Source organism: Drosophila sulfurigaster, chromosome 2R, assembly GCF_023558435.1.
Source record: "Drosophila sulfurigaster albostrigata strain 15112-1811.04 chromosome 2R, ASM2355843v2, whole genome shotgun sequence".
Classification (NCBI taxonomy): Eukaryota; Metazoa; Arthropoda; class Insecta; order Diptera; family Drosophilidae; genus Drosophila; species Drosophila sulfurigaster.
Window position 1 is genome coordinate 6293537 of NC_084882.1, and position 121896 is coordinate 6415432.

The 121896-nt window shown below is 38.1% G+C and overlaps 19 protein-coding genes and 2 non-coding genes across 26 annotated transcripts; 12 read left to right on the forward strand and 9 right to left on the reverse strand.

Annotated features, from left to right (window-relative positions):
* The first annotated feature begins 7476 nt into the window (after nucleotides 1–7476).
* On the forward strand, nucleotides 7477–8669 carry LOC133838377 (protein ABHD11). The gene has a single exon (XM_062269451.1). It carries the CDS (start codon nucleotides 7548–7550, stop codon nucleotides 8463–8465), a length of 918 nt encoding a protein of 305 aa, XP_062125435.1. The 5' UTR covers nucleotides 7477–7547; the 3' UTR covers nucleotides 8466–8669.
* A 2780-nt stretch (nucleotides 8670–11449) lies between these two features.
* LOC133837225 (uncharacterized) lies at nucleotides 11450–12969 on the reverse strand. Its single transcript, XM_062267901.1, has one exon. The coding sequence runs from the start codon at nucleotides 12877–12879 to the stop codon at nucleotides 11590–11592; it is 1290 nt and encodes a 429-aa protein (XP_062123885.1). The 5' UTR covers nucleotides 12880–12969; the 3' UTR covers nucleotides 11450–11589.
* A 19840-nt stretch (nucleotides 12970–32809) lies between these two features.
* Nucleotides 32810–33539, reverse strand: LOC133839399 (uncharacterized). Its single transcript, XM_062270916.1, has one exon. It carries the CDS (start codon nucleotides 33492–33494, stop codon nucleotides 32928–32930), a length of 567 nt encoding a protein of 188 aa, XP_062126900.1. The 5' UTR covers nucleotides 33495–33539; the 3' UTR covers nucleotides 32810–32927.
* A 240-nt stretch (nucleotides 33540–33779) lies between these two features.
* LOC133837408 (uncharacterized) lies at nucleotides 33780–34463 on the reverse strand. Its single transcript, XM_062268156.1, has one exon. It carries the CDS (start codon nucleotides 34436–34438, stop codon nucleotides 33824–33826), a length of 615 nt encoding a protein of 204 aa, XP_062124140.1. The 5' UTR covers nucleotides 34439–34463; the 3' UTR covers nucleotides 33780–33823.
* Nucleotides 34464–45170: 10707 nt separating this feature from the next.
* Nucleotides 45171–63178, forward strand: LOC133837858 (uncharacterized). Of its 2 annotated transcripts, none has more exons than XM_062268761.1 (9): nucleotides 45171–45219; nucleotides 46121–46255; nucleotides 55090–55902; nucleotides 56210–56532; nucleotides 59086–59877; nucleotides 59937–60172; nucleotides 60936–61108; nucleotides 61715–61838; nucleotides 62411–63178. In XM_062268761.1, the coding sequence occupies exons 3-9, from the start codon at nucleotides 55373–55375 to the stop codon at nucleotides 62540–62542; spliced, it is 2310 nt and encodes a 769-aa protein (XP_062124745.1). In that variant the 5' UTR covers nucleotides 45171–45219; nucleotides 46121–46255; nucleotides 55090–55372; the 3' UTR covers nucleotides 62543–63178. The 2 variants fall into 2 exon arrangements, with proteins under 2 accessions (XP_062124745.1, XP_062124746.1); XM_062268762.1 differs by lacking the exon at nucleotides 45171–45219 and adding an exon at nucleotides 45257–45368.
* A 5985-nt stretch (nucleotides 63179–69163) lies between these two features.
* Nucleotides 69164–69991, forward strand: LOC133836400 (baculoviral IAP repeat-containing protein 5). Its single transcript, XM_062266872.1, has 3 exons — nucleotides 69164–69405; nucleotides 69462–69641; nucleotides 69702–69991. The coding sequence occupies exons 1-3, from the start codon at nucleotides 69277–69279 to the stop codon at nucleotides 69831–69833; spliced, it is 441 nt and encodes a 146-aa protein (XP_062122856.1). The 5' UTR covers nucleotides 69164–69276; the 3' UTR covers nucleotides 69834–69991.
* Nucleotides 69992–70007: 16 nt separating this feature from the next.
* On the reverse strand, nucleotides 70008–73573 carry LOC133836399 (transcription termination factor 2-like). 2 transcript variants are annotated; one of them, XM_062266871.1, is made up of 5 exons: nucleotides 73374–73573; nucleotides 72409–73301; nucleotides 71854–72169; nucleotides 70938–71794; nucleotides 70008–70874 (listed from the first exon to the last, which is right to left on the reverse strand). In XM_062266871.1, exons 1-5 carry the CDS (start codon nucleotides 73435–73437, stop codon nucleotides 70170–70172), a joined length of 2835 nt encoding a protein of 944 aa, XP_062122855.1. In that variant the 5' UTR covers nucleotides 73438–73573; the 3' UTR covers nucleotides 70008–70169. The 2 variants fall into 2 exon arrangements, with proteins under 2 accessions (XP_062122855.1, XP_062122853.1); XM_062266869.1 differs by having other exon boundaries at nucleotides 70938–71799; nucleotides 71853–72169.
* A 1021-nt stretch (nucleotides 73574–74594) lies between these two features.
* Nucleotides 74595–78622, forward strand: LOC133836651 (transcription termination factor 2). The gene is made up of 5 exons (XM_062267242.1): nucleotides 74595–74745; nucleotides 74800–75512; nucleotides 75572–76882; nucleotides 76944–77096; nucleotides 77197–78622. Exons 1-5 carry the CDS (start codon nucleotides 74730–74732, stop codon nucleotides 77857–77859), a joined length of 2856 nt encoding a protein of 951 aa, XP_062123226.1. The 5' UTR covers nucleotides 74595–74729; the 3' UTR covers nucleotides 77860–78622.
* On the reverse strand, nucleotides 78411–83010 carry LOC133837049 (transketolase-like protein 2). The gene is made up of 3 exons (XM_062267702.1): nucleotides 82286–83010; nucleotides 78788–80386; nucleotides 78411–78721 (listed from the first exon to the last, which is right to left on the reverse strand). The coding sequence occupies exons 1-3, from the start codon at nucleotides 82387–82389 to the stop codon at nucleotides 78544–78546; spliced, it is 1881 nt and encodes a 626-aa protein (XP_062123686.1). The 5' UTR covers nucleotides 82390–83010; the 3' UTR covers nucleotides 78411–78543.
* Nucleotides 82884–82976, forward strand: Trnay-gua (transfer RNA tyrosine (anticodon GUA)). The gene is made up of 2 exons: nucleotides 82884–82920; nucleotides 82941–82976. It is a non-coding gene; the product is annotated as a tRNA-Tyr (tRNA).
* A 288-nt stretch (nucleotides 83011–83298) lies between the features above and the next one.
* Trnay-gua (transfer RNA tyrosine (anticodon GUA)) lies at nucleotides 83299–83391 on the reverse strand. Its single transcript has 2 exons — nucleotides 83355–83391; nucleotides 83299–83334 (listed from the first exon to the last, which is right to left on the reverse strand). It is a non-coding gene; the product is annotated as a tRNA-Tyr (tRNA).
* A 205-nt stretch (nucleotides 83392–83596) lies between these two features.
* On the reverse strand, nucleotides 83597–87744 carry LOC133837050 (peroxisomal N(1)-acetyl-spermine/spermidine oxidase). 2 transcript variants are annotated; one of them, XM_062267703.1, is made up of 5 exons: nucleotides 87096–87744; nucleotides 85473–85878; nucleotides 84629–85409; nucleotides 84445–84565; nucleotides 83597–84376 (listed from the first exon to the last, which is right to left on the reverse strand). In XM_062267703.1, exons 1-5 carry the CDS (start codon nucleotides 87396–87398, stop codon nucleotides 84194–84196), a joined length of 1794 nt encoding a protein of 597 aa, XP_062123687.1. In that variant the 5' UTR covers nucleotides 87399–87744; the 3' UTR covers nucleotides 83597–84193. The 2 variants fall into 2 exon arrangements, with proteins under 2 accessions (XP_062123687.1, XP_062123688.1); XM_062267704.1 differs by having other exon boundaries at nucleotides 87080–87319.
* A 111-nt stretch (nucleotides 87745–87855) lies between these two features.
* Nucleotides 87856–90756, forward strand: LOC133837047 (BLOC-2 complex member HPS5 homolog). Its single transcript, XM_062267698.1, has 3 exons — nucleotides 87856–88103; nucleotides 88156–88662; nucleotides 88722–90756. Exons 1-3 carry the CDS (start codon nucleotides 88020–88022, stop codon nucleotides 90726–90728), a joined length of 2598 nt encoding a protein of 865 aa, XP_062123682.1. The 5' UTR covers nucleotides 87856–88019; the 3' UTR covers nucleotides 90729–90756.
* A 640-nt stretch (nucleotides 90757–91396) lies between these two features.
* On the forward strand, nucleotides 91397–96713 carry LOC133837048 (ATP-dependent RNA helicase bel). Of its 2 annotated transcripts, none has more exons than XM_062267699.1 (4): nucleotides 91397–91854; nucleotides 93437–93791; nucleotides 93868–95739; nucleotides 95808–96713. In XM_062267699.1, exons 1-4 carry the CDS (start codon nucleotides 91810–91812, stop codon nucleotides 95918–95920), a joined length of 2385 nt encoding a protein of 794 aa, XP_062123683.1. In that variant the 5' UTR covers nucleotides 91397–91809; the 3' UTR covers nucleotides 95921–96713. The 2 variants fall into 2 exon arrangements, with proteins under 2 accessions (XP_062123683.1, XP_062123685.1); XM_062267701.1 differs by having other exon boundaries at nucleotides 91398–91854; nucleotides 93868–95730.
* Nucleotides 96714–97292: 579 nt separating this feature from the next.
* On the reverse strand, nucleotides 97293–98531 carry LOC133837056 (protein SYS1 homolog). The gene is made up of 3 exons (XM_062267709.1): nucleotides 98260–98531; nucleotides 98079–98200; nucleotides 97293–98016 (listed from the first exon to the last, which is right to left on the reverse strand). The coding sequence occupies exons 1-3, from the start codon at nucleotides 98422–98424 to the stop codon at nucleotides 97821–97823; spliced, it is 483 nt and encodes a 160-aa protein (XP_062123693.1). The 5' UTR covers nucleotides 98425–98531; the 3' UTR covers nucleotides 97293–97820.
* On the forward strand, nucleotides 97417–97749 carry LOC133837058 (uncharacterized). The gene has a single exon (XM_062267711.1). It carries the CDS (start codon nucleotides 97417–97419, stop codon nucleotides 97675–97677), a length of 261 nt encoding a protein of 86 aa, XP_062123695.1. The 3' UTR covers nucleotides 97678–97749.
* Nucleotides 98532–98641: 110 nt separating the features above from the next.
* LOC133837053 (dihydroorotate dehydrogenase (quinone), mitochondrial) lies at nucleotides 98642–100166 on the forward strand. Its single transcript, XM_062267708.1, has 2 exons — nucleotides 98642–98899; nucleotides 98960–100166. The coding sequence occupies exons 1-2, from the start codon at nucleotides 98846–98848 to the stop codon at nucleotides 100130–100132; spliced, it is 1227 nt and encodes a 408-aa protein (XP_062123692.1). The 5' UTR covers nucleotides 98642–98845; the 3' UTR covers nucleotides 100133–100166.
* On the reverse strand, nucleotides 100150–100572 carry LOC133837057 (SRA stem-loop-interacting RNA-binding protein, mitochondrial). The gene has a single exon (XM_062267710.1). It carries the CDS (start codon nucleotides 100446–100448, stop codon nucleotides 100179–100181), a length of 270 nt encoding a protein of 89 aa, XP_062123694.1. The 5' UTR covers nucleotides 100449–100572; the 3' UTR covers nucleotides 100150–100178.
* Nucleotides 100573–100833: 261 nt separating this feature from the next.
* LOC133837052 (dual specificity mitogen-activated protein kinase kinase 4) lies at nucleotides 100834–103093 on the forward strand. Its single transcript, XM_062267707.1, has 5 exons — nucleotides 100834–101198; nucleotides 101444–102318; nucleotides 102385–102525; nucleotides 102589–102674; nucleotides 102740–103093. Exons 1-5 carry the CDS (start codon nucleotides 101168–101170, stop codon nucleotides 102912–102914), a joined length of 1308 nt encoding a protein of 435 aa, XP_062123691.1. The 5' UTR covers nucleotides 100834–101167; the 3' UTR covers nucleotides 102915–103093.
* A 2906-nt stretch (nucleotides 103094–105999) lies between these two features.
* On the forward strand, nucleotides 106000–112212 carry LOC133837051 (probable cytochrome P450 313b1). Of its 2 annotated transcripts, XM_062267706.1 has the most exons (7): nucleotides 106003–106496; nucleotides 106553–106750; nucleotides 106807–106998; nucleotides 107063–107132; nucleotides 107956–108082; nucleotides 108140–108361; nucleotides 111131–112212. In XM_062267706.1, exons 1-7 carry the CDS (start codon nucleotides 106343–106345, stop codon nucleotides 111716–111718), a joined length of 1551 nt encoding a protein of 516 aa, XP_062123690.1. In that variant the 5' UTR covers nucleotides 106003–106342; the 3' UTR covers nucleotides 111719–112212. The 2 variants fall into 2 exon arrangements, with proteins under 2 accessions (XP_062123689.1, XP_062123690.1); XM_062267705.1 differs by having other exon boundaries at nucleotides 106000–106496; nucleotides 107956–108361.
* A 7795-nt stretch (nucleotides 112213–120007) lies between these two features.
* LOC133836652 (putative odorant receptor 85e) lies at nucleotides 120008–121558 on the forward strand. Its single transcript, XM_062267243.1, has 3 exons — nucleotides 120008–120798; nucleotides 120856–121402; nucleotides 121484–121558. The coding sequence occupies exons 1-3, from the start codon at nucleotides 120008–120010 to the stop codon at nucleotides 121556–121558; spliced, it is 1413 nt and encodes a 470-aa protein (XP_062123227.1).
* The last annotated feature ends 338 nt before the right edge of the window (nucleotides 121559–121896 follow it).

Below are 121896 nucleotides of genomic sequence, written 5' to 3' on the forward strand. Positions count from 1 at the left end.
CCCTCCCCCCCATAACAATGATTGCGTAATCACAAAAAAAGAAAAATATGAAAATTTGTTCTTTTAATTTGTATTTTCAAAAGGAGATTCCAGTCAATCTACTATGGGCAAAAAGTCGCAAAGTGCGGCATTTTTACATTTTTTTTGTGTTCGGTATTATTAAATTGACTTTATTTTTTTAATTAGAATACATCAAGAATACTGAAACATATTTTTATAAAATTGTAGACTTCGTTGGTAATTTGTTATTCGCCCATATTTAAAGACTATGGTCTGGACCCTCTAAAAAAATAAATTGGCGAGAAAATTTGTGATTTTTTCTGTCAATTTTATATTCAAATATTAGATCAAACAAAAAAGCTTGAATATGGAATTTAATTGTCAAGGTATGTAATTTTAATTATTGGCACTAAATTTTTAGTACATGTGATATATTGTCCAATCATGCAATGTGTTATTGGTATATTTTAAGGTCCCTGGTAACAAATGTATTTGTGTTTCTGTGGAGTGTAACTAGTGCGTCTAGGCCGGTCGAGGCAATATTAAAGCTGAATGTTATTAACTAAACTGTTAACAATCAAGTAGTGGTTAACATTTTTGTCCGTTTTTGCCCGATTTACGGCAAAACTCAATGTTGCAGTTGTATTTACGTCTTGTTTTCCAACGTTGTTTGATTTTTGGGGCAACAACAACCGCCAACAAACTGCTGTGAAGCAGATAAGCTTATTCAGTTTTTCAGATTGAATAACACTAATTTACGAAAATGCAACAGAAAAGCCTGCGCAATGGCTTGCATCCTCGTTCATAATTGAGCCTTGTCGTAAACACTTGACGTATACTTAGGCAGGACCAAGGTTAAAGTGAAAATTAGCATTTAAACTAGTCTATGAAACAGGAAAGTCAATGCTATTGTTGCATGACGTTTTGAAAAGTGTTTATATAATTTTAATTGCTACATAATGTGAGTTTTAGGTATGCCCATCAAAAGTTAAAGTAGGTACTTGATGTACTTATACGTTAATACTTATAAGTGGTATCTAATGTCTCAAATTTTGCATAAAGTACTGGTACATTGGCACCAAATTATGGAAACCTCCGTACTTCTTCTAGGGGCTCTCCGTGAAAATGCGTCAGAAGAGCGCAAAAAAATTGTACAAACTCGATATGTTTTCTCATGCAAGGAAAAACAGCCGCCTGAATACCATATCAGATGTGTTTAATAGAGTATTGGATTCCTCTGACCCACTGCTTTCAACTATAAATCTAAAGGAACGCCAAAGATTAAACTATAAAAAAGCCTACCAAGAGATGTTATAGCTCTTTTGAAATCTCCTGATATTGAGCCCCCAATAACATGGGCTTGTGTGGACAATAATGATAATCAGGTAGAAGAAGGCGGAGATAATGAACTTGAAATTTTTGAGCAAAGTTCCCTGGAGTTGGAGGAAGAGCTTTGTGAAGAATAAATTATTAACTGGACACCAAGGTATGGAGTCACAAAACATAATATTGGGCTCTAATTAATTTTTTATTTAATTTTGCTATGATCCAAATTAAATTGAAAATGCGAATTTGCTAAAAATATATTAATTTAATAAATTTAGTTTAATTTTATTAAATATATTACATTAAAATATTTTAAAACAAATTTTTAGAAAAAAGTCGAAAATTATAACCTCATGGTAAGGTGGGCGGGAAGAAAGGCGTGGTCCAATTGAAAAAAGAAAAAAATCCGAAATTCGATCTTTATTTTTTAGGTATATGTACAAAGTTTAATGTTTCTATCTTCAAAAATGGTAAAAATGCCGCAATTCGAGACTTTTTGCCCAAAGTGCAATCTTTAAAATTTTTTATTATTGGAAGTTGGCTTGTCAAAATCTGTTTATATCCGCAGGTATCATCTTCGTCTTCGTCGTCTACATAGTCCTCGTCAAGCCATTCGAGGTCTTCACATCCTTCGTATGACTGAATTACTAGGCATTCTCTCTTTCGCTGTCCAAGCCACACGGTACAGGAGTTTTCTTTGATTTCCAATCGAAGCTTACAGCTACATTTTCATGAATTATTGCATTCGGTACTTATCGACGGAGTAATCGGCGCTAAACCAATTTTTGAATAAATACTTTTAACAACAAAATTTTTATAAAAGGATTACGTAATCATTGTCCAAGACTCCTCCCACCCCATGTAATCAAACATAATCATTTCCTTGACCACCTCCCACCACCTAAGTGATTACGTAATATATGGACAGCCCCTTTGCACGCAGATCAAGTTTGTTTCAAAACTTTTGCCACGCCCACTTTCGCCCCCGCCAATCAAAAAAATCGAAAAACAAGCGTAATTTTAAAGCTTGAGTTGCGAATTTTGGTATATACAATAATTACTATAGTAATTGTGATTCCTGAAAATTTGGTTTGTTTCAAATTTTTACCACACCCACTTCCGCCCCCGCAAATCAACAAAAATCAAATAATAAGCGTAATTTTAAATTTAGAGCTTTATACAATAATAACAATACTCGTAGTAGTTATGATTCCTGAAAATTTGGTTGCGATCAGAAAAAAATTGTTATTAAGAAATACTTTTGTATGGGCAAAAACGCCTTCTTGCTAGGGTTCTTAGTTGCTTTGGCTGACAATCTAGTATAATGTGCCGTCTATGGTATATTTTGAATGAGGTATTATATAGATATACCAAATATATTGTTTGGAATATTTGTAGTATTATTTGTATATTTTTAAAATAATACCTCAATATTTTGCTCTTATTCAAAATGTGTAGCGGGTATCTCACAGTCAAGTGTGCTTTGAAGCTTTCTGACTTATTTTGTCTTTGATTGCAAAATGTTATTGATTAAGCTTTTCTTAAATTTCCACATAATTTATAGCGATTTTTAGCAACTTTTATTTTAAATCTAGCTATTTTTGCTTGGCAGAATCTGACAGCAAAGTGCACGATGCGCCCGATGCACAGTGGGCGATTTGGTCTCGCTAGCGGCATTTAATTAATAACTTCTAAACTAAAATAGATGTCTTCAGTCGATTTTTTCACTGATCAGAGAAAAATCATAAAATTTTTAAGTTAAAAAATTAGTTTTTTAAATTTATTTTTAATTTTTTTTTTAATTTAAAAATTTTTTTAATTTAAAAATTTTTTTTAATTTAAAAATTTTTTTTTTAATTTAAAATTTTGTTGTACTTTTATTTTATTTGAACTTATATTTCATATATAAACTTTATTTAAAAAATGATGGGATGATGGAAAAAAAAAGATCCCTTTTTGGTACTAACACTGTGTCTAAAAAGTACCATAGTTTGAAGGCTAGCAGGTAATATGAGTTCATATTACACATTTTGGACGCCACTGATTCACACTTTCGACTAATAAAAGAGTTAGACTGAATCCACTTGAATCAGGTAAGTTCTACTCCACGAAAGACAGGTGTATACTAATCTGGGCTAGTTGTTAATACACTGAATTACCACTACGTTTTATGAGCTACACAAACATTAATTTTTTTTAAAATACATACCTTGAATATAATAAAATACCAAACTCCTAACAATTTCACTAAAAATTGTAAATTTCCGAGGAACTCAAATTCAATGCGCGCAAAGAGAAAAAATTGTGTAAAGCTCTTTGCAAAATCATATGGTGTGTTTGTCCGTTCGCAGCTCATGATCAGCTGATCGTAGAGCTTTTAAAAAGCTTTTAAAAATCTAATTATCTATCGATATGTGAGAAAATACTAACGGTTTTTTAAATTTGAAAATTTGAATTAAATGCCGCTAGCGAGACCAAATCGCCCACTGTGCGATGCTCGAAATTCGAAATCAGACTGCCGCTGAGCGGTTGTTGTCATGGCTTTTGGTGCAAATAATTCTGTTTTGAGTGAAACCACTATTTGAGCTGTTTGACATATCCATGTATTGTATGGTTAGTGCTTATACTTAAATGGTTGCAGTATAGACTAAAAGCTTTGTAAATATTAGAGCTCTGACTTAACTTTAAACCATTGGTATAGAAAACAAGAGCATGCTATCAAATAATCATAAATATGGGTAATTCTGGGATTGGGTTGGGATGGCTTTCATTCGTACAGAGTAAAGTTTCTGATTGCGGTCAACTTGGTGGCCGCCAGTGCGATCTCTGTCTACGAATGATTGCAAGTTGACACACAGCCTCCTCGTGGCACCTCCTGGGTAGCTATCTTAGCATCCGCTAGATAGCGAGCTAATGTGTGCAGCGAGTCATCCGGACGGTAAATGGTTGAGCGCAGGGTTTGGAACCCGCCTCGGAAAAAAGAAGCCCAAGGAAAACCAAAGCGAAAGCCTCGGAAAGGATCCCCCCTTATGTTGACGACCACCGCAAAATGAAAAAGGACTACGATTTAAGGATATGCACCTGGAATGTCCGAACCCTTAATTGGGAAGGTGCCTCTATCCAACTGGCGGATGCCCTCGAGAAATTAAAGGCTGACATTACCGCCATCCAGGAAATGAGATGGACAGGACAAGGTTGTTCCAAGCGAGCAAACTGTGATATTTATTACAGCTGCCATGCGGAGAGGCGCGAATTTGGATGCGGATTTGTAGTAAGCCGGAGACTTCGCCACCACGTCTCCAATTTCACCCCAGTGAGTGAACGGCTGGCTACAATCCGCGTCAAAGCTAGATTTTTTAATCTTAGCATAATTTGCGCGCACGCCCCGACGGAGGAGAAGGATGATGCTGCTAAGGATGCATTCTACGCGAGACTCGAGGACACATACGACCGCTGCCCAAACCACGACGTGAAGATCATCCTCGGGGACTTCAACGCAAAGGTTGGGCGCGAACGCATCTTTGACCGCACCGTCGGTAAATTCAGCCTCCACGAGACCACCTCGAACAACGGTTTCAGGCTGATTGACTTCGCCGCGGCGCGAAACATGGTAGTGAGTAGCACCAGATTTCGGCACCTCGACATCCACAAGGCCACATGGCTGTCCCCTGATCAGAAAACGCGCAACCAGATTGATCATGTTGTGATAGACGGAAGGCATGCCTCAAGTGTGATGGACGTGCGTACGTTCCGTGGAGTCAACATAGACTCGGACCACTATCTTGTCGCAGCCAAGATACGCATGCGGCTAAGCCGAGCGAAAAACGTACGCCCCATCACGCAACGAAAGCTTGACGTCACTAGGCTGCGATCACAACGGACAGCAACAGCCTACTCCACTCACCTCTCGGAACTGCTCCACCAACCAACCCCTCTTCCTGTTGACGCCGGCGGACTCTGGGCGCACATATCCCACTCCATGCGAGCTGCCGCTGAAACAGCCATTGGGTTCAAGCGCCCACCCACACGGAACCAATGGTATGACGAGGAGTGTCGCGTCGCAGCTGCGGCAAAAAACGCCGCCTACAGAAGAACGCTGCAGTCTGGCGCAACGCGAGCTACGTGTGAACGTTACAGGGAGAAAAGGAAGGAAGAGAGGCGGCTTTTTAGACGGAAAAAACGGGAGAAAGAAAAGCGAGAGTGCGAGGAACTCGAGGTGTTGCAGGACAGAAATGATGCTCGAAAATTTTACCAACAAGTCAACCGTCTGACACATGGTTTCAAGACCGGAGCATCTAACTGTCGAGATGAAAACGGGATTCTGGTTACAGATACGCAGTGCACGCTGAGGTTATGGAGGGCGCATTTCTCCAAGCTGCTAGCAGGCGATGACGGCACCAATCCCGCCATTGGAGGAAGCAACCCGATACCACCAATCAACGACAATGTGGATATACCACTACCTAGCCATGACGAGGTCCGAGTTGCTATTATGCGACTCAAAAACAACAAAGCAGCCGGTGCTGATGGACTGCCTGCAGAGTTGTTTAAGGCCGGCGGCGAAGAGCTGATAAGGTGCATGCATCAGCTCTTCTGCAGAATATGGCTAGAGGAAAGCATGCCCAACGATTGGAATCTCAGCGTCCTTTGTCCTGTGCTGAAGAAAGGCGACCCGACGATATGCACCAACTACCGGGGAATTAGCCTGATTGCCATCTCATATAAGGTCCTATCGAGCGTAATATGTGAACGACTGAAGCCGTATACCAGCACACTGATCGGACCTTATCAGTGCGGCTTCAGACCTGGCAAATCCACCATAGACCAGATCTTCACATTGCGCCAAATCCTGAGAAAACCCACGAAAATGGAATTGACACACATCATCTCTTTGTCGATTACAAAGCTGCATTCGATAGTCCGACACGAGAACGCCTATATGCCACCATGTCTGAGTTCGGTATTCCTGCAAAGCTGATACGTCTTTGCAGGATGACATTGAGCAGCACCATCAGCTCTGTCAAGGTAGGAACGAACCTCTCCGAACCTTTCAATACCGTTCGAGGTTTCAGACAAGGCGACCCCCTGTCGTGCAACCTCTTCAACTTTGTGATGGAAGGGGTCTTGCGGAAAGCCGGTGTGCATCGTGCTGGCACTATATTTTATAAAAGTGTCCAGCTTCTTGCTTACGCGGATGATATTGACATCATTGGCCGCAGCAAGCGTGATGTCACTGCTGCATTTTCCGCTATCGAAAAAGAGTCAGCAAAAGTGGGTTTGGCGGTAAACGAGGGCAAGACGAAGTATATGCTGTCGACAAGCAGGGAGGCGCGGCGACTAGACTCCCAGGTGGTAGCAGACAACTATATGTTCGAAGTGGTCAAGGAGTTCACATACCTTGGCACTGCCATCAACACCAAAAATGACGTCAGCCTGGAGATCAAGCGAAGAATCACACTTGCCAATAGGTGCTACTTTGGTCTGAGTAGGCAAATGTGCAATAGAGACCCTCTCGCCGAACAAAATTAGCACTCTACAAGACACTCATACTACCCGTGCTCTTATATGGCGCAGAAGCATGGGTAGTGTCAATGACAGATGCAGCAGCGCTTGGAGTGTTCGAGAGGAAAATTCTTCGCAAGATCTTCGGTCCCGTTCGGATTGGGGACGACTTTCGCATTCGGATGAACCACGAGCTGTACGAGTTGTACGACGACGTGGACGTGGTCCGGCGCATCACGATACAACGTCTGCGCTGGCTCGGACACGTTGTGCGTATGGATGAAGAATCTCCAGCTCAGAAGGTATTCGAAGCGAGAGTCGACTACGGGCGACGACGAAGGGACGACCAAATCTTCGTTGGAAGGACCAAGTAGAGCAGGACCTTAATCTGCTGGGAATTTCCAATTGAGGAGGCGCGCGAAGAGCAGAGGCGCCTGGAGGGAGACGCTGAGGTCGGCCAAAACCCGAAATGGGTTGTAGTGCCACCTAATAATAATAATAATAATGGGTAATTCTCTGATTGATTTGTCGCATGCCGTCTTTACAGTGAGAAAAAACAAACTGAAACAATTATTAGGCTAACTAATGATGGTTCTGTTACTCAGATCGAAGAGTTGTATCATGCTTAGTGTTGTAGTATTGAAATATAGATATTATATCTGTGGACCTTTGGAAATATTGTCAATTTTTTTTTTGTTTCAAAATTAATTTACACAGTAATGGTTCTTAAGCACTTCACACGTAATTTGGTGGCGCTGCGATTCACAGTTTTGGGACGTAGTTACAGTTCTGGAGATCAATCTATTCAGACAGTTAAAATGGATTACGCTGTGTATAAGATGCCTCATAGTCAATTAAAGCAACCTCCGATATTGCTAATGCATGGTCTAAGCGCATCCCGAACCAATTGGCGTCGTGTTAGCCGAAAAATAGCTAAGCGAGGATCACGGCCTGTCATTGCTGTTGATGCACGAAATCACGGCAAGAGCGCTCATAGCCCGCAACACACACCAAAGCATTTGGCCGCTGATGCGGCAGCGTTCATTAAGAGCCATAAGTTAAATCGCATAGTAGCACTAGGACATAGCATGGGCGGGAGGGCGTTAATGACACTGGCGTTGACTCAGCCTGAGATGGTGGAGCGCGCCATTTTTGTGGATATCACTCCTGGACATCTCCCAGATGAAATCTTAAATATGTCGAACATATTTAAGACAATGATTGAGGTGGTCGAGACCATTCCTAAAAAGTTCACTCTGTCAGAAGGTCGCAAGTTTATAGTACCTTCTTTCATTAAACTTGTGAAAAATGATCTGGATTTAATTCTGGTTATTCATAACCTAAGGAAGACTGAGTCAGGTGATTTCGACTGGCGATCAAATCCCCAGGCAATTCTCAATGGGTGGCAGGAAACAATGATTGATTATGAGAAAACGATTTCAGGACTGGGGCCATATCAGGGGGAGACTCTTCTCATTGCGGCTTTGAAAACTAAGTTTGTGACATCGGACAATGTGAAAATTATGAATAGGTACTTTCCCAATTTACGTGTAGAGTATTTGGATTCAGAGCACAAAGTTCATATGGAGCAACCAGAGAAATTCGTCAATCTAGTTGTAGACTTCACTAAGACCTAATAGACCTAATTCTCCATCAAATTAATAGTACAATATGTTCAATAGATCCAATAGTTTGTTCGAGTATATTTTAAAGCCAAAATGAAAAGTATATATTATCATCATCATATGGAACTTTTAACATCCTGTAAATCACACAAATACATAAAAAAATTATAGATAAAGGTGGTTAAATTTTTTAATTTTTCACATCGCATCTAGCTGTGTATTTTGCTTTTATTTAAATTATAAATACCCCTAGTCTTTTATCCACCAAACTGTTGCATGTTGTGTTTTTGTTTATGAAACGGATGTCAAGCTCTCTTCATGTTTAAATTTTTATTCAACCTATTTTCCCACTGAGCGAGAGAGTGGATGATAAAGTGCGGCGACTCGGATATAAATGCCGGTTTACGTGCTCTTTACTTGAAAGTTGAAAATCGAAAGAGAAAAATATTCTCGTAGCATTAGAAAGGCGTCTCTTGCTTTAAAGTGATTGGCAAAGTGACTTACTCATAATGAAATTCGTTTGTCTCAAACTGGCAAAGTTTAGCGATTAAAAGAGTATTGAATTTAATTGGTTTAAATATTTTATTAACAAACAAATGTAAATCTATTTCCTAATGAGAAAAATATTGCAATACTCAATGAAGGAATTATCTAACTCTTTAATCTTCTTTCGGTAAGAGTATAACAAAGATTCGATGTAATAGTTGCACTAAATCACACAAATTCACGATTTGTTTGTGTCTGCATCTGAGCATTGGACATGCTTTCTGCCCTTTATGAATCTTACGTCGATTCACATAAAACCTAGAATACCTACCTTTATAAAGCAGATGTACTCAAATGCAAACTTTCATTGCCTCGTTTGCTATTTCCTAATAAATTCGTATAGAATATATTTCTGTTTTCCATATATATATTGTTTTTCCTATTTCTGCTATGTTTATAATATTATTGCTAAAATTTTCTTCTTTGGAATCAAAACGATTTTTCAAAGATTTTGAAGTATTATACATTTACATTGCATAGCAATCCCATTTAATTGAAAACTTTACAAAATGCGACTATTTTGCGGTGGTTTCTAAAGATACGTTAATGCTTTTGAACAAACTTATGTGGATGGAGCTGTTGAAATTTGTGCAAGATAAATGCTTTGTCAGCACTTCTCTATCACAACCCTTTTGCTCTATAAAGCAGTGAGCGCGCTGTGTAACTGACAAGCGGATTGAAGGTCACAATAGGGTGTTCAGGGAAAGTCAGAATCGATGGGAAATCAACGTGGCAGCCAATTGAACTGACAGTCTCTACCCTTTTGATCAACGCACATACTCACACCTTCAGTTGAGTTCCTTTTCTTATTTCAATGATTCCGTTTCAGATTTCGATGCAGCTTTAAGCGTTTTTGAGAACTAAGCTGAAGAAGAATCAAATAGCAAATAGCAAATACTGCAAGCAAATAAAGTAGGACAGGGTGAGTCGAAATATGCAACAATGCGATACAATTTGGATCCCTCTGCCTGATTTATTTGTATTGCACGTGTGGACGATGTTAGACGTCTGCTCCTTCGATACTCGATAATACCCGTACTTATCTGACAAGCAGAAACAGCGTAGAGTGCTGAAAGCAACAGTTAAGCTTCAAAAACAATATTTATTTAATAGGTATCCTAGCACCTTTGAATTGACTCCACTCAATGTTAACGGCTCAAACAATTCGGGTCTAAAGTGATGCACAAGGCTTGAGATTCAACAGTTTTCATTTCAAAGAAAAATAAAAGGCTATGTGAAGTGTATATGTAAATAACTCTATGTAAGGCCACATAGTAAACTTTCTCTAATCCAATTTGCTTTTTTTATTCCTAAAAATCTATTTGTTAATACAAAAGTCAACTTTGCAAACAAGAAAAGCCAAATAAATCTATAATTTTCGAAAGTCATATAAATCCTTTTTTATTCTGCAAATTAAATATTTGGTTCTATTTAACTAAACACCTTTTTAGTTTATTTGGTTTGTTGGTTTAGGTTTTGTTGAAATCGCTTGTATTATTATTTGCACGTAATATTGGAAACAAAAGAGAGCACACCTATTTGACTGATAAATATGTATGTGTGCTCTGATCGAGTCTTAATTGGGCATAACTACATGAAAGTATTATTTTGGTTGACATACAAGTATGTCTAATTTGTTTACTGAAAAATGATTTAGATCTCAAAAGACAAGAGACAGTGTCAAATATCAAAGTAAAATTCCTTAACAATGAAGAGGCTGTTGTGAGCATGTTGTTTGCTTATGGGTTTGTTGTTGTTTAGCTTTGGTTTTAATAAGGATTACGGGAAATTTCATTATGCAGTGTAATAAATAAGTAGTCTGGAAAGTCAAATAAACAGAGCACAGCGTAAATAAGAAGCGCAGCACAGCAACAAGCTATATAGGGAAAGAGACAGAGAATCTGAAAGAGGATTGAGGCGAATGCTAAACAGACACGCAGGCATATTAAAATTTAGACACGTACATATTTTATTGCATGTACATTTGACAGCAGTCTGTGGGTGCGTTGTTGTTGTTGTGGTTGTTGTTGTGTCGCACACTGACACTAACGCACTCTGCGTAACATCAAAAGCTGCAACACAAGCCTCATAACCCAGCCCAAACTACAATCCAAAACCAAGATGAACTGAACCCCAACCAACAACAATGCCAAGTGCTGGTTAATGTTTTTGCCAGTTGTCATCTGGCATTTGGCAGTCTCGTTCTGTTCTTGCCGGTTGAATACTGAGGATGTTGCTAGATTCAAATCCTTTTTTACTGCGTTCCAGAGGCATCCACCATCTGGCTGCTAATAGAAAATTGCTTTTGGCCGCCAGCTGTATGCACACGACCGTTTTGTGTTTCGTATGTAGCAACGATAGATAAATCAATAAGTATTTAGTTTTAATTTAAGCGATTATCCCTGTCATTCTTAAAAATCGAAAGAACTACGAATAGAAAGGCACTCAAATAAACATTTAAAGACGCCACTTTTCATTTATTGAAATGTATGAAAGAATTTTTCAAAAGAGATTAAAAAAAAAGAAGTTGGCAATATTCACTTTCAATTTAAAGGGGTGTGTGCCTATAAAGTTTTGTTAATTGGTCAAGTTAAACCACGGAAGTCTGGCTGACGACCAGCTCCCACTTATCCCTATCTGATTCTGAGCCCGATTGCAGCTCTGCTTTGGGTGCACGGCAGCGATTGCATTTCTGACGATACCAAAAGTTAACGTTGAAGCAAAAGCCGCAAGTCCAATCGCGCTTACGTGGACGCCAAGTGCTTTGGCCTGACCCAGCGACAGGATTGGCTACGGCCTCGCTCTTGCTAACCTGACAGCGATTGCAGCTGAGTCGCCACACAAAGTTGCTGTTCCTGCACAACTCACAGACCCAATTGTCAATGGCGGGCTTCCATTTCTTCTGACGCTGACGTCGCTGCTGGTCGATAATCGGATCCTGGGCGTAACTGAATCGTACGCTCTTGCCCGGTCGTGTGGAAAGGTAAGCCGGAACAACACTCAGGACTTGGCCCAGGAACTTGGCGCCATCTAAATAATGTATGGCCGCCTGGGCCGCATAAGGGCTAGTGTATGTAATGGTGGCTTCACCCTTCGAGCGACCAGTTAGCTTGTTCTTGTAGACAAAGATCTTCGGCTTTAAAGTCAGCTCGTCCATCTTGATGTGGCCCATCTTGCCAAAGAACACGATGATATCATTCTTAGTTACATTTAGGCGCATGCCTAATACGAATATAGTATCGGTACGAAGCACAAATTTCTCTTCGCCGATCTGAATAGTTGGTGCTGGTCGTGGCAGGCGTAATTGCGAGGACCAGAGACAGCCAAGCGGTGCTCCCCGATTGTCCGTCATTGAGGATTGCATATCAAATGCATCCAACGGTTTCTCTGCTTCATCATTAACTTTGTCCCGCTGCTGCAACGACTGTTGCTGTTGGGCCTGCAACTCCAGCAAGGATGTTATATTAGTAGTTTTTGCAGCGACTGCTGTTGCAGTTACTTTTGTTGTGCTTGTTGCCGATGTTGAATCCATTAACCCACCTTCGGTGGTATTCTTAATGGTGGTAATGCTGTTGCCGCCATTCATATTTTTATCATTCTCGCCATTGGTGGCGTTATTGCTATTGCTGCTGCTGCTGCCGCTGTTGACACCACCAATAGTGTCGTCCTTGAAAGTGCCGCAAAAGTCCTCACCCAATAGGAGCGAACCGCACGCATCACCCCCACCATCCTCATAACGAAACATATCGAGATCGATCAGCGAGCTGTTAGCCATCATCGAATTTTGTTTATCTATTTGCTGCTGCTGCTCGTGCATCGCAAAAAAATTTTGAGCTGAAAAAAGATTTTCATACACCGAATCAACTGTCGCAAAGTCCATCGTTTGTAAAAACAGGTTAAAAAAAATGTTTTATACTGCCAAAATGAACACGAACCGTTCCCTATGATATATTAAAAACTACTGAAGTGTATTTCAATTCTCTGGAACCCAACACAAATCCGATAATGACTCAATAATCGACAAATTTCAATGACTTACTACGATTACCTAATTTCCCATTACCCAAATCTAAATAGTATTTATTGCAAGTGCTTGAACATTTGCAAACATTTCGTCTCCATAGTTAGTATTTCCAGCCTAATACCTATTCTTTAATGCTACGGAGACCATGTTGCATCTCCCTGTGTGCTCATTTTACTAATATTATATTTGCAACCTTGCGATTAACTCAATAATATGAGCACTCAATAATCTTGTAAAAATATTGAGTAGCCTATAAGGTAGAAGGGTTTTACGCGTATAGCTTATTGTTTATAGCAAAAACATATGCATATGTAACACGCAGAAAAAGGCATATCCGACGCTATAAAGTATATTTATTCTTGATCAGCAAGAATAGCTAAGGCCGACTATCCGTCTGTCTATCTGTCCACTGTCTAATATTACTACAACCCACTTTATATTATCCTATTTTATTCCTACCAAATTTAATAAAGTTGCTCACATTTGATTACAATGACAAGGATTTTTAATTATACCCGCTACCCATAGGGTAGAAGGGTATTATAACTTTGTGCCGGCAGGAAATGTATGTAACAGGTAGAAGGAGGCATCTCCGACCCTATAAAGTATATATATTCTTGATCAGCGTCAACAGCCGAGACGATATAGCCATGTCCGTCTGTCCGTCCGTCCGTCTGTGTGTCTGTCCGTCTGTCCGTATGAACACCTAGATCTCAGAGACTATAAGAGATAGAGCTTTAATTTTTTCGACAGCATTTGTTATGTTTGCACGCAGATCAAGTTTGTTTCAAAATTTTGCCACGCCACTTAGCTATTGAGTAAGTAATTAAAAATTGCAAGACCTGATCGTTTATTTTGTTTATTCATTTTTAATATATCAGTAAGAACAAATTTGTAAAATATATTATGTGCATATTTATACAATAAGCAATAAGCATAATGTTGAGGTTGAGATATTCTTGATACATAAAAGAAATTCAAAGTATGTTAATTTCCAAAGTGCAATCGCTCTTTCATTTTTCAATTTTTTCCCACCCCAACATGCTACCTACTTATGCATCCAGATGATTACTTTGCACTTTCGCTCGTTGAATGAGAATTGATTCATAATTTTGTTCGCATTTTCATTTTAATCAGTAAAGTTTGATTACCTTTTTACAGCAACTTTGTATGATAATGGTGCTTAAACTCTACGAAACGACGGTAATAAAAGAGAAAGTATGCAATAATTCATCTTATAGAACACTATATAGCTGTGAAAGGTGCAACACTTAAATGATAAGCATCAACATGAAACCAGAAAAAAGAGAAAAGTGCTAAGAGCACGCAAAAAACGACTGGGAAGAAAATTTTAATCCGATGAAATAAAATGAGGTTGTGAAAAGGCTTAAAAGATAGACTTATTCATACTTGGCAATCTTATCCATATGGTTAAAAGAAATTATTTTCTATTGTTGAATAAAATAGATATGTACATTGTAGTTAATAACATCTCTTAAGCCTAGCTTAGTAAATATGATATCCTATGGTCAGGTTAATAATAACTAGAACCTTAATCATTTTTCAAAATAGAGACTATGGCAGAATTTTAATAATGATCCACTCTAGAACATAAAGTAAATGATTTGAAGTGAGTGCAATTGACAAAATTTCTTTATTACTTTATTTATATTATTGCAGATTAGACGGTAAATTAATTTTTATTTCTGATTTCAAGTATTTCAATCAGCTTTGGATTTATCCAGTTGCCAAGGAGCACCGGACCAGCTTCAGTTGAGCCAATTAGTTGGCAATTATTTTGCTAATGAGCTACCACATTAACCCCACAATCTTCCCCAAAAAAAGAAGGCGAACATTAATTCGGCCCCTTCCCATCCATTAACACAACAGAGGGTGCAAAGTCAAGGAGCAAAAGTGGCGAAGAAGAAACAAAATTCTAGGGTTTCTAAGTTTGTCGTCAAGCTGATGAAATATGTTCATGGGAAAAGACATTCGTAAGTAGGTATGGTGTTTATGTATATTCTTACATTATCCTGAACTTGATGCTGGCCCAACTGATAAACGCTTTCACCCCTCTCGCTATTCACCCCCTCCCTCCAAACAGTGCGGTTCGCTTTTATGGTGCCTCTTTACGAGGCATGCCCCGAAATGACCTTATCGACATTAGCAACGTTGACAGCCACTGTTCGTTAGAAGCAACTGACTCGTGGTACTTCTTGTCCATAGGGCGTAGAATGAAGGAGACGCAGTCTGGCACAGTTTGCACAATTAAATGAAATGCCGCTGCGTCGTGTCAATTTCTTTTTGTGTCTGTGGCTTGAAGCTCATTAGGTCAGCGTTGCTGTGGCTGTCACTGTCGCTTATGCTGTTGCTCTTTTCCTCTTTGCTTTTATTGTTAGCCGTTAAATTGTGTCCTGTGTCCCGCAATCACAGGAAACAGTTCAGACTCAGCTCAAAATTAAGCTGAAGATTTCCGTTTACTGGTTGACTTTTAAAAATGACAAAATCAAAAATCATGACTGTAAATGGAGAAAGCCTTTGTGCACTGAATTGCCAACTGTGATGCTCGTCTATAGTTAGAATGAAAAATAGTGCATTCATGCGAAATTTACCCTAAAAACGTCATGTTAAGGATACAAATTCTTCTTTCCGGCTTGACAAAGCTTTTTCATTTTGTTTTTGATTTGCTTAGCTATGGAAAGAAGTGCGTCTATAACTTGCAGGTTCCAACACAGTTTCGAGTTCATATTTGAATAGGGTTGGACAGTTCACATACCTTAATTCCAAATCAAATTAGCAAGTCCCTATGGGATTAGGGCTGGCACAGCATTCATAAATCAATATTCATAATTTGTAATCCACGTTTAATTGAGATAAATTACGTGTATTCAACAAAGGACATGACTTGCCCTGTAGCTGATGATTATGGGTGCATAGAGTTGTCATATGTATTATGGTTACGAATAATAGCTAATAAGCCCACGCATAAACATATAAACATTTTGGAGTATAAGCGAATATAGAATGTATGATAATTTTCCCATATTTAATATCATTTCTTCGGAATTTATACAAAGCGTATCTTATATATTGATACCAAGACATCGTTGAAAGACAACTAATGTGGCGATGATAGGAATATTATAGTAGTATTCAACATAACATCCAGCAAGTTGAGAGTAGGAATGTAAAAGTCTCTACATTAATATTCAATCAAAAACTTGAAGCTCAATAATAGAAACTATGGAAAACGTAAGACATACACAATTTCAAAATAACATAATATTAAAATAGTTTTGTATACTCAAACTGTGCATTGATTTATTTTTTGTGTTAAGTGGATGAAATGCAATTTGTGTTTGTGTCAACTGCATGAACTTAACCAATTTGTGTAGAACTAAAGCAATGGTAATACAAGATTAATAGATTAAGAAATTGTGTATTTCACACTATGACAAAGGCCATTCAAAACGAGCAGAGCATTGAAAGTGATTTAAATAGCTTAGTAAATTTGTTTATCCCCAAACTGCAGTGCTTAGTCATCAACTGCCAGTCAATTGGTTCAGTGGCAACCCACTTGAGTCTATTTGCTGTCCAGAACGAGGCTGCCGTTAGTTGGTGTTAGTGGCTCAACATTTTGCTCAGTTTGTCATGTGATTTAATTAAAGTTTGCTGCACCTAAATCCCGCCAGTAATCGTCAGCAGAAAGAGAGAGATGCCACCCAACAAGACGGATAGGATGGGAATGACTGCGCACATTGTGGGGTTAGTTGGAGACATAGACTCAGACTCAGATTGAGAGCCTCTGACCAATCCACCTGCTGCTTTGTGGACTTTGTGTTGTGAATTTACTTAGCATTTTCTTCCACACAGATGACTCTGTCAGCTGTTGACTTGAACTGGAAGTCGTCTTGGGTTGCGGCTGTTTGTTATTTGCCTGCCTGACTGCAGGTGTACCCTCTCTATCTTTCTCTATACTTCTGTCTCTGTTTCTGCTTCTGACTTGCGGGCTAAGGAGTAACAGTGTCACAGTTGAATGTCGCTTCTGTCCTTCTGATGCCGATTTAAGAACCAGTAGGAGACTAAATGCAATAAACACCATTAGCTGCAAAGGCAAAGGGGCTTCACCAGCAGGACCTTTACCTCTCGACTCCACTTCCAGCAGCAGCGGCAGGACAGCCAAGAACCAAGGTAACGTTTTCGTGTTTTACTTTGAAAGGAAAGTTGTACTGCAAAAGTAGCACAAGAATCGGGGCCACAAGCTACGAATGGAAGAAAAGCACCTGCAAGTGCAAGTTGAAAATGTTGCGGCAACAAAATGCAAAGGGTAACTTAAGTGAATTGAATGAAAAAGTTTCAAACTGCGGGTGCTATAAACTGAATGCGGTTCATAAGGCGCACACAACGCACTGGCCCACTGAAGATGGAGCTACAACTTAAGGTCGAGTATAAGTTGATTGCGTAATTTGCTTATCGTTGGCAGTCTGTTTGGTGTTTGAGTTCTGACTTTCTTATTTTTGTACTTAGTTGATTAGATTTACGACCAGTAAGGCTTAAATAGTCATATTTTGAAACGACTTCTAACATAATTCTTTTGTTTTATATATTGTTTGTATTGTGATCCAAAAGCAGTGACAATTGGCAAAAAGCTGGAGCTAATTGGTTATTTACGAAATGTCATTAATTAAGTATTTAAATCAGGTCAATTGCGGATTAAAACAAATAAATTGAATAATTTAAAGCGTGTTCAATAACATGATAGTAACAACTTTATTAACATTCATTGTATTTGGTCATTGCGGTATTTATTTAATATTTATGCTACGGCTTTAAGCAAATCTCTTGCAGCAACAAAAGGTCGCCAATGAAAAGAACAAACAATATAATGAGTATTTAAAAAAGTTTAAAAGCACAATTTGCATACAATTGGTAGCAATCAAAATAAATATTGTATTTATTTTTTCACCAATTTCACAGCTCTTTAAGTGTTTACGTTGCAACATATGAACATTGTTCAGTGTTTACAAATTTGTTAAACTTTAATGCTCTGTTTAATTACATGCATGTTTAGTTAATCAGAAATTTTCAGCATTATATAATGTGTATTCCCGCTATCCATAGGATAGAAGGGATTATAGCTTTCTTCCTCCACGAAATGTAATATATATTCTTGATCAGCGTCAACAGATGAAACGATATATCTGGCCGTCTGTCCGAATGAAACGCTAGATTTCAGAGACTATAAGAGATAGAGTTATAACTTTTTTTTCGGCAGTTTTTGTTATGTTTGTATACGGATCAGGTTTGTTTCAAAATTTTACCACACCACCATAAATTGGGAAAAATCGAATAACCAGTCGCGATCAATAGCGATCATATAAATTGTGAAATTCATTTAAGAATTATTTTTGTATGGGAAAAACACCTACTAATTACGGGATTTAGCTGCTTTGGGTGACAATCTGATATATTTTGAATGTAGTAATATTTCGACATACAATTTAATATATATTATTAATAAGACCACACAGTTTTACTCTTATTCAGAATGGGTGGCGGATATTTCACTGTCGAGCACACTCGACTTTAGCCTTTTTTCTTGTTCTGTCTATTTAGACTATAAGGAGTATCATAATGACTACACGATGCTACTACATTAAAGTGTTTACACTTATTAGTAATTATTTAATTATTAACCAAATTGTGCCTTAAGAGTGTTTTCGCTATTTAGTTTCAGACCACATCAAAGTATTGCCCAAAGTTATCAAAAAATTCAAAAACTCGCTGCTAGAACGAATCTCCTGCACCATCAGTGACAACAGCTGTGCATCCCCAATTTGAAGTATTCACAGACGTTGTCGTCTGTGGCTGTATGTTTCATCTATTCTCTTCAGCATTGTATTTCAGCCGACTTAACGCTTTGTTTGGACCACAAAATAAATGATGCCAAATGTTGCAAAACAATAACAATGCTCCTTTGCTTTTTGCCAGCGCTATTCTCTCCGGCATTTCTTTCACTGAAATCCACTCAACTTCAAAAACACACACACTCTCGCACACATATAGGCATACACTTACGCACACACACAAGCACACACGGATGCATACATATACACATCCGAATGCAACTCTTGCGGTTCATTGTACTTTACGAGCATTTTTCGTTCTCGCGACTTCCGCAATGTTTTGCTGCCATTTTGTTAGGTTTTTGTCATTTGCTTTTTTGTGTATGAGTGTATGTGTCTGCGTTCGGATCTTTTTTATACCCTTTATCAATTGAACAAGTCGGTATGGTGTATTTTCGTTATTCCAAATCAAATGTAATAGCCAAAATTATTAAGTTTCGTCAAGGGGAAAGATTTTATAACATTCAATCCAAAGTATCTCAAACAGTTGAGAAAAAGATCCATCCGAAAACTAAAGTAAGTGGAACTAGCTACGTCCAAGGTATCTGCTAGTCGAACAGCCCGCACATGATTTTGTTGTCGCTTTGGTTGGGGCTTTATTTTCCGCGCATCGAACAATAGTTTGAGCCAAGGGTTGCCTCAATTGTTTGGCCATAAATAATGGGCAATGTCAGAGCAAACGTGGCGACAGTTGGCCTTAGATATGATGGTTCATGGCTCGCCATAACTGTGCCGTGTGTTTAAAGGGGCAATGCAAATATCACGTATACGTCACAGCTTAAGCTATTTCTAAATAAATTTGTCACATTCATACCAATGGCAAATGACACGCAGGGGAATGTTGCTCGTTGTGCTGCGGTTACATTACACTGCATTAGGCCATAACGCAGTTGGCCAACAACTTTCTAACCGCATTTCGGACATTTTCGCATAACGCAATGCCCTAACTTCGTATGTGTGTGCGATTGCGTCTGGACTGACAGCTGTTCATGTTGTCCGTTTTCTGCCGATGGCGGACATCACATTAGCCCCTTTTAGCGTCTGTGTGGTCATAATTCACTGAAATTAATTGTCGCATTCAAGTTTTTTGCGGTCAGCCTTTGTTGAAATGTGCAGCTCTTAGATCTCGAGGGTGATGTTACTGGTTACTCGTGTTCGTATCAATGACAGCGCCATTCGCTTTTCAGTCGGTTATTTATGACATAACTACTTCGCTTTTAACTGAAAAGAACTCTCGCTTCAAAAAGTTTCATTTGATTTGCACTTATCACGCTTCAACTAGAGGAGAAGGCATAAATGGTGGCGAACAATTTATTTCTTGATGAACAGTTTTTCAGATCTAAGTTTGCCAAAATAATTTTTGGCATTGGCCATATGGTTGAACAGCTAAATCAGTGATAAGGCTTTATGCCAAGTTAAGTTTCAGTGAAAAATCATTTTGCACAAAGAAATAAACTCAATCTAGTCGTTAATTTCTGAAGACTTGATAACCTCTAAAGAGGGTAAAAATATCTTAGCTAGTTAAGGGTTTCGATAATTGTTTAGCCAAAAAAGGAAGCAAAAGCCAAAGTCGAGTGTGCTCGTCTGCGAGATACCCGCTTCCCATTTTGAATGAAAGCAAAACAGTGCGGTATAATTTTTAAAATGTACCAAATAATGTACTAAAATATGCCAAAAGCAATATTTGGTATATCAATTAAGTACTACATTCGAAATATGTAATACTAAACATGTCAAAATATACCAACCAAACCAAATAAAACCCGTTTGCAGTTGACGTAATTTGCCATACAGAAGTATTTTTAAAATAACTTTTACAATTTTTATCTGAATAAAATTCTCAGGCATCAAAAATACTATGGTAATATAGTACCATAGTTAGTATTGTCTATACCAAAATTCGTGATTCTAATTTCAAAATTGCGTTTGTTATTTATTCCGATTTGCGTGGCAAAAAATTTAAACAAACTTGGTAAGTGTTGTCAAAAAACAATTATAGCTTTATCTCATAGTCTCTAAGATCTAGGTGTTTATATGGACGGACAGACAAACAGTTAGACGAACAGATGGACAGATGGACTTGTCTATATGGTCTCGGCTATTGACGCTGATGAAGAAAATATATGTATATATTTTATGGGGTCGGAAGATGACTCCTTCTTCCTGTTGCATACATTTCTAGACGGCATAAAGTTATAATACCCGAGTACAAAAATAAATAATATTTTTTTGCCAAATGGTCAAACTGTTGTTCACTTCTACAAAATAAATTTAATGTATTTCCCAAATTGCAAAACGATGTTCACTTGTAGGACACATGTATTCAAAAGACCATGAGATTTTTAAAGTCTTTATATTAAAGTTAAATGAATTTGTAGTATTTAAATGAAAAATAGCTGGCACTTGAAAGAGAAAGAAACGAGCTTGAATGCTACCAGATAGGTAGAAATTGTGAAAATTATAATAACAATAAAATTGAATAAGTAATGCGAAGTGAAAGGGTGTTTGGAAAAGAAAATTCACGTGGAAATGGCCATTGCACCATTTTATGCAAATTGTTATATCCACATTTTTAGAGTGGTTCAATTAGGGATGGCTGAGATTATTTGAAAAGGGATGCTTTCTGTGTCCTGCTTCAGGCAACATCTATCTCTGTCTAAAATTATGTTTATCAGGTACATAGTTGTTTAGACAGCTGCATTTTTTTTTTTACTAATTTTATTACCATTCTTCGAGGAATCTTACACTTTTATGTATTTGCCGCCAAACTTTGCCTGCTCTTATCTCTGACATCATTGTCAGCTTTAAGCTTTACTTGTTGTTGCTGTTCGGATTGTTGTTGCCATTTATAGGAATGACTTTTAAAATAGGCAAATAAGTACTTTGTAAGTAATTTGAACGCCAGCTGTCCTGGCGGATAGACATACTTATTAAAGGAGAAAAAGAAGGCGCAACCTACTTACCGCCTATCGACAGACACACTCATAAAAATAAGTCAACAGACAGGCCTCGAAACGATGCCATTCAAATGCTAAACAGTATCACGAGCACCCAAAAAGGCAGCAAAATGTAGCGCACAATGCAAAAAGTTGAAAAACTTTCGTTTTGACTTTGCATTGTTTTGCTTTATTTTATTTGGTATTGGGGGTTATAAAATAAAAATGAATGTAGACAAAAGTTTACGCTGTTTGAAAGTCCGCAAATACCCGTACCCTTTTCCGTACCCGCACCCGCATCCGCTCCCCTAGCCGACACGCCTATTGACGCCACATAGAGTGAACCTGTAGTTGTGCCCTGAACGAGGGAGTGTCTGATAGACACGCACAGTGGGACGAACAATAGTGATATCTCGTAAATTACACATTGTGGATTTAATTAAAAAGAATATAAATTAATATATTTCAAATTAATTATAATTTCAAATTCAACAGAAGTTTTGTTTTATTTTCATTCAGAAATACTTTGCTTGTTACCAAAAAAATATCACATAGGATAAATATTCTTAAAATTTAATAAAAAACTTTTAGGCAACAATTAAAGCAAAAATAGTTTGTATGTAGAATATAATTTATTAATGAAACTTTTTGGTTATACCAAACATAATTTTTATTTTATTGTATTAAAGCTGGTATTAAATACTAATGTATTTTTTATAGTAAAGAAAGTACGGACCGCTAGGACCTTTGACTTGAAAATTCAAAAAAATATGGGACGTATCATATCTTATTAACATTCGTAAGTCGAATATATTAGCTCACTATTGCTTACTGTGTGGTATTTCTAGATTGCATATCACATTTTATATAGTAATCGCATTCCGCATCAAGTTTACCCACTGTCATTATGGCCGTGGCCTCTGACGATTCAAATGCGGCCGGAAACAATAAAAACGCCGGTCGCACAATGCGAACTGCATAAAAACGGCTTATTACGCTGTACACTAGACTATGCTTTTTCTGTCTCTTTTCGGCTCGTTGTCGAGATATACCAAAGCTTCAACAACAATTGAAATAAATGAATTTGCCGAAAGGATTTCAGGAAGTGCGCACATAAATTGGAATATTACAATATGACTGCGAAGGGCTAAAAGAATATCAATTCTTACTGCTACAGCTAAAAAAATGTTATATAGAATTTTAAGCACAAGTACGAATATTCGGGTCTAAAATAAAACACAATTTTTGTATATAATAATTGAATCGGATTAATTTCGAAAATCACATAACAAATTCGGGAAGAAGCCAAGCCCTGCAGATTAACTTAATTAACTTTTTGTAAAAGGTGCGTACACTGAAGTAGGAAACCCAGCTAACACTAATGCAATTACACACACACAGACACACACACACATACATGGACAACACTTAAAACTAAGCCAATTTCATGCGTCGTCGTATACCCAGTTTAACAGAGAGGCCAAAAAAAGTGGCACCTATTTCAAACTCAATTAAACACGGCATGACCAAGCCATGTCCCAGTCAATTCGACCCGTTGACTATTTGGGAAGGGAATCGCCCTCCGTTTCCCCAAGCGCTTGAAGTGCTCCACGTGAAAGGGGTCCTTCTAGTTGAAACCTGTGTGAAAGGATGCGCGTGTTTGCCTGTTTCCAACTGTGAAAACCTTTTGTCTGCCCTTAAGGATTAAGAAAATTCAAATGGGTTGCTTGCTTTTTTTGTGTGTGATGTGCTTTTAATCGTAGTATTATTCCTTTATTTCCAGGTCATTTAATATCAAATGGATTTCTAAACTTGAACAACGCTTTGTGTTCTTCCGGCGCTTTTGAGATGGACTAGTAAAGGTCTTAGCTATTTTCAGCTCTTTTGTTTTTTAAGGAGGCACATCGTTTTGTAATTCAATGAACATGTATAACACATAACAATATAATTTATTGTTTTGCACATTTACATATGTGTATATAATTTTTCTTCATATTTTAAAACTAAATTAAGCGTTCATTATTCACTATCTTGACCAAGGAAATATAGAATATTCTAATGACATTTGTAACTCGTTGTTAGTCGATATTCCCACAACACTCGTTTATACTTCTGGCTTTGCTAGTCAGCTGTTACATTTAAATGACTTAACTCTGACACTGTTGGCTTAGTATAATGGGTGTCAGCAAAAAAATGGCCTGTATTTCCATATACATGAGCCCAGTAGAGGTCCAAGAAGAAGAGCAAAAACACAACTGTCGATTAGCTTGTTTCTGCTTTGTTTTGCTCATTTACATTCACTCACACATCGACCAGCGCACACACGTAACCATTTAGAACAGATACAAACACTTGCACACGTGCGCATCCTTTTGTAAGGGTCAGTTTGTGACCCATAAAGCTTTGCATTTGGAATTGGGCAACTGCTGACCCGCATATGACCACGCATAATTAGACCATTTTGGGGTCCTTATTATGGTCCAAATATTTGTGCCAGCAAATTGATTTCGTTTAGTGGCTTGTTGTTTGGGTCAAGTTTGGAAATCGGAGTACTTACATATGAGTATTACAGGTAGTGGTAAGGTGACTTTACTGTGTTTATGTTACCTCAAAGGAAATATTGTTGTTAGGTGGAATGCAATTAATTTTGAAGAGCTGATGACGTTAAGCCCGCTTAATTTAATTTAAAAGTGTCCGATGTGAAGTTGACCTGAGTAAAACAAGTCAATGGATTTAAAATAAATCTTCAATTTTTCTCATCAATTTGTCGCCAGTTTTAATTGTTTTTATTTCACAAAAAAAAGGTTTGAAAGTTTATATTTTTTTATAGGATTCTTCTTTGTTTCACGCATAAGAAGACTTTATTTACCTTTTTAATTTTAAACTCGATGTTGCAGTGACAAGTTTCCTAACCGTTTTGATTTAAAATAGAGAAACGATAAATATCGCAGACACTTAGTTTGAGTGCAGAGCACTACTTTTTTCAGGATCAACTGCTTTGTTATCAACAACCACATTTTAATGCTTGCTCTAGAGGTGGAGAACAATCGATGACACTATCAACACTATCAAAAACTGACTATCGTCGCATATCGATGACGCTCACTATCGATAGTTCTCCACCTCTATTAGCCATTTAATATTATTTGAAAAACATCAATGATCAAAATCCCCTGCGAATCGAATTCTAATCTAGCCATGTCCATCTGTGTGCCTTCAAATTTATCTGACAGCAATTGTTATTTGTCTTGAAATCGAAACAAGTAAGAAAGCTACAGTCGAGTGTGTTCGACTGTGAGATACCCGCTACCCATTTTGGATAAAAGCAAAATATTATGGTATTATTTTCAAATTATACCAAAAATCGATAGTAACATACCATATTTAAAATATACCATAGACGGCACATTATACCAGATTGTCAGCCAAATGGGGTCGGAGATGCCTCGTTCTACCTGCTACATACATTTCCTGCCGGCACAAAGTTATAGCGGGTATACAAATCGAAATGCGTTTTTTAAAGCGAGAGCGAGACTTTTTATACATAAATATCTACGGGATTTATGATTCCTTAAAAATTGGTTGCAAACAGAAAAATTGTAAATAATTGCCAAATATAGCCGTCGATGTATTTTATATTATTTCGGTTCATCAATTTGGTATAGTTTTAGAATATTACCACACTTTTTTTGTATTTCTTCATACTTGATTTTCGATATTTTTGTAGCAATCAACAAATTAAAAGCCAAATGCCTAGGTTCGAAAGGCACAGCTCTACAGCACCTAAAATCCATTTTGAATTATAGAGTTGTATTTTGTTGGAACTGAGACGCCAAATTAGGAGGAAACGGAACTACACTCTATCTTACTATCAGAGTCTAGGGTGAAAAAGAAATGCATGCCTCATATTCTATTTGGCATGAATGAACAAACCCGAACATGCACAGATTATCATCTTCCGGGGTTCCAAGTGCCGGGAGAAATATTAGCATTTTCTAAATTGTAAATTTAGAAGAAACTCGCGATTTTTTATTGTAATATTGCACGCAACCAGACCAGAGTATGTCCTTTCAAGAGATTCGAAACACTAATTAAAATTATTTTCATGGGGAAAGCGTAGAATTAAAAGGGGTGTCCATTTAAAAGAGCCATATTGCAGATTTGCTTTGTAACGAATGCAGTAAAATTACAGTGAGATGTCAGCTATTAAAAAGATTATTAATTCAAATATTTATTCAAGGCTTCAATAAATGGAAAATTAAATTAATTTGATCTTAACACACTAATGCTATATTTAACTTCGATTGTTCACATATATGTATTCGCAATTTAAGTCACAAACATTTATTGAATTCCTTCATGTCTGTAGTGATAAAAGTATTATCCAATCAACCGTTTATTCGTGTCTTTTATGACATCAACTAATTGCTCCTACGCAAATATGCACCTTCATTCCCTACCCCACTAAGATGTGCCAACCAAGTGCTCGTCTCCTCGTTGGCACTTTCTTTCATGTGCTGAATAGTTGTGCTCCTAAAAGTATGCCACGCATAAAATGCTTCAACATTTTAAAATGCGCCAAGGCATGCAACTTCTGAGGCTATGCTGAAGAGAAGTCACGCAACAGCCATGCCCCTCTAGACGCCCACAACAGCAGCTGGAGCTTGATTGTTGCCCTTTTACTGGCGTTGTCCTACTGCAGCAGTTGCTGTCATTTTTGTAGTTGCTGCTTTTGCTTATTAATTCTCTCAATAGCAGAGCAACAACTGTTGACGACGACAATGAAGGAAATGATGAGGGCGGTGAGAAGGATGAGCATGCTGACATATTTGTGCATGGTTCGTTTATTGAAAAATTCTCAAGGCATCATCAAAAGCTGGGGAAAAAGAATCCAAATGAATTGACAACAACAATGATTCAAGTATGAACCTGACATCAGCATGTTTTTTTTTCAAATTAATTGGCCAAAGTGAGTTCACAATTCGTTTCTTTTTGCTAATGAGACCGACTTTTGTTTATGTTTGTCTTTTATGGCTGCGACACATTAGCGAAAATTGTATTAAATAATTTTTGTGTTGCGACTATAAATTTAACGATGCATTAAGCTAAGCGACAAGAGGAGAATAAGGAGAAAAAGAGCAGACCCGAGAGTACCATTCTGTGCCCATTCATTTGCAATCATTTGGCAGTCGCAAGTTGAGTTTTACGAAACCGGAAACAGCCAGGCGCTTGCCAACATCCGACAACAGTGTCTGTCTCAATGCCAACTGTCGACTTGAGACCATCGACTGTAGGCAACCAACTGCTTTGAGGGAAGGCCAAAGTCGTTGGCAATTTTAACATTTCAACTTGGCACATTTGGCGAATTATTCAAATTCTTGTCACTGCAACACGCACCAAAAGAAGAGAAGAAGTGAAAAAAGTCAAAAGGGAAGTTGAAGCTGGTGAAATGAAATGAAAATAAAAGAACAGCAAGCCAGCTGGCTGTACGAATTGCCAAAGATTTATGCCATTTCTCTTCCACAAGCACAGGCAAACTCACTGAAGACAACCGGCAACTGCTAACTGGCAACCAGCAACAAAGTTAAAAGCACAAATAAAATGTTTGCTCACATTTTTGTAATTTTGTGAAAATTGCACGTTTATTGCCGAGTCGCGTGTTTGACTCCAGAATTCAGAATTCAACTTTAAATTCAAGACACCAGGCTGGCTGCATATAAGGACTCGGCACTTTGCTCTTTTTATACCGAATATCAATTGGTTACATGGGTAATTCTATACAGCGGCTCCATTTAATAAATAACATCACAGCCTCTGTTTAACAAAAATAAAATTTTCAAATTTTTAAGAATGGATATAAATCTGTTGTCGCTTTACATGCCGAATATATTTAAATATTGCTTTCTAACAATTGAAATTGATCTTTTGTTATTTCTTATGAACATGTAACAGGTATTCCAAAGTCGAACGTAGTTGCTTTCTCCCTTTTGTTTGCATCGTATGTGTATTACTCTCGATATGCGGTTCATTGAATAATTAATATTGCTCATACGCCACTTTCGCCATCACGAAATGTCGCAACTCGAAAAATGGGTTTGCATCATACCTAATTGTAATAAAGTCTGTGCAGACAATACAAATGAATGGCATGCTGTAATAGCCAAACAAAAAGTTTATCGATAACATGAATAGATTATTAAAGTGAGAATATCTATAAAACAAAACTAAACAAGAAAGAAACACAATAAAGAAAACATGAAAGAAAAAAGAACACAGATCTTTTGGGGTATACATGTGAATCTTTTAAATAACTACTTGTGATGACTTCCAACATTTGGTTTAAATGACAACTTTAATATTTGTTTTATTTTTAAATCAATTCAATTTAGACGCTGCTGAGTATAAAATAACAAGACTTAATAAAGTAAGTTCGTATCAAACTTGTGGCCCATTTAAATTTCGTCAAGTTGATGTAGGGCTTTCATCGGATTTATGAAGTCATTGCATATTTTACATAAACCCAAAGTCTATAAGCCTTATAAACTCGCTGTTAACTTTGTGGCTAGTGGTTTGTGTAATCTGTAAGCATATTCATAATTTAGGTACGGCTGAGATGACTAGAAATACGTCTTCAGTGTTGTCACACTGTCAAAACGCTTGATTGTAAATTATTTACCGCCACATAAATCAGAGAACTTGCACACAAGCAATCACAGATGCGAGATAAAGAACGAGAGAGCGGGACAGAGATGTGAGAATGAACTGTAGAGCGCCCACTTTGGCAGACACACCCACTGCACAGACAACAATAACAACTGCGGCAGCGACAGCAAAAGCGACAGCCAATTTGTCAACGCACCGCGTAAATGGCAAACGTTCAGTTTCGAGTTGTAACATTTTGTCATTACATCAATGCAACGCAATTACCGAACTGGCTGCGAGCCTCAATGGGGCTGCGAATCCGCAAGTGTGGAAAGCAGGAGGAAAACGCGTATGGGGAGTTAACTTGTCATGCATGCAAATTGCCGAGAACGGTTGAAAACTTAGCAACGACAACGTCGAGTTTCGATTGTGGAAACGGAAATTGATGACGTTGTTGCCAGGTGACGATGAACCAATGCTAGAGAAACTACCCGAAAATTAACCAGACTTAGTACGAGAAATGTCACAAGATGAGTTAGTTAGTTATTCACTCTCAATCCACATTTGATTGAAGTATGATGCAAAAATTAGCCGAAAGAGGACCTTGCCATCTATCCCTAAATAAAGTTCCTCATAAACCTATAGGTATGCGGAATAAATTCTTAACTTACTAAGCTATCAGACTTAACAAGAGACTGAATTTTTCTGACGATTTTATGGAAATTTATTTATTCTTATTTGTATAAGTTGTGAAGTGATTAAACTTAATCTAAGAATCGATCGTGGTTGCTAAAAATCAATTAAATCAGTATTAAGCTTTTATACACATATATATTTATACCCGCTACCCATAGGGTAGAAGGGTATTATAACTTTGTGCCGGCAGGAAATGTATGTAACAGGTAGAAGGAGGCATCTCCGACCCTATAAAGTATATATATTCTTGATCAGCGTCAACAGCCGAGACGATGTAGCCATGTGTCTGTCCGTCTGTGTGTCTGTGTGTCTGTCCGTCTGTCCGTATAAAGCACTGGATCTCAGAGACTATAAGAGATAGAGCTATAATTTTTTTTTTTTCGACAGCATTTGCTATGTTTGCACGCAGATCAAGTTTGTTTCAAATTTTTGCCACGCCCACTTCCTCCCTCGCAAATCAAAAAAACCGAATAACAAGCGTAATTTTAAAGCTAGAGTTCCGAATTTTGGTATATATAATAACGACTATAGTAGTTATGATTTCTGAAATTTGGTTGCGATCAGATAAAAATTGTCGAAGTTATTAAAGAAATACTTTTGTATGGGCAAAAACGCCTACTTACTAGGGGTCTTAGTTGCTTTGGCTGACAATCTGGTATATTGTGCCGTCTATGGTATATTTTGAATACGGTACTATGTCGATATACCAAATATACCATTTGGTATATTTTTAGTATTTTAGCAGTATATTCGGTATATTTTGAGAAAATATCGCAATATATATTTCTTTTATTCAAAATGGGTAGCGGGTATCTCACAGTCTAGTACACTCGACTGTGGCTTTCTTACTTGTTTTTTTATTGATTTAAGAATTATAGATTCACGATAAGAATAATCTACATAAATTCTACAACGAAACGAGATTGATTTAAGCATTGTATTTTTTTAAAACGAATTAAACTGCATTTAACTAAGTGGAAATCAAAAATAATAAAATAAATACTGTAAATTAGTAGTAGCCTAAATTGATTGTATATTTTAATTGAAATTTTTACAATTAAGGTCGCAACATAACAAGAAACTCGTGTTTATTGTATTCGGTTGAATAAATCCTGTGGCGATGGAGATGACTGCGGAAGTCGATTTGTCAATGTCGACTTAAAAGTTTAATTTTAAAGGTTGAGCCATAGAATTTAATAACTTGCAACGTGCTGTTTGAGTTGTCGCTGTATCCCTACTCATCCTCTTTCAGTTAACTCTTTTGTTGCACTCCCACCCTTATCTGTCGCTCTTATCGCTTGGCTGAGGTTCAAAAAACTCACAAGTGACACAAGTGCGCGAAAGAAAAATGTGAACGTAACTTTTACCATCAAATGTTGCCAATCTATGTCCATCCTTCTTGGCTCATGGTCCTGAAACGGTTGCCGTTACTTAACCTTAGCTTTAGCTGAAGAGAACTTCTCTCCAGCCTCGAGTTTTGGAGAGAAGTTCCCTGTTCTAAGCTGGTTGTAGTTGAACCATCAGCAATGTCCACTCAAGGGACACTCGGACTCGGACTAGACTCTTCGCGTAGTCCTGTTGTCCTTGACGTCCCTGTTGCGCGTTAAGTGTTCAACAAAGTTTTGGTCCGACACTGAAGCAACTAGCTAGAGGAAGTCACATTTACTTACTGATTTATGTGAGCTTCCGTTGCCCTGGACTTTATCTGCTAAGTTTTGGGCGTAATCATTCCAACTCAAAATGTTTTCATATGCCCCAAAAACGGAACCAAAATCAAAACCTCAACATACTCGCACACACTTGTAGTCGAAGTAGTAGTCAGAAGTCCGACAAGGGGTCGTTAATCAATGACACAACGTTTATCTTAACGTTTGTCCATAAATTTCACACTACAGAATTGCAAATCTTTGACAGATTTCCCTAGCCGTTAACTCGCACAAACATTGTTGCCCAAAAATTTGTTAAACGTTAAAGGATTTTGTGTTCAGTGAGCCATTGGCAGAGTTGCCATATTAAGGACATGAAGTCAAAATATGGCTTAAACAGTGCCAGGCAAGTGAATTGAGCGAACACTAGGACGAATTTAAAGTGGTATTAGAAAATTGTGTAAGCAATATGACTGAACATGAAATCCTCTAGATTTTGCAAATATAAGATTAAGTAACAAGACGATAACTAAGATGCTCAAAAAAAAGACACACATAAATAATGGAATCATTGTATACGTGAGCGTATTTGAATCAAAAAATATTAAAAACTTAATATACTTTCATCCTGGAGTATTCACAATATGCCCCTTACGCAACGAAACTTTTAGATGGAGAACAAAGGAGGGAAAATTACATTTGCATTTGGTAGAAATTATTTAGCAAATATGTTTACCCACTTGTTGTGAGTGGCCGCAGGGCAAGTCTGAATTAAAGACAAACGAGCACAGATGGTTTAAATGAAGTTGTAGCTGAGCATAAAGCCGGAGCTCGAACCCGAACCTAAACCTGAACCCGAAAACTCTACAACTTTTGCTCTAGCCGGTTGATTTCAATTAATATATTGTTATTTTTATGTTAGAGGAACAGTACAAAGCTTGTAGCAAATGTTTTGAGGGCATTCAAAATAAATATATGAAATATTTGAGCGAACAATGAATCCTTTACGATATATTTTGCTTTAATTTGCTGTATAATAAGGCCTCAAGTCACACAGCGAATGCGCATTGCGTTGCAAGGGGGGATTTCTGGCGGTTGATTTGCTTTTACATGGCTTTGTCAGCCAGCTAATTAATATTGAACTCATTTGGTCAACGGCATTGAAATGCCAAAAGCTGGCTATTTGAGTTTGCCCAACAGGCCAGCTTTCGCTCATCCAAGACAGAAACTGCCCCCCATCAATGCCTTGGAAGGGTTTTGTTCGTTTCTGTTTTGTTTCTATCTCTGTTTCTGTTGCTGTTTCTGTTTCATGTCGCGTTTTATTCGATGTGTGTAATTATTTTCTAGCTCTGTGGGCTCTGAATTTGTACATGGACATGAACAAGCCGATTGCGTGCCATCCAAAGTATTTAAGCCAGTTACGAGTAGGTTTTGGGCCTGCTTCGGAGAGTGGAACGTGCTCGGGATGCTCTAATGAGTGAGGCACATTGAAATAAATTTGTGCTACGGGTGCCATGATTATTCGCATGTAGCTGGCACATAATTCATATAAATTGCATTTGTCATTTAAATTTAAGTGCGTTAAGCTACATGATTAACTGTCATAGACAGCCACAGCCACAGTCACAGTCACAAGGACAACAAACTCAGACAAACTGACACACGTACAATATATTAAGCATACGTAGTATGTGTGCCGAAAAATAAATCATATGTAATTACAATTGATGCTGATTTTCCATGCGAATCAGGTAACAGTGAGTGCGAAAACTAATTAAAATGTTTATCAACTTTATAATTATCACACCTTCACCTCGACGTGATGTTTGCGTCAACAACAACAGCAAGATAAACTGAAGATATTTCATGCAAAACGTAAAGGCTGCAATTTGAGTATTATATTGTGAATGTCAGCAATAGCGACATTCCTGGTGTTAACGAGTAAAATTGAAAAGGCGATTGCACTAATTTTTATTTGGTATTGACAACTCATGAATATAAACAGCATGTATACAAGAATGTTCTCATTTAAGAAAGACCATCAAATTATTTTCTCTTCTATTTCTCTGTTTATTTCATTATTTGTTCACTTTCAGTAGTATGCTTATCAAGTTCATGGGGGATCTTGGGCATTTGCTGGCATAGAGCAAATCGCAGTTGCCTCCTCGACTGCCAACACGTTCTGCTGTCTGATAAACACGATCCGGCGCCACTCCCAACGTATCCATTGAGCTCGACGGAGTCAAGATAATGTGAAGCAATTCTCCAAGTAATCCACTCTCATGGGTTAAGGGTATCGCAGCATGTTCGCAAATTACTCGCAAAAGACATTCGTGACCTGGAACACCCAAAGGCTGGAGCACCATTTCGATGCCACGGTAAACGATCCAACGATACGTGGAGCCTAAGTTGATGCCACCTTTGTGCCGCCGATCAGTAAGAGATTGCGACGCGTTGTTAGGCAGAAAGTATTGCATTCGAAGTGCATAACCAGAGATGACAGTCTCGAAGGCAAGATCCTTAACGGGTATGCCAAATGCACAGAGAATCGTCAATGGGGTCAGCGTCAGTTCCGGATATATCATCGTTCCATTGATCTGTGTAAGAAAGACCAATAGAACACCACCAAAAATTGATGAGTGCATCACAGATGCTCACTATTGAAGATGTGACAGAGAACTAAGCGATAAAAGTGCTTAGGTAGTTTAAGAAGCGTTCTGTTAGCTTAGCTGATGGGACTTACACCTTGCAACAAAAGATACTTGTTAACAGTGTAATTTTGCAGATCAAACGATTCACTGCCGAGGCACTTAGAGCACAGCATTTAAAAATGGGATAGCTTCAAAATACACAAAGAATAATATATAAAAGCACAGTCAAATAATCTATTTAATTGTCAGTAAACACGTTTTGAAATATTGAAAGCAACACATTTTTATTTCTATCACAATATTGGGATTAATTCTGATTTCTATCACATCAACATGGTAACCAAGTCAATTGGAGATTTCGAACACTTTTGGCCATAGGCAGAGACACAGTTTCCACCGCGCTTGCCGAATCGCTCTGCAGTCAAATACTCCCGATCGGTATGCAGAGAATAAGAATCCGATGAGCTTGAAGGAGTTAATACGATGTGAAGCAACTCTCCAAGTAATCCACTTTCGTGGGTTAATGGATGAGCGGCGTGTTCGCATATAACTCTCAAAAGACAGGGTCTTCCCGGTAGATTCATATTCCTTAGCACCATTTCGATGCTGCGATAGATTATCCAACGATATGTCGACCCAAAGTTGGATTCATCATGTCTGCCCGTAATGGGTTGAGGCTTCATATACACGCGGGTTATCTCCTGTGCAGTGGTGGGTAAAAAGTATTCCGTCTTTAGGACATAGCCCGAAGTGACTGACTCGAAATGCAAATCTTCCACTGGAATGCCAATGCCGCCGATGAATTGAACGCGAGTTGGCGATGTTGCTGGGAACATCAGAGATCTGCTTAATTGTTTTAGATGATCATCTCCATGGAAAATAGAGCCAGTCCTTCCGATTAGTGCAATGAGCATCAAGTAAAAAATTGTTGTACCCATGACAGCAGCCTCTTCTCGTGGCAAGATCTAGTATAGAACTGAGTCAAAAGCATTCTCACACCTTTCAGCGATGCAGTCACTTTCTTTTGACTTTCCATTTATTTACAGAAACGAAGATATAGATCGAGAGAGAGAGAGAGAGAGAGATGAGGAAGCCGCATTTAAATCAGATCAATTAGCAACTATATGACAATTTGTATTCTCGGTCAGTCAGTCTAGTCACTGAGCTCTGAAAGAATCATTTAAACCAATTTCACTAACGCGTTCTCTCATACATTAAACGATCAATTGTCAAGAAATTAGCAAGTCAGTTACAAACATTTAACGCTATTATCAGTGAGCAAACTGTCAATCATGACTTTCTGAGATAATCTGAATCGTGAAAAACTGGAAGAAATGTTAAAGATACACAATTTAATGCTGACTTGTCAACAAATTTTGGAATTTTTGTGCTTTACTTGTTTTCGATTGATGATTAAAAATCTTACACATTTAATTAAATTATGAAGTTGTATTTAAAACTGTTGAGACAGTCTGAATGAGTTTATTTTCCACTTGAATTTCCCTCACATTTTCACATCATTGGCACAGATTTGCAGCTTCATTCACTTTGGTGTTGTTGTTGTATCTCAAATGCTGTGTGTAAATATTTTTGCACATTCATGTGAGCCTCATGCTAGTCTAAGGCTCGTAACACTCTTAACAGTTAACAGCTTCTCGACCCACAATCGAGTCTCCCAATGGGAAAATAAAACGCACAAATGCACGAACTGAGGGATTTCGAAATGTTTACATATAAGAAATTGTATCAAATGTGTAAGCATTGGCATTAAAACACTAAGCACAGAGCTCTTCGTGTAGGATCTATCCACTATCCAGCAGACAGGATTCAAGTTGCATACCCTACATCGACCCATAACTGATAATAAGAGAGAATATTTCAACTTTGAAACTTCGATCTTAAGTCTTGTTGTGCATCTTCATATTTACTCTTGTTCAGTTGAAATATTTCCACTAGTTACGACAAGAGGATATCTCGTAGTTGAGCTTTCGTCTGTGGAGCGTTCTTACTTGTTTCCCTGCGTTTTACAATTCTATTTTTGCTCTGTATTAGAAAAGGAATACAGAGCGGAAGTTATGCCGACAACGACTTGAGTGAGTTAAGTGAATTGCTGTTGCATCAAGAACTGCAGCTGCAAAGCCAAAGGAAATGTGCTGCACGGTAGGAAGAAGGGAACGAATGCATGGAGATTATTGAATAAGAAAAGCGTCCACTTCAAAAAATAGGGAAAAAAACATAGAAAGAGTGCAAAAGTAAAGCACATAAAAATAGTAGATGACGTCCAAGTGAACGACGTCGGGTCGTCAGCAAATGCGTTCCTCCGTTCAGCACAACTTAGCTCAGCTCAGCACAGCTCAGGAACAGGACATGAGCTCAGCGACAACTGAAGATGAAGACAGCTATTTATTAAATAAGCGTACAGAGTGAAGCAGCTCAGTCTTTGGGTCCTGACCGTGCCTCTCTGCAGCTGAAAAATACTGGCATCAAGTTGAAAAAACTACAATGACATTGTTGCGTTAACAATCAAATTGAAAAACTTTCGACTGAGCAAAGTCTTTAACTGAAAGTCATTGTCTATAACAAAAACACATTTATATGCAATTATAGATCATCTGTTTAAAGTTTAGAATGTGTTGGATTGATCAAATTGAAAATCAATGAAATAAGTCTTTTGACTTGTAGTAGTATTCTTATTTCCCTAATTTCAATTAATCATTCGCAGAGAAGCAAGAGAGTGAAGTATCATAAAGATGAAAGCTACTCTTTTTGATAAACGTGTATTAACTTTATAGTTGTAGAAGTTCTGAACAGGCAATTAAGATTATTGAATATCGTCTTATATTTATCAGTGTACGGATATACTTTTAAAACCATTAAAAAGAACTCACTCAATTCTCAGAATTTTCCCAGGGCAAGCTGGTAAACCAAAGCCAAGCAACAACAAAGCAAAACGACAACAGCAACGAGGCCAAAAACTTTTGGCTGCAACACTTTCAACTTGGCTACGAGATGTAGCAAGTGGCACATTTTATGTGGCTCGTTAGAAGGCCGCAAAGTTGCCGCACGGTGGGGCAACGACAACAAAGAGTTGTTCGTGTACACACACATTGCGAAAAGGCAATTTAAAATAATGCTGAAGATGCAGATGCAGATGCAGAAGAAACCATTGATTTACTTGGTTAATTGATGCGAAACTACGCAGACAAATGTGCAATATGAACAATGCAACAATGCAAATGCCACAACATTTAAAAACTTTCTAAGTATTTGAGTACAGGCTACAAATGGGGTCTACCACAACTTGACCCCATCCTGGCTTTTGAATTGCATAAATCTTTCTTTTTTGGGACAAGATGCAGATAGAAACGTGAGTCTTGCTATGTTGTGTCTTATGCTTATTTAGTTTGAGTGCCACAAGTTGTGGCAAGTGCTCCGTAAATGTAATGCGTTAAATTATTATGCAAACGACGGGCTGCAGCACAAAGTCTGGATGTAAGAGACTTCTCACACGAGATGTGTGATATGCGCGAGGCACATAAACAAAACACTTGCAAATTTGTGCCGGGGCCAAGCAGCACAGGAAAACTCAAAACGATGATGATGATGATGACGATGACGAAGCAGCTGCTGCTGCTTACGCTTAACATGGGGCAAGTGGCACTTTAGAGCACCAAGCACCACTGTTACTTCCTGCATTCCTTCCTCCTCCGGTCTCTAATAATGTTCTCGTACTCGTCCAAAGCATTATTAACGCCATTTTGCACAATATAATTGGCTAGTTTCCAATTGTGTACGGATCAGGCCCAAACCGTATACAAATGATGCTGACGTTAGAAGCCATATCTCAGGCAGGTAAACTGTAGAATTGATGAGACCAGAGGACAAAGGGACACAAACTGAAAAGTAATCGCAATTTCTATTGGCAGCATATTGAGACATGCATCAATAAATAACAGCAGCAGCAGTTCAACAATTTGAAATAAATCCTACGGTTTTCATAGACTTAAAGGGAAATCAGTAAACTTTAGGGTAACAAATGACTAACATTCACTTCACGATTTTGGAAGAGCTGAGAGAGACATTTCATTTCGATAATTGGAATATATTCCATTGGTCATGGTTGACCATTTGCCGGATATGCCATTTGACATTTCGGAAGAAATGTTTTTCCGTGTATTTTCACTAAATAAAATTTAATTTAAAATGCGAGTATAATATAAAACGTAAGCGTGTAATCAAAACGGGAAATACAAGTAATAATTTCGAGCGTGCTTGACTCTGAGCACCCATTACCCATTTTCAATATAACCATATTCTAAAAATATACCAAATTAATTTGCGGAAGTAGAAGTGGAGATGACAAAAATCGAAAACAAACTTAATCTACATGCAAAAATAATAGGTGCTGTCGAAAAAAAATTATATCTCTATATTTTAGACTTAGGCTCATACGGACGGAAAGACAAACAGACAGACGGACATGGCTATATCGTCTGGGATGTTAACACTGATCACTTTACTCTATAGCAGGTATTAAACTCAAGTTGTTCCTCGTTCTTGAATCAAGAATATCTTCTAATTATGCATCCAAGAGCGTTCTTAAAATATAGATAATTTGAATTACGTTATATAATAGTTTTGTGTTTTAAATTAATAACTTTTAAACTTTAACAACTAATATGTAAGATGTCTAATTTATGCATATACAAAAAATGTGTACAATTTTTATTTTTATTACCCATTATTTACTTAAACGTGTTTAAATATCACTCAATTTTCAATGTTTCATATAAATCGCATTATCTCTGAGCTATGACTAAGAAAACCAGATTTTAGATTAAGTTTTATAAGTTTTTTATAGCAAGCATATTTCAACATTCGCAATGCACATTTTGGCAATTCATTCAGAATAAATTTGACTTATTTAAAAAAGAATTCAACTTGTATGCATACAAGAAAGAAATAGTCTTTCATTAAAATACAAATTTTATGATTTAATAAGTTTGTTCATTTTTAAATAAGCAGCGACTAATTTAAAGTTCATTCGGATTCAGCGAAACATGTGCATTTTATATTGTAAAAAGAATTGTGGTCCTTTTTTAAGAGTGAAGTGCTACTTCCGAAACGATTCGAACACAAGTCTAGTAGCTAGACAGACATTAGCAACATTTGAGTTGGTATTAATTATGTAGGCTGTTGTCAAACATTCAACGGACTAAGCTTGATAAATTCAACACTTTCACGATGTGACACACCCACAACAATGGTCTAAATCCTCGGCACAAATGCCTAAAGCAATTAAACCCTATATGAAATTGTCTATATAGTTGAATGTATACATGCGATATCTTGCATTTATGTATGTTTATATCTTTAAGCACAGCAGAAATGGCAGAGCTAAATGTGTTGCATGATAATAATTGTCTGGGTTTTTGGCCCGCGGCGAGGAGTACTTGTATCCATGAAGCATTTAAGCGTTGCTCATTTATCACACATTTCTCATTTGCTCTCTCTCTCTCTCTCTCTCTCTCTCTCTCTCTTCCCTCTCTCACTCACTCTCTTGCACAAGTCGAGCAAAATTAATATGCGAAAATAAATTATCAAGCCAAATGAGCAGCGTGTTCTTCCCACAAGGTTGCCACCAGTAGGTGGCAAGGACGGAAGGAGGAAGAAAAGGCATTCCATTTGCACACGCATGCTTGGCCACATGGAATGCTGTTTCGGGGCCTTTTCAGCTTCATCAGCCAAAGCATTAAACATCATTTGTTATGCCATTTTACGCACAGCCACGTCAGCAACTAACTGGTCAGTAGGTTGTGTTGACCCGGTACCCGGCCCAGCTTTAAATGGCCAACAAATAATGGACACCAAACCTTGTCAAGTTTACTAAAAAAGTACAGCTTAAAATCAATTTGGCATTCTGACAGATACTCTTTAAACCCTGATCGAGTTATTTCCAATTTATTAAAATACAAAATAATAAAAACTATAAGTAAATTTTGCTGATTTAAATCAAGTAATATGGCCTTGAAGTTAAAAATAATAAACTCCCTAATTTACGAATCATAATTAGAACAGAATCAAATTTGCGAATTATATAATACTTTAACTACAAAATATTTACAATCAATATAGAAAATTCTACAAATTTACTTGTATACGATTTGGTGTACCTTAGGATAGTGTATTTCCGATTTCCCACTGTATTCGTAGGGTAATTGAAAGTTGATCAAGTGTGAAAGACTCTAGTGGAATTGGGCAAGAATATTTTGACCCCTTGTCCCCTTTTTGCACACTCTCTAAAAGTTTCCCTTGTCCGTTATTGAGACTCTGTTCAACGGCTTGAAAAGCGATAAAATTGAACTAGGCTTACATCTGGGCAACTGCTTAAAGTTGTTTCTACAACAGTAAAAATAAAACGCACTATTTAAGTAACTTTAAAGATGCTTTTGACAGCAAACCGATAATGGAGAAATGGAAAGCATATGAGTGCTCTTCCTTGGGGATAATCTATACAGTAATGAGCCTAATTTGGGCGCATTCATTTGGAAAATTAAAAATTAAATTGCTTGTCTCGCTGTTTTCTTCGTCTAATGCGAGCTCAAGCAAAATATTGTAACAATCTCTTATAATAAATCTCATTAACGTGACACAAACAACAGGAACAGAAAAGTAAGTGCAAAAATGCTGACATTCCTTTGGGCTTGACGGAATTTAAGGGGAGATACTTAAAAATACTCGAGTGTCATGAAACAAGTCGAAAACTCTTAAGCAAGCGCATATAAACGTGAAGATATTTCAGCTACCCCTAAAACCCCTATTTACACACACAGGAAAAGATAAAAAAAAATCTATTTTGTTAAAGTTCAACTTTCGACTCAAAATGTTTGTTTTTCCTCTTGGCTTTTAGTTCGATTTTACTACCCTAGTTCCATCTCTGATTTCGACTAGTTAAATTATAAAAATTATAAGCAAGAAATATGTAACTCTTCTCATATTTAAGAATTTAATAAGTAGATTTGATTTGAACTTTGGAAATAAATTAAAAAAGGATTAAAATCAAGACTAGCTAGATCTTTAGTAACTTAATTTCATGTTTTTATATTTCATCAATCGAATTACATTCTTCACAAGTATTTATCCTATTTCCAATATTATTAGGTGTTAGTTGGTTATAAAAAAGTTGGTTGTGTAACATTCGGACATTAAAGAATACTGCATTGATACCCAAATTCATTCTCAATTACTTACTGCCTTACATTTCAAATGCAAAGCTTTCGATTTACAAGTAAACACACAATTCATGCATTTACTGCTGCTTCAAATTTAAATATTTATTTTGGCAATTCGTGCGCAAAATTTAGAATACCTCTTTAGCTTCTTTTAGAGCTCAGTGCCTGACTGCCAACAGATGTCTGGCCATATTCAATCAGTGTACACAAAAAAAGCAGTACAGAGAACACCGTGGTGCGTCGTTCGGTCTCTTTTCCACCTATAAGTGGCCGAGAGCATCATCATGGGGGGAGTTTAACAACTGGTCCTCGTCCTGTTGCAGGTCCATATCCTCTGGCTGCCTCTGGGCCAAACGAGGCTAATATTTCAGCGGCTCGAATGGCGTGAAGCAATTGCTTTCCGGTTATTGTGTATATTTACGGTCCGTATTTGTTGCCAAGCATCTGGCAGTCGATGTCGATAAAATACAATTTCAAACATGCATTTGCCATAAGCGAATTGCGAATTGTGCGAGCTACCTTTCAGCCTTTGCATCTTCTTTAGCGCTAGCAAACTGAATTCCAAGAAATATTACCACAAAATTCGTTGGCGAAGATATACAAATCGTGCTGCAAACAATTATTATTTAATCGCAATATCTGCGAAAAGTCACTTGCAACATTTTTAAACGTGGTCTACAGATATTTAAAATGATAGGAGTCGCCTGCTTGACAAAGAGTTAAAATGTCGGAGAACCACCAAGCAAAATATTTATTGCCACTGAAACAGAACCAGGAAGACCGCGACGGTATGATTGAAATTCTTGAAATTTTCTGAAAACTAAATTCAAACATGAGTTCACAGATTGAATGAAAAGCGTGGCAATAATTTATCGCATTTGTCGAAAGTAAGAGCTGATGAATAAGAAGAGAAGACATCTCAAAAGTAACTCATCCGCAAGCTAACGCCATGAATGCGTAGAATTTGAGATCAATTTTGTATTGCTTCTATACGATGATGTCGAAGAAAATATAATTGAGGGACTAGTCTGATGTGTCCAATTACTTGGTTTGCTTTTTATTTGATAATTGGTATAGAATTGCAGTCAGAAGTGGCAACTAAGCACATTTTGCTAATGTGAGAACCCATATCAATCATCAAGTGAGACTTCAAAGCCATAAGGCAATCAACAGCTCGACTCGACTTGTCTGCCCAGGGAATGTGCGACGGAAGCTATTGACGAGGTTTGCCACCCGATAATAGAGCCAAACGTTAACCACACACGAAACACGAGCAACAACACTAAGGACAACACCAGCAACAAGCATTCCTAGCAAATCATCATTTCTTTTTTCCTATTCCCACCCCTCAAAAGAGATGGGGAGAAAGGCCATTCGGGTGGTGAGGGGTTGGTTTTTGGCTTTTTCGAGGCAGTAATAAACTTTTTGGCTAGCACAATGTTCGAGAGGATATGCGTCTCATCCTGTGGTCCATTCTGTCTCCAATTAGAGTTTGCTGATTTGGCGCACTTAGCAACCGGCACGCCTCATTGGCGCGCCCCCAAATTCATTTGGAGGCGTGGCGTGGCATGGTATGATGTTGGGCTGATTCGGTTTTGGCTTTCGATTTGGACTGCCTGTTGTTGAAAACCCATTAAGATCATGGTCCATTAATTGAGTACTAATGAAAACACCAGACCAGGCCATATGTACTTGTAACTAGGCTTGCCCCAAAGGGAGCTTGTGCGGGCGAGGAGCCAAGTGGACGGAGATTGGGGTGGTGTCAAAATTGTGCATGCTCCAAATGGTTTTTGGTTGCTGGTTGCGACGCCAGGGAAACAAATTAAGTTACACTTGCAGAACGCCAAACGAATCGTGGATGAAAGACGAATAAAAAAAGCACAAGAGAGGGAGAGATACAAATAGGAGAAAGAGAGTAGCCATAGAAATGGAAAATGTTGAAAAGTGTAGGCAATTTGCCAGAAATACAGACAGAATAAAATATGCATGGGCATGTTTTGGAGCTCGATTGCCCTGTGTCGCGAGCAGTCCCATCAGTACCTATTAGCCCTTTGGTATCATCAGTCCGAGGGGGAGATGGGAGGAGGGAGTAATTGTAATTAGCGATGAAAACGAATCAACCGCACAAAAGTATCTATTCGATGACTAGGCATTACAACTGAATGGAATGGGTTCATGTCTGTTATCTGCTTTACGTATGCAACTGCATCGTAGCTACTACATAGAATAGCTGTTTGGGGTGTGAAATTAGCACAGCGCTTAAATTGTTCTAAGTGGGTTAACACAAAGCAGATAAAGAGCATACATAATGATCTGAACCTAGGAGGGACTTTGAACTGTAGAATCGAATATCTTCTCAGAATCCCAATTATGTTTTCGTAGTAGACACAGTCACTTCAGGAGTTCACACAGGACACCATTGCACATTATCCCTTCTTTTTATACCCGCCACCCATAGGGTAGAAGGGTATTATAACTTTGTGACTATAAAACAAAATACATTGTGGTATATCAATTTAGTATATTTTGGGAAAAATACCGCAATATTTTGCTTTTATTTAAAATGGGTATCGGGTATCTCACAGTCGAGCACACTCGACTGTACTTGTTTGTTTACCTTTCTGCCAGAGGGAAATTTGAATTACCCTCGGCTGAACTTGACTTGTCAATCAGTCAATGTTATGTTTAAATGTAGTGATATGACTATTTAATTAAATACTAGCCTAATTCCCTATTTAGATCAAGCGCATATGCTTGAACGATGCGATTCTATGAGGCCAGTGTAAACACAAAAGTCACACAATTGAAAGAGCTGTTAAGAAAATAAAAGTAAACAAACACAGGCAGGAAAGCGAAAAATATCGAAGACAATAAGGGCATTCGAAAAATATGAATTTGTATTAATTTAGTTTATTAATTATTGATTTACTATATTTATTTTTGCTTTGGATCACAATAAGCAAATCGACTTTTTTTATTCAAATTGATCGTTTTAGCGATTTTCTTTAAGCATTTTCTTATTTCTCTGTCTTTAATGGGTTCAATAGTTTATATAAACAATAACTATTATGCAATTTAAAGAACTAACACATAATGCTTATTTAAGTGGGAAGTAGAGCAGATGCTCTCGAACACAATATTGAAGAAAGAAAAGAACTATATAAACAATATTTTCTTTAAACCACAATATAAATTATGCCAGTTCTGCTAAGTTCAGCTTTAAGAATATACCAAACAATTATTTACTCTAAGAAATGTAGCAGGTTTTTTAAAAGTTGTCCACTTTTGAAGCTATTTTAAGTCTTTAAGCAATCATTAGCTAAACTTTTCTCTTTGAAATATTTCCATATTTGATTAACTTCTATGGATTACACATAATCTTCGTTTCAGATGCTCTTCCTTAGTTTGTTATTTGTTTTCCCCTCTGGTAGCAAGAACAAAAGCTACACAAAATGCCTGCCAAGCAAAAGGGAATTAAAATGAAGTTGGTGCCTGGTGCCTGGTGCACTTAACCAAACGGCAATAAATCAAAACACCTGGCAGTGTGCTTAAAAACTCCTGGGGCAGCAGTACCAACAATAACAATAACGCTCACACAAAGGCGCGACAAGAACAGCAAATACAATGAAAGAGCAACAGAAACAAAGCGAAATCAAAACTTTTTGCTGGAGGAAAAGGCAAGCAAAGAAACAGAATTGAGAAGCAACAACAACAATAACAACAGGTGTTCGACACGCTTTTAAAAAGTACATACAGGCACACACCCTCACACACACATACATGCAATTCTTGTGTTACAAGTGTAAGTAGAGCTGACAAAAAAAACACTTGAATATTTTCTATTGCCCAGTTTCAGACGATGCGTTTGAGTGCTGGGCGCATCGCGCTGTTTAAGCCTGCATTTGCTAAGATGAATTTGTTGAATATAACAAAAACAACATAAACAGCAACACTAACAACCACAACAATCATCAACTGGGAAAAAGAACAACAAATGGGAAAAGAAGACAGCAATCGCCTGCACACATCAAAAAGGGAAAACTTTAAAGCTCTAAAGTTTGTGGCGAAAGTTTTCTTACACCTTTTGTGGCAGAGCGAAAATGCAGTTAAAAAACTTGCAGCCGCAATTCAATTAAAACTTCAATGTAATACCCACACACACACACATACACACAAGCACACGCACTTACATACCCAACATTGAAATGAAATGCCAAGTCTCAAGTCACAGTCTTTAGCCGCAGCTTCAGTTGTCCTCATGTAAACAAACGCATCAGAGACCATAAAAAGAGCAACCGGCATTATGAATCGCATTGTGCATCCTTTCCGATTCGGTTTCGTTTTCGGCTACGAGTTATTTATCCGCGCAGTCGCATTAGCATCGTCCTTCAAGAGGAGCCCTATAAAAGCAGCTGGCTAGAATCAGCGGCAGTCAGTTAGCTCGCGTCTCGCTTTCTCGAATGTCGAAAGTCTCCGAGATTTAAATGGTAAAATGGTTTTTTGCTCGACAACTTGTGGATGATTATTTCGTCGCAGCTTTCCTTCTCATTATCATTCAAATCGCGATTTGAGTGCAAAGCTACAACAGTTACCAGGACAATAACAAATTGAACGCAATTTTAATTCCAACAACTAAGTGAGCGTCTAGACAACAAAATATTCAAATAAACCGCAAATATTTCTGTTTATAGTTTAATTGAACTTTCCACAACTTTTGTGGTGTTGGCAACACATTCAATCGGAAATGTAATTAAAAACTGTAATTAGTTTTCGATTGTGGCAGCGTGGAATTTAATTAGCCAGCAATTAGCTGTACAGAGCAAAAGTTATAAATATTCAAACCATATCTAAATGGACCATAAATTAATACAAATTTACAGTATCTAAATCAAGATTAGCATTAAAAAGCTTAAAAAAGATTCAGAAGACTCACTCTTCCTTTATTTTACTAAGTTTGTATTATCTATTATTTTCTATTGTTCTGTGAGGTTACTTCTTTTTGTGTGTAGTTTTCTCTCTGTACTCCTTTGATTAATTAATTAGAATTCAACCATTAAATGTTATCACAGTTTGAAGTGAAAAAAGCCAACTATGTGATTATTTATGCATAAAACACAGTTGCTACACACATAACTTGCTCAAATGACCAACACAAGTATTTAATTATAAACTTTGAAATTAATGGAAGACAACTCAAAGGAATATTCAAACAAAATAAAATTAATTTTATCTCAAAACAAATTTACTTTGTGCACTTATTAAATTGCTTAGCAACATACTGTGTGTGTTATATTATGTGAAACATGTTGTGAATAACAAACTTAAAAGAAAATTGCAACAAAATTTAATTAATAATTTGAAAAAATAATTGAAAGCCATCATTTGCAGTGTTTTTGTGTATGTGTCCCTTGAAGGCATTGCAAATGTTATTTATCATAACTGCCTACATTTTCTGAGTGTGTCATTTATTATGATGGATACTTAAAACCAATATTGAAGAGAAACTCCAGCTGCACTACAAAGGTACAATAATTCAAATTCTTGTATTGATATGTACTACTTTACTTCCATCTTTGTTCATCATTTAATTTAACACTTCAAGATTATATTCGTTTTTTGTGATTCCTATGATTTTTCTCGCTATTCGCTATTTCTCGCTAACAAGAAGTTTCTTAAGTGTGGGCAATGAATATAAGATTCTATGTCAAACTAAACTTACATTATCAAACAAAGAAGAATATTTTCAATAAGGAATTCCTATCAATCTGGTTGACTTCATAGTAATTTCTTCCCCTTTAAATTTTTATAAAACCAAATATTTATATTTAAAAATTTAAAATTTTGTTGTTTCAGGAAAATACTCAAAATTAAATTTAATGTCTTCAGTTTTATAATTTTTTCATTTATTTGAATACATTTTATAAAATCAATGATAATTAATTGTTTTTATTTTTAATTTTTAACTATAATTTGAAATCCTAATAAATTGGATCCAAATCATGATTTTAGTTACAATTTAAGCTATAATTTGTTAAGCAGATACAAAAAATAGTGGGTAATTATGTTATGTATTTTAGAAGAAGCTACACCAAAAATCGGTCATCAATACACAGAGAAAAGAAACTTAGATTAAAAAATTAATTCATTTAAAATTTTTCCGATCTTAAAAGGAAATTCTTGAAATAAGATTTTTAAGTAAAAAAAAAGTCTTAAATCAAGTTCTTTCATGCAAAATTTGCATTTTAAGACTAGAAACATCTTATTCTAAGATTAAAATCTTGCTTCAGCAATGCTTTATTCATAGGGACGTAAATAAGATTGGGGATGAATTTCTCTGCGTGATATATGCCCTACAAATATGTAATAATCTACTTGCTTGCTATTACACTTTTTTTTAATCTAAGCATTTTTGCAGAAAGAGGAACGAACGGAAGGTAAAACACAACACAGTATTTAATTTTTTGTACAATTCACATTTTTAATGGGCATCCCACAATTTGTGTTTTTCCATGCTTTTCAAAATTGATTTATGTTGCTTTTGCAATGAGAATATGCTGCAAAGGACATGAGAGTATGTGACATAGCATTGTGCATAATTGAAAGAGGGACAAGGATCTACTGGCATTTAGTCTGCTCTGGGGATTTTATACTTTATTTTAACATTTTCATATTGTAACAAAATTGCATTGTTAATGGCAATGCGAAAACGCTGCTTACCATCGCATCCTGCTGTTTGCCAGTTAATATGACCCACAAAAAAGTGGATAACGAGATAGTAGGGAGAGAAACAACGATGCCAGATTTGCATAGTACTCATTGGTTAATGTGGATTCTTTCAGCAAAAGTTTTGCAGCGACAGCGCAAAATAACTGAGGTTTCTCTTAACGATTTTTATACGCGAAATGCAATAAAATATAATGTATCCAAATACATTCAAAGATAACGTGAACGATAAGTATGCGTGTGTGTGTGTGTGCGTGTGCGTGTGCGCCCGCATCCTTCTGACAATTTGATCTATGGTAATTTGCAAGTTAAATGTCCTCAGCGACAATGCTTATAATTTACGAGTAGTAAAATAGTCTAACATCTAAATTGATTTACAAATTAGAAAGCTAATTTATCATTGTAGATAAAGTCTTTAAAATTGCTGTCATTTAATGCGGCCTGCTGCAAATGCTTGAACCGCTCCTGTTATTTAAATGCGTAATGCGTATGGTATTCAAGGTGGGCAGAAGACAACAAGCGAAAAGCAACAAGAACGGTGTAGCTCTTATACCATTAAGTGGCATTATAATTATCATCTGCTAGGAGTAGCTCTAAATGCAGACACTGATGATGAAAATGGAGGGAACACAGAGAATGAGAGACACAGCGAAGGAAGATAGAAGGACTGAAGGGGAAACCATTTATCTGGGGAGAAACTGTTATAAAGTTAGCATTTGATGTGCTCATTAAACCATGACAGAGGCCACTTTAAGCACTTGCGTCTGCTTTTGCGTTTGCGTTAGCTACTGTTGCTAATCGCACGACAAAGCATGGAAGAAAGGCATCTAATCAGAACTTGCCAAAATGTAGACGCGCAACCCCAATTAGCAAATAATCCGCATGGATTTTAATTAATTGCCCCCACCTCTACAGATTGAATGTGAATGTGTTGCCTGTATGGGGTAGACCAATTATTTAAACAGGTGTATTAAACGAGTGTAGGCGTTGTGGTATTTGCCTTATTCGAATAAATACTACAGTCGCCAACTGTTCCGCATCCCTGCTAATACTATAGCCTGAGATTAGGATTTTAAAATTAATTGTACGCATAAATTCGTTCGGCAGTGGAGGTCACATTTAACATCCTTTCTGTTTCCTTTCTTCCTTTTCTTTCCGACGGCAAGGATATTGGGTTAATGGAGCAGGAAACCATTTGCCCTCTTTGGTTCTCTTGTTTGTTGATGGGCAATAAATTTACTTTGGTTTCAAATGACTTTTGCATAAAACAAATGCTGCAAAATTAAAATATATTTTTCAGTCCCATCCTTCAGTCTGTCAAAGTCAGACAAACTGTTTTGTGCTTTTATTTGTTTAGATATTTAGTAAATTAACGTCAAGTCATCAGTTTCACAATTGGCATAGGGATAAAGCAATGCAGTATTTAAATCACTCAAACCAGCTTACTTTCAAATTCCTCCCACTTCCCAAGAGTCTTCTTTAAATTCTTTTCATGAACAAATTCATAGAACATTTTTGTGAATTGTTTTTTAAATATTTAGGTAAAAGTCTTAAAATCTGTCACTTTGAGCGAGTATCTTGGTAAAAATACAATATCTCAAGAAATAAGGTAACTGCCAATCCAAGTTAACCATTTGAATTTTGTCGGAGAAAATCAAATTTTTATTTGTATAATTGTTGCATAGAAGGACAACCTTATATAGGCTTTAAAAAAAACCCCTTCACTTGAGAAATTTAAATTCGCAGTTTTAAGTGAACTCGTCAACTTTAAAAACACCTTAAAATATTAGGAAAACCCTAAACTATGTAAAAAAAATAACCATTAACCATTAGTTATATAATAAACAACAAAAATAGAAATGGTCCTATTCTCCATTTCGTATCTGTATATTCATATGGACATATACGTATTTCATATCGAATAAATATCTACTACGAATAATATAAAAATTAATCTACTTCTTCTTCCTTATAACCCAACAAATAATAGCATATAAAACGGGACAGGAATCTTGGATGACATTTGTAGCGCACTTACTGCAAGGTTAAATTAATGTTAAAGATGTGAAACATAACTTATGTTAGGACTAAAAACGAATCTGCAATTGTAAACTTTAAAATTACCCAAAGTTATGCAGACGTTCTTAACGGGAAGTCTCATTTTTATTTAAAGCTATCAAATTTACAGACAGCTCTCAAACAAGGCTGAAAATACGAATTGGAGCTTGCTTTACTGATTATATTATCATTGTCATGCAGGGGCTGATGCGAAAAGCTGTTGCTGCTGCTGTTGTCTAAGTGAATAAAACGTAGAAGATGCCTCGGATTCGAGAATAAATCAATAAAATTAGAATTTAATACAGCCACAATGCGTGCCACAAATACTTAAACAAAAATCGAATATCAAAGCATGGATACCGCGTAATTCATTAGATAACCTAAATACATATAAGAGAACACACAATAGATAAAATGCAAAGGAGTTAATCCTTAGGGTATTATTATTAACCAAATGCATATAAGATTTAATCAATATTTTTTATTATAAACCATCTAGTTTAAATCAAATGAGTATTCAAAAATAAACCTAAAAATTGACAAAATAAAATGATAGCAACAGTAACTGCTATCGATCGGCACACATCAAGTTCAACTTTCTCTTCTTCATCGATAAATCGATGATCAATCCTTGGCTGCACTTTATATCGATTACCAGGGTTACCCATTTGGGCATTCCCGGGGTGCCAGACTCTGCTTCAAACTACCCAATACACATTCATAAAACAGTTTGAATATGGACGTGAGTAAGGAAAGAACAGAACAAAGCAAGCGAACAAAATGTTATGCAGGAATTTTCAGCGTTCATTGATAAAGTTCGTGAGCAAACAAGGGAATCATCGCACTCCCACACACTCCACTTCTTTCGCTCTCCTTCTCCCTCTTGCAGTGCCACAATTGTGTTGCGTGCAAAATAATTTACATATTACGAGTATGCCAGCCAGAAATGTACAGAAAGAAGCTGACGAGTGTCTAGGCGAATGACATAAAGTGCGGGACTCGATTGAGTGGCGTCGACCGTCGCATTAGTTACTTGACAACGGATGCGAGGGACACCTATCAAGCAATTGGAATGTTCTTGCCTTTTATTATATCATTTCTATGTCAGCTCTGCTAAATGTGGGCGTGTGAAACATATGCACTGGAAATTGGCGATTTTATTGTCCGCATTTATTGCGGTTTAACTACTGGCGACATAGAGCAGAACATTATTTGCGTTGGGAACTGCGCTTAAACAGAAATATAATTTGACGTAATCTGTATAATGGTCGAACAGATTACGTATACGTAATGCGAATGCCACTTTTGAGGTGACACTATAAAATTAATTTTAAAACATTTCGGAAGCTTAATCATTCGTGCAGATAAAAGGCGACAGTTGTCCCTGAAGATAATTGCGTATGCGTGTGTAACTCACAGACAGTCATTGGACAAGGCAAGAAGTAGAGAGGGGAGGCGAGCTGGCATTTAAGGCATCATTTGTGCCCAAAATATATTTGCTGGTTTATGCAGAAAATTTGCCCACGACACAGACCCAAAGCCAGACCCGGACCCAGGACCCAGGACCTGACCCAAGCCCAGGCCCAGGCCCAGGCCCGTGCTCACACTTGTAGCCTTGCCGAATCCAGCCCAGATCCCAATCCTCCGTCCACCACTTGTAGAACTTTCGAAAAACGTGCGGAGCTTTGCAACTTGCCCCAACAAACGGGAACGACGGGCGGCTATCAGTTTTACGAGTCCTTTGAGAGTCGTACTTGTTAAATTTTCGACCCCTCGCCCACGAAACACCTCCTCCATCCATTCCATCTCCCTCGTCACTTCTTACATTCAAGCGTTGAAGATGTGCCAGGGGAATGGCTCAAAACATGCCAGAGATTTGCGTTTGGCAACTGGCTTTTGATATTCAATCATGTCGAGCATTGCGAACAAAGCATACAACTCACACCTACACACACACATCACATATTCCCTCAAATACGCACATATTGGACGACATTCAGATGGCCTTCAATTTATTTCTAATAATGGTCTCTCATTTTTTAATGTTGCCTTTTTTCGGTCATTTCTATTGTTGTTACTTTTTTGTTATTTTATTAATCAATCGCATTCGAAATTTATTTGGCTTTTTACGGTTTCATTTCGGAACTATTCGTATTTGCTGCAGGTCAACGACAAGTCCCACATCAATTTGATTGGGGCCAGAAATTGACAAACGAAAATGTGCAAAACGAAATTAAATTAAACGAAAATTAAATAAATTTAATTTGAAAATACATAAAAAAAATGTTATTGCTAAATTGAAAATAAAAAGTTCATCAAAACGTTCGTACTTTTATGAGCTTAAAAATTATACAAATGGGCAAAAAAAAATTTTGAATTTAAATTAAATGTAACACTTTGATATGGTAAAAACACATCTCTTGATACAGCTAAATAAATGAAATGCCAATGACTTTTGTGCTACATTCTCTATAGTTCTCATGTGTTTTTTTTTTTATTTTAGCTTATTTTAAGTATTTAACCATTTGTTTGACCGCCTTTTTAGCTTAAAAGTCCAATGCAACTTTGCAGTGAGCATTAGGACAAAAGCCTTATGACTAGTCTATTTAGTACTCAACTGTTTTTAACAGTCTGTGCCATGATACAACTTTGACAATTTGCAAAAGTTAAACTATCCGGCAGCAGGAACAACAATAAAGAGAAGAATGAGAATAATAAAGGAGACGGATATAAAAGGCAATGCATAAGCAAAAAACAATAACAATTACACTGATTGCTGCCCCCGGAGACAGTATTGGACGTGGAAAGTGACCTGATGAATGGTCACGAAATGGAAATGGAAACGTAATGTAGCCCCATATATTTCAGTTGGCCTCACCTACCGTAACTCGGTCGATTCTACGCTACACTTCGCCGGACTTTCTATCTTTCGCTGACATACCCTGTACGCATTAATTGGCAATGTTGCATAGCAACAATCGCTCTGTTGATTAAGCCAGCATGGCTGTTTATCGCAGTATATTGGAATATATACGGAAATTCAGCTATTTTTTAATACCTCAACTACGGTAACACGCATTTCATTGTGTTTGTTGTTGAAAGCTGCAGACAACAGCGAATCTGTGAATGTGATTAAAATGCAACAAAGTGTGGAGATGTATATGTTATATCAAACCTGACTAGTGTGTATCTCACAGTCTGTCACTCGCCTGCATGTTTATTTTTTTTGCTTCTGGGCCATGCGATGCCATAAAACAATTGAGAGCTCAATTTTGCACGGCCGGTTGGTTTTATTTTACATAACTCGCAACGACTGTTAAGAAGAAAAAAAAAAGGATGCAACTGCAGCCTGCAGGATATGCACGTTCCGAATGATTTCAGTTTCAGTCGTAACTTTGTTAGCTCCGCCGTCTGCTTTCCACTCTCCACTGTTCACTGTCCAGTCTCCTCTGTCGGCTGCCCGAAGCCCGCTCTCAGTTCTTTGTGCTGCTCTGCCTGGTTTGTTGTTATAGCCAAGGGGCAGCCAACATTTATCTGGTAAAATGTTTTGCTCTCCCATTACTCGTATTGTTTCATCCAGGAGAAGCAACAGCAGCTGGGAAATGCAGTGGAAGCTACCAAGAACTAGGGAATGTGCAGTTTTTATGTGCGTAAAAATTCTATTTGATTATTGCACGTTTAACGTTGCCACACAAGCATTTCTTGCGACGCACGACGCAAGAGAGAAAAGTGGATAAGGGGATAAAGCGGTAGCTGAACTGGCACAATGCGTATAAGTTTCGAAATAGCAAAAATATTTAATCCAGATATTTATTTCCTGAAGCAGGATATGAAAGTGCATGCATTGATTTTGATGGTCAACACACACACACATACGCATAAACATAGAGTGACCCACCGATTTCAACTCTCTATCCTCCCTTCCAGTCTCCTTAACCCATGCACTATGATTGCTTGTTGCTGACCAAAGCAAATATCTTAAATGGACTGCACCAAAGGATTGCGTTTAATTATTTCTGTGGTCAGTTAAAAGGAGAGAGGTTGTGTAGGGGAAATCACTGAATCGGTACGCCGTTGGGTAAGCACTGGTAAGCTCCAGTGAGATCGGACAACATACCGACTGCGATACTCCAATTTTCAATGGCTGCTATAAATTGCACTCTGAAACATTCAAACATGTACGCCACGGCCATCGACCTGGGTCAAGTGGTGCGAATGGTGCAAACTTATCCCTTTTATCTTTATTTGACCTCAGAGAAGAAGCATATTAAATGTACTCGTAAATGTAGCAATCGTTCAGCAATATGCAAACAATCTCTGAAGCATTGCTCAAGATTAATTATCTTACTTTTAAATATTAGGTCAATCTATAGAAAGGAGGCAAATGTTTCTATTGTATTTGTACTTAAAGCAACTAAGTTCGTACACGAAATGTACAAAAATTTCTAATTCAATAAAATGAAAGCACAAACTACTAAAAAGGTTATCTTTTATCTTTAATTTTTTCTTCAGTTATTTTTTAATTATTTTAGTTAGCTTATTCCTGCTGATCATTTTACGATCTATGTATGGCTTATTCATTAAGTTCAATCTTTCTTGTTTATATGTATATTCCATGTTCCATTCCATTAGTAGTTCTCTTTGTAATATGTTGTCTTCCCCAATAGGCCATCTCACAGTTACGAGATTTTGTATATTTTTGTACAAAGTTAGTTGTATGTGAAGTAAAATTTTAATTTAAAAAAAAAACTTTATATTAAAGCAAAAAATATTGAAATTGAAAGAGCGTCAAAGTCTGAATACTGAACAAAAGCAAACGACGAAAGAAATAAAAGTAAGAAACCTTCAATCGAGTGTGTTCGACTGTAAGATATCCGCAACCCAATAGCAATAACATCATATTTTAAAAATATACCAAATTTATATACAGAAAAATACAAAAATATACCAAAAATATACCGAAGGCTATATTTGGTATATATGCATATACAATCCAAATATACCAGATTTTTTCGCAAAGTAACTAAGTCCATTTGTTGTAATATAAAAGTATTTCTTAAATTACCTCTTGCATTTTTATCTTATCGCATAGTAGGGCTATATCGTCTCGGCTGCAAACATTGATCAAGAATATATATACTCAACACATTTTCTGCAGGTATAAAAGGTAGAGTAATAATGATGAACAATCTTGGGAACAAACTTTAACGAGCTGGTTTACTAATCAAAAATGAACCTATTCAGTAAATTAAACGATGTTTATACAACAATAATAGCGTTATCAATTATTTTCTGTAATCGTCTTATCTTCTTCACTTCCTTATTTTTTCAATATTTAATCATATTTCAGCTCAAAAATTCATTGAAATGAAACAAATTTGTATTAATCAGATTATTCATTTTCGCTCTTTCTGAATATTAAAAGTAATATAACTGTTGTTCTTTTCGTTATTGCATAAAATTTAATCAAATTGCTATTTCTCGTTGCATCTTGAATTATTTTTATTCGCAAGCGTTTCCTTTATTACGGGTATTCTTATCTTGATCTCTAACTTTATCTTTATTCTGCTGCATAGAAATGAGCGTCAACGTTTTTTAAGTGCGCTCAGCTCTCGTTGCGGGCGTCAAGCGAAACAGAAAGATAAAGAGAAAGAGAAAGAGGAAGACACATAAAAGAATCAGAAACGAAACGTGACTTTTGGCGAATATAAATTGAAGCCACAGAGCGATAAAAAACTGCAATGCCAACCTGAGCGAGATTCGCCTGACGCAATCAAACACATAAAAGATACACTCTCATATATATATATACATATATTCATATATAGAGAGAAAGAGGGAGAGAAAAAAGAGCTGTCCATGGCGGTCCCTTCAACGGCAACACGCTTGAGCGCAGTGAGGCGACATCATCAGCATTCCCCCAGTCACTTCACAACCATTTGGATGCTGCTCCTGCCCTTGCTTGCTGCCGCTGCAACTGCAGCACCCACATCATCGTCATCGTCAGCGTCATCGTCGACGTCGACGTCGACCGCAGAACGTCGACGCTGTGCACACAAAGGTATTGCTGAACTCATTCGCACAAGTCCCGTAATTGTTAAGGCGCTGGCAGCACGAATTTTCACCGATGCTGAACTGGACGAATTGGCTGCTGACGGTGCTGCAATGGCATCAGCCTCAGAGGCTGCCACAATTTTAATAACATTAACACCGGAAACGATATACAAAGGCGCCTCGATGCTCAAAATGGCCAATGGAGCATCGGCTGCCGGCGACAGCATGATGGGATCAGAAGGGGGCACTTCAGGCAACGTGATGCGACGCAACAGTTTTGCCAGCCACAGAAGCTCTAGTGCCTGGAGTGGCAGTGGAGCTTATCAATATGAGGGGTGAGCAAAAACATTAATCAATTACATTCGAAAAAGCACATGTTGAATTTATCCACTTTTAAGTGGAAAACGAGTTTAAAATGTGAAATTAATTTGGAGAATGTAAAAAATTTAAAGAATATCTATAAAAGAACAGTACATATATCTTTTAAGTAAATAGATATGTGAAATGAACATAAAGAAAAAATCATTATAATATTATATTACCTTTCACAATTCATATAGTGCTGACTCCTTGTTGACTTTACCTATCGCGTATCCATCCAGCTCATTCCCACAATCTCTTCGTGTCTTTTCCATTTCGCAGGCAACTGAATGCCACTCTGCAGCCGCTGCATTGTTTCGATGCTAATATGCTGAAAATGCTGCCTACGGAATTAATTGCTTTTGGCAATTTGCTACCCGCATCATTCGCTGGCTCAAGCTCAGGCTCAGGTGTTGCTGGGACAGACTTTCTCCCCAGCTCCAACCCCGTGCCTATGACCTCAGGGCAGATGCAACGACCGTTGCTTGGCTCATCGTTAGATAGTAGCTCTCAATTGATCACTGACAAAGACGTGCTACACATCAGCATTAATGGACTGCACCGTTGGACGCCCCAATTTGAAAATCACATCTGGAAGCATTTGGGTAAGTTTAAGTTCCAACCTAAAGATTCGCCCATAATCAATTAGAACAGTTGATATTAGTGTTATTATTGCTAATAAGCTCCTTCTGCAGCTTAAGCTCGTTTCACGTGTATTGTTCGACAGGTTTGTTTCATAAATGATACAAGAGTGTGATGAACCTCTGATGCCAATCAATCTAACTAAATAAACTCAAAATACCAAAAAATTCGAGCAAACTTTGTTTAGGTAGCAAAAATGAAAAATGGAAATAGAATAAAATATGCTGAAACGTTGTTGAATATTATGAATTCATCAGTCCCCATTGTTATTTTAATTTGAAATATTTATAAAATTTACCAACTTTTCAAACTTTGAGCATTAAAACTAATCTCAACTTATAAAGTTAACTTTAAAGTTTTTATTTGTTGAATGATTCAACTATTTTTTCCTGAGGCGAAAAAAGATATGTTTTATAAAATTAATTGAGATAAATTAGAACTGAGCTTAATAAATATTTTGTTAATGAAGACGATAAATTGAGACTTCATATAATAATTTATATTTTTTACATGACTTAAAAGGAACATTTTGTCTCCCACAAGGATATAACTAATAGGGGCCTATAGAATATAGGTAATATACTTCGTGCCTATCTCAGAGTCGCGCACACCCCAAAGTTAGTTCCTGCCTGAGTTTTAATCAATTAGTCTTTGATGAAGATTGATAGGAGGCAACCTATGGAAATTGCCTAACCAAATTGTTGTCATGCTTGTGTGAGTCCATGAAATCTATCTATATTGCAAATATTTCGATGACGATAACGATGACACAGCATGCCGTGAACTAAGTAAGAAAATGTGTGTGAGCATGGGTGTATCCGATTATTCTTCAGTTCAGCTGACAGGACAAACACGAGGCGCTTTTGCAAAGGCTGCTGCAGCACTCGTGGGAAGTAACACTTGACTTTTGTGTCAAGAGATGATAGGACAAGCACACATATTCACATACAAAGTTTTTACAACATATACCGTACTATTAAACGAGGCCTTTGCGGTGACTTCGGCGCATGTAGCAAGTTAATGGTGAAAAAGGAGAACATAAAAACCAAACTGGATGACGCCGTATTTATAGAGTATGAGTGTTCTGACACTTTCTCCATTCAGTTTTCAATTTGGTTGTATGCCGCATCCTCAAACATTTTACCTGCTGAGACACTTTCATTTCGTTTGAAGGAACAAAAACTTGTATTATTTAAAAGACGTGCTTTTCAAATTATTTCGTGATCCTGATATTATAATCAATTTATTATTTTCAAGTATAATCATTGTCATATGAGCATGTCTCTGGAAATACAATTTTTATTTTTTTGCATATTTGTATTTCTAAACATATGTTTATGTCTAATTTACGCAATATAGTTTTGGTTCTATATTAATGTGAAAGGATATTGCGGAAATTTAATATAAATAAGGTGACGGGAACAATTAGGCAACTAAGCAAATGCGACTGAGCTTAAGTTTAATTTAAAAATAAATGAAGTTTTTTTATAACGCAATAAGCTTTATAAGGGAACATCCATGCATAACTTTTTTGATATGTTTTACTTAAATAAGTATTCATACTTCACCACGGAATCGACCAATTCATTTCGGGCACTTACTCGTAATTTTAGATATTAATTTTACACTTACCCATAATCACCACAAAACAAAATGTTTGTCATATTTTTATACCCGCTACGCATAGGGTAGAAGGGTATTATAACTTAGTGCAAGTATATCTACAAAGTAGTATATACATATATTCTTGATCAGCGTCAACAGCCGAGATGATCTAGTCATGTCCGTCTGTCCGTATGAACACCTCGATCTCATAGACTATAAGAGATAGAGATATAATATTTTCAAAAGCATTTCTTCTGTTTGCACGCAGATCAAGTTTGTTTCAAATTTTTGCAACGCCCATTTCCGCCCCCACAAATTGACAATACTCGAAGAACAAGTGTAATTTTAAAGCTAGAGTCGCAAATTTTGGTTTATACAATAATAACTATAGACTCTGATATTCCTGAATTTGGTTGCGATCAGATAAAAATTATTAAAGAAATACTTTTGTTTGGGCAAAAACGCCTACTTCTGACTTGCTTTGGCTGACAATCTGGTATATTCTTCACGCTATAGTATATCTTTAAAATAGTACCATATAAATATACCGAATATGCAGTTTGTCATATTTTTTAGTATTTTTGTGGAATATTAATTTGATATATTTGAGAGTAATACCGCAGTATTTTGCTTTTATTCAAAATGGGTAGCTGGTATCTCAAAGTCCAGCATACTCGACTGTAGCGTTCTGACTTGTTTTTTACTTTGAATGCGCACGAATACCACATTCGACAACAGAGACATGCCCATACATTAATAGGACAATATCCTTAAATTGGCAGTGAATGAATATAATGAAATTGAATCGTTCCTGTGAGTCGCGTTTGTTTATTCATGTATACATATTTTGCGAAGTTTTTATTGAACAGCTAGATTGAAGCATTTAAATGGCTTTCATTTCTCAATTATAGGCTGGGACGATTGGAGCGATTTTACATTGTGCAGCGTCACCTGCGGCAAAGGTGTGCAGCAGCGTTTCCGTCGCTGTCTGCTGGACAATCCGCTGGTGGACATCAGCATGAATATGAATCTGAATCTGAGTCTGGACGACGATGACGACGACGACGGCGCCAATGATGAGATGGAGAAAGGAGACGAAAAAAGACAAGAACAGGAGCAGGCGATAGATGTGGAGCAGACTGAGGTGGTTGCTGACGAGGCAAATAATGATGTCGGCAGCGCTGAGGTAACGGCAACGGCAACGGCGGCAACAGCACTCACATTCAATGCTGATAATAATGAAGTGCTCAGTCATGACGGGAATGGAAAAGAGATGGAGAAACGTGTGAGGGAAGATGAGGCAGCATTACTGATGATGCAACCAGTTGGCATCGCAGCTGATGTCCTTCACCGACCCTTGAACAAACAGCTGCAAAAATCCGCACAGACAACGACACCAGCTTCAGCTGCAGCTGCAGCTGAACCATCATCGACGCATGCAACGGTTGGACTAACAAACGATGGTAATGAACTGGGCGGAACCGCCGCAGGTACAAATGGAGATGAAGAAACGGGAACAGAAGCAGGAGCAGGCGCAGGTGGCGTCACATTTTTATCATCTGCACGTAATGACCATCGCAGGACACGTGCAAATAATCAGCATAAGAAGAAGCGCAAATCCACTAAAAGCGTTGCCTTATCGACACTTTTGTGTGAGGGCTACAACATCGAGCAGCGCAACTGCAACAGCTTTGAGTGCAGTGGTAAGTGTGGCTGTAGCACAACTCCATTAACACTATTCAGAATCTCCATATTCATATAGATGATATCAGCGATTTGCTCAAGTTCTATAAGAAGCTACCGATCTCAGCGGCCGAAGAGCAGTCAAATGATCCTCCGATCAATGAGAGTGCCCCTTCGCCACCTACAGAATTTACAGATCTAACAACGCCAATATCCATGGGAGTGCCTTCCTCTTCAACGCCATCGAATATGGGTTATGTACGTAACTGGAGAAATATGCTGAATTTTACCTTGATGATCACTTTAAGAGCAAAGGTAGCTAATTCATGTCAATTTACTAAATATGACTTTTTGTTAAACAGTTTTTGCAATTTTTCGACCACAATTCAGCTCTAAGCTCATCAATTCAATATTTATTATACCCGCTATCCATAGGTTAAAAGGGTATTATAACTTTGTATATTACATGCAGAAGGAGGCATCTCCGACCCCATAAAATATATATATTCTTGTTCACTGACAACATCCGAGTCAATATTGCCATGTCCATCTGTACGTCTGTATGAACATCTAGATCTCTCAGACTATAGGATAAGAGCTATAATTTCAACAGCATTTGCAATGTTTGCAGGCAGATCAAGTTTGTTTCAAATTTTTACCACGCCCACCTCCACCCCGCAAATATAATCGGAAAACAAGCGTAACTTTGAAGCTACAATCGGAGTTAGCTGCTTTGCCTGAAAATCTGGTATATTTTGTCCGAATTTAGTACTTCAGAAATATATCAAATATGGCCTTCGGTATATTTTAGTAGTAGTTTGTCTTACAATCTTTTTTATATTTAAAGAAAAATACCACACTGTTTTGCTTTTATTCAAAATGGGTATCGAGTATCTCACAGTCGAGCAAACTCGACTGTAGCTTTCTTACTTGTCTCAAGTTTGCTTTGTTGTTTAATGCTTACTATCATGTTTTATAATTTTATTCACATTTAACGTGTAATACAATAACATTGTTACTAACTTTTGACACTGCCATTTTTTTAATTTTTGTCCTTTCACCCCTGTCGCTGATGCAGAATGATACAAAAAATACATCGACAATATTCTCCATACGCAACGTCACACACAATCTGTATCTGGAGGCGTGCAAGGATGGACTTCGCCTATATCTGGAGCGCGACAATACAACGGAAATGTTGCCGGTGAAATTCAATTTATATGATTATCGTTGGCATCAAGTGGCCATCAGGTAAGAGGGCGGAAAAGTGGGCTAAAGGGAGACAGAACGAGTAGGAGAGAAAGATTGCTGTCGCTCTGTTTTTTGTTGTTATTCTTCTACTTGATTGGCCATCTGAGTGTATGCTCAGAAAGAGGCTAAGTGTTTCTCTCCCACTCACTCGTATGTGAGTATGTGTGTGGGTGGGAATGTGTAAGTGTGTTTGCCTGCGGTTTGATGGCCAACACAGTCGTTGACACTTTTATTTTATTTGCATTTTCAATTTATTAGCATAAATGCTTGTGGCATGAAATGCACCCTTGACACACATACAAACAGCACGCACTGTTACACATATGAGTGAGAGCACCTACACAGATAGAACACACAGTCAAACAGATATGTGTGAATATCGACAGCATCTTTTCTATATACATATATATTTTTTTTGGTGTTCGGGAGCCAACAACAGCCAAATTGACACTTGGTGTAAGTGGGTGCCATTTGTCATCGGCTGTTGGCATATTTCTATATGGCACTGTGCTGTTGTACTCATGCTTGTACTGGCATGTGTTTTAATTATTTGCAGCATACACTTTCACATATTTATTTGTTTATTTGTTGTATTTTATCGCACAGCATTCAAAATGGCGATTTCATATCGATTTACGTCGATTGCTCGTGGACAAACAGTTTTGTTGTTTCGAAGCGATTGCTTACGCTGCCCCAGGACGCGGATGTGGAAATTGGACGTGGCTTTAATGTGAGTATTGGGACAAATTCAAAAGTAATTGACCACCAGAAGGATAACGATACATGTGGCATATACGTCACGAACTAGGGACATAGATTTATGCTTCTTAAGATTTTTATACAAAATAAGAGATGTACAAAGTATTTATTTATTCAGGAATAATTCGCAATGATTCTTTGATGTCATAAAATTGGTAGCTCATTTGGTTTTGTTTTTGGAATTCAATAAAATATTTCTATGTTTATAGAGCTAATTAAAGCGCTATGAGGGCTTGGTTTCAACTTTTTCCAAATAATGAAATCGATTTAATCAAATCAAAAATTTTCGGAATTTTATTTGCAAATTTGAACCACTGTGCCAATTGCGAAACTGAGCAACAATGTGTAACATTTCACAAGCAATTTCTGATATGATTCTATAAATGGGGAATGGGAGTGAGGACGATTGAAAACCATTTAATGCGTATGAGTTATTCACTCTGAATACTACATGGCGCCCATAGCGTATACGCCTCATTGACCAATTGAATAATAATTAAAATGCTGAATAATTGTGAATATAATAAATACAAAATTTTTCAGGGGGAACTGCAACAATTGCTGGTTCTGCCGGAACACCAAGAGCGATTGCAGTGCAGCAACCGAAGGACGTCGATCAACGAGGTTAAGCGATACATTATTGACACATTTATCGAGGATTATGGCAACAATTGAAGCGGATTCTCATATGCAATGCAAACAGCAGACAAAACCACTCCATAGCCAGTTGAATACGGCGAATCCGAATAGAAAACAATAATAGGAGCGAAATCAAATGAAAATCATAGTATACTATACAACACATAGTACATTTGTTTGTATTTGCTTTCCCATTTGCCGGGCAAATATAAATGAGGAGACTATAATGCAATCCAGCTAACGATACGATTCGGTCCATCGAATCTCAGCACATATATATTATAAATACAATACATAAAAATGTATATCATATATATATCAAATATATATAAAGTGATTGATGTTTCCTAGCTGTGCATTTCAAGTATTGTAAATTATGGTACTCGACAACTTATGCGTTAGTGACTAATCACTTTGCATATGAATATTATTGTGAATTCATTGAACAGTTGTATGCATCTGAACACGATACATATTTGTAATAATTAAGCTAATTTGACATAAAACAATAATTATAATGCAAACAAAAACAAACAGCAGAAAATGCAAACAAAATGAGACACAGCAACATTATCGATGTAAATTGCAAATGCGCAAAAATAATGCGAATATCAGATAAGATTAAAGTGAAAAACGAAATCAATAAAATAATTAATTATGCATAAGTGTAAAAAGCGCAACATTGTTTTTATTACTGCTCATTTCACTTTTAAAGGGTTTTTACTAAAGGCTACCAAGGAAGATGAAGATGTCTGCTGCAAAATGGAACAGTCTTTAAAATAACAAGTAAGAAAGCTACAGTTGGATGTGCTCGACTGTAAGATACCCGTTAACCATTTTCAATAACACCATACTCTAAAAATTAACCGCATAAATACTCAAATATACCGAAATACGAAATATAAAATAGTTATTATTGTATGTACCAAAATTCGCGACTCTAGCTTTAAAATTACTCTTGTTATTCGATTTTTGTTGATTTTCGGGGGCGGAAGTGGGCGTGGCAAAAATTTGAAACAAACTTGATCTACCTGCAAACAACAAATGCCTTCGAAAAATAATATAGCTCTATTTCTTATAATCTCTGAGATTCATTGTTACATACGGACAGACGGAGAAACGGTCACACGGACATGGCTAGATCGTCTCGGCTCTTGACGCTGATCAAGAATATATATACATAATAGGGTCGGAGATGACTCCTTCTACCTGTTACATACATTCTCTGCCAGCACAAAGTTATAATACCCTTCTACCCTATGGATAGCGGGTATAAAAAACCATCTCCTACTCGTTAATATTATGAATGAACAAAAACAAGTATTGTATCAATGTACAAATGAAATTAGAAAAAATATACAACTTTTATAGTATCGACTTTGCTAAAATAATAAAAACTAGTTTCGGAAATATGCTTTTATTACTAATTTGCTTATATCGAATTTTTAAAAAACAATTGGACAGAATCAATATTGAATTAAAAAGTTGTAGTAATGCTATACAATTTACTTTCAGGATATTCACATTTTCTGAGCGTCTAAGATTTTAACCGTAATATATTATATATACGAAATATTTGTAGCCCATAATTTATCTGCATCGTTGACTAAGCTCATTTCTGACCCTACAAACACATGAATTTGCATATATCGCCTTTAAGTACTTACAGCTGCCTCCCATTTACCCTGATGGGTGCATTTTACTGGAGTTTTTGATATTGCTGTTGGGAGCAGTTGGTGGTTTACGACGCTCGCTTTGCAGTCACTTTTTCGGATTTTTTTCGCATTCGAGTGCGCTTGACTGATTTGACAAAGGATCAAGTTGTTAAAATTTGCTGGACCTTACCGCGTGCCACTGACAAGTGCCAAGTAACTGGTCAAATAGACAGTGGATTTTGAGAAAACAAACAAAAAATATTGTCTTATTTTTATGTTATGCTATATTTTGTGAAACATTTCTTTAAGCTATGGAATTATTACAAATGGTTTGGCTTAAAGTGAACCGACAAGAATTGGTAAATTGTTCTTAGAACGGTCTATAAAATATATACATAGCTTAATTTTCCATTTAACTCTTAGCTTTGTATTATAATGTTGTTGTAATCTGCTGATTTTTACGAAGTATTCGTTTAACTTTGCAAAAATGATAGGTAGAGGGAATAGCATGAAAAAAATTCATAATTTCCTCTTGTCTAAAATAAAAAACCAAAACTAGTCTGTAGTTGGTTGTTCTTCCGTTTGTGTGGTTTGCTCGCTGTCTCCGGCTCGTAAATAAGCACACTCCTCAGCACCAGAACCGACCCTAAACTTACCCCAGCACCGCCATTAGACCTTCTCATTTACTGACATTCTATATATTTCTCTCTCTCTCTCTCTCTCTTCGCATGGCTCCTTTTCACTCTTTGCTCTTCTTGTAGGCAATTTCAAGCTCTGGTGAAAAATGCTGCCGCACTGGGGTATGCGTCGGATGTGGCCAACAGACGTTGGAGACATTGATGAATTTCCTGTCGCATTGCTCTTGCAAGTCACTCTGCTTGAGGTGGTGGAGTGGCACAAGAGGCAAAAGGAGCAAAAGGAACACGAGCAGGATGAAATGAGCACCTGGCGCAGCAACGTCTGGCAAAAACTCAAATAAATTTTTATCTGCACAAATGTCTGTGCTGATGTTGCCCCATTGTGACTTAATAATTTCCTACTCACGTTCCAGCGGTGCATTGAACTGCGTTTCACAAGATGCCCAAGAGGAAGGCGAGCATTGTGGGAGTGGCAAATGTAATATTTATACATTATGGAGATAATTATGTTTGCATCTAGTTAAATATTGCAGCCTACGAAACAACTGCTGAAACGAAGGGGCGATAGGGGGAAAAGGGGTGCGGAGCAATGCAAGTGACATACATATCGTTATATGGCTATATCGTATTCTAGCTGCATGTCAAGGCAAAAATATTCCAATTAGTTACAGTTGGTTGGCAATGCACAGGGCTCTTAGCCAACTTTTTGCAAACGCAAAGTTGACACAAAACATAAACAGATGAAAAGCAAACAAATGGTTACATTTGCATATTTATTTAAAAATCAAAAATATATCTCTTTTATTTTATTTCACTCAAAAACTAAATTAAATAATACTTTAAATTAACTAAAGATGCTCAAATATGGTTCAGATTTTAAGTTTTTCTTTATTGTCTTTTATATTCAATGAATTTTAAATCAAAAGACATTAAGGCCATGAAGACCTTATGAAGCAGACTATGATCATGAAATAGGAGAACAGCCTAAAACATTAAATCCAACAGTACATTCTAAAAAAAGTTCTAAAATCAAGATGTTGGTCTGAAAAGTGTGTCAAGAACATGCAAATCTTAATATTAGAAAACACAATATGTTTTCAAGAAAATTTAATGGAAGACCAAATTTTTTATACATATCCTATAATTTCAAGACGCAAAATCTTATTTTAAGATAAAAAGGATGTTTCATTATATTTTATTGCCTTTTTAATTTTTTTTATTTTACCATTTTTTAAATATTTCATTGGGGCATTTAGATGGATATTAATCATTCTACTTACAAAATAAGTAGTCTTAGTCTTCAATGAAGAACTAACTGAGCTATAAGCGAAAATACTCAAACCTAGATAAAAACTTTTTGAAAATTTGGAATTTATAGATTAATGTTCTTATGTTAGTTTTCAAAATTTTCTTAAAGTGGTCTTATATTAAGAGCACAAATTGTAAGACGAATGTTCTCGATTTTAGAAATTGGTCTTTTTTCAGTTTACATAATCAAGTGCAAATACATACATATGTGGAAAACTTTATAGTATAATTATACATATTTAATTATTTTATTCCGGATGTCATTCCCATTTAACTTGTGTCGTGAAGCCTGCATTAGTTTCATAAATTAATGGCTTAACAATTACTAGCATAACTCATTGTTCGCATTTTCAGTTTTGGTCTAGGTTCGTTGTCGTTCTCGGTCTTGTTCCCATTTTCGTTGTTATTTTAAGTTTTCAGTTAACGCACAACGTGTTGCACTTGATGTGCTCCGGCTTTGCCCCGTTTCGGCCTTTTCTCAGTTTTCCACTCCAAATTGCAAACGTAAATCTTGCCAAGATTGGCTGGCTAACAACTACAATAAAAAAAATATTGCAGAAAATGAGTACCGCATCTTATTTTACCCTATATCTAAGTACTTTTAACAGCTAAATATTAATTATATTAGAGAAATGCTCTACATCAAATCATTATGTCTAATAAGTTAAGCAAGTATAATAATAAAATACTCTTTACATTTTTCGTAAATGTATTAGAATAACCTACGGAGCAAATTTCAAGCGAAGAAAGGAAACCACAAAAAAGAACCAACCGTCGACTTAAGTAATTCATTTCAAACTTTTATGAAAGTGAAAAAAAAGTGCGCCAAATTGTGTGCCACACACAGGCCAACTCACACACACATACATATATATATATATATGCACATATATAAGTATATTTTTATTTATTTATGACTGCGTCCGGAGCAGAAACAACTTTCTCACGGCTTCACGCGTACAAATTTCATTCGCATTTGTCGGACTTGAACCTCTCTTTACTCAAAAAGGAAGCTCATTCCAATTACTGGCCTATCCTATCAAAAAAGTCATGTGAAGGATAAAATCTCAAGAATTATTGGTTAAAATAGCGTAAGGACTAGTATAAAGATAAATTAACCACGATTGCTTGTTGAGATCTGAAAGTTATCAAATTCTTTAAATTTATGCTTAAAAAATTCAATAAATACATAATAGTTTTGTTTTTTGTTTTAATTAAAGTGTCTTTTATTGCTTGAAAATTGAAAATTAAAATCGAAAATATAAGTTATTTTGTAATTTATTTTATACAAAATTGTAAAGTAAAATATTTATACCTAAATTTTAATAATTACTTAAAAAAAAATAAGATCTAAATCATATGAATAATTCATACATTTTATATGTGTGTTTAAAGAATTAACACCTTATTTTCAACTTGAATTAAAAGCCTGCCTCCAGAAATTCTTGTAAAGTCTCCTATGATGCTGTAAATTTCGTAGAATTTTAAAGTGTCCATCAGATTGAAACTGGGAAGTAATAATTGAAGGATGTTCAACTGTTTAGCCAATGTCAATTGAATGGGCAAATAAGCCACAAATACGCCAATGCATATACGGCGAGAAGGAAGGTGCTCTTAAAGGACAAACAGCCCGGATGAAATACTTTATCGCCGCTGCTGCTTTGGAAACTGTATAAAATGCTTTATTTGCAGGGGGCAAACAAAATGAACTGTAACAATATTGATACAGCTGACATGCAGAGTTCAAGCACAAAAGGATTGTTGTAAACTCTGCATACTTCCACTTCCTCTCCCAAGACCTATACCTACTCCCTGGTCTAGACGTTTTCAATTGTCCATTGCGGATTTGCGTGCTCCGTTGTCTGATGTTCGGAGTACGACAACAACAAAACAGGTTCATTAACATTGCCCACACAAGTTGGTTTTGAATTAGTTATCCACGTGATTAAAAAAACAGAAGAGAATAAATACCGGACCGATCGAATTTGCTGGCAAGTAAAAACAAAATCCAATTTACTTGCTTTCACGTACATTTTATCCAAATCAAACCCATAAAAGATTAAATGACTTGTGTTGTAAAAAATACCATAAATTGAACGATTATCGTTGAAATCCAATGAAATTGAAATCAGACAGACAAGCGTGGACCAACACAAAAATGAGAATGTAACCAATAAGGGAGTTTTTTCCTTTTTTGGAAATAAGTTTATTGTCTTCAAGTTAAAGGTCACCACCGATGTGTAAAAAGCAAACTGTACTTGTATAAAGAATACTTTCAAGGGTTTATTAAGTAATGATAGTCCAAAAAATTTAAATATTTTTTTTTAATAAACTACATTTAATAATGCGCTTACTCAAAATTTGGAGTTTGGCGCAGCGAGATTGGTCAAAGTTAACAAGTTGCGCTAAGTTGTCCAGTTAATTGCGAGTGGCAATTTAAATATAATTTTTTATTATTAAATCTGAAATGCAAATATGAATAAAAAAGTGCGCCAATTTTTTTTAATCTTAAAAAGCATGACCCAATTATAAATTAGCTTTTGCATCCATGGAATCTGACGATAAAAGATAATTATAAATATTACTCACCATTTTATTATACATCTAAATAAAATTTCAGCAATTGACACGACTACTAGATTTTTTTAAAAACCAACTGTACTATTTGTTACATTTTCGGATAACAATATTTCAAAATTCAATTCAAAATTTAACGTTAAAATTATTAAAAATTTTAAGCTATCGATATTTATAAAACTCAAGTACCAATCCAATTATAGTAATGTTTGCAACACTTGAGTCGCTCAACCTGCAATATGTATTGATAAATGCTCAAATGTTATTAACATGTTTTTTTTTATTATATTCACATTAACTCTATATTTAAAAATCTAATTTAAAAAATGTTATTTTTAAGAAATAATATTTTAAACGCATTGAACAAAAATATTAAGTTTCAATAATCAAATACATTTATTTATATATAATCTTAAAATATCGATATATCGATGCTTTCATCGATATACTTCCACCTCCAGGCAAAATCGACGCTCGATACTTAGGTATGGCATTTTGTAATAACGAAATCGACGCGCTTCACTTAAGTAAGCGCCGTATTTGTTGAGTAGAATATATTTTGTAAATTTCGTTAATAAAATCGGATTGCACAATGCATACAACTTCAACGCACGATCCAAGGCTTGATGCATTTAGCAAACTTAACCTATTGGAGAAAAGTCGCGTCGACAGTTTTAAGGACTGGCCTTTTCCATCAAACTCAACATGCAGCATTGCCAAGGCAAGTAAAATCTGAATGTAATTTCAATGTTATGACAATATGACTATTGTGTGTAGATGGCTGAGGCGGGATTCTACTGGACAGGCACGAAACGGGAAAACGACACAGCCACATGTTTTGTATGCGGCAAAACACTTGACGGCTGGGAGTCCGACGACGATCCTTGGAAGGAGCATCTGAAGCATGCGCCACAATGCGAGTTTGTAAAATTGAGCTGCCCGGAGAAAGATATGACTGTAAGTGCCGTTATGCTATAATTCAGTTAACATAGCTACATAACATATATTTACTTGTAGGTGGATCAATTTCTTAAAATATTTGGAACCGTCGTCAAAAATAACATAGAAAAGAACATAAAGAATTTTAAAATAAAATTCTTGAAAGATAGCGAAGCCAAACTGAACGAGTTCATAAGCAAACAACCCTAAATACTGTATCGTTTAAAGTCCCTTTACTTAAATTTCTTTCGAAATATACTTTTTATTTGTATGAGGAATATTCCTAATTATTACCATATAATTCCAGAAGGTTTTCATTGCAATAAAAACGATTAAATATAAAATAAAAAATAAATAAAATAAAATAAGTATTAAACTCACATACACTAGAAATATTTAATTTATTAACTAACAATAACAATAAAAATTTCTTTAAATTAAAACGGATGGAGATTCGAAATTACATGTCAGTTGTGCAAAAACAGTGCAAATGCAGATCCTAAAATTATACAATACAAACAATGAGCTACTGAGTAATAAAGGTCTCTATAAGCCAAACAGTCCTTTCAAATCATCTATGGTAAGTTTAGAGCTAACCTTCCCCGTTAACACGTTATCGGCAAGTTCCAATTTGCGATCCTGCAAAGCCTTTATACGCTGCTCAACAGTATCTACACACACAATCTTATATATAATCACATCCTTTTGCTGTCCAACTCGATAAATACGATCCTGGGCCTGAGCCTCGAGCTGGGGGTTCCAATGCAGATCTAGTAGTATTAAGTGATTGGCACCAATTAAATTGAGTCCCACACCGCCAGCAGTGAGGGACAACAATAAAATCTGCTTGGAACTGCGTCGATCGTTGAATTCGTCAACTATACTCTGACGATCCTTGACTGGAATAGAACCGTTCAGTGACAACGTGATTATCTTCTCCTTTTGCAATATATCCCTCATGATATCGAGAACGGATGTCCACTGGGAGACAACGATAGCCTTATCCTTTGACTTCAGCACCGACTTCTTTAGTATTTCCATAACCTTAAGCATTTTCGAAGACGGCCGTTTCAAGTTAAAAACTGGATTACTGCGCTTCAATACATTTTGGGAAGCTTTTGCAATTCGGGCCTCAGCCCCACCTCGTCCTGAATTACCGTTGATGCTTAACTTATTGAGCTGGGCCAATAGATCTACTTCTGCGGAAGCAAAGCCATCGCTGCTTCCGTAATCTGTGCCATCCTCAAGCATCTGTAATAAAAAGTGACAAATTAAATAAAATATGAATATAAAAAAATGGAGCAATAAAATTACAGAATCTATCAGTCCAGGATGACAACAAATTTGTCGGAGGCGCAACAGAAGAACTAATATCTCATGGGATTTTACTTCTTTACTCTGCCCAGCCATGCTAGCAAATTTCTCATGCATCTTGTAATAAGCACCATTCGGATCCTTAATCTGTTTATATGTCGGCTTGCGTGAATCTGCAATAAAGTTCGCATCGGAATCCTTCTCAGCACGCTGAAAAAGAAACTGTGCAAACAAGGACCGCGAATATGTCATAACTCTTTGATAGACATTCATTTCGTCGGTATCCAGACTCATCTCAATCAATCGAACCTCCTTTTTTGGCAAATTATTCAATTTGCCATCCAATTGTAGTTGAGCCTTGGTGCGACGCAGCATCAATGATTTCATTAGCAGATTCAATCGTTCCTCACCACCGCTGTTCTTGCTCTCGATCCATGTCTTCCAAGTCGCAAGATCATTGAATGGCGAACAGCGCAGAAACTTTAAAAGCGCATAAACATCAAGCCCTTTATTTTGTATGGGAGTACCAGTTAGCGCCCAACGATACTTGGCTCGCAATGCACTGACTGCAAGCGAAGATTGCGCCTTATAATTGCGCACGACATGCGCCTCATCCAGTATAATGCGTCGCCACTTAACAGCGAAGAGTGCGCCCTTATCCTTGTCATCTCTGGCTACAAGATTGTAGGTGGTAACGACCATATCGTAGGTAGCCAATTGTTTGGCACTCGATTCACGATTAATACCATGATGAACGTATACATTTAGCCGCGGACTTGACATTTTGGAGCCAACCTCACCTTCCCACTGACGCAATAGACTGGCCGGGCAAACGACCAGTGTGCCGCCAGGATGATCTGTCCCAAAGAAGTAATAAATTATAAAAGAGCCAAGAGTATTTCTTTTGGATACCTACTTTCCTTGCGGCTCTTTGATTTCCAGCTGCCCTTGTTTTTCCGACCTACATCCATGTCATCATCTTCATCGCTGCTGACACCAGCTTTGGCGCCGCTACAACGAGTCTTGCATGCGATCACAAGGGATATCATAGTCAATGTTTTGCCAAGACCCATATCATCGGCTAGAATGCCGCCTCGTGGACGTTGTTGTTCACGCCAAAACATCCAGGCGAGTGCGTGTTTCTGATGATTCATTAGCTTCACCTTCAGACCAGGCGGGTCATCGGCCAACACATTCTCGCGAGGACAATCCTTTAAGGATCCATGAAGTTGCTGCAAAACAAAACACAACATTAGCCTAGTCTAATTAATATTGCAAAAATCATACACTTTATTAACTACTCTTTCAGTGTATCGATTGTGCGATCTCTAATCATCGCTTGGTCAGAACAACGCCCGCACAGTAACGCGTGCCCAGGCGCTATTAATTGACCAGCGTTTCAGATATCCGTTCTAAAGAAACTCATCATATATAAAAAACATAGTGGAAACTGTAATTAACTACACATTACCTTGAGCGAATCAAGCGTAAGTGCCTTCTGCGCATTAAAGGTGGCCAATCCCTGGCTGCCCGTGTGCACAGGCTGGATACGATTAACTCCATCCGACAGATGATTCCAATCAGGCGTATCCCCCGGAGATCTCTTGGGTGCTGGACTTATTTTTACTTGCGGCACCTTTTTGACATTTAATTCCTTAACATACTGCGACTTGATGGCAATGTCACGGTTCAATCCTTCAATGCGATTTCTAATCTGAATTCCCTTATCGGGTAGCTTGTGGGATACTTGATCATACAACTTGTGAGCCTCGTTTAACTGAGAGCGCAACTCAACCAGCTTCCGAGATTCCTTCTCATAGAATTCTGGAGTTACGTGTACATTGTTGGATGGCGCCTTCTGCATGGCAGCTTTAATGGTCGGCTGCACTAGTTTGGTAAATTTAATTTGTGGAGCTCGTAAGTTGTTGCGTGGTGAATTGTCGCGCGTTTTGGAACCACGAGGAGAAGCCACGAGGTAACTCCCATCGTTGTCGGTGCCGCTGGATATTTCAATTGGTTTCTCTTCTTTGTTGCTCAATATGAGCACATCACTGCCCGATGAATCATTTCGTGGCGATCTGGGCTGCTGCTCGTCTAGGTACAATGTCGAGTGCAGAGACTCCTCGATGCTACTCGCAAATTGTGTCGTGTAACGCGGGAAGCCAGCTCCATCATCGGTGGCCAACCGATAACGCTCCAAGGCAGCTTCGCCGGCTTCGCTTTGGGATTCATCGCTGTCACTGTAATCAATTTCACTGGAATCGTCGCCCATGTCCTGAGGTCGCACTCCCGTTATACTCAGCCGTGTACGTGGAGAGAGTCCACTTTGATAAAGTTCATCCTCTTCTTCACTGTCGAAGCGGCCTATTCAATAACCACGATAAAAAACCATTGTAGTCACTGTTGTTGTTAAAGTTAATGCTGTTGCTTGCTCACCTCTTGCCTTGGCAACCGCGTTTCCTTCATCTTCTGTGGTACAGTCTTCACTATCAGTAGACATTTGTTATTGACACACAAAAATAATTATTTCTACAAAAATGTATTTAAATTTAAAAAAAAGAAGACAATCCCGCAGCTGTTCATTTATTTTAAAAATGTCTGCTTGCTTGCTAGCGTTGCCACCTTCGTTACAGAGTGATATAATCATCGATAAATCGAGAAAAGTGAACTATGCCCCGTTTCCACAGCAACTCAGTTTTTTCACATTTCATCAAGCCACGATTTGACGTTTCCGCCAATATAAAGAAATTGACAGCTGTAAATTTTTTAGTGTGGTCGCTCTGATGCAAAACATCTACGCAGACTGTAAACACACGATTAAAATAATTAAAAAATTTGATACGATTTCATTTTAATATTTTAGTATAATAACATTTTAAACCATCAAAAGTCAAGACGCAAATAGTTATTACTTCTGTCAGTAAGCTAGAACGGAATAAAAAAATGTAAATCGAATTTTTAAATAATTCTAAAAAGATGGCCATATTTTGGTAGATTTAACGAAAAAATTCTATATTGAAGGAAATCAGTTGGTTATTCTACTTTCCAATTTTGGTACCTTAAAATTATTTCAAAAGGCTTTGCAATTATAAAAAAAACCAAAATCAAAAAAAATTTAAGGCACTATATAGACCCAAGAGAAAATGTTTAAAGAAAATCGCAAGACGATTAATTTGGCCTTTTTGTATATAAATATGATGGTTGCTGATTATGGTATAAAACGGAAAAAAGTAGAGGCATTTGATGAATAATAAATAAAATGTATATATACTTATATATTATGAATTCCCTGAGTGACGCATTACTTAGTAAGCTTCTAATTTTTGGTTGATTTGTTGTTATTGCTTTTGATATTCTTCTTCCTGCCTGAGTTTGTCTACTTTTTCATCCCTAAACAGCTGTTGACGTGATGCAGTTTTGGTGTAAGCACTTGCATCATAGAACTGCATTATTGAATCAGATGCACTTGATCTAAATAGAGAATTATTATAGCCTATTTCCACTGCCACTCAGTTTTTTTACATTTCGAACCGACTTATGGGTTTTTACATGGGGCGAACGTAACATTTGACCGAGGTTTTTTGGTGCAGTGGAAATAGGCTAATAGGCGCACATTTGACAACAAAAATAACTGCTATTGATTTAAAATGTGGCGCTTTATTTAAACATTCTCCGAAAATACCCAGTATATTTTGTGACCATAAATGGGTCATTTTCAAAAGGAAATACCCGCGCTATGCCAATGTTGTGAAATTGAATTGCGTTCTTTGTTTATAAAAAAAATATCTTGTGATGTCCCAAATAAATGGTAACTATTATGAATTTCCGACATGTGGGCATTACTCAATAAAATAAATTACAGAGAGTTGTGTTGAAGTCGGAAATAGCCCTATTTATACAGGAAACATAACATATGAAGATAAAGACAATCGTTGCCCTTTGAAGATGGTGAACTCTGGTTGTACGAGTGATGAATTAGTTATGGATGTTCCCAGCACTCCAGCAAACATTGATGACAGTATTAATTCCGAATGTCAAATTTTGGCGCCTAACAATGAAAAGCTAATACACATTAATCTTGGCTCCGATGTTGAAGATGCTGATGAAACTCCACACGGACTTGGCAATTTGGAACGAGTGGAGGATGAGCATGAGGCTGGTCTGGTCGCCAATTACGCAAGTGACGAGAATGCCATATTTGTCAGTGCTGACATTTATGAGCGAGAGAAAGCCAACTTTGATGAGCTTGTTCAAAACACGCTTAAAGCTGAGAAGCGGAAGGTTCAGCTGGAATCCCAAGATAAGTATGCGTCTGATCTGGACGCGGCAGAAAAGGATGTACTCCAGCTAAATGCTCGACTTGCATTGATGTCCCAATACATCGATAATTTGCGAGTGGAAAGTGAACAAGGCAATAAAGATAAACCAGGTCCTAGTTCCGAGGCTGGAGCTGAAGCAGATGAGAAGCCTAGTTGGTCACATATATATGCTGGAGTCAATCGACATCGACACATCGCAGGTGGCAGCGTGGCCGAGTTTTATCAACATAAAACCAATATTATCTCTGGTCTGAAGGTGAAGTTAATCTATGTTATGATTTTCCATAAAGTATTATAAGTCAATCTCGATTGCAGACGCTCTATGAACCCGACGGGCCTCCGCCCAGTGCATCCGAGTTTACCATACAACCAAAGGCGCTGCTTGTGCCGCTGCTGCCACATCAGACCACGGGCCTTAAGTGGTTGTTGTGGCGCGAAGCTCAGAAAGTCAGTGGTGGCATATTGGCTGACGACATGGGGTTGGGTAAAACACTAAGCATAATAGCGCTGATCGTGGCAGCCAACGAAAATAAGCGACTGGTTATGCCTAAAGTCAAAACCGACTTTGATTATAAGAAATCGTTTGAACATCAACTACAGCTGTTCAATAAACTTAAAACACCTTGGAAACGCATTAATATTCTCGAGAGCGATAGCGAAGATGAACCAGATGTATTACCACCCAAGCGCCCATTTCTGCCATACGAAGAAGCTGATGATGAGCGTCTTCTGTTGCCTAACGACGAGTGCTCTTACAATGCCGGCACCCTTATTGTCTGTCCCATGAGCGTGATGTCGCAGTGGGCTGCCGAGGCAACCACCAAGGTGAAGCACAAGGAACTTAACGTGCACACGTATCATGGACCAGATCGTCGTGCCATTAGTGTCTCAGACTTGCGCAGTATGGATCTGGTCATCACATCTTACAACACTCTTGTCTCTGAATGGAAGCGTTTTGGCAGCGACTCGCGGCTGTTCAGCTCACGTTGGGAACGTTTGGTGCTTGATGAGGCGCACATCATACGAAACACGAAGACTGTCTGTTTTGGGACCGTCACCAACATTAAGGCCCAGCATCATTGGGCGTTAACTGGAACCCCCATACAGAATTGCGCCTTGGATTGCTTTGCTCTCCTTAAGTTCCTGAGTGTGCCAAATTTTAAAGATCTGACGCTATGGCGTCGCTATCTCAACCAAGGCATTGCCGGTCACTGCCGCATGAGCTATCTGATTAAACCCCTGATGTTGCGACGCACCAAGTTGCAACTGCAGTTGGCAGGGGAAATGCCCGCGCTGCCGCCGCTGCAGGTGAAACTAATCGATGTACAGTTGACACCGGCAGAAATGAACGTTTATCAAATACTCTCCGCAATATCTTTGAGGATATTTGCTCAGTTCTTGCGGCAACGCGAACAAAACAATCAAGATCTTCACTATTATTCTGTGCAGACCACACCCAACTTTATTGTCGATGAAGTCGATAGTAAATACAAGGCGATATATGAAAATTTCTTACGCTCCATTGGCTACGATCCAAGGGAACGTGTTCAAGGAATTTTCATTTTGGTTCTTTTTACTCCGATTACGGCAATTCTGCTGTCATCCGGGCCTCATGGTAAAGGTGAGGTATTTTTCTTCTCTTCATTGCGAATAATTTTCATCAAACAGTTTTTTTTTCTCGCCCTAGATGCTCTGCAATGAGTTTAATATATCTGCAGATGAGGATGACCAGGACGAGTTGGAAAGTGAGTATCTGAATATCAACGGCCAGGGCACAATTGAGAAGAGCACTTTTAGCGCCATCAAGAGTGAGAAAAATCCAGTTAAAGAAGAAGATGATGTAAGTCGACCTTCGACATCATCTCAGGATACAAAATTGAATAAGAAAGAGAGAAAAAGTAATATCAGAACATCATCACCCACCATAGGAGAAAATGTAATTAAAAAAAGAAGAGTGCCAAAGTGGTATTAAATATGAGGAAGACACACTTCATACATCTATGACAATGGCCACGGCAATGAAACTATTGAATCCAAGCAATCCGATATTTGAATTTAAACGCGACTCTTCTAAACTGCGAATGGTATTTGAGATACTGCAAAAGCTGCTCCAAGAGACAAACGATAAAATCATTGTTGTCTCCCAATGGACCAGTTACCTAGCTGTTATTAAAAACCGATTGGATGAGATGGGTCATGAGACACTCGACTTCAATGGCAAAATGGATGCAAGTGAGCGAGGCGAGTCGCTAAGTGAATTCAACAATACGAGCAACAATAAGCGCATCTTGTTGCTCTCATTGACTGCTGGCGGCGTTGGACTCAACCTGAATGTGGCCAATCACTTGCTTATGGCTGACTTGCATTGGAATCCTCAGTTGGAGCGCCAGGCACAGGATCGTATCTATCGCTATGGACAGAAGAAGCCCTCGTTTATTTATCGCCTTATGTGCAAAGACACTGTGGAGCAACGTATTAAGGCTCTCCAGGATTACAAAATTGAAATTTCGAATGTGGTCTTAAATCCTGGTCAAGCATTGCATATCTCTGGTAGCAATGGTCTTTCATTGAAGGACCTGAAAAAGATTTTTGGTATGCAATAATTTGAAGTCGATCAAATCTGACACGTCATCATCAGCCCAAAGATTGCTTTTTCTAAGTTACTAATAGGAATTCTCACTCTTAAATATATTACTTGAATATAACACGGTGGCATTATAAAACTATATATGCCATGAACTAAACCAATTCTAAATAAGAAATCTTATACAATCTGCTTAATTCATAAAAATTTCAAATTTTTCAAAAATTTGAAGAACCCTCGATTTCTAGCGTAAGATCAAAGTAATTATTGCTAATTACAATATTAATAACTTTCGTAAAAGTTACCAATTTTTTCATATTTGTAAAACAAGCTAAAGCAAAAAACCCTCAAAAATAATACCACCTTATTAATGTAAGAAGAAAGATATTGAATTAATTTACATGTTTCTATGTAGTTAGAAATTTTCGTTTAAACTTAAATGTATTCTGGCTAACCAAAAAATTCATTGCAATGTTTGTTACTTAAATATATATTTGTTTTTCTGATTTCAATAAAGATTTTGTCTTTAAGCAACTATCAATCTAAATTGTAGAGTAAATAATACAAGCATTTGTATACCTGTATAGAAACTGAGTTTATTCGGAATTAACCAAGGGTTTGTTAATAATCAAATGAAGTGATTGGACAACGTGCAGATTTTATGTTTTATGTGTACGGCCAGAAGCTGAAAGCAATTTTATGTTCACTTCTTCAAGATGCTATTGACGGCACAGACAATGTTTCGAGCAGAGATGCCGAACATGTCAATGAGAACAGCGGGGGGTCCAGAGCGGGGAACAGTGGGCACATACAGATGCTTAACCACAAAATTGCGATGCTCAGCCAGAGCGCTGAGTACAGCCTCACCGAGTCCTCCTTGCCTAATGAAGAGAAAGAGAATCAGAATCATTTTGGACAAGGGTTTTAAGGAGATGTGCACAACTTACTGGTAATGATCTTCGACGACAACGATACGTCCGCCACACTGTTTGCCCTGCTCCACAATCAGGTCCACATCCAGCGGCTTCACAGTGAAAGGATCAATCACACGCGCCGTAATACACTCCTTCTCCAGCTGCTCAGCAGCAGTCAGACACTCATACAGAGTGATGCCAGCGCCAATGAGGAGCACCTCGTCGGATGGCTTCTGGCGGACAATCTTGCCCTTTCCCACGGTGAATGGCTCATCGTTGTTGTAGATGACAGCGGTATTGGGACGCGATGTGCGGATAAAGCAGACGCCCTTGGTGTTTGCCGCCAGTTCGACGGCGCGTTCGGTGCTCACGGCATCCGAGGGATAAAAGATTGTGCTGCCGGGAATGGTGCGGAACATGGCCACATCCTCGAGACCCATCTGCGAAGGTCCGTCCTCGCCAATGCTGCAACCACAATGGGAGCCCACAAAGTTCACATTCGTCTGCGAAATGGCACCCATGCGGATCTGGTCAAATGCTCGCGTAAAGAAGGTAGCAAATGTGGAAACGAAGGCCACCGTGCGACGACGACAGGCGGTGCCAATGGCTACGCCCACCAGATTCTGCTCAGCAATGAAGCATTCAATGTAACGCTCGGGGTAAGCGTTACGCAACTTATCCGAAAACGTTGAATTCTTTGTGTCGCCATCCAGGGCAATAACACGATCATTATTCGCCGCAATCTTGGCCAGCGCCGTGCCGTAGGCCAAGCGTGTAGCCACCGAGTCGCCCAGCTTGTAGTTGGGAGGAGTGCACAGTTTCACATTGGTGATGTCCACTTCGGGAGCCAGTGCAATTTTGCATATCTTTTTAGGCGACAATTTGACGTTAGGGTTGACAATCAGACCCTCCAGGTGTTTGACAACAGTAGACGCCTTATCGCCCAGAGGCTTGCCATGCCAGCTATCCTTATCCTCAATCTGAGGGAAATCCTTGCCCTTGAACGTCTTGGCAATGATGGCAGTGGGCTTATTCTTTGTGCTTTCGGCACAGTGGAGCGCCTTGCACAGCTCCTCGATATCATGACCATCGACGACGAGTGCATTAAAGCCAAAGGCCTCCAGACGATCACGATACACGTCCATTTTGTGCTGCAGCGAGGTAGCCTCCGATTGTCCCAGACGATTCACATCAAAGATCACGCACAAGTTGTCCAATCCATAGTGACCGGCAAAGTGGAGCGACTCCCACACAGATCCCTCAGCGGATTCGCCATCACCCACTACAACATATGTGCGATAGTCAGCCTTATCGAAGTTCTTGCCAACATAAGCCATGCCAGCACCCACAGCAACACCTTGGCCCAGAGAACCGGTACCCACATCAATGAAATTCAGGCGCGGCGTGGGATGACCCTCGAGATCGCTGTCGATCTTGCGCAAATTCTTCAACTCGTCAATAGGGAATAGACCAGCCTCGGCCCAAGCAGCATACAGAATGGGTGCAGCGTGTCCTTTGGAGAGGATAAAACGATCGCTGGATGGATCACGGGGATGCTTCAGGTTCAAACGCATCTGCTGGAAGAACAGCACAGACATGATCTCTGCCAAGGAGCTGCATGATGTTGGATGGCTGCAAGACAAGAATTTAAGCGAAGTTGTAAAAATGTGTTTATTTAGGGATTAAAGACTGGCACATTGCCAGGCATCTGCAATGTGAAACACAATGCCCTTGAATAAATTTTCTGCAAACTTCACAGTGTTGCCGATTAAACTAATTTTAAATAATTTGCTTTTTGTTTCTAAGAAATCGTTTTTAATTAATTTAAATAATTCACGTATTTATAAAGTATGAATTAAACAAATTATTACAACTGTGTGTAATTCTTAAAAAATAATGATATACCTCGGAATTAATTTCTTCTTTCTAATTAATAATAGTTTTTAATAATTATATGCAAATATTAATATATAATGATCGTAATTTAAATACCTTAAAATTCGGAACCAATATAAGCATATAATGGAATAATAACAAATGGAATACACTTCTCAAATTTTAATCAACTCTTCAATATATATTTTAGGATTTAAATATATATTTATATGTTAAGTTTCAACATTTGTTTTTATAAAATCTTATAGAATGTTGAATAAATTCGTAGCTGTATTTTTTAGCTACACTTGTAACGTTTTAAAGTTGGCTTCAGTCATATCCAGGAAAGAAGGGGCTCGTCTTACAATACACATTTTTTATAGATATGTACATATATATGTATTTATACATATATACATATATATAGATACATATGTACATATATGTACATGTGTGTGTTTGGATTGTTTATACAAACTTATATGGTAAATATAAATACATACATACATATGTATGTATGTATGTATTTACTGCACATCATGCTTATCGTCTTCACGTTTGGTGTAGGTTTCCAATCGCAAGCAATTTGAGTTTGCGTTGGAAAAACAAATCATCGATTGTCTCTATATTTTTAATGGATTCCCGATCCATAGAATTTGAGACTTGTCTCCGCTTTGCCCTCTGTTCATTAAGAACTAATGAAGGTGAGTGCTACTTTTGATTTTTATCAACATTTTGTCATACAATAATCTCGTGAAAACACTCGAAAGAAGGTGACCAGCTCGATCACCTCTGTCTAACCAACCAACTGCTTGTAGGTTATCTGCTCTCCTCTCCCTCTCGCTCGCCCACAACAGAGGTCATATATAGAGCAGCGCTTATCAGCTGAACAGCCTAAAGTGTCTAAAACATTGTGCTTGACAGTGACGGGAAAGGGAGCGATACTCCATTTGGATATACCGTAGATAAAATATTTTATTTGTATTTAACTACTTTACTTATCTCTCATTTATTTTAATTGCAGCGGTGTCATAAAAGTCATAAAAACGTCAGAGTTGTACGAAACACATCAACACAGGCCATTAGTATTAATGTAATTTGAATGCACGTTGTCAATAGCTTAATAAATTAAATGTGCGGTGCAAATCGCTTAATTTTGTTTTCTCCAGTGTAGCATAATGTTGCTAAAGCACAACATATCGGGGCTCCGCGTTGCCAACTAACAGCGAAATTTCAACGAGCTTCGTTTAAAGCGCCGCTGTGGCTGCCATCAATATGCGTGTGTTTGTGTTGAGAAATGAATTGTTTCGCCGTTAAGAACAAAAAAAGCATAACAGCACTTGTGAAGGTTACGGAAGGTTAATTTCAAATTAACAAGCGAAATTATTGCACGTAGCTATCAATAAAAATTATAAAGTTTTACATGTACATACATATACATATGTATACATAAACATAATTGTGAATGTGTTGAACTTAGTGCAAATGCACAACAAAACGTGTTTCAACGAACGGCGTTGCAATGGATTAAACACGTGGCATCGGAGCCTCAAGCCGGGGGTCACCTCTGCTTTGGTGAACGATTAACGCACGATCGCGCAACAAGTGCAAGGTGCACAAGTTTTCCATGCCATAGTTAAAGTGATTGTTACTTACCCAGACTTCGAGGCTTCCGTGGCGTTAATGGAATGAATACGCAATTTATGCGCAACATCTTTCAAATCCTGCACGGTTTTGGCTTCTGGCTTGTGATACGACATATTGAGTACAATTCGTGTTGGTTTTACTGATGATTGTTTTAATAGATTGTTCTTGTTTTTTATCCAAAGGCTGATACTTCGATTTCGGCAAAACACTGACAATAAAGTAGCCGTAGTTGCAACCTAAGTTTCCTTGGTATTGAATTTCTTTTTGGTCTCGACAAAAATGAACCGCTGTAGCCGGCTAATGGAACCAAACTGCCGTCACCGTCGATTTTAAGTTGTAGAGGAGCAATTTTGTCTGCCTTTCGCAACGTTGCTGTCGCATTCACTTACACACAAAATCGCTTTTAAAGTTTAAGCGTAAGCTAAATTTATATTATTGACTTAACGCTAAAAAGAGACCGACGTATGAATGTGAAGTTAGCAGAGCTTTTAAGTCAAATTTTTCTCTTTTCGATAAGATTCAAGCTTTTTATAGCAACTGAATTGGATGATAAGACCAAAATGTGCAGTTCGACTTCAACTTGAGTTCTGGCTTCGCGGCTTCTACGCCTTCGATAGCTCAGTTGGTAGAGCGATGGACTGTAGTTCGGCAATTGCAAATAGACATCCACAGGTCGCTGGTTCGACTCCGGCTCGAAGGATTTTTTTAATTTTGTCTTATAATTTATGAATAAATGTTCTGAATATTAATAATATGTGTAAGACAACAATTTTGTTTTTATTTTCTATTATAAATTAATTGTGAATTTCAATGAAAAAAATATACGACTATTCCAAAAAAACTACTAATAATTAAGATAAATGGATTTTGACGAATACTATTCTACTGAAAAATGTATATTACATAAACAAATATGGAAAAATTTAAGTTTAACATGTTTTTAAATATTGACAAGAAACACGTTCTTAATAGATTACGGATATATATATATTATTTAAACGAAAAAAAATGTTTTAAAAAAATCCTTCGAGCCGGAGTCGAACCAGCGACCTGTGGATGTCTATTTGCAATTGCCGAACTACAGTCCATCGCTCTACCAACTGAGCTATCGAAGGCACATGGGCGGCAGTGGATACGTAGAGTTCTCAAAGGGGGTCAATTTAATGTAGCTAAATAATGAAGATCTATAAATAAACTATACAACTTTGCAGTAAAAATGGAAAAATTGCAGTTTAGCGTGTCCATTTATTCTCATTATGCGCACAAGTTTAAGAAATAAAAATTTGTTTTATAAATTAAAAATAAATATCTATGTAGATCTATTTTGAATGCTATATATAATATCATTTTTTGTTTGATTTGTTTACTTGTCTTAAAGATTTAACTAATGCATAATGTAGTTAGCAAAATAGTTAACATTAACAATACGTAGTTACATTTAAATTTACACTTTGTTGCATTTTTGGTTATCGTACCATTTTTTTTTTGTTTGGATAACCTCCAACAAGAATCGTTTCATCCTGTAACTTCAACCAATTTATATTTTCGACTACAATTTATATGAATTTATAAAAATAGGTGTACATATTTCTTAGTAAACTATCTTCTTAACAAATTTATTTTGTGCACATCTTGGGTAATATTAAGTGTTACAGTGAAAGCCGTTGAGCACTGAAATTACTAATCTGCTCGATCTGCAATTTCCGACCAACAACGTGATTTAATAGAAGATACGTAAAAGCAACAACGACAGTATTATATTATCAAAACAAATGCACATCAAACAATTGATATTATCCATAACTAGCTAAAAACAAAGCGATAAATAATAATTAGTCCTTAAATAAAGTTAAAAGTGTGAAATAGACATAAATAAGTATATAATACATAAATAATAAATAGTCATGGTTTATCGGCTTAGTCCAGGGCGATACCCTGCATCCAGGCGCTTAAATCACTGCCATCAGATTCCATGATAATCTCATCTGGTTCGTCATTTGCCAGTAAATACTGTGCCGCTGTCCGTCCGCTCAAATAAGCGCCATGTACAGTGGAGTAAAAACTGGAATGCGTATGTTCGCCGGCAAATACGATTGCTGGCTGAAAAAAAACATTCGAACTGGAAATGAAATTTCATGAAATAGATTCGAATAAGGTGCGCAGTCTACCTTCATGGCCTGTGGTGTGGCGTAAAGAGGTTGCGCTAGATTCTCGATGTCCTCCTGTGTGGCACCCACAGGTATCGAGGTATAGGCGCCTCCCGTATAAGTTTGACTTTTCCAACTGGTGCTAAAAGGAATAGTCGATAACATTAGTAGTATTTTGTAGCCAAGAAGATGGAGGTCAGCTTACCACACACATAATTTAGGCTTAGGCACATAAGGATCTTGTAGGAAATCACGCAAGAGTTCCGTGCACTTCTCGCCTACTTGTTCATGGGGCAATGTCTCCATATACTCTGCCTCGCGACCAGAGACCCAGCCAAGGAGCAGTGTGTCATTGATCTTGGCAAATGAGTAAATCTTCTTGAACCAGTTCTTGCTGAGGTACGCCTCTGTGGCTCGTTCTTCTTCGCTGGCTGCCTCTTGCTTTTCATCGTCCCACAGGAGCATCACTTCCGAGATGTCGGCGCTAAGAAATGGACGCTCGTACACAAGAATAATTTTGTCCACAGTGCCAAACATGAGATTCTCAATAGATTCCTGTTTGTAATGTGGCAGTTCCGGATCAAAGAGCGTCTTGTGCGTGTGCTTTAGCACACCCAGGGGTATGGTGCATATCACATGACCAGCATGGAAAATCTGCCCGTTCTCGCAATCGACCCGAACAGCACCTTCGGGCGCATAATCACAATTGCTGCTGCTGGCGTTTGACTCGACAGAGGCACCACGTTGGGTTGCACTTGTTGGTACCTCTGTCACTGTCTTCTCGGAATCGTCGGAGTCCTCGTTCTCCGAGTGTTCATCAACGGTCTCCAAGCCGGTAAATGTTTTTTTTCGCTTCCAGTGTATCTTCTTCACCGGACACTTGGTCAATATAGATCCCTTAGGCATCTGTGCGCTTAGTGGTCGCAATATTGAGCTATAGCCCGCTGGCAGAACAATATTACCACCTTGGAGTTCTGTGTAGCTTCCTGTATGCATCGACGAATAGTTTATAAGCAGTTTAAGTATCTTAATTTTGTGGAGAAACTCACCTAGTTCAAGAAGATCGACCTCATTCATATTGTGACAGCCGGTGATGCAAGTTTCGCGTTTGAGCAGGCAATTGAATATTAACTGCTTCAGACGCTTCTCCTTCGGATCCTGCACAGAGCTCAAGTAGATCTCAATTTCGTAATTTATGTGTTCCCCAACGCTGTTGATGTCAGGAGGCGGGCTGTACTGGCAGAGGAAATACTCATCACAACGGCGTAGGAAACAGACGTACGCCTCGTAGATTTCCTGCAGTATGCTGAAAGGAACCTGATGACCATCCTCTGTGGTGGCCACCACCTTGTGCGGCTTTGGTATGTTTACAACGCTGACTAGACCGTGTTGCACAGCTATTTCGAAGATTGGATTACCCAGCACGCCGTGTATCCAATTGGCGCCAAGCTCCACCTGCAATCGAGCAAATATAACTGATTGATTAGTTTTTAACCGACATAATTAACCTTTGCGATATAATAAAGCGATGCCTTCGTATATCCTAAAAATGTATCTCATTCTGGTTACTGAATCGTGTCAATCAAATCAGTTAGGCAAATTCAACATATTGATCACATTTTGAACGAAATGATAAATAAACCTTTGCGATAAACAAGCTGGTCAATTCATTTTACTTAAAATACAAAATGCATCCGTCTAAGAATAAAGCAAATATACAATTAATATTAGCATTTATATATAATGGTAGTATACATCTAAATATATACTATAACAACAATTTTATCTCTCGACAATTTTGTTTGTTAACTGATTTCTATAATTAACATAGGGTAACTCTCAATAATGAGTTTGGTAATTTTTGTTGTGCTCATTAATATAATTCTAACACATATAAAATGGCTTCCATAAATAAATCCAATAAATTTTTAGCGATTTATGAAGTGTAAAATATTCTTAAGATTTCCATCATTAAAATATAATATAATATTGAAAAGTTAATGTAAAAATAGTTTTTCTTATCTCTTCTGTCAAAGTTTACAAGAAAAACGTAAATACAATTTTTTTTTAAATAAATAGATAAGATTCTTCGCTTCTTTTCGTTAAAGTTAACTGACCTATATCTAAGAGAAGTTATTTACTATACGAAAGTAGCCGGTTCTAACAGTGTTTCCCTGACTACGTGATCGTTTACCCGTTAACCCGTTATCAATAATCAGCTGATTGCGTGTTAAAATACACCTTGCGACGTCACAAATGTAACACACAATCGTATCTTATCTACAAAGTGAGTTTGAGTTGTATAACAAATGGTAAAGTGAGAAATTCCATGCTATAATGTTGCACGACTAAGCGGTAAGCATGTTATTTCCAAAACAATTCGCAATATACATATACTTCGTTCAGGTTATAGGAATGCAAATTAATGCCGATCTTACTGAATTTAAAAAAATATTTCATTAATGTTACAATTTAGAACTGTATAAAATAAATAATGTCGTTGTGACACCTAAAAGCAACGTGTGGAAAAATCTATAATTTTCATAAGTGCCGCAAAAATGTTGCTCAACAATTAGGAACGTCCAAAAATACTAACATTGTGACGTTCCCCTTTCCTTTTATCCCCCCTTTAAAATAATGCGTCGAGGCTGCTTACATAATGCGTGAGGTACCTTTTGATTATTGTCAAGCGGTATGGACACGATTCGTCCTCCCACCCGACCGCGCGCCTCCACAATGAGAAAATCATCGCAACCATTTTGCAACAGATGATTGGCAGCAGATAAACCTGCCATTCCAGCGCCGATTATTAAAACCTTAACATGTGTGCTGTTGTTATTGCTACTGCTGCTGTAGCCACCGCTGCTTGGAGCTGCCTCGTCTGTAACAACAACACGGTTCGCAGCAGCTGTAACCAAACCCTCCTCGGTAGGTGATGATGCGGGTGTTGTTGGCTCCGTTGACTTGTCGGCCATGTTTCCTTATTACATATGTATGTATATGCGAATTGATGCGATTTATGCGTTTGTTTTCTCTTGGTATTATGCACATGTATTTTGAGTCATTGCTCTTCGTTTGCACTTTTTAACATCGCAACGACCACGGAACTGTTTTGACGTTTAGTTGACAGCGCCATTGGTGGGCATGGTTCACAAGGGGGTGGTCAGTGGGGAGGGATATTGTAATCATGCGCCGGCACTGTAAAGAAATGCAAGCTCAAATTTTGAACATTCCACGTAAGTATAGGTTTGAATGCACATGATCAACTTGCTTTCTCTTTTTGCCCAGCTTTATTTTTTTAAATGATGGTATATTTGACAGGAAATAACAAAAGCAGCTGTTCGCAACAGTATTGCCAGGTCGCAAAATGTTTTGTAAACATAGTGCAGGAGCTGCCAGACTTGCATTTGTTAAGGCTGTGGCAACGCCAAGTTAACATCTGTAAAAGTTGAAGCCTCAGTTGTTTTTTTTTTGTTTTGCAAATGGTAAAAATGCATAAATAATATACAAACAATAACATACTGTATAATTAGCATGCGAAGCGTGCCCAATATGTGAATACTCAAGCGTCAGTAAGAAGAAACAACAGCAGCAAAATGTCCGACGCCTACTGTCTCTCGAATTTTATTGATTTTTCTCCACATTTGTCGCAACCGCTGAGGCACAGCAATCGGATCAAGGTAACGAAATCAAATGCAATCGAATACTCTAGATTCTCATATTTGATTACAGTACACCTGCTTTGACATCTCAGACAACTACATCATATTTGGTGCCACCTCGGGCTCACTATACTTCTTCAATCGTGCTGGCAAATTCATGCATCTAATCCCCAATAAACATGGCCCAGTTACACACTTGAGCATATCGGCAAACAATAAGTATGTTGCATTTGCCACACAACGATCCCTCATCTGCGTGTATGCTGTCAACCTGTCGGCCCAGGCTGCCCCACAGGTAATTGTTACACACCTGAGCACCGATCAATCTGTACAAGTGAGTTGCATCCATTGGACGCCGGATGAAAAGCAATTTTACTATGGCGACACACGGGGTCAGGTCAATTTGGTGCTGCTGTCGTCGTTCATTGGTCACAGCCTGTTGTTTAACATGTCAGTGCATCCATTGCTCTATCTTGATTCGCCCATTGTGCAAATCGATGATTTTGAATCTCTCCTCTTGGTTTCCAACTGCACCAAGTGCATTCTCTGCAACACCGAGTACGAGGAGTACAAACAGGTTCGTCGCCTATTATTATTTCCAACTCAAGTATAAACCTTACCATTTATGCCTGGCAGATTGGAAACCGTCCGAGGGATGGCGCCTTTGGTGCATGTTTTTTTATGTCGCCACAGGAAGCATTGCAGCCATCTCGCATCTACTGCGCCCGTCCCGGCACTCGCATCTGGGAAGTGGACTTCGAGGGCGAGGTCATCCAAACGCATCAGTTTAAGAGCGCACTCGCCATGGCGCCCGCCAAGATCTTCAAGCCCAGCGAAAACGATGCCATCGATGACAATAACGATATTGATGGTCTAGAGGCAAATGATGAATTGCTCGACTATCAGCCGCAGCAGCTGCAGTTCGCTAAGCTGCAGCGCTTCAGTCAGGACTTCCTCTTGGCCTTCACTGAACTGGGACTCTATGTGTTTGATGTACGCCATTCCACGGTCGTGCTCTGGTGCAATCAGTTCGAACGCATTGTTGACTGTCGCGTTACAGGCGCCGAGATTTTTGTGTTCACCCAAACAGGCTCATTGTATAGCGTGCAGCTTAAGACCCTGCAGGGACACGCCATTTCGCTGATGGAGCAATCAAGGCTGCCGGAATGCGCACGTCTGTTGCGCCAACATGTCAAATACTTTGCGGACAAGGCGCGCGAGAACTACGATCTGAAGCTGCTCAATCAACTGAAGCAGATGCTCATTGAGAGACAGCAGTACGAGCTGCTTAACGATATATCCGTCATCTTCGATGCCATTGCCCAGTGCACGGGCAACGCACTGGACACCCAAAGCTCTGGCGGCAGCTCTGCGACAACCGAGCGCAGCCAGTCTCTCAGTCTGAGCACAGCAGCGACAGTTGGTAATGGAAATGGCAGCCAGACTCAAACCATAACGATGCCATTTGCTGCATCTCCGCCCAAAGGGGTTTATGTGTTGGAGAATGCATTTTGCGATAACCTAAAGCAGCCGCCCAAGGCGGGACACTTAAAGGATGCACTGCTGACAGTAACTGGAAAGTTTGGCAAGAACATCATCAAGTACAAGTTCAATATATTTGCCGAGGAGCAGCAGCAACAGCTGGTCCGCGAGCTGATACCGGATAGTGAGCGCTCGCTACCCTTCAAGGATATTAAAGCCCGCTACGAGTCTCAGGACAATGCCGACGAGGACGACGAGGAAATTGTTTGCCGTAGGAGCAAATTAGCTTCCGCCAAGCGTTTGGCAGCGTCGACAACAGCAACAACTCACATCAGTCCCGAAGAGAAAACCATATACAATCTGTATTTGATCCACAAGAGCGCCAAATTCAGTCGAACGCATTGCGTAGAGCGTTATCGCAGCGTCTTCGATGAGTATACGGCCAACGAGCTGATCCAATTGCTGACTAAACTGGTCCAATTGATGGTGGACCATGGCGACAGCTTGGAGCAGGCACAACGCAATTGTTATGAGATGTACTTCAACTACTTGAATCCCGAGCTCATCTGGGAGATGGACGATGCGACGCGTGACTATATTGCAAATGGATTCGTACTCTTAAATGCCGGCATCGAGATCTTTCGCTGCAGTCATTGCAATTTCCCACTTCGCTTCGATAATGCCTGTCAATATCATGAGCTTGGTGCTGTTTTATTGCGTTACTTTTGGTCCCGCAATGAGCAGCTAAAGTGCTTCGATGTTCTACATGCGGTGCCAGCGTTGCTCGACGTCCTAGCCAAGTTTTATCTGGCCGAGCACAATCTGGATAAAGTGCTGCCCATTGTGTTTAACTATGGTGCCGTCGAATTGCTCCAGGATATCGGACGACAGTTGAATATCTCGGCATGGGCTCGTTTATTTGAGCAGTTTGTGGAATTACAACGTGGGCGCTTGGTTTGTGTGAACTGCGAGTGTGTCACCAGTGTGGAGCAGGAGCAGCTAACCCGACACTTCTTCTACACTTGGAACTGTTTCCTCAACATTGCCCTGGATCATTTGACAGCCACCGATACGCTGGCATTAATCTTCAAGTGGAGCTCGTACATACCCAGCGATGCGATTGATCGTGAATTCTATACAAGATGTCTGCTTAAGGGCTAGCATACTATACGGCATTAATTTATTGCAAGACACACACACATTCCCTTATTCTTAATCTCTAGCTAAAGCTAAAGCAGCCAATACCAAAAGCATTTATTCTATATATACATATATTGAAACTATAGAAGCATATATATATACACCACATACATATGTATACAGTTTGTGCGTAAATAAAAGTTGTAAATTCCCCTGCATTAACCTATGAGTTTTGCTTCAGTTTTAAAGATATTTATCAAAAAATAATTTAAACGTATCACGAACATTACACATCAAGTTTTGGCATTATTCATACAAAATTTCAACTGCAAAGCAAGCATTTCTCAAACAAACAACATCAGCCCCGCATAGCGAAAGATCCAGCTAGTGTTTCAAGCTGTTCAAGGTTTTCAAAAACGATTTAGTACATACCATATGTATCTCAAAAACGATCTTCTGCAGATAGTTTTTCGATGACATTACGAACATAGATTTTAAAGTTTCGCGGTTGCACAAGCTGTCTGGCAACTTTTCAACCCAACTGAACTCTTCCAACGCAACCCTGTTATTGTGATAACGAAAGCAATTTTAGTGTGGCCATTTTTGGCTAGAAAGTATTTCTGGTATATATTGAGCGCATTTTGTTGAAATCATCTCCCGGTCACGCTCCTCTCCACCATTTTTTCCCGTGTGGCTCGTTTTCGCCGTTGGTGTGGATAGACACGCGTCTGATAGTTAAAAAAACGCGAAAGCGTATAAAAACTCTAAATTTTAAGCACAAGCTCAATTACAGCTTGTAATTGTGTCGGTGGGCACAAGTAGGCCTAGTAAATATAACCGTTTAATTCTTATTAATCGCAACGAACTACATAATTGTGAAAAGTACAACCTCACTCCACATAAGAACGTAGTAGCTTGTGGAACGTAAGAAGTTGTCGGAAAAAAACTAAGGAAAAACGTATAGACACGAAGTGCAACACAAAAGAAAAACAATTACATATATTAATTTTTTGGAAATTGCAAGTGTGCGCAAAATCAGAACAATTGCAAAATTTTCCTAAACGGAAAGCAAGAAAAAACAAGCAAGTGATTGGAGGATAATATGAGTAATGCTATTAACCAAAATGGCACAGGTCTAGAGCAGCAAGTAAGTATAGATGATGAGAGTACTTTTATGTGTGGTTGTTGTTAGTTCGTAACGGTTTGTGGTGCAAAACAGAGGAACATAATGGGGGAAAAGTAATATGCATGAGTATAAGAGATGGCGTGTGTGTAAAAGTGACGGTCATGATACATTCTCATGACATACCCGTCTCTTCCCTTCGGTTGCTTATTGAACAATATTCGTTGTGTCGGCGGTCTACAAAAAATTTATTGATTTCATAACATACAAAATGTCTGGCCGTGGAGCGCACTACGTTTTTACATTCTGCAACGAACGGTGACTCATATACGTATACGAATTGATCGTTTGTGTGTGTGTGGATGTTTCCCCTCTGTTATTTTCAATTGTGTTATTTCTTTTGTAAAACTTTTAGCTTGCCTCCAAATTGACATGTTCATTGCTGTGTGTGTGTGTGAACGATAGAGAGGAAGTGTGTGTGCGAGTAGCCGCAATTCTAAACCAGTGCATTTATGTGTGTGTGCGAAAGCGAGAGAGCCAGTGGCGGCGTACTCTTTGTCTTCGTTTGCTCCTCACGCACATGTGGAAGCTGAGTATTGTAAACAGCGTTGCCAGACATTAATGTAATCTTTGCAATATGTACACCTTTAATGCGCGAAAGCAATACTGTGACACCCTATACAACACTGTGCTGTAAAAACAAGTTCCACACTTTGCATAGCTTCTATTGCGGCTTTATTACTGCTCTTCTCTCGGTCTCTCTCTCTTCCTTTCGATGAAAACTGCGCTAAGCATGATGTTTTGTGTGTCAGTGTGTGGGTGGTGTATTGTGTTGTTGCTAGGCCGATGTCAAAATCCAAAAACCCTCTCAAACTAGTTGCGCTTATTTTCGCTGGATACGTATACAAATGTATCCATCTTATGTGTGTTAGTGTAAGAGAACATCTCTCAAATTAAAAAAAAGCATGTTGCCAACCGGGTTTGCTGAAGAGCTCTAAGCTTGAAAAGATTATACAAACATGCGTGTGTGTGTGTGACTTTTACCAACAACTTGATATTTCTATACTTCTTTCTTGTATTGTAACATCTAAGAATTCATTGAACTTGTGACGTCAGATAAAAGCTTGGCGGTTGTTCTTATACCTGCTTGTAGGGGAGGCCACGTAAAGTTTATACAAATTATCTTGATCAGCAGGAGCAACCCAAATATTAAGTTTCTTTTAGTAAATCGAAAACAAACAAAGGTGTTGGTATATATATCACGTTTAACCAGCAGGATCAAGAGAGACGGAGTATAAACTTAAAAAACATAAATAATAATATATAATAATAAATTATATCTGAGAATTAGGGTACATGGATGATAAAAAAAATATTTAAATATGCCGGAAGCTAATTGCAAGACAGCTCCAGACAGAATGTTAAATTTCACAATGTTTAATTACAATGGGATATTTTCTGTTAACCGAATAGTCGTGTTAGTATAATGTTAATGTGCGGCTTTGAAGCACCTGATGGTTTTAATATTGAAGTCTACAAATTTTTGTAACACATCTACATATTTGTTTGTTAATATTTTACTAATAGTTTTTAATTGTTTTTGCAGGTTGCTGGTCTGGACTTGAATGGCGGCTCGGCTAACTATAGCGGCCCCATAACAAGCAAGACTTCCACTAATTCGGTCACTGGTGGCGTGTATGTGCCCCCGCATCTTCGAGCTGGTGGTGGCAACAACAACGCGGACGTAGACAATCAGGGCCAGGGCTTTGATTCAGGTGCCGCACCCCCACGTGGTAACGACAACAGGGACCAGCAGCAGCAACGCGGCGGCGGAGAATATCGTCGAGGCGATCGCGGCGGTAATCGCGGCTACAATCGCCAGAGCGGCGACTACGGAAGTTTTGGCAGCGGCGGCGGTGGTAGACGCGGTGGCGGCAATCGCTACGAGGACAACTATAACGGTGTGTAATCAATCAGTAATAGATAGATGAGCGTCGATTTTCATTTGGAAATTTTGCTTTCGATTTTAATTTTTAGGTGAATACGATAACCGCCGCGGCGGCGACTGGAATCGTGGTGGTGGTCGCAATTTCGGAGATAGACGTGGGCCATCTTATCGTGGTGGTGGTGGCGGAGGGGGAGCCGGTAATGCCGGTGGTAATGGACTTAATGATCAGCAGGAGGATGCACAGCAGCCACGCAATGATCGCTGGCAAGAGCCGGAACGCTCCATTGGATTCGATAGCGGCGCCTCTGAGGGCGGACCAGGAGCAGGTGGGGGCAACAGAAGCTACAACAACCGCGGCGGCGGTGGCTACAACAATCGCTGGAAGGAGGGCGGCGGAGGAGGCGGCAACGTCGACTACACAAAACTGGGAGCACGCGACGAGCGTTTGGAGCAAGAGCTCTTCGGGGTCGGCAATACGGGTATCAATTTTGACAAATACGAGGATATACCCGTGGAGGCGACGGGTCAAAATGTGCCACCCCACATCACATCGTTCGATGATGTGCAGCTGACGGAGATCATTCGCAACAATGTGAATCTGGCGCGTTATGACAAACCGACGCCTGTGCAAAAATATGCCATACCGATCATAATCAGTGGCCGAGATCTAATGGCCTGTGCCCAGACAGGTTCTGGCAAAACAGCCGCATTCCTTGTGCCCATTTTGAATCAGATGTATGAGCATGGACTGTCGGCGCCACCGCAGAGCAATCGCCAATACAGTCGGCGCAAGCAGTATCCGCTGGGCCTGGTGCTGGCACCAACCCGCGAGCTGGCCACTCAGATCTTCGAGGAGGCCAAAAAGTTCGCCTATCGTTCGCGCATGCGTCCCGCTGTCCTATATGGTGGTAACAACACCAGCGAACAGATGCGCGAATTAGATCGCGGATGCCATTTGATTGTGGCAACGCCGGGTCGCTTGGAAGACATGATCACGCGCGGCAAGGTCGGTTTGGAAAATATACGTTTCCTTGTCTTGGACGAGGCCGATCGTATGTTGGACATGGGCTTTGAGCCACAAATTCGTCGCATTGTCGAGCAGCTGAACATGCCACCAACAGGTCAACGACAGACCTTGATGTTCTCGGCGACATTCCCAAAACAGATCCAGGAGTTGGCCAGTGATTTTCTCAACAATTACATATTCTTGGCCGTGGGACGCGTTGGCTCCACGTCCGAGAACATTACTCAGACTATTTTGTGGGTCTATGATCAGGACAAGCGCTCCTATTTGCTCGACTTGCTCTCCTCGATACGAGATGGACCCGAGTACTCCAAGGACAATCTAACGCTTATTTTTGTCGAGACAAAAAAGGGAGCCGACTCCCTCGAGGAGTTCCTCTATCAGTGCAATCATCCGGTAACCAGCATTCACGGTGATCGCACGCAGAAGGAGCGCGAGGAGGCATTGCGTTGCTTCCGATCGGGAGATTGTCCCATTTTGGTTGCTACTGCGGTGGCAGCCCGTGGACTGGACATTCCGCATGTGACGCATGTGATTAACTTTGATCTGCCCACCGATGTGGAGGAATATGTGCATCGCATTGGTCGTACTGGTCGTATGGGTAATCTCGGTGTCGCCACATCGTTCTTCAATGAGAAAAATCGCAACATTTGCTCCGATTTGCTAGAGCTGCTCATCGAGACCAAGCAGGAGATACCCGGCTTTCTCGAAGAGATGCTAAGCTCGGACCGCGGACATGGTGGTGCCAAGCGTCGTGGAGGTGGCGCTGGCGCACGCTATGGCGGCGGCTTTGGCTCCCGCGATTACCGTACAACTTCTGGCGGCGGCAGCGGCGGACGAAGTGGCGGCGGAGGTGGTGGAGGCGGCGGTGGTCGCAACAGCGGCGCCGGCGGTGGCGGCAACTATCGCAGCAATGGCAATTCGTATGGTAAGTTTGGTGAGTGATTACTGCGTGATTGCTGAAACTATCGCTGAAATTATACTAAATTCAATTATCAATCATAGGAGGAAGCTCTGGCGGTGGTGCTTATGGTGGCGGATCCTACGGTGGCTCCTATGGCGGTGGTGGCGGCGGTGGATCGCACTCAAACAACGGGCCCGATTGGTGGGGTCAATGAGCAAGGCCAGCCAGCCAACAAGGCAAGCAGCAACAGCATCGTCAACACCATTTCGACTATCGTCACTATTAACTAATAATAACAACAACCACAAACAACAAAATTAAACTACAAAAGCACAGAAGAAGGAACAGAAATGAAATAGATTAACGAGAAAAAAAAGGAAACAGAGCCGAAATAGAAGCAGAAACCGAACATTTTGAACCGATAACAACTTATTTATATTTGCATATTATATGTATCTATATATATATATGTCGATTATATATATACTACAGGGGCAGCAAATGTGAAAGAGAAACTGTCTGTGTGCAGCGCAACCACAAATACTATATAAACTCAACACATACACAAGCACATTACACACTCACACTCACGTATCCATTTACAATAGCAAACGCATTACAAGTAATAAAAATTGTTTAAAATTACCATATATACAATGTATGCATATATGAACAAACGACAACTTTAAATTGCTGCAAATATTAAATAGTAGTTTATAAATCATGATGCGAATACCACAAACAACCACAAAACTGGCTCCCCAACAACAAACTACAAATATGCTAAAGCTAAGAGTGAAACCCATAAGAGGGCGAGCGAGAAGAGAATATATTAAGTAAAGGCAATTTATGAATTTTTGTCCATCTCGATAATTATCTCTTTCAACTATTGAAATCGATGCACAGAATTATTAAATCGATAAGCGATACAATTGAGCATGTACTTCAATTTGAATTGATTAATCGATGATTTTAAAGAAAAGCGTAACTAGTAAAGTTATATATTATATATTAATGGTATATAAATCTATATATAATTATGTACTATAATTTAAACCACACACAAAACAAACCATACAAGAGAAATCATTAAACAAAACATAAAAAAAAAAACAAGTTTGCTAAAAATAAATCGAATAATTTAGCAAATGGATATAAATTGATTTTTATTCAACACATAAAAATAGAGACAACTTATAGTATTATCTGTGAAATTCCACTTGAAAGTCTGTTCTCATATGATCGTTATGTCCATATGTGGGATATTTTTGATCTATGGAATTTTTCTATGTGGTAGTTGAACTTTTATACAAAATTCGAAAGCTTTTTGAGCTAAGCCATGTTCGTAATTAACCTAATCGCCAATTGAGATGTAGGATGTGCGCCAATTAGTAGAGTGAATTGAGCAAAAGCTCGTGAACTGAGAATCTGACATCTAACTTTCAGTCGAGTCTCTAATTTGATTAGATTAGATTAGGCAACATCTGATTAGGTTGTTGCATTCTGATGATCGTGGTGAGACGACACGAAGAGTTGACTGTTGTTCAGTCATTGTTTTTGCGCAAAAACAAATTTGACAAATTTAAGTTATTTACAAAGGTGGTTGGTTGGCTGCTTTTTTTTGTTTACGCGAACTCGCTGGTAGTACTCGTATCTGATCTAAATGCTTTTTTCAATGAACTCAGTGGGTTCAGTTAATACCCAAGCATCATGCTGAAGACACCAAGCACCCAATGTTGGTCGCTATTATTGATCATTTCGTTGATCTTGACGTTTTTTTTTATGTTCACCTATGGACAGTTCGTGCCGCGTCAACTGCATTTTTGGAACCTCTTCGGATTCATGCGAAATAATGGCAGTGAGATTGAGGCGTCTGCGCCACAGCTGGAGTTCTTTATGCCTCCAGTGCCAGTTGAGAAGCAGCTGAAACTCAAGCGTGGTGCGCCTTTTATATATCAGATATTGCACTAGTTACATCGGATATATATTCTATTAAATTGAATGCTTAACTATACATATATTATTAAAAATAAATTACACATTCGTATGTTTAAGAGTAATTGGTGGCTTTGCTAGCATCACATTCAAATGTTTGTGTGGGTTCGTGGTAGCCCTCAAACGTCCGATTTTTGGTTAAGCGCCGCATACCCGACCGGAATCTCCTTCATCTCGGTTTGCAGGCAAAGGAACTCACCGCCAATGCACATTATGGTCGCTGTGATAACGTTCAACAGCCACCAAGAGGCATTTGCTGGAAACGAGCGATTGTACCACCAGCAGATGAGCAGGTGCAGCAAATGGAACGTGCAACTGCAAAATTAGAAAGGATCAGATATGTGGATAATTACTATGTATGTATGCAGAAATGATACCTAAAGTCGAGGCAGAGCTTGGCACGGCGTACAATGCACCACAAGGCCAGCGATGCTACAAAAGCGTTTACGACAAAGGCGCAGATCACTAAACGACCACCCAGATCGTATATATGTATTTCCTGTAGAAGGAGAGTTCGAGGTACAACGTATATTGCGTATTGTGGTAGTATTTACTCACATGGTACTCGAAAATGTGGTCAAGTGTATAATTGTCGCCAGCCAACTTATTGGCCACGAAGACTAGCAGACCAAGGGAGAAATAGACGCAGAATTGCATTGACAGAATCTGTGACGTCAAGAGCGTGGGATCCCATTGCGTGTTGCGAAATGTGCCACCTTTCATTGCAAATATCGTAACTGTTTCCTCGATGTGCAAACTGTTGTTATTTATGCTGCCAAAATGCAACAACAAAACACTGACTCATCACTGGAGCTGGTTCATCGCAGGTCAGTTCGTGACTTGAACTGGAACTAGCTTCTGACATCAAACATGAGTGAATTGAAGTTTTTACTTCTCATTTTAAATACATATGATTATTTTTTGTTTCTTATCATGAATCAATTTTATTTTTCCTTTTTAAGTGAATGCTAAATTTCGTTCATTGCAATAGTCGACGTTAAATAAAACAATAGAAAACAATTTAAATAGAATTCGGTTCTAGAAATAACGTGCTAAGTATGCATTAGGCAAAACCTAAATTCGATAAAAGAAAACAAAATTTTTAAACTAGTGGTACCACTAATTTTTAATCACCCTTTAAGCTATGAACCAGTTCAATTCGCTTCTGAGGACAATGTTGCAAAGCACGCGAAAAATTGTGAGTTCTTAAATTTTAAATGAAATTCGAATTATTTTTAGCACAGCCTCGATTTTCCAGAATCGCTTACGTTCCCTGGGCATCGTAACAACGGGCGCTGCGGCGCTATGCTTGGGTATCACCGTTTATCACAATCAGGATCATCTATTCCGCTCTTTTGTTATGCCTGTAGTGCGTCTACTGCCTGCGGAGACCAGCCACAATTTGGCTGTGTTGGCTTGTAAATATCGCCTTTGTCCAACGTCAAGCTACATGGATGATATGAATTTGCATAACTCATTTTTCGGGCGTCTCATCAGCAATCCAATTGGCATCGCAGCTGGTTTCGATAAAAACGCGGAAGCCATTTGCGGATTGAAAGACTTGGGATTCGGCTTCATTGAAATTGGTAGTGTTACGCCTTTGGCTCAAGAAGGCAACGACAAGCCACGTGTATTTCGCCTGATCAACGATCGTGCCATCATTAATCGTTATGGCTTTAATAGTGATGGTCACGATGTGGTGGCGGATCGACTACGCAAATTACGTGAAAGAGAGGACTTCAATGCTGTTGTCGGCGTCAACTTAGGACGCAATCGGGACACACAAACACCGGTTAACGATTATGTATCGGGAATCAAAACATTTGGTCCCATGGCTGACTATCTGGTTGTCAATGTGAGCAGTCCTAATACTCATGGACTGCGAGATTTGCAGAGCAAATCCAAGTTGACAGAACTGCTCGAGGCAGTCAATCATGCACGTGCTGAACTTAAGCACAACGAGAAAGTCCCAATTCTTTTAAAGCTATCGCCAGATCTGGATTTCGATGATATGAAGGACATCGTGGCGGTCATTAATAAAAAGAATTGCCGTGTGGATGGTTTGATTGTATCAAACACGACTGTGGCTCGTGACAATATCACCGACATAAAGTTTGTCAATGAAATGGGCGGCTTAAGTGGTGAACCATTGCGGGCACGCTCCACCATGCTGATTGCCCAAATGTACGAACTGACCAAGGGCAGCATTCCCATCATTGGCGTTGGTGGCGTCTCCTCTGGTCAGGATGCCTTTGAGAAAATCGAAGCCGGTGCTTCCTTTGTGCAGATTTATACTGCGCTAGCCTATGAAGGACCCGACGTTGTCGATCGCATTAAAGAACAGCTCTCCTCACAACTTAAGCAGCGAGGATTCTCCAATGTCCGGGCTGCCACGGGCTCCAACTACAAGCAATATTTACCATCGAAATAACCTAATACAGAATAAAATTGTGTGTATATACATAGATGTAAGCATTTTATTGGGTTGCAGTGGCCCGTTGCACATTGAGTACGCGACCTTCCAGAAAATGTGTGTTTTGATTGCTGGCGCTATTAAAGGCATCACGCTGGCTAAAGATCACAAAACCATAGTATTTCGACAGTCCCAATTGCTTATCGAAGACCACTTCGGCATTGGCCACATGGCCGAACCGTGAGAAATATGATTTTAGCTCCTTGCTGCTGATTGTCCATGGCAGATTGCCAACAAAAAGCTTGTAGGTGTTGCGTGCAATGTTGCCGGACATGTTTATGTGTGAATACTTCTAATTAAGTAATATTTCCGCTAGGTTAGATTTTTGTTTACAATATTAACAGCGGCACAGGTTTAACATATAGCTAAATGTTATTAACAGTTTGGTGCTAAATATCGTTTTGTCGGTTTGTCGATACTATCAAGGGACTATTTATTCATTATACCAAAGTTATCAAATTTATAATATTCAACTATATGTTCTTGTTCATTTTTGAAGAGAATTGAATGAAATCTGTGAATTACGGGACCGCAGTGTACATTTATAACAATTTCGATAAATTACAGTTTTCCTCTTTTTATACAAAAACATCCCTAAAGGCCGGCAATGTGTTTGGTATAATTGTCTTATTGAAATTTGGTATTAATTCGTTTCACAAAGTAGATCACACAAAGTATTTTGTTGCACTGCTGCCTTTTTAATGTTTTCTAGTCTATTTTTATGTGAAGCGAAACTAAAAAATGAGAAGAACTTAAATGTGCACGCGATTGATAAATACATAATTGAGTTGTGCTCTCAACTAACAAAATAACAGTTGGCGTACGATTATGGTTTAATAGTCTTTAAGCAAAGTTCGCAGCGAAAATAATTTCGGCGCCCCCCGTTTGCGACGTGTATTGGGGCGCGGCGCTCTATTGAAAAACTAAAACGAATATTGCAAAGTAGTATTTTCATAATATTTTAGCTTGCGATTGTATCGTCAGACATCTATAATGGCCGAGAGACCAAAAAATTTGTTTGCAAGTAAGTAATTTGCTTAAAATCTGCCCACGCACTCATGCATACACACATACACATATACATTTGCATTCGCATACATATGTGTAGCGCACATGTACATTAGAAAGAAACACACACTCACACACGCAATGTAGAGATAATCATGACTGACGCATTGCTTGCTGCGAAATGCAATTGATAAGCTCAAAAATCATGAATAAAAATATTCACCTTATCTTTTATACGAATCTTCCCTCGTTTCGCATTAGCTGGACCGAGTCGGTCACGCATTCCACCTGATCAGCTCAATTTGAACAATCTTAGCATTCGACACCCGCCATCGTCTACTTCGTCAACATCTTCGGGTTCAACATCTTCAGGCTCAAGTTCCTCATCGCAGCAAAACAATGTTACGTTACGTTTTGGAGCCCAGCCCAGTTTTGTGCCCGCAGTTCCAGTACCCAGCAGCAGCAGCAGCTGCAGCGGAGGCGGCAACACAGTTGCAACTGTTGGAAGTGGTGGCATCAGCAGCACTGCAACGGATCGTCATAGGGAACGCATCAGGCAACAGGCATGTGGCAAGCTGCAGTTTGGTGAAGGAGCCGCAAACACACATCACTTCACGTCAGATGATCTCGAAGATTTGGGCGAGATTGGTCGTGGAGCATTTGGCGCGGTTAACAAGATGATTTTTAAGAAATTAGATAAGGTGATGGCAGTGAAGCGCATACGCTCGACTGTCGATGAAAAGGAGCAGAAGCAATTGCTAATGGATCTCGAGGTAGTCATGAAGTCAAACGAGTGCATCTACATTGTGCAGTTTTACGGGGCGCTTTTCAAGGAAGGAGATTGCTGGATATGCATGGAATTAATGGACACCTCTCTGGACAAGTTCTACAAGTACATATTCGAGAAAAAACAGCGGCATATTCCCGAGTCCATACTTGCCAAGATCACTGTGGCTACGGTGAATGCTCTCAATTATCTAAAGGAAGAGCTGAAGATCATACATCGCGATGTAAAGCCGAGCAATATTCTATTGCATAGGCGTGGTGACATTAAACTATGTGATTTTGGCATCTCTGGGCAGCTAGTCGATTCGATAGCCAAAACTAAGGACGCGGGTTGCAGGCCGTATATGGCGGTACGTCTTGACATTGCTTAGAGTAAATATTTGCTATTTTAAATGTTGGAATTTGTTGTCCTGTAGCCAGAGCGTATTGATCCGGAGCGCGCCAAGGGTTACGATGTTCGGAGCGATGTTTGGTCCTTGGGTATAACACTAATGGAGGTGGCAACTGGCACTTTTCCTTATCGCAAGTGGGGTTCAGTATTCGAACAGCTATGCCAGGTAAATTATTGTCATTGTCACTTTGTATGATGCGCAACTGTTGTAACTTTTCCAAATCTTTAGGTTGTCCAAGGCGATCCGCCACGTTTACATACATCATATAATGGCATGGAGTTCTCTCAGGAGTTTGTGGAGTTTGTTAACACTTGGTAAGTGGAAGACATCACTGCTAATGCAAGGTCAACTGCTCTTACCGTTCTTATCCCCCTCTTAGCTTAATAAAGAAGGAAAGTGACAGACCCAAGTACAACCGGTTGTTGCAGATGCCATTTATAAGGCGTGGTGAGAATAGCCATACAGATGTTGCTGCCTATGTGGCAGATGTGCTGGAGTCTATGGAAAGCGATGGTATCACGCAATTTACAACCAATCAGCCAGCGGAAAGTTAATCTAAAACGAGTCATAAAGCAACTGCAGTAGCAAACAAAAAGCAACACTAAAATAAAAAATAAAAGAAGATAAAAAGGAAAACTAGTATATTGTTGTCTACTTTGTAGCATTCGTAGTAAACGTAGCGCGTATTTTGTTAAAACAAAGAAAAAAAGCTAAAGAAAAAAAGAAAAGAAAAGATTATGAAAATTATTTGTAAAGAGCATATACATATAGTTTTTGTATTTTGTGAAGAAAACTGTAAGTTAAAACGCGTTAAAATGATTATATAAACTGTGCCCAAGTCGGTATTGTGTATTATGTTTTCTGTCAACGGTGTAGAATTGCCTTTTTTGGTTTTAAATTGATTGTTTATAATTGTTACAAAATAAAATAAAAGCAACAGCTATAAAAGAACGACAACTAACATTGATGATACATGAAAACTGAAAGCAATATTTGTAAACATTTTTACACGGAATGCGAATGGAAATGAAAATGTTAACTAAACACCAATTTAAAATAGCCATAAAACCATAAACAACAAAAAGTTTCTGCTTAATTTAAAATCCATTTTGTAACAATCTTTCTTGCTTATTGAAGTTAAGTAAAAAGCTTTAAACATTTGCCAAGTGGCTGCATTTTTTGAATTTGTAGCAGAAATTATTAAATGCGAAATACAAAATTAATCCAATGATATGTAATAATATTAATTATAATAATAATCAACAATACATTAATAATACCCAGACACACTGACAGCTACACACGTTTTTATGCGTAGTATTTAGTTGATAAGCCATAATGAATATTTAGCAAAAACAAATAAATGTATTGTGCCTAAGTATAAACAAATTGATAAACAATTTAATAAATACACATGAAAAGTCACAATAAAAATGTAAAGTGAATAAATGAATACAAATTAAGGCAATTAGTTTATGTAGTAAGCCTTAGCCAAGCTTTTATACACACAGGCCATGCCACTTTCTCACACCCACATCCACACGCACACACACACACTAACACAAAGACACGAATGCAATTGCACCGTCTAAGCTCCCGTCTAAAGCAAAAAAAAAAATAATATAAATAATCCATGCCAATGTCTTTTCGATTAATATTTATGCAAGCGCTATTGTGAAAGTAAAAGCAAATGTTTATTTTTTGTATACATATACATGCATATATATTTGATACAACATAAAAGATAAAACCAGAGCAGCAACAACAACAACACATGCCACACTGCGTCCATAAAAATGTAATCTTTTACCGCACAAAGGCGTCACCAAGAAAATATTTTTATTTGGTTGTCCTTTGCATTTTGTTGCATAGCTTAAAAAATAATTTAAATACTGAACTGTTTTCGAATAAGTCATGCAAATAACAACAAAGCGCAGATGTATTTAACTTTGCTCAGGCACGGAAAATACAAAAATATATATTACAATAGAATTTAGCCGGGCGATGTCTTTATACACTTGCTAGAGTTTTTAATGCCAGTATCAAATTGGATACGATTCTTAAAGTTGTAATCCGATGGTTTGATTAACGATCTAATCAATGAAAAAAGCGTATGCATAATGTCATGGTTTGAATATGTTGCTACTGAGATAGTTACAAAATTAAATTACTAATATAATACTATTTTATTAATAATAGGATGCCATAGCAAGGGTATAAAAAATATTTATATGTATAGTATCCGGCACATCTAGAAGGAATATAAATATTAAACTAACAATTGCAATTAAGAAGCATATTGTACATTTAACGGAAAGATGAGAGGTAAACAATCGTGGGATTACAAGTCGTCATATTTTTTGACAATAAGCCGTGTATAATTTTTTTTAAAGGGAAGGAGAATATGTAACTTGTATATAGGGATACTACCGATACAGATACGATATTAGATAACGGATATTAGTAGCATATACATACCTAAAAAAATATGTAGCATATACGATATACAATTTGAATGTATCCAACTGCAAGACGAATCCTAGTCAAAACTCAATTACTTAACCCATTAATCGGCTTCCAATAAATCCCAAATGGCCTTTAATTATAACAATTCTGAAAGCTGACGTCCACAAAATTGAGAAATATTCTTGATCTCTTTGATGAATATACATTCATTCACACATATACTTGGCTGATATCCCTACACACAGTAGAGGCGAGGATGTAAGTCGATAACCATATACAAATATGGTAAAATCCTAACTTTAGCGTTTGCTATATAGATCAAGATAAGAGTGAACTCAGACCTCTCGAGGACCTACTACATAAGAATTTTCTCGCACTGTCCTAAGTTTAAGCAAAGTAACTAACTACGATATTAAAAGATACTCTCAGCATACATTCTAATTTGTAAAACCTTCCCGGCTAAACAGAAAAAGTGAAGAAAAAAACAAACAAACAAACAGAACAAAATATACAATAAGAATTCAATTAACATCATAAATAAATAACTAAAAACATACAGGTGTGCAAGAATGATAATATTGTTGAAATAAATTTGAGGAATTTGATGAATTTGTAAAAAGAGGGGAAAAAATTATTAGCAAATAAATAATGTATTTAAAAACTATACATATTCTCTCACAATCTTATTGCTTCAATTATTCTCTTAAAGTATTCGCATTTCCTCTTTTACGAACAGCACTCTCGACATTGAGCCTCTTAATACTTATCACCTATTTGAAATTCGAACTCATACTTGTAATTCAATAGACTCATGACGTCGTGCTCATTGACTCAGTAATTAACCAATTACTAAATCAAAATGAACTCATAACAAATATGCACATCTAATAAGTTGTGCTGATGCTCTTCTGTGGATATAATGTGGAATATTGAAAGTGATTGATTTATCTGACGCTTATGAAGGTAGAGTTACAAATGTGAATTATTCTTATAATATTTAATGTTTTTATCATTAATTTAGAATGATTAGATTATTCTTATTTATTGATTTATAGTATTTATCAGAAATGCTTATTAAGCTAGAGTTACAATTGTTAATTATACTTATTATATTTATTGTTTTAACATTTCATTATTAATTTAGTAGGAATAGATTATTGTTATTTATTTATTTATATTTTTCAGTGCCCTACCGAGCTACAAATGCTCCAATGTTTTAACTTGGCCCGGTTACTAATATACCTATTGCATATCATAGGCTATCATAATTTGCTAGGTCTCGCGACTTGCATTCGAATGAATTCATTAGCGTGGTGAAACGTGGCAGACATGAAAAGTGACCCATTTTGGCTACAAATGCGTAATCACAATTACATACAGTATACAATATTCAATGGGCAAGCGTTAGACCTGCTTTTCGATTCGGGTTTCAGTACTACGTCGAACGCCATCGCGCACTTAACTCAATTACATATAGTTTTCGATTCCGATTTCGATTCCGCTTTGGATCAACGACATGCTGGTCGGGATTATACTAGCCAGCTGGCTGATAATAATATGGATATATTTTCTATGGAGTCGCAGGCGATATTACAAGATTGCTTGGCAGCTAAGAGGACCGATTGGTCTGCCCTTTATTGGCTTAGGATTGCAAATGATGAATCCGCAGAGTGAGCGCTGATTATTTTCATGTGGCAGTATAAAAGATAATAACTGAAATTTGCAGCATTCTTAAATTATATGGCTGGCCTCTCCCACAAGTATAAAACTCCATTCATCTCCTGGATGGGCACCAAATGTTTTCTTTACGTCAACGATCCGCAGACTGTGGAACAGATCTTTAATTCATCGCACTGTACAAACAAAGGCGACTTTTATCGCTTTATGAGTTCAGCCATTGGAGATGGTCTCTTTACATCCAGCTGTAAGCCATAATGCTATACATTTGCTTTTATATTCTATAAATGAAATAATTTTCAGCTCCTCGTTGGCAGAAGCATCGTCGCCTTATTAATCCGGCGTTTAGTCGTCAGATACTTTGCAATTTTCTACCCATTTTCAATGCTGAGTCTGAGGTGTTGTTGGACAAGTTACAAATAGAAGGTGTGCAGAACGGCAAGAGCCTCGAGATCTACCAAATTCTGAAGAAAATCGTTCTAGAGGCAGCCTGTCGTAAGTATACAAAAGATCCTCAGTGAAGAGTGCTTATTTTAATATCTTATAATTTCATCAATAGAGACAACAATGGGCAAGAAAATGAATTTTCAGCATGATGGTTCCATGGCCATTTTTGAGGCATACAATGGGTGAGTTAACTAACTTTCATGTTTGTTCAAAAGCTACTCGTAAACAGCAAGCAGCGAGCACACAAGCTCCACCTAGCGGATGCTGTTTGCAATTTGAATAGACGACCACTCACTCGTTTTAAATCTCTCATTTATGCTCTGAAAATCTCTTTGTAGTACACACGTACTTACTTTGTTTTGTAGTTAAACGTGCAAATATTTTGCCGCTTTGATTTTCCTATTCATTGGGAGTTTTATACATGCCTTTTGTGCCTGTAGGAAACGAGCATTAAGGGTATAACTGCGTCGCCAAAATCTAATAAAGGAAGATCTTCTGCTTGTAATATCAATGTTAACATCTTTTACAAGCATTCACAGAAGAAGGAATTAAGAATCTTTATTTTGAAATATTGTTATACCCAAAATAAGTTAATTTTATACATTATTAGAAACGAACCAACAAAAAAATTTGCTAACTTCAAGTTTAAAGTTATCTAAGAAATAATTCTGTAGAGCACAAGCCAACAGCACGCAACAGAATCACACAGTTTGCTAGATATATCCCAAAACGAAATACGGGTATATTATAGTCGGGCACACTCTACTGAAGCTTTCTTACATGTCTCACCAAGTGGAAGGTGGGATAAGGTAGAGTCAGGTGCTGTTGATATGTTGTTGCCTATTAGCTAATTAGAATGTTGCAGCTTCTCGTATCCATTGAGTCGTGACTAATTTCTTGTGACACGAGTTGACTGCGCACTTTGAGTCTATAGCAAGAAATCGGGGTCTGAGCATTCTCCTAGTGTTGGTGTTTCCTTACAAAAGTTTGCACATTGTCTTGCAGCGTAACCGAAGTGTGTGTGAAGCGAATGTTATCTCCTTGGCTTTACCCGGAGTTCATCTATCGCTGGTCGCGACTCTTTGACCGTCAGCAGAAAGTCGTTGGTGTCCTGATTGGATTTATTGAGCAGGTATATCGGATTCGCTTACTCTCTACAGTTCTTACTTTTATTCACATAAATTGGCAGCTGTTACAGCCTGCCGTCTCCGTTGTGGGCGTCGACGACTGGGACGCGAACATGCCTCTGGAACAGCATCACTATCAGAAGCAACACGAACAGCAGCAGCAACATCAGTTGAGCACGAAGTCAAAGTCAATATTCATTGAACAAGTGCGAGACCATGTGGAACGTGGACAGCAAATGAGCTGGCAGGATGTTCGTGATGAGGCCAACGTAATTATTGCAGCGGTGAGTTCCTGTCTGCAATGAACTATGAGTATGAAATGATTATTATATAATGATTGGTATTCATAAATATCTGAAATGTCTGGGGAAATTTATGAAGATTAGGAATATGGGAAAGATCTCGTGGGAAATTAATTCAAAAAGTGTATTACCCAATCGAACGGATACGTTTAATGAAATATGCATTATCAATTAACGATTATTTGGACTGATATGTAGTCCTTCTACCTATTTTTAAGTGATGCAAAAGTTGAAGGCAAACCAAGCAAGTAAAAAAACTACAATCGATTATGTTCGACTGTGATATATCCGCTACCCATTTTGAATAAAAGCTAAATGTTGCGGTATAACTCTCAAAATATACCAATAATACTAAAATATACCGAATTATATATTTGGTATATCAATATAGTACCACATTCAAAATAGACGCCACAATTTAGCAGAAAAAAATTAATTTTTTTAAAATTTTCTGGAGTCACTAAGACTATAGTCATTATTGTACATATATACCAAAATTCGCGACTCTAGCTTTACGCATGTTATTCGATTTTTGTTGATTTGACAGTCGGACAGACGGTCGGAGATGCCTTCACCTACCTGTTACATACATTCCCTTCCGGCACAAAGTTATAATATAATAATTCTATCCTATGGGTAGCGGGTATAAACATTGCGGTACTAGTATTTAAAAAAATAACTAATTTATATACAATAATAACAATAGTGTTGTATTTATAATTCCTGAAATTTGGTTGCAATCAGATAAATTGTCAAGTTATTAAAGAAATACAGTAGAATCCGGTTATAGCGACTTTCAAGGGACCGTCGTTATATCCGGAAGACCCACTAACCAAAAGGAGAAAAATAAAATTTTGTTTTGATTGCCATAGGTTTTTAAAATACAACTAATTGATTTTTTAACCAATTTAATTTATACGAAGACTTACCAAGTCATCGAGTTTTCGTCACAATAACCGGACGAACGCTATAAGTGGTGTCGTTATAACCGGATTCTACTGTATTTCTTTAATAACTTGACAATTTATCTGATTGCAACCAAATTTCAGGAATTATAACTACAACACTATTATTATTATTTTGGGATGGGCAAAGACGCCTAATTACTAGGGCTTTTAGATACATTGGCTGAGAATCTGGTATATTGTGCCGTCTATGATACTATATCGATATACCAAATAAACTATTTGGTATATTCTGAGTATTTTGTAGTATTTTCGGTATATTTTGAAAATAATACCGCAATATTTTTATACCCGCTACCCATAGGGTAGAAGGGTATTATAACTTTGTGCCGACAGGAAATGTATGTCGGAGGCATCTCCGACCCTATAAAGAATATATATTCTCGATCAGCGTCAACAGCCGAGACGATCTAGCCATGTCCGTCTGTCCGTCTGTGTGTCTGTCCGTCTGTCCGTCCGTCCGTATGAAACACTGGATCTCAGAGACTATAAGAGATAGAGCTATAATTTTTTTTCGACAGCATTTGTTATGTTTGCACGCAGATCAAGTTTTTTTCAAATTTTTGCCACGCCCACTTCCGCCCCGGCAAATCAAAAAAATCGAATAAGCGTAATTTTAAAGCTAGAGCTGCGAATTTTGGTATAGATAATAATTGCTATAGTAGTTATGATTCCTGAAAATTTGGTTGCGATCAGATAAAATGTATGGAAGTTATTAAAGAAATACTTTTGTATGGGCAAAAACGCCCACTTACTAGGCGTCTTAGTTGCTTTGGCTGACAATCTGGTATATTGTGCCGTCTATGGTATATTTTGAATGCGGTACTTTATCGATATACCACATATACCATTCGGTATATTTTTAGTATTTTTGCAGTATATTTGGTATATTTTGAGAATAATACCGCAAACTATATTGCTTTTATTCAAAATGGGTAGCTGGTATCTCACAGTCGAGTACACTCGACTGTAGCTTTCTTACTTGTTTTTTATTCAAAATGGGTATCTCACAGGCGAGCACACACGACTGTAGCTTTCTGACGTGTTTATTACTAACTTCTTAAATTTTTATCCGACCGTAGTTAAATTCTCAGGAATCATAAATACTATTATTATTGTCTAGATCGCAGAGACAATAGAGAATAGAAATTAGAGATCTAAATTTTCAAGTTTGTTTCAGTTTCTGATTTGGCTTGGTTGCGATCAGATAAAAATTTTTATTTGGGAAATATTTTTGTAAAAAACGTTGCTTTTGCTGACAATCTGGAATGTTTAGTACTCAATGGTATATTTCAATATAGTATTACTTTATTATTTCAATATACTAAATAAATAAAACCTTCGGTATATTCCAGTATTTTTGTGATATATATTTAGTATTCTCGTATAATTTTTGAAGTTTAGTATATTTTCAGAATATATTTATTCGGTATGTTATAAGAATTATATTGCACAGTTTTGATTTTATTCAATATCGATTCTGCTTTCTTATTTGTTTGTTCCCAATTTGTGAGTCTTAATTACTACGATCTAATAACTAGACTAAGAAGTGTATTTCTTCTATTCCTTCTATTGCTACTGCATTCATAGCTTCATTTGCTTAATACATTAGCTAAGACCATGGGATGTTCATCGTAGTACCTGGACATCCAAGTTATTTGTTATGTGTACTACATTTTCTCATATCCATCCAAGTCTTATAATTAATTGTTGATAATTGTATCATCACATTCTGTATTAAAAAAAATAATAATACAAATTAAATTTCCATATTCTTAATTTTCAGACTTTTGAGACTACATCAACAGCTTTGTACTTTACCATTTTATGCCTGGCTATGCATCCCGATTACCAAGACAAGGTCCATGACGAGCTTCGAACCGAGCTGCCTCAGTCTGGTGATATTACAATGGATCAGCTGGAGCGTCTTACCTATACTGAGATGGCCATTAACGAGTCGATGCGTCTCTTTGCGCCTGTGCCGATGGTCTTACGTCGAGCTGGACAAGATTTGCAGTTGCGCCGGGAGGATGGCATTTATGTGATACCAATGGGAACACAAATTGGCATCGATATCTACAACATGCAGCGAGATGTGCGAGTATGGGGTCCATTGGCCGAGACCTTTAACCCAGAGGCGCACTTTGGCTGCAATTCAGCTACGCGACATGCATTTGCCTTTGTGCCTTTCACTAAAGGTCTGCGCATGTGCATAGGCTATCGTTATGCCCTGATGCTAATGAAGTTGCTGCTGGCCAAGATCTTTCGCAACTATCGCATCAGCACGGATGCAAGGTTGGAGCATTTGCTTGTCAAGGGGAACATATCGTTGAAGCTCAAGGAATACCCTCTGTGCCGGGTGGGGCGGAGGTAATACATTTTGACCTTAGCAACACTTGACCGAAGCCAGACTCACCTGAGTGGTACTTCATCAAATTGCTTCGGCTTGTTGCAATTTTCTAATTAAAAATGTAATTTTTCTGCTCTTTCTCTCTGTCGTTAATTGAATTTGTCGAAACTTGGACAATAATTCACTTTCGTTGAGAGCTTCGTTAGCACCCGCCATCGCTCCTGCTGACGAAAATGAATCCCTAGTTTGCTCTAATGGCCAGTTATGATAGCTCGACACTCTGTGTATACGTAATGTAACGCAATTGACTTAATTGCATTGCAACGCCGCCTAGCTATACCTTGGCAGTGTGTACGTTTTCACATTGAAAAGTAATCAAGAAATTGTGAATATATTCTAAACTTTGTTTGCCTTTCACAATTTAAAACAACAACACAACAGAAACGTATACTCGTACGTATACGTAATAATTAGCAGTCGCTTTTATTAGCTACGGGCTTCATTATTACAGCAATTCATGTACAAAAAAGAAATTCAATATTAATAAATTATTATTTTGTTATAGTTAATATTAATAAATTTGTTTTCGTTTCATCAAGAACACTTTCCAACATGATTCTTTCTTTAGATTATTAAGCACGTTGCAAAATTGAAAATGCAATCAATTCTTGACTTTTTCTGATTATATTCAATAAACATTCATAAGCTCTGGCCTATGGGACTATGTTTCTCTCTAAGCCATTTTGTGTTGCTTCCGCTGGCAAATGTTACGAACTCCTTATGTGGTATCTCAGACAAGTCAGACTTTTTTTAATGAATAAATTGCCACTGTGTTTCCCCCTCAACCTTAGCGCCCTTCAGTGTGCTCAGTGCAGCAAAGGATGCATAATTCAATGGTGGCCTGGCTTCAAGGCCTTTCACTCGGCATCCTGGGTCCATCCACCTCTTTGACAGGATTCAACTGCAGCGGAAGCCCTACAGCGCGTAAGTACGAGAAAATTATGCAATAAACGAGTCTGAGACTTGTTAACGGCTCAGCAGACAGTCAACGGTTTACGTGAAAATGGCGTGGTGCGTAGTGGGGTCGTGACGGTATGGGCGGGAGTGGGGTCGGGGCACGACGTCTTACTATAATCACAACAGCAATTTACAACCGCATTTGGTGTGACCAGCAGATTAATTCAATTATTTCTAACAAATCAAATATTCAAAAAACCAAACATTTTTATACCCTTCAAGATTGCTACTTTAAATGTGAATATTAAAGAAAGTTTGCCGAATATAATGGACTTCATGGGCAAAGTAACCTTTCATGTGTACCCTACAAATCAAACGAAGTAAATGAAATTGGCATAAATTCTGCTAACAGAGTGTTGCTAAGTCTGTTGCCTCTGGAGGATATTTTTGGCAACGATTCTTGCTGCTGAGACCTGTCTTATTATTATTGAGCCAAACTTTAGCAAGTTTTCAATTAGTTATGCGCTTTCCATACGGTGACTTGGCGCATAATCTAGACAAACGTAAGGATTATAATAAAATATTTAGGTGGGCTCCCTACAGGCGAGTCAAGCTCAGTTAAGTCAAGTCAAGACGAGTCAAGTCGAGTCGGGCCGCGTCAAGTTAATTGACTAGCGACTGCTTTGTTCGTATAACTGACCATGGCGCTGTTTTCCATTCAGTTCGATTAATTCAACTCTGTGGCCGTTACGCTCTTTTGGCCAGCTAATGTGATTAACCAACCGTTCTTCTTAATCTACATAGGAGCAGGCAAGGAGTCAAGTCCATCAATCTGGAATACGATTTTAATGACTGCTCAAGCTGTATGACGACTAAAGCATATTCAACTATGCAGCTAATTGGTTTGCGACAATGCTTGACCATAATTCCAATTATAACAGTTCACCTTGAACTTTACCACTTCCCAAAACTTTAATTCTTCAAGTTACCTAAATGTTTAATGTGCCCTAACATAATTTAGGTAATATTAGCCCGTCAGATTCGATTAACAAGGGTAAATCTAACTCAATCTAAATTTAAGCAGTACCTAATGTGCTTAAGCGGAGATTGGCTCTATTTACATTTCCTGTGAATGCAGTTAACAATTGTTGCTTAACGGTTCAATTAATTTCACTTATAGCATACAATACATACACTCACTTACACACACACACACACAATTCTACAAAGAAGCAGTGCAATAACTTTTTGTGCATGTGGTAATTACAATTAAACATTTAGCATAGCGGTCCCGCATGTGTGTTTACTGTGGACAATCAATAAAACAAGAGCATTAACTGCCATTGCCATTGCCGTGGTTGTTGCTTTTGTCGTTGCTGTTGTTGCTGTTGCTGTTGCCGTTGCCGTTGCCTCTGAAGGTCGTGTGGGTAAACCGCATTAACAGACACTAGAGATGAGCGTGTGTATTTTGGGACTCACGAGTATAAACAGGCTTAACCTATTCCTTTGGATACTAATTCAATAATGCCGCACGGATTATTCGCACTCATTCAACGCAAAAAAGTAATTTAAAAACTTTTTATTTTCACAAATTTTTACAATCATAGCTCTCTCTATAAGTATCGATTTTGGTATTTGACTAATACCAAAAAAACCAAACGTTGCTCTTTATTGATTCACTGTATTAATTTTACTTATATACATTGAAATATTTTATTATCAATGGTAGTATTTGAGGTTCCGTTATAGAATATGCCTTCGTATTAACCACGCTAAGCAGTTTTTGGGATTATTTATGTTTTTGATGAATAATGTTTTTATTTAATATTTGTATAAGAACTTTATCATCATTATCAGATTATTCTTTAACTACACTAAAATAAAAATTCGTAAAAAAATCGTGGAATTAAGCCCGAAGCGGTGTCAATATCTGGATAATCCCGAATTTGCGTATTTTGAGTACGAAAATGATGATTTACTTGTATTAAAACTTTAGACTTTTAAAGAGTTAACAAGTAAAATTGATTATTATTTTTGAATGATTACCATTTATTTTATTCAATTAAACTTATATATTTTTTGAATACTACTTACAGACTCTAACCGAATCGCGAACACATGAAAAACGATTCACGATTGCTCTACTAACTGAGCTTTGAGCGAAATTACTCCTAAGTAAAGGAATGGGTTTTGTAAACGAAGTGTTTTAAGTATATTTTGTCATTTTAATTCTTTAAAAGAATTAATTTTACAACTTAATCTGGAATATATAGTTCAAAACTGGACTTAAATTAAGTCATAAATGTTTGATTTTTCCAAGTACTTTTTTTGTATTATTTATTGTGTTATCGTCCATAGAGTGTTGTGCGACATTGTTGCAATAAATCGGTTCGAAACGTGCTTAAAAGTTGTAAAAGTTTATCACGAGGCCATCCTTAAAACACAGCTGGGGAAGTCTTTGTAGAGATGCTCATGCTGGTCTTAGTTGCAACAATCGTGAGCCTAATTAAGTTTACTTTCGTTTTTACGACACACACGCATGCCTTTGCGGCAAGCCAAATCTTTGTCGAAAAACAAATCGCAGATGGGAAAATGAGCTGTTGCTGCCCCCTGCTTCTGCTCCTGCTTCCGCCAACCTCCTTGACGACGCGTCGTCCTCTTGGTGAATGTTAATGCTAATTGTTATTGTAGTTTGATGTGCATGTGCATGGGAGTGAAAGAGTAAAAGAGTGATGGAGTGAGTCTGTGTACTGGATCAAGAGGGCGAGTGCATAGGGAGGGATAACGAACTTAAAGTGCCAAATGCTTTACCACAAATTGAATTTGGGCATACTCGCATGTGAGACAGTTCAAGGCAGACAACTTGAAACACTAAACTCAATTTGAAGATGCCAAAAGTTTTTGGCCAACACACTGTGGCGGCTGGAAACAAGAGCATCGATTCAACTATTTTCGTAGGCGACAGCTGAAATCAGAGCAAAAATATTTAACAAAATTGCATTAAAAAGTTACCCAAAGCTCCTGACAAACTGTTCGGATTTGTTTGCAACTTTTACTGCGTTTAGGTGCGCTACTTTCTAGGCCTGGTCGGAGGACACAACTTTGTAACGAGTTGCTCTTGAAATTGCTCTTATTATGTTTAAACAAAAGTGTTGAAAGCATTTTTAATGATCTTGAAACACCCTTAACACCCTCGAAGTTCTAAGTAGAATAATCGTATTATTTTGATTTTGCAGTGTAGCTAATCTTTCTCAAATAGTATTTAAACACTGAATGTTTTATTTGTGAGTCAAGTTGTTGAGAGTGATATCGTCCCTTTTATGTATAGCAATAATAAACTTTTAAATATTTTCAAACTGTAGGGAGAAGCTTTTCACAATACAATACAATGGAAATTCGCACTTGCGGGCTAATTTTTCTAATTTATCTAGCTGAATGTCAAGTATAGCTGCTTGTTTGCTGACAAATTGTATTCTGAAACTGCCAAGCGCAACAAAACTCCAACTTTTAAAGCTAGGAAACGGGAGCGTGAACGGAACAGAAACGGCAATGGGAGTGAGAATGGGAATGGGAACGGGAACAGGAAACTGGCAGCACCATGAAAGTGTTGCGAATGTGTGGGAGTTTTGAAAGTAGGGTGGGAGACAGTGTAAAGTTTAAATAGCAACAAAAACAATGTGGGCGTATTTGGTTTGTGGAGAAGGAGGAGGTTCTGACAGTGAGTGTAAGAGCTCACGACGTTCTCTCCGACCACCGAGCTCGTTGCCGTGTCAGTTGGCAAACTTTTCGCTATTTGGCCGTAGCCTGCGGCTGCAACAGCGTTGCATAAATTAGCAAACATGAAGCGAATGATGCGCGTGACTGTTGCCTGTTGAACAACCGTCCCCCTTTGGCCGGCACACATCTTTCCCTGGCGACGCGAACCTTTTCACCCACACGCATACAAATGACTTACTGATTGAGTCTCTCTCTCTTTGTGCATGTCCCTGCTTCTCTCCTCCTCTCTCTTTCTGTGTGCTCCTCTGTCGCTCGGTTGCTGTAAATTAGCCGTGTTCGTGTGGTTCAGCACTGCCAATGGAAAAATCCACCAGCAAACGCGTTCCTCTTACAGCGATTGCCAAAAAATGACCAACGCAATTAATTAAAAACTTGGCTGCAAAAACTGCAAGGACATCATCAGATTCTAGAGAATGGGAATCCGACCATTTCTGCCCATGCTCTAATATCGATGGGCATGGGAATTTACACAGATAAAGCACTAAAAATACATTTATTTCTTGGTAATATACGGCGGCAAAGCCCACGTGTACGTAACAAGCTAATTAAAATTGTGCATACGACAGGTAGTCCAACGAGAGTGGATTTCGATTAAATGTTGGCGAGAAGACTGCACAGGTTTATATAAGTCTTGGCAATTGAAATTACCCAACAAGTTTGATGTGTTCTTGAAAGACATCTCATTGGCATCTTAAATGAATGTTTGTGTTTTCTTATTGCAAATATGCCATCATGCTTTAAAAATTGTAGTTAAAAGCCAACAACTGGCATGCTGCTAGGTTTTTAAATAAACGAATAATGTTTTCATGTGAGCAATTTCAGTACTCATTAAGAATACGCAGCGCCTGCGTTTGAGTAATTAAATTAATCATGCATAGAGAATATGTTTGCCATATTGCGCATACGTTACGTATGCCGTTGTCAAACAGAACGTTTGTCTCAATAGGCCGTCGCTGTTGTTTTGATTTTCATAAAAATTATGCAGATTAAATGTGGCAACAATGTTTGCTTAGCCAACCAAGTGACATTAAACTCGCATAAGGACACGAGCACAGCAACAAGAGGAGGAACAATGGGAGATGATGAAGAAAGCAATGTCTAAATAATAAAAACAAACTTGAGTTCTTGGTGCGACGCACAAGTTGATTGAATAAATCACAGCAGGTAGAATTAGGTCGCCTTTTTGCAGGATAAAGAAGAAAGGCAAAAACGACACAAGATGCGACTAGTCAGCCAGACAGTCAAACAGACAGAAAGACAGACAAACGCAGGACAAGCGCAGGACCTTCACATGTACGCACAATACGTGCAGCCTGAGTGGCATGCAAAATTTATACCCAACTCTACGCTTACGCGTTTGTGTAAACTTTTTACAGCCTGAACAGCAATTTGGCCAAGTAGCTGTAAAGCAGCTGGGATGACTCTGGGATAAGTTTCGTGGTCCAGTTCTCAGTTGTAGCTGATGCTTTTCATGCCTCATTATCCCAACAGTGTATAACCATTTATTTATTTTTCTTCCTCTTTTATTTTTTTTGGCAACAAAATAAATTGAATCTCTCTGCTGGACGGAGGTAAATCAGACACCAGGCAAAGCAGATGGGAATAAACTAAACTGAAATAAGTTTGCAATTTCAGAGCTGCAAATTCGACTGAATATTCGCTTGGATTGCCCTTAAATGTACGATAATAACAGCTCGCGAAGTTCGAGGATACCCCAAGCTTACGTTTTAGCCTTCAGCTCAACATGTGGTACAAGCGAATGGTGTGTAACCTTGGCATTCGAGCCAAGGCCGTCTTAAAATAAACAGAAAATAATAATTATTACTTATTGTCAAGGTGGCTGGTGTCAGTCGGCATGTTATAACATCCATAGCCTATCAATGCAATTTTCCAATCAATTGCAATTTGTGTAATTACCCCGGTCAACATATGCTTGATTCAAGTCCATTTTCACACGCCGGGCAAGTGTTAGCTGCGTATTATTCTGCAGATGGGTGCTTCCTTGATAGATTACAAAATAGTACTTTACGTATTGTCATAGCATTATTTTACAAATTTCATACATCTTCTACATAATAAATAATTTATAGAATTAGTAAAGCTTATGAAACTACTAATCAGACTATTGATCGATGAGACCATATATAGGATAACTAAATGTCTTTATGGATCTACATATTTGTAATTTGTAATTTAGTTATCGATTAATATTTTATACCGGTATTCATTAATATAATTTGATCTAATTGATGTTCATTACCGCCACATTCGACATATGAACTTATTAAGAATTATAGTATAATAAGTAACAAGTCGAGTGTGCGCTACTGTGAGATACCCGCTACATATTTCCAAAAAAACCATATTCTACGAATATACTAGCTTTGGACTTTGCTATAGTATAGTGTTAAAAATATACCATATAGTACTAAACATTCCAGATTGTCGGCCCAAGCAAATAAGACCCGGTTGTAGTAAGAGTTTTTGACATGCAAAAGTATTTGTTAAATAACATAACATACAATTTTTATCTGATCGCAACAAAATTTTCATGTATTTTAAATACTGTAGTTATTATTGTATGTACAAAAAATCAAAAAATTGCTCCAGCTTAAAAATTACGCTTTTAATTATAATTACATTAATAAATATAATTATTTCTGTTTATTTGCGGCGCAGCAGTGGGCGTGGCAAAAATTTGGATAAAACTCGATCTGCGTGCAAGCATGAGAAATTCTGTCGAACACAATTATAACATAGCTCTATCTCTTATAATCTCTGAGATTCAGACAGATTGATAGACGGTCAGATGAACATTGCTATATCGTGTCGGCTGTTGACATTGATCAAGAATATATACATTCTTTATGGGGTCCGAGATGACTTCCTAAGCCTGTTACATACATTTTCTGCAGCCACATACACTTATACCCTATGGGTAGTAGGTATAAAAACAGGTGGGCTAAACATAGTTGAATGTGTTTAAACATTGCAAATCTGATATATAATTATGATAATATTCGAATAATAACGTTTATTTATATAAGATACACTTTGAATTGCTTATAATCAAAGTCACACTAATGTACAGTTCGTAGCGTTATTGATGCCTCTTATTACATTGTGTTGACGGGTATAGAAATAATTAAGCGAATGATTCGGTAAGTTAAGCGCAAGTTTGAGGAACTTTACCATAATAAATCACTTTTGGTAGATATAAGAATGGGGATGTCTGGAATCCTTATTATTTGGTTAAAAATCATTTCGGAAGTCAATCAACTCGATAGAGATGGAGCCCCTAGAACCGTTCGCAAAGCCTGAGCTGAGCTGCCAAACTACAAGAATGGCAATTAAACATTTCCCAAACAAAATTGTGTATGTCAACGCCCACGCAGAGCACGCCTCAAGAACAATTAGGCGAAACAGGGAGCAACACTTAGCTGAAAACTTTTAAAAGCTCATTAATGCATAAATTAGGTTGTAGCCCCGCTGACAAAGCGGACAGACTGGACAACATGCCCTTAAATAGCCGACGCGAAGCTCACAGATGAGCAGTTAAAAGGCAAATAGCCTGGGAGCATGGCAGGTTTGCAGTTTCACGGCGGCATCGATGCGAACATTAAGTACGCCGAAAGAGACCAGGATGTGCCTCGTGTGTCTCAGCTGTTTGGACTACAGTTGAAGTTGCAATTGCTGACGGGTCTGTTACCCACGCCGGAACTGCCACACTGCCTACCCCAATGGGTGCAGGTGGGACTGATTGGCATTACTCGTCTGTATTGCCTGCTGGTTATACTCATCTCGCTTCACCTGGGTCTGCTCTTTAGCAAGACAACATTGGACGCGTTGCCGACGGGCGATCTCGAGGATATAACCGATGCACTCACAATGACAGTCATTTATTTCTTTACGGCCTACGCCAGCATTTATTGGTGTGTCCGCTCCCGGCGACTGCAGCTCTACCTGAACTATATCAATCAGGAGTATCGACATCACTCACTCGCCGGTGTCAGCTTCGTCAATTGCTATACCACCTACCGCTGGGCGCGAAACTTTTCGGCTCTTTGGATGGGCGCTTGTTTGGCAGGTGTCATCTTTTGGGGGATTACACCTGTGGTATTGGGTCATCATGCGCTGCCATTGCATTGTTGGTATCCTTTCGATGCGTTAGCCGATCACATTTATCCTTTGGTATACGCGATACAGCTCTATGGCCAGATCATTGTAGGTGCCGCCTTTGGCTATGGCGGCTTGATGTTTGTTACCTTTAGTCTACTGCTGCTCGCCCAGTTCGATGTGCTCTACTGCAGTCTCAAGAATCTGGATGCACACGCTAGGTTGCTATCCGGTGAAACCTTGCAGCAATTGCAGTGAGTGTCTAATTTCGTTATTACTGACTAATTAACCGATTGCTATCTCTTTAAAAGTGCTCTACAGTGTCATCTGCTACTCGATGATGCCACCTGCGAGCTTGGCCAATACGCAATGCTGAGAGAGCACGCCACGGATTTGCAGAAAATGACAAGGAAACGCATGCAGCCAGCTCCCAGCTTGAAGAGAGCAGCTCACGACGGTCTTGTAGAATGTGTGCGTCTGCATCGATTTATCCTAAACTGCGCTGCTGAGCTAGAGCAAATATTCAGTCCATATTGTTTGTGTAAGTCGCTCCAGATCACCGTTCAGTTGTGTCTGCTCGTCTTTGTGGGCGTATCTGGTTCCCGCGAAGTGGTTCGCGTGATCAACCAGCTGCAGTATTTGGGCCTGACACTTTTCGAGCTCCTTATGTTTACGTACTGTGGCGAACTGTTGCGACGACACAGCGTCCGTGTTGGGGATGCTTTTTGGCGTGGCGCTTGGTGGCAACATGCTCCGCAAATGGGTAAGGATATGATTATTTTCCTGGCAAACAGTCGACGTGCCGTTCAGGTTACTGCTGGCAAATTCTACGTCATGGATGTGAATCGCTTGCGATCGGTAGGTTGCTGATATAATATGCCAATTCTTCCTGTCAGCCATCCTGACTTTTGTTTTTTGCTTTCGCTTTTATTGCTTAAGGTTATTACGCAGGCCTTTAGCTTCCTGACGTTGTTGCAAAAATTGGCCGCCAAGAAGGCAGTCGCGGAGTCCTAGCTCGTCTCTGTAAACTGCCTCTGATTGTTTGCCTTTGTTAATATTTATTTTTCTCATTAAAAACATGTCGAGTAAAATGCAAATATTATTTACATACATTTACGCGTTGTTCCTTTATTTGCTTAACATTTTACAGCTACAGCGCCCACCTACAAGTGTCAGCTTGGGTGTGGCCCAAAGCGATGAAGATGGGATGTAAATGGAGTTTCTTTGCTCGTCCTTGACCTATCATTGATAAGAAACCCATGCTGACGCGAACAAGCGCGAGACCTAACTCAAAACTCTGGTATAAAATCTTAAAAAACCAAGTCTTGAATGTATACTCTTCATTATGGATA

What these genes read in the sequence shown, in the direction of transcription:
- LOC133838377 (XM_062269451.1), top strand. Translation starts at nt 7,548, where the DNA reads ATGGTTCTTAAGCACTTCACACGTAATTTGGTGGCGCTGCGATTCACA.
- LOC133837225 (XM_062267901.1), bottom strand. Translation starts at nt 12,879, where the DNA reads ATGGACTTTGCGACAGTTGATTCGGTGTATGAAAATCTTTTTTCAGCT.
- LOC133839399 (XM_062270916.1), bottom strand. Translation starts at nt 33,494, where the DNA reads ATGCACTCATCAATTTTTGGTGGTGTTCTATTGGTCTTTCTTACACAG.
- LOC133837408 (XM_062268156.1), bottom strand. Translation starts at nt 34,438, where the DNA reads ATGGGTACAACAATTTTTTACTTGATGCTCATTGCACTAATCGGAAGG.
- LOC133837858 (XM_062268761.1), top strand. Translation starts at nt 55,373, where the DNA reads ATGGCGGTCCCTTCAACGGCAACACGCTTGAGCGCAGTGAGGCGACAT. An exon ending in GGAGCTTATCAATATGAGGG is followed by an intron (nt 55,903 to 56,209) that starts GTGAGCAAAAAC and finishes TCCATTTCGCAG; the next exon opens with GCAACTGAATGCCACTCTGC. An exon ending in TCACATCTGGAAGCATTTGG is followed by an intron (nt 56,533 to 59,085) that starts GTAAGTTTAAGT and finishes TCTCAATTATAG; the next exon opens with GCTGGGACGATTGGAGCGAT.
- LOC133836400 (XM_062266872.1), top strand. Translation starts at nt 69,277, where the DNA reads ATGCATACAACTTCAACGCACGATCCAAGGCTTGATGCATTTAGCAAA. An exon ending in CAACATGCAGCATTGCCAAG is followed by an intron (nt 69,406 to 69,461) that starts GCAAGTAAAATC and finishes TATTGTGTGTAG; the next exon opens with ATGGCTGAGGCGGGATTCTA. An exon ending in GCCCGGAGAAAGATATGACT is followed by an intron (nt 69,642 to 69,701) that starts GTAAGTGCCGTT and finishes ATTTACTTGTAG; the next exon opens with GTGGATCAATTTCTTAAAAT.
- LOC133836399 (XM_062266869.1), bottom strand. Translation starts at nt 73,437, where the DNA reads ATGTCTACTGATAGTGAAGACTGTACCACAGAAGATGAAGGAAACGCG. An exon ending in CGCGGTTGCCAAGGCAAGAG is followed by an intron (nt 73,302 to 73,373) that starts GTGAGCAAGCAA and finishes GTTATTGAATAG; the next exon opens with GCCGCTTCGACAGTGAAGAA. An exon ending in TCAAAGAGCCGCAAGGAAAG is followed by an intron (nt 71,800 to 71,852) that starts TAGGTATCCAAA and finishes TTACTTCTTTGG; the next exon opens with GACAGATCATCCTGGCGGCA.
- LOC133836651 (XM_062267242.1), top strand. An exon ending in GGCCTCATGGTAAAGGTGAG is followed by an intron (nt 76,883 to 76,943) that starts GTATTTTTCTTC and finishes TTCTCGCCCTAG; the next exon opens with ATGCTCTGCAATGAGTTTAA. An exon ending in CAGTTAAAGAAGAAGATGAT is followed by an intron (nt 77,097 to 77,196) that starts GTAAGTCGACCT and finishes GAGAAAATGTAA; the next exon opens with TTAAAAAAAGAAGAGTGCCA.
- LOC133837049 (XM_062267702.1), bottom strand. Translation starts at nt 82,389, where the DNA reads ATGTCGTATCACAAGCCAGAAGCCAAAACCGTGCAGGATTTGAAAGAT. An exon ending in ACGGAAGCCTCGAAGTCTGG is followed by an intron (nt 80,387 to 82,285) that starts GTAAGTAACAAT and finishes CTTGTCTTGCAG; the next exon opens with CCATCCAACATCATGCAGCT. An exon ending in GTCGTCGAAGATCATTACCA is followed by an intron (nt 78,722 to 78,787) that starts GTAAGTTGTGCA and finishes TCTCTTCATTAG; the next exon opens with GCAAGGAGGACTCGGTGAGG.
- LOC133837050 (XM_062267703.1), bottom strand. Translation starts at nt 87,398, where the DNA reads ATGGCCGACAAGTCAACGGAGCCAACAACACCCGCATCATCACCTACC. An exon ending in CGCTTGACAATAATCAAAAG is followed by an intron (nt 85,879 to 87,095) that starts GTACCTCACGCA and finishes GCTCGATTGCAG; the next exon opens with GTGGAGCTTGGCGCCAATTG. An exon ending in GGTCGATCTTCTTGAACTAG is followed by an intron (nt 85,410 to 85,472) that starts GTGAGTTTCTCC and finishes CGATGCATACAG; the next exon opens with GAAGCTACACAGAACTCCAA.
- LOC133837047 (XM_062267698.1), top strand. Translation starts at nt 88,020, where the DNA reads ATGTCCGACGCCTACTGTCTCTCGAATTTTATTGATTTTTCTCCACAT. An exon ending in GGCACAGCAATCGGATCAAG is followed by an intron (nt 88,104 to 88,155) that starts GTAACGAAATCA and finishes ATTTGATTACAG; the next exon opens with TACACCTGCTTTGACATCTC. An exon ending in AGTACGAGGAGTACAAACAG is followed by an intron (nt 88,663 to 88,721) that starts GTTCGTCGCCTA and finishes TATGCCTGGCAG; the next exon opens with ATTGGAAACCGTCCGAGGGA.
- LOC133837048 (XM_062267699.1), top strand. Translation starts at nt 91,810, where the DNA reads ATGAGTAATGCTATTAACCAAAATGGCACAGGTCTAGAGCAGCAA. An exon ending in GCACAGGTCTAGAGCAGCAA is followed by an intron (nt 91,855 to 93,436) that starts GTAAGTATAGAT and finishes TTGTTTTTGCAG; the next exon opens with GTTGCTGGTCTGGACTTGAA. An exon ending in CAATTCGTATGGTAAGTTTG is followed by an intron (nt 95,740 to 95,807) that starts GTGAGTGATTAC and finishes TATCAATCATAG; the next exon opens with GAGGAAGCTCTGGCGGTGGT.
- LOC133837058 (XM_062267711.1), top strand. Translation starts at nt 97,417, where the DNA reads ATGCTGAAGACACCAAGCACCCAATGTTGGTCGCTATTATTGATCATT.
- LOC133837056 (XM_062267709.1), bottom strand. Translation starts at nt 98,424, where the DNA reads ATGAAAGGTGGCACATTTCGCAACACGCAATGGGATCCCACGCTCTTG. An exon ending in ACCACATTTTCGAGTACCAT is followed by an intron (nt 98,201 to 98,259) that starts GTGAGTAAATAC and finishes CTCCTTCTACAG; the next exon opens with GAAATACATATATACGATCT. An exon ending in AAGCTCTGCCTCGACTTTAG is followed by an intron (nt 98,017 to 98,078) that starts GTATCATTTCTG and finishes CTAATTTTGCAG; the next exon opens with TTGCACGTTCCATTTGCTGC.
- LOC133837053 (XM_062267708.1), top strand. Translation starts at nt 98,846, where the DNA reads ATGAACCAGTTCAATTCGCTTCTGAGGACAATGTTGCAAAGCACGCGA. An exon ending in TGCAAAGCACGCGAAAAATT is followed by an intron (nt 98,900 to 98,959) that starts GTGAGTTCTTAA and finishes TCGATTTTCCAG; the next exon opens with AATCGCTTACGTTCCCTGGG.
- LOC133837057 (XM_062267710.1), bottom strand. Translation starts at nt 100,448, where the DNA reads ATGTCCGGCAACATTGCACGCAACACCTACAAGCTTTTTGTTGGCAAT.
- LOC133837052 (XM_062267707.1), top strand. Translation starts at nt 101,168, where the DNA reads ATGGCCGAGAGACCAAAAAATTTGTTTGCAA. An exon ending in ACCAAAAAATTTGTTTGCAA is followed by an intron (nt 101,199 to 101,443) that starts GTAAGTAATTTG and finishes GTTTCGCATTAG; the next exon opens with CTGGACCGAGTCGGTCACGC. An exon ending in GTTGCAGGCCGTATATGGCG is followed by an intron (nt 102,319 to 102,384) that starts GTACGTCTTGAC and finishes GTTGTCCTGTAG; the next exon opens with CCAGAGCGTATTGATCCGGA.
- LOC133837051 (XM_062267705.1), top strand. Translation starts at nt 106,343, where the DNA reads ATGCTGGTCGGGATTATACTAGCCAGCTGGCTGATAATAATATGGATA. An exon ending in CGTTCTAGAGGCAGCCTGTC is followed by an intron (nt 106,999 to 107,062) that starts GTAAGTATACAA and finishes TTTCATCAATAG; the next exon opens with AGACAACAATGGGCAAGAAA. An exon ending in CCAACGTAATTATTGCAGCG is followed by an intron (nt 108,362 to 111,130) that starts GTGAGTTCCTGT and finishes CTTAATTTTCAG; the next exon opens with ACTTTTGAGACTACATCAAC.
- LOC133836652 (XM_062267243.1), top strand. Translation starts at nt 120,008, where the DNA reads ATGGCAGGTTTGCAGTTTCACGGCGGCATCGATGCGAACATTAAGTAC. An exon ending in GAAACCTTGCAGCAATTGCA is followed by an intron (nt 120,799 to 120,855) that starts GTGAGTGTCTAA and finishes TCTCTTTAAAAG; the next exon opens with TGCTCTACAGTGTCATCTGC. An exon ending in ATGTGAATCGCTTGCGATCG is followed by an intron (nt 121,403 to 121,483) that starts GTAGGTTGCTGA and finishes TTATTGCTTAAG; the next exon opens with GTTATTACGCAGGCCTTTAG.